General features: G+C 49.5%; 3 protein-coding genes and 1 non-coding gene across 4 annotated transcripts; 2 read left to right on the top strand and 2 right to left on the bottom strand.

The window, feature by feature from the left end:
• The first annotated feature begins 39,983 nt into the window (after positions 1-39,983).
• On the top strand, positions 39,984-112,613 carry LOC144174692 (ganglioside GM2 activator-like). Its single transcript, XM_077703513.1, has 4 exons — positions 39,984-40,348; positions 90,805-90,987; positions 107,147-107,338; positions 108,569-112,613. The coding sequence occupies exons 1-4, from the start codon at positions 40,106-40,108 to the stop codon at positions 108,725-108,727; spliced, it is 777 nt and encodes a 258-aa protein (XP_077559639.1). The 5' UTR covers positions 39,984-40,105; the 3' UTR covers positions 108,728-112,613.
• LOC144173303 (uncharacterized) lies at positions 83,976-85,691 on the bottom strand. Its single transcript, XM_077701785.1, has one exon. It carries the CDS (start codon positions 85,587-85,589, stop codon positions 84,024-84,026), a length of 1,566 nt encoding a protein of 521 aa, XP_077557911.1. The 5' UTR covers positions 85,590-85,691; the 3' UTR covers positions 83,976-84,023.
• A 16,486-nt stretch (positions 112,614-129,099) lies between the features above and the next one.
• Positions 129,100-129,181, bottom strand: Trnal-aag (transfer RNA leucine (anticodon AAG)). The gene has a single exon. It is a non-coding gene; the product is annotated as a tRNA-Leu (tRNA).
• A 9,322-nt stretch (positions 129,182-138,503) lies between these two features.
• On the top strand, positions 138,504-143,658 carry LOC144173304 (neprilysin-1-like). The gene is made up of 2 exons (XM_077701786.1): positions 138,504-138,709; positions 141,735-143,658. Exons 1-2 carry the CDS (start codon positions 138,504-138,506, stop codon positions 143,656-143,658), a joined length of 2,130 nt encoding a protein of 709 aa, XP_077557912.1.
• The last annotated feature ends 521 nt before the right edge of the window (positions 143,659-144,179 follow it).

Below are 144,179 nucleotides of genomic sequence, written 5' to 3' on the forward strand. Positions count from 1 at the left end.
AAAAAGCAACAAACGCGACAACAAAACAGGGAAACTGTCGTGGCAGCTCTGCCACGATACGCTTACAAACTGTCAAGATAGGTATTATTGGCCAAAGAAATTCAGACGAGAGGATTGCGACTGCGGAACGCGAAGAAGATTTTCTTCACAAAGAACGAAGCCTCAACTCTAGCACGAGTTTGTTTTGAGGGAAAGAAAGAACTACAGCACGAGTTTGTTTTGAGAGAAAGAAAGCACTACTGGTCTCTCCCGGAAGACCAGCACCCGTTCCTGCATCATGTAGATCCCGCTTTTACAAGGAAGCTGCCGGAGAGAATTCCGTGTCGGCTGGGGATTTTTTCCGTCCGTTGCGTCTCAACGTCTGGAACCCTTACTGTGACAACTGCGAATCACCGCAAACAGTTGAGCACATCTTAATAATAAAAATAATATAATATTCTTTATTATCCGGTTAAAAATACAGCAATATATGTCGCTCGTATAATCCCACAGGCTTATGTGCGTAGCTGGGTAGCCTCAGTACGGGGCATAGGCTATACAGATGCCCTAGCACCGATGTAACAAAAAAGAAAGAAACGACACACACAAACAACGCCTCAAAATAAATATAAAAAAATATCAGTGTGTTAAAATGGAAGATTAACAGAAACGTAATAAATTGTTTCATCTCAACACATAACAATAAAAAAAGAAAACTATGATTACAGAACAGCGAGAATCCCCCGGCAAAAAATATTCTGCTAAGATTAATCGCGAGCACCTCTCACATTCAGCTAATGCCGCCAGTGTCACAGGTGAAGCATATGTGCAACATAATTCAATTGGCAGAAGGCGACGCTACAGAGAATGGCGCATAATTACTCCATCTACATTTGTTATCCATGACTGAATAAATTTTGTAGCCTGTTTGTAGGATGTGATAGTAAGATTCAGCGACAGCTTATTAAAATAAGATGGTATATAATAACTTTGTGCCTTTTTGCCGTAACTTGTGTACACCCGAGGTACAATTCATTTTTGTATGGAATGGAGAGGCCTTGTATGGAATGGAGAGGTTAATAGGTTTGAATTCAGAGGAAAAGTAATTGTTACGGAGAATATCAAAAATTACACCATCTTCCCGAGGGGAACCATGGGGTGATGCGGAGCGAGTACTGCTGCTCGCTCAGGTACTGCTGCTCGACGTTGTCGTTTCGAAGCGGCTTCTCGTTGTCGTAGTTCAGGTTCCGCTGCTCGACGTTCACGAACCGCCGCTGCTTCACGTTTCCGTAGTTCAGCATCCGCCGCTCGACGTTCACGAACCAACGCTGCTTCACGTGCTCGAAGTTCTGGTACTGCTGCTCGACGTTGTCGTTTCAAATCGAAGCGGCTTCTCGTTGTCGTAGTTCAGGGTCTGCCGCTCTCTTCAAACGTTTACGTTCAGCTTCGCGTGCCCTTCGCTTCGAAGCTTTGTCTTGAATGGAAGTAACGTTGCTGTGTGCGTTTGAGCTGATGCTAGTATGAGGTTGCGTCAGCCCACTCGCAGACGGGGCTGTTGCTTCCATCACACTGCATCGGAAGTCAACGGAGTCAAGCGGAGTCAACTGACGTCAACCGAAGCAAGCGCTGAACTGACGCGCGCAGCGCGCTACCGCTGCTTATATTCACACTTGAAGGAGATGAGACTAGAGGAGGAAAGATGCGCAAGCGCCGAGCATGCGCGGTGTGAGTAGAAGCGAACGCACGCGAAGCGCACGCAGCTGGTAGAGAGAGAGAGCGGAGAGAGTAACGCACAGCTGTTGGAGAGAGGGAAGGAGGAGAGTTGCGCATGCGCAGTGTGAGAGCGGACACCGACGACGCCGACGCCAACGTTACTAGCCGACGCCGACGCGGGACAGGCCACCGCTATAAGATGCTCCGCATCTAAAATAAACTCTTTTTGCGCGGGCAGCATATCAACCAAGCCCAAGGGGTCTTCTTTTTGATAGCAACCGCCAGAGATTATGCTCTGGGCAATTCTTTTTAATATGCTATTTGAGACGTTGAGATTGTATGTGTGGTGCGGCAAGACCGCAAGCGGAGGCGGCGCGCTGTGAGATGACGGCAGAGTAGCGCGCGCCGCCGTGCGTTAGCTCATCACGCGATCATTTCCTGCGACGCAGCAGCTATGCGCCGCGACCGAGAAAACTGCAGTCCGCGCTGTGCACAAATTTCGCATTAAAGTATATAGTAATCGTAGCCATTTTTTGCTTACTTCTTCTTTTTTCCCCTCTTCCACCCTCTGTGCCACCCTACTTCCTCCAGGACTTTTATTCCCTCCTCCCCACCCCCGCAGAGTAGCGTGTAGCCGACAACATACCGGCAGACCTCTCTGCTTTCCTCTCATAAAGAGCGCTCTCTCTCTCTCCCTCTCCCTCTCCCTCTCCCTCTCTCTCCCTCTCTCTCTCTCTCTCTCTCTCTCTCTCTCTCTCTCTCTCTCTCTCGCTGCTCTCTTTTGTAGATAGCGTAACAGAAGGTAAGCTGACACGTTTTTCTTTTTTTTTTTTGCTATTTTATGAATCTCGATAACATCCCTGGTGCGTCTTTGCTTGTATTTATTGAGTACTGACGTGCAATTGGTGATAGGTTAGCATCCAGTCTCTGGAATGGCGATATTGTCAGTGATACACTTTTCCACGTTGTAACTATGTTCTTCCAATCCGTCGTTTACGCATCTTCCTATTTGTCCGATGTACTCTCTTCCACACCATGAATGGATGTTATAAACGTTTGCTATGCATGGGACAAACCGTCGCTGGTGTTTTCTTGTACAAACAGGAGCAACAGCGTTTTCGCTATTGAGTTCATGCATCGTTAAACTAACAAGGAAGACTTTTGGCGTATCTACAAGTTTCGAGGAATGTTTACGAATAAGTGATAATTTGCTCCTCATCTGCATTGCCCCGTGCATTTAGCGCATCATCAGGTTCGTCCGAAGTTCTGTCTTCGTCAAAAGTTTGCCCGCTCCTTCTAACAACCCCCGAAGCTGCAGTACGCGCAATAATAGGCTGACTGAAACACCTCAGTGGCTAAGGCGTCCTGGTGCCTAATGCGAATTCTTGGCTTTGATTTCGCCCCCCAAAGTCAACAAAAATAGAAACCTAATGTTAGGGCACGCTGAAGAACACTACGTTGTCTGAACTTTATGCACAGCCGTCCACTTCGGCGCTTCTCATAGACCCCGAATATGGTGAATTTGGTTTGTTTTAGTTGAACGGACCTTATGGACGTTTTTCTGTGGGAGCACAAACTGGCGAAGCATTAGCTAAGTCGCGCAAGGCTTGTATACCATAGTGAAGCTGCAGGATTTCTTTATACGTGAGCACTAAATGGCACATCGCCACGCATTTGTACAAGTTCGAAATTGTTTATTTACATGTTCCGTTAAACGTTTTGCCAGATTAAACGTTTTGCCACACACATACATGTTCCGTCGTCACTTTCCACTGTGCCGGTAGTAGTCGCCGTCATATGCATCGATATCGTCGTGTTGCTCATGCCAAGCCTCACATGCGTGGTAGCGCTTGACGACAGCTGTGGCACAGCGGCGAATTAAGCGTACGTGCACGACGCATGCGCTGCGCTCCTGGAGTCGCGTCGAGGTTCCGTGGAGCACGCAGGTGTTGCGCCAGCGGTGACCTTGTTGGTTGCTAGGTAACGCGAGGTGTTCCTCAGAGTTGTCGCCAGTGGCTTTTTTTTTTTTTTTTTTGCTAACGGTGCTGCGCGTGCCGGGACGCTGGGCGGTCGCCGTGAGGCACGTGCTCACGAGCGCTGGGCAATTGGTAGTTTTAACGCGATACGCGCCACCCGTTAAGCGTTTCGCGACACACATTACGGCCAGCTACGACATCTCCGCTGTTACAAAGTAGTGAAAGTAAGGTTGGGGTCACGTATGGTTCGTCTCGTGCGCGGAGATGCCATCAGCATCTTTTATTGTCTACATGGGAAGGGCGGACGGCGGAAGGGGATACGAGCAAGTTTGAATGCATAACACGGTACAGCAGTGCCTTCACACAGCGATTTATGGCACTTACTCTATCCGCGTTCAACACCACGGGCATGAACGCTTTCTGTCAGAGCTTACATTCGGCGACCAGAATCCCCAAGCAGCGCTCGGTTAGCGCACGGACATTGCTTTCACGCAATGACTGCCATCAGCAAAAGAACAAAGTGTCTGCCAAATCTCTGAAACAAGCGAACAGACAAAAAGAGGTCGCATGTTCTCAGTTTCACGGGAGCCGGTTGGGACATCATAATTGGCAGCGACATCCTGCTCTGTCACTTCGCCTGGTGACATCACTTGCGGAAATGACTGAAAAAAAGAGGAGAAAGCAGAGGGAGACGTGCAGCAATAGAGGAGGGAAAAACAAGGACAAGGAGGAAGGACAGGTAGATGATACGGGCCGCCAATAAAGAACGTCGCATCTGTAGGGTGAAACCTCGGGTCCTTTATTCGGGAGACATGCTTCGAAACAACGCTCCATTCTCCTCGGCCTTAATGAAAACTTCTCGAACGTTGCGGCGACCTTGTGCAGCAACATGTGATTGTGTGGCTGAGAGGACTTGATGTTGGCCACGCACGCGTGGGATCATCTTTTATATCGGCAGAAATTCTTGGCGTTGTTTTAGGTTAGCTTTCCCTGCAAACTTAGATTTTCCGCAAAGTGATCCATAATGCGGGCTTTGCTGCGAACGCATAGTTTTCGTAGAAGTCGGCCCTCCAAGACGGAAGTCAGGAAAGATGGCGTAAGATATCCTATAATAGAAACGCGTAATTATTTTCTCCACATTTCCGGATTGTATGCTGGACAAATTATTCGTTATCTTTCAATTCCTATAAACAATTACGGCACAGCATAGGAGCCAACCTACGCCGTAGCAATAAAATTTCGAAACACTACCCATAGTTCAAGTTTCTTCCCACACACTTTCTTCAAAAAGCAGGCTTTCCTGCCCAGACGCCGAGCCGTGCGGAGAATCGATTTACGTGCGTAATCATGTATGTAAAACCAGTGCGTGCACGCACGCTTTCGCTCTGCTAGCACCGCCGCGTACACACGAGCAACAAGCTGCGGCATCATGCCCAAAAAGGGGCCTTGCGGGGAAGCCTTGACGAAGGGCGCGCGAGCGAAAAGCTGCCGCCGTTGGAACCGGCTCCGCAGCCACCCTATTGATTCTTCATCGCGTGCGCTACTGTTTCGGGAACGCGATGGGGGCCGGCCGCTCTCCTTCGCTTCTTTCTTCCGTAATGACGCCTCGATGGCTGTAATTACCTGTCTTCAGCGGCTGCCACCCGGCGGGCCTCTCGTTCGTAAATATAGAAGCGCTCTCTATCTTCATACGCAACGGCACCGCCGGCAGACCCCCCGGCATTGGGAAGGGATTGACGCGTGTGAGGGTCCGCGGAGGAGCAGCCGTGTCTACCGTGCACGATGTGCGAACGGCAGAATTAGCGTGTAGGGCGCGAAGTTTTCGCTGTTTGTTTTAAACCTGGACAACGTTTATCCGGGTTTGTTTGGTCTTTCATATGTTAGGAGCTTCCTAAACACACGTTTGCTTCATATCTAAAAATTTGAAGATTTTTTAAAATTTTAAGCTGCGCTTGCCCTCGAGGTTTTAGTGTCATCGGGCTTACAAAACTTTTTGTTAGTTCCAAAATAAGACTGATAATGCTTCTTTTTATTGGCATCCGGAGCATTTTCTGTTTATAATTTTTTTTACATCCTTATTGTTGTGCGACTACGAAGCAACTGAAAACTCGATTACAGCTTGTAATACACACAAGCGCATTTAAAAACTGAGTCAGTCGCGGATTCGTGGTCATTAAACCTCATAACACTGACCATGAAAATCTTTTTTTTTTTTTTCAAGATGTCACTGGTATTAGGAAAATCGAGAAAGTCACGCAACATCGGGACATAATAATCCACGCTCCAACGTGCGCCATTTTTAACAGTGGGCGTTCGTTATTATTGATTGATTGACATATAAATTAATAAATACACCAGACAACGCTCACCCGGGAATCACAGGCAGAAGCATTGTTGGCAGAACAGTGCGAGCACCACATTGACATTAAGGAACACAGATATTTCCTAAATGCCCCTCACGTTCCCCCTCCCTCCTCACCCCCAAACTTTTAGCTTACGCTCGTTAAACTGCACAGATAATTTGCGTTTGCAGGATTTTTTATTCGCAGGAGCTATGACACTTACCGCCCCACGCAGCCTGTGGATCGTCGATGAAAGCCGCTGCTTAGGGCCTGTTTGATTCTTGTTCATTTGGTTTCCCTTTTTTTCAACACGTTACGGACATTTTTTTGTATTTTCATGAAGGCGCTGGTTTCTTCATTTAAAAAAACAGGGCTGGGTATGCGCTGTGCTTGTCTACTGTCACAACTAATTTGTCCTCTGACTTAACTTTGCACTGACAATGTTAGTTGTGAGACCCCAACTTGCCTCCTTGCCAAGCCTTAAGAGCTTTGAAGCTACTTCCCCATACCGTTCCCACCCGTCATTTTGGGCAGGCCTCCAGGTATTGCTCTTAAGAATATGTCAACCTTCGCTCCTCGGAAGGGTGCTTGCGAAGGAAAAGCGGACCAGCACATTACTGACGTAGGTTGCAGCAGCTTAATACATAAACCATATCAGCATGTTGGCCCGTGCTACACTTCCTCGAAGACAATAGCAGTGCAGTTATCTCTAGAGGCAGCATGTAACGCCGATTTGGGTCCTAGGTCGAGCTTTTGAAACAATATCAAGGAAAACATTGCCCTACTCTGAGACCTCGAACGTTTGAGGACCTAACCACTGCAACAGAAAAGAAAGGAGAAGTACCGGTGCGATACTGGTACGGTATTGATTCAACGGTGTATTACTATTCCCGACGCTCGCTAACAATATTAGCAATGTTGTATACGTTTGCAAGGGGCATTGGAACCGTAGTTATAAATCCTGGGGCTTAGTCTTGAATAGTAAGTTTCACCTCGGTCTCTCTCTCTCTCTCTCTCTCTCTCTCTCTCTCTCTCTCTCTCTCTCTCTCTCTCTCTTCTCTCTCTCTCTCTCTCTCTCTCTCTCTCTCTCTCTCTCTCTCTCTCTCTCTCTCTCTCTCTTCATCGCTGTTGCTTTGTGTTCCGTACTTTCCTTAATTTCCATCTTACTAAGGCAAAAAAGAAAACAAATTAAGTGCCCAATTGGGTGAAAAACATGTGTTGTTGTTGCTGTTGTTGTAGTAGAAGTAGTTGTCGTTGTTGTAGTGCTAGTAGTTGTAGTAGTAGTAGTAGTAGTAGTAGTAGTAGTAGTAGTGTTGGTGGTGGTGGCGGCCGTGGTGGCGGCGGTGGCGGTTGTTGTTGTTGTTGTTGTTGTTGTTGTTGATGTTGATATTGATGATGATGTTGATGTTGATGTTGATGTTGTTGTCATCGTCGTCGTCGTCGTCGTCGTCGTTTGGTACAGAAAATGGCCGTTGCTGTGAGGAGTCCAGAAGGCGTTTGCGTTAGTATGGGGATTGAGCCCGGGTCTCCAGAGTAGGAGACAAGTGCGTCGCTCCGACGCCAGATCAGTACGTTGCCAACGGCGCTCGCAAGTGAACGTGATGGTTTGTGCGTTGAACAGGTGCACTCCAGCGGCGGAGAAATCTGATTCCGAAAAGCTGTGGCGTGAAAGTGTCGCCAGCCTGGCTGTCGAAGTGATGCGCGCCAGATGAAGTAACCAAAGCGAAGATATGGTCGCAAACACGATGTACCAGCAAAGAAACATTCAAACAATGCCGCTGGGCTTCCGCCTTCAACAAGCCCGAAAGAGACTTGAGTGCCTGGAGGAATTTTGTATTTCAGTTTCCAGCTTTGCTCTATTTTCCTCTCCCATTTCTGTTTTATTTTATAGTTTTTAAATGTTTATTTTTCTTCGAGCGAAATGGAGTCCTTTCCTTTCCACCACCGCAATCCTCCTTCCTCTCCGTACAAACACATGGAACCCGCTTGCCCAGCGTACTGCCATTCCGCGCCCATGAGCGAAACTCGGCACGCGCTGAAAACATTTTTTTTACGCATTCTCAGCGTAGTGTAGACCGCGCTAGGCGTGACGTCAGAGCAAAGCTCCGCTTAATTTAGGGGCTACGCAGGGCCTCTGGCCCGAAAGAGTTTCCATCCCGGCGGGGGATTAAAGAGCGCGTCGCCGGTTTTTTTCTGGTGGGTCTTAGCGTCCCATAATGCGTTCCCGAATTGAGGGCGAGTTAGACTGGATTAAGCACTCCCGTCTTGCCGAGACAGCCTGGCAGAAAGTGCATGTTTACGCCGCAAGCATCGCATTAGGTAGGGCTGCGTGGGATATTTTTTAGAGTTATTCACGCCGTCTGTTTGGGCCTGAGTGTGCGTCCCCTTTTCTGGTTGTGGTACAAAAAAAAATGTGCCTATATGAATTATGTGACCGTTAGTTTAGGGCCTAGTGCGCTTTAGCGTAATGTGCAAGTTTTTGCTGTGAACCGGTTATTGTGGTCTTAGAAAGAAAAGGAAAGAAGGGAAACAACAGGAGAAAAGGAACGGCGGGAAGGAAAGGTAACAAACGAAGGGAAGGGAAAGAAATCGAAGAAATAAAAGCGAGTGGAAAGGGATAAAAAGGATTTGCACCGAAAGAAAGCTAAAAGATTAAAGGAAAAGAATGTTTTAAATGTTTTTTTTCTTTATTGCTGTGGCCAATGGTACCTATCCTCCACGTTTGTATTCCCTTCATCTCGTCTCTCCCTGCTTTCCTATTCTATTTCGTTCTTTTCCTTCAGTCTCTTTTTTTTTTTCTTGCAAAATTCTTATATATACCGCACGTGTAACAATTTTGCAAAAAAAAAGGCAAAATCGTATATGACATACGATTTTTGCCTTTATCGCTGTGAGAACAGTCTCGTCAGAGGATGGTGGTTATTCGCGGATGAATGGGGCAACAGCTAAGGATGAATCGATTGCTTTTCTTTCCTTTCCAATGCTTGAGGGGGCAGCCGGTGCTTTTACCAGTATTTTATTATTGTGCTTGTCTGGAGGGGGTGTTCAGGAAGCTTGACTGGGGAAACTCAGGATTACGGATAAACGAAGAATACGTGATCCATTCGAGGTTTGCAGATGACGTAGTATTGCTAAGCGAGTCTGCAGAACTCATGCGAGAAATGCTTGAGGAAGTAAAATCAGGAAGCGCGGCCTTGGGGATAAAAATAAATATTGTTTCGAGACATTCGACCCGCTCGCTGTGAGGGGTACGCTAGAGTCGCTGTGAGTGGGATCATCATCAAGGAGGGAAGATGAAGAAGACGCTGACGGAGACGCGCGTGTAGTTCGGTCCCTTGCTTTGGCGGCGCAACTTTCTAACGGGCAGAACGGCAACATTGGCGATAGGAGGAACCAAGTCGGACCCCATAAGACTGGGCGAGCGCGGTACACCCCAGGGATCGGTGATGTCACCTCTACTGTTCAATCTCGCTCTCCTGCCCTTGCCACGACTATTGGAACAGATTGAAGGAATCGACCATGCATTTTACGCTGACGATATCACGGTATGGACGAACAGAGCAGGGTCTGAGGGGTGGATAGAAGAAACATTGCAGCAAGCAGCGAAGACGGTGCATGAGTACGCTAAGTCGTGCGGCCTGAGCTGCGCCCCCCAAAAATCCGAGCTCTTAGTAGTTCAGCCGGGTGCTAACAAGAAGACCAGGAGTCAAATCACTGTTCAAATAGACGGAATCGAGATAAAGCCCACCCAACAATGCCGTATACTGGGGCTCATACTGAGGACCGATGGTAAAGCGGACGCAGCCCTTGCCAAGATCAGAACCACCACGGAACAGGTACTGGGTATGCTGAGACGGGTAGCCAACAGGAATCGCGGCATCAAAGAAGACGACGCAATCCGCCTTGTTCAGGCTTTCGTCATCTCGCGAATCACCTATTCAGCACCGTACCTGCAACTAACGAAGACACAGAGGGAAGGACTAGACATACTCATAAGAAAGGCAACGAAGCAAGCCCTGGGACTCCCCATCTACACGTCCACCAAACGGCTGCATGAAATGGGAGTCCACAACACCGTGGACGAGCTTGTGGAAGCCCACCTGTCCAATCAGAGGATGCGACTCAGCTGCACCGAACACGGCAGAAGGGTCCTCCAGAAGATCGGATGGAAGATCGAGCTGATGCCAACACCGGGCCTCATACCAGAACACTGGCGAGCAAAAATCACGTCGAAGCCCCTTCCACGTAATATGACGCCGGGAGAGGACGAGGGAAGAAGAAAGGCACGAACAGCAGCTCTGGAGAGGAGATTCGGCGACAACCCTCACGTCTTGTACACGGACGCATCCCTACTACAGGGAAGCGACAGAGCAGCAGTGGCCGTAACGTCTCGAAACAGACTAATTACCACGGCATCTACGAGGACACGAGACCCAACCACAGCGGAAGAAGTGGCCATGGCACTAGCGCTGCTTCAGCCCGGCGTCGAAGTCGTTGTCACTGACAGCAAGAAGGCCTACAGCAGCTACCGGAAGGGCACGATCTCCTCCTTGGCAGCACACATTATGAATAAGAGAGAACCACCAGAAAGGGTAGTCGAGATCGTATGGACACCCGCTCACTCCTCATTAATCGGCAACACAATTGCCGACTACTACGCCCGAGAGATGGCACGCCGGGCACAAGAGGAGGCGAGTGGAGGAGAAGACGACCCGACTCCCGTCACTAGCTTCAAAGCGATAACAGAGATGTACAGGGAGGACAGGCGCACACTGCCGGCACCCCATTGTACACTTACACGGAAAGAACAGACAATATTAAGAAGAATTCAAGCGGAGTCGCTGGCCCACCCAAAATTACTACACACCATGTTCCCACAACAATATGAAGATACATGCCCCTTCTGTTGCCAAGAAAAAGGCACCTTGCGACACGTCATCGCAGAGTGTACGTCACTCAAAGCCCCCATCCCACAAATCCCATTCCCAACCACCACCCTCCTACCCCCTTCCCCCAAAGAGCGATGGGAGATCCTACGGTCCAGCCCCACCGCAATGACCCACGCGGCCCTAGTGGCCCGGGGCCTGGAGGTGTTGGCCGTTTATGGGCCCTGTGAATAAGGGACCACCCCGTCGGAGGCCGCCTCAACGGTGACCTCAAGGGCTCGAATAAAGTTCTATCTATCTATCTATCTCTTATACCGTGCCTTTTGTAACCGGACACTTGTAAATACCGGTCTACCTCGTATCAATATGAATAAATCCAAAAAAATTATGAATGAGCATGCCCAAAGCGCCCTCTTGAGCATAAATAACGAAACGCTAGAACAAGCAGAATAATATTATTCCCTCAAACAGACAGTTAGCGCTGACAAGAACCCCGAGAGAGAAATCCGGTGCGGGATAGGTATGGGCTGTGCTGCACTCGGCAAGCACTCCCAAATAATGAAAAGTAAGCTACCTCTATCACTGAAAAAAATAGTATACAACCGGTTTTAGCTGCCAGTGATGACGTATGGGGCGGAAACTTGGCGCCTTACTAAGCAACTGGAAAGCGAACTTAGGTCGGCTCAACGGGACATGGAAAGACGAATGATAGGAGTAACGATTAGGGGCAGGATACGGGCTTCCTGTATCAGGGGACAAACTCGAATAGTCATAGTTCAAATAAAGCAAAATTCAGGGAAGCTTGCACTCACGCGCAAGACTTGAATGGCGGAACTGTTGCAGGTGATCATTGACGGACACAAAGATGAGTTTTAGTATCGTTGTGGTGTCATAGTTGACCTCGGTGGCATGGCATTTCAATGACTTTATGTTGAGCAAGGCCAGAGTCATCTCGTCGTTTTGGTCGACGTGTTCGTACGCCACCGTGCAAGCAAGCGCCTTAACGTCTCTAGCGGTTGAAGCGTGGCCTTGAAGCGGTTGAAGCGTGCGAACTATGCGCGGCCGGGCCATGTCGAGTCAATGGTCACGTACAGCAGCTTCGATATTCAAGTCGCGGCTCTTCTACGGTACATAGCGCATGCGCACGACGACACGAGAGCGAAAGAACGAGGGGCGTAAGCTATGATGTGTCTTTCTCGTTCCGAGCAAGTGTTGCCACAATACGGCGACCGCTGGATTTTTTCCTTTTTTTTTTTGTAGCGTGAGGTACACTGGCCGAAGTTGAGCAGTTTTTTTTTTTTGCGCCATTTTGACCCAGAGCATCAGAGGAATTGAAAAAAAAGAGAAAGTTGAGCAGTTGCGCGTGGCTCCTGGAGAGCCGGGCTGCGCATGCGCGAGGAGCAGTGACGTCACACCGCGCACAGAACGTTGCTCGCTGCCCGGCGTCTCTCACACACCCCTCGCGCCCAGCGTCTTCGCCAATTCCTCCTTTCCGCACGTGGCGGCCCGGTCCACTGGATGATCATGCGAGAGGTGGCCGGGTGTGCAACCGATGGCTCGTGCGTCGCAGCAACACCGGCGTGCGCCTGTGGAAGCAGCTTAGCTCTGGGGCGATTGGTGACGCTGCGCCGGAGCCGCTTGATAAATATACGTGTCACATAATGCGTATACCGTATGTGTGTGTATCATTGAAGCAGCAGTAAGCATGATAATCAAGCTAATCCTAAACAACCAGGAAAGCTAAGAATAACCAGCTGAACGGATCCACCGTACGTATATCCTGGCATAGTCGAGCTAAGCCACTGCTGATTCTTTTTTTTTTTTTTTGGCCAATGTTGGCCAATCTCCCTAAGTGGGTATGTTTGGCTTGACGAACGTGCGCTCCAGGCACGCGGGCACAAGCGTTCGTAACTTTTTTGGTATTTTTAACTGCGGGCACACAATACTTGGGCTGGCCATGGAGTAAGACGAAACGACAACCGGTGAACTGCCATGTAACAGAGTGGGTACCGAGAGACGAGTCTAGGAGGGGAAGGCCCATAACTCGTTGGAAGGACGAAATAAGAAAATTGGAGTAAAGAATGGACTAGAGCAGCGCACGACAGGAGCGGTTGGAGGTCAATGGGTGAGGCCTTTTTCCTGCAGTGGACCTGAGTAGGCTATTGATGATGATGCTTTGCATTGAATTTTTTGTTGTTTCCTTTCTTAATACAATACGACCATCTGCCCCGCGCAACTCTCATGTTACTAAAGCAGCTCGCATATATAATCTGGCCTGCAGCACCACACATCCATCTTTCGGCAAGACCAACTTTTTTTTTTCAGCTGTACAATGGGCAAGAGGCTTGTATATAACACAGATTTCGCACTTTCAGCCTTATCCTGCCTCGTCAGAGCGGGATATGAAGAAAACTACTGCGGTGTCCTCCGTTCTAAGCCAAGCCCTACCGTCTCCAACTTATCTGTAAAGAGTATGTTTCGGAGTATGTTTCGGTATGTTAGTTGAGGAGGAGGAGAAAAGCGAAAGGAAAGGCCGAGAGGTTATCCAGGCTGAGAGCCCGGATTGCTACTCGGCACTGGGGAAGGGGTGTTCAGGGGATAAAAGAGATGGCAGGCGAAAAAGGGGGGATAGGAGCGGGGTCGCGAACACACTTTAGTCCCTTCGTGGGCACTAGAGCCTCTCAGCTAAACCTGTGTCCTTCATAAAACGCAGAAGGGCTTTTGTTGCCTTCTGCGAAGCCGATTGTAGGGATCTTTGTCCTAGAATAGTCTCTAGCTTGGACTCTTGATTGTCCAATCTTCTGAGCTCGGCTGCCAAAACGCGTCTTTCCGATGAATACTCGGGGCAACAACAAAGCACATGGTCGATTGTCTCTTCAACCTCGCAGGCGTCGCAGTGAGCACTACTGGCCATCCCGATGAGGAAGGAGTAGGCTTTCGTGAAGGCCACTCCCAACCACAGCCTACAAAGTAAAGTAGATTGTGATCGAGTCAGCCCACACGGAAGACGACGCTGGAGTAGAGGGTCCTGGTTGTGGAGGCGCGAGTGCACAAAGCCCGGTGTATTCCATTGAATAATGGAGGTCCTCCGCGCTAACTGACGAAGCAGCCTAGCGGCATCAGTCCTTGCAAGCGGAAGCAAGATGGTCCTTTCACTGTCATGGCCTGTCCGGGCAGCTGCATCAGCCGAGACATTGCCGGTGATTCCACAGTGACTTGGCAGCCACTGAAATACAATGTTATGGCCCTTTATGACAGCCTGGTGAAATAATTCCCGAATTTCTGTCACTAGTTGGTGCAAAGGACCGTAGCGCAGGGCTGCTCGGAAGCTTTTCAGGGCGCCTTTGGAGTCGGTAAAAATGGACCATTTTTGGGGAGAAGCTTCCATGATGTATTGAAGAGCTTCACGAATGGCTGCAAGTTCAGTAGCCGTCGAGCTCGTTACATGGGCGACACGGAATCGAATCTTGGTTGATTCTGATGGTATAACCACCGCACCTGCCGAACTCGAGGACGTCACAGAACCGTCTGTGTATACATGCTTCCGGTCATTGTGTTGGTCGTACAGTAACTGTATAGAAAACTGTCTGAGAGCCAGTGGTGGTAAGTCGGCCTTTTTTCCAATGCCCGGAACATGCAGACAAATGTCCGGTGTTGCCAGGCACCACAACGGGGAGGACGGTGTGACCGCAGGCGTGTAGTCTGACGGTACCTCAGCCCTGTGCGCTGCGACAATGGCTGCAAAGGAAGAGCGTGGTCGCCTCTGAGGAAGCTGCACAAGGTGGTGACTTGGTAGCCTCGTGAGGAGCCTGACGTGTAGGCGTAGCGTCTCAGTGGTCACATAAGTTGCTGTAGGATAGTCTTGGGCAATGTATAATGTGCCCACTGTTGAAGCACATCGCGGCAAACCAAGACACGTGCGGAGAGCCTGCGCTTGGATGCTTTGGATCACCCGAAGGTTAGAGGAGCATGTACCGGATATCGCTGGCAAGCTGTAGCGCAAAACTACCAAGAAGAGTGCCTGGTACAGTTGCAGCATTCCTCTGACCGATGTGCCCCACGTCTTTCCAGCGAGAAATTTGAAAATGTGGGCGATGGCAGTGAGTTTCTTCTTTAAGAAAGACACATGTGCGCTCCATGACAGGTCCCTGTCGATGATCACGCCAAGAAATTTGTGATTTCTGGAGTAAGGTATCGACTTTCCATTGATGGTTATGGGATATCGGGACATGGGTTTGCGGGTAAACGCAACGACCGCGCACTTTTCACTAGAAATACTGAGTCCTTGCTTTCGGAGGTATGCCCTCGTCACATTGGCCGCTTTTTGAAGCCGTGCTCGCAGCTGAGGTCGATTAACAGCCGAAGCCCAGAGGCAGATGTCATCGGCGTAAATGGATATACGGACAGTCTTCGGTAGAGCGTGGACAAGCCCGATTATCGCTAGGTTGAAGAGGGTTGGGCTTAGCACCCCACCTTGAGGAACACCACGTTTGATGATGTGCTGCGATGTTGGGCCGTCTTCTGTCATTACAAAAAATGATCTTTCGGACAAGAAGCTGTGTATCCATTTGTAAATTCTGCCACGGAGTCCAAAGTGCTGAAGGGCGTCTAGTACTGACTCGTGAAGCACGTTATCATAGGCCCCCTTGACGTCGAGAAAGAGGGCTGCTGAGAGCCGTTTGCGGCTTTTTTCTTGCTGTACAAACGTGACTAGATCTACCACACAGTCAATAGAAGAACGCCCTCGTCGAAAACCGGCCAAAGCCTCCAGATATGCGTTGTGGTATTCGAGGAACCACTGTAGCCGCGTGAGGATCATTCTTTCCATAACTTTGCCAAGGCAGCTTGCCAGGGCAATGGGACGGTACGATGCCAGATCAAGGGGATTTTTGCCAGGCTTTAGCAATGGAACGAGACCGAGACGGCTTGTCTTCCACTGTAGGGGTACGACACCATCTGTCCATGTCTGGTTAACTAGGTCCAGAAGCGCTTGTCGAGCTCCAGGGCCTAGGTGGCATAAGGTGGAGTACGTTACTCCATCATGACCCGGTGAAGAACGACGCCTGCAGGATGCCAGGGCTGCCTCTAATTCTTCCATTGAAAAGAGAACATCCATACGTTCTTCACGGGAACAAGGAGCTTGGCTGTTCCTCGCAGATACAACGTTATCAGTTGTTGCAGCAACCCTCACGCAGAAATCCTCCGCAACTTCCAACTCCCTACGGTTTTCATGGAGTGCCAATGCCTTGAACGGGCATCGCTGCGGCACAGGCATCGCCAGTCCACGCACTGTTCTCCATATAGAGGACAGAGGCTTCCGAGGGTCGAGAGACTCACAAAATGATTTCCACCTGTGTGCCTGGACCTGCGCGATGCGTCGCTGTATTTGCTTCTGTGTGCGTCTGGCAGCCCTTAAGTCGTGCACGGATTTTGTACGCCTGTACCGTCGCTCGGCGCGCCGCCGAATTGCTCGCAGGCGTTCGAGTTCGATATCAAAATCCGTGACTCTTGCAGATAACGAGGTATATCTCCTGGATGATTGGGTTGCATTACTGATAGCAACCTCGAGGCTTGTTGAAAGCCCATCTCGGCAGGCGTCCTCCATCGTGGATTGGAATTTAGGCCAGTCAATAAAGCGGTTACAGTGGGCGAGAAAGACTGATGGAATCCCATAATCTTGATGTATGTGGGAATATGGTCGCTGCCGTGAGTTTCAATATCATTGAACCAGCGTAGACGGCCAGCCAAATGAGTTGAAGCCAAGGAAAGGTCTAGAGAGCTCCCGTATGATGTGCCACGCAGAAACGTAGGGCTGTCATCATTTAGCAAGCACAGTCCATATTGAGATGCCAACGATGCGAGTCTTCGGCCCCTGTGGTTCATCTTGGAGCTTCCCCAGAGTGGGTGGTGGGCATTGAAATCTCCGGAGATGATCCAAGGGCCGGGTGCTGTTCTGAAGACATACTTCAATCTCTGGACGTCAATATTAGCTGATGGAGAAATGTACACACCGAGAAGGGTGAAGGAGAGCTTGTGATTCTTTACAGTGAGGCACACATATTGGTTGGTGTCATGCGGCCGTAATGAATGCACTGTATAGATGAGTTCTCGGCGGATGAATACCACTACTTTGCTGCGGTTCCCACAGGTTGAAGATTCGATGCTTTGATAGCCGGATAATCTAATGGGAATGGGTAGGTTTGGTTCACATATCACAATAATCGGGAAGAGATTCGTACGCACAAATTGGCGAAAATCAGAGAGTCGAGGTTTTAAGCTTCTGGCATTCCACTGCAAAATGGAAGCTCCACGTATTTCCTGACGTACTGATGAAGACACCTTGGCCATGTTTTCACTCGAGGCTAGCAAGTAGTGGATCCAGGGCGTCCAGGACTTCCATAGCGCACGAGGCGGTTGGCGTCTTTAGTGTATAAAGAAGCTTGCGAGTGGCGTTGATGAGCGCCCTGAGCACTGCGATGACTTGCAGATCTTCTTTCTTTAAAGAGGCATTCGAAGACTGGTGAGACTTAGCATCCTCCCGTCGGGGCTCCGTAGGTGACAGAGACGGCAGCCTGGGCCAATCCTCCGCCGATGGGGACGACTTCCCAGTTTTGTTGGCTTTCTCAGTTGAAGCTGTAGCCAAGCAGATTGTTGGCTCCGCTGGTGGTGGCGTTGCAGGTGGAGGTAGCGACTGGGGCGGGGGCGGAGGCAGTGCCTGCGACGCTGGAGGATCCTCACGTAAGATGTCGTGGACGGCCTTTGTCACGAAAGCGCTCGATGACCTACGCCGTCGCGATCGTCGGCGCCTTCGCACTTTTGCAGATGCGTCTTTATGTGACGAGTGGTCTTTTACCATCTGCTTCAGAATCTTCTGTTCCTCTTTTAGGCGAGGGCAGGTCTTTGAAAAGGCATCGTGTGCGCCTTGGCAGTTGGCACATTTAAGGACACCTACGGTGCAAGCTTTGGCATCGTGAGATCCGGAACATTTCGAGCATACAGTGGTGCGTCCACAAACGCTGCTGACATGGCCGATCTTCAGGCATTTGTGGCACTGTAATGGTTTCGGCACGAAAGGCCGAACTGCGTGCCGAAAGTGGCCGACCTTCACATGTGCCGGGATGCAGTCACCTTGAAACACAAGCTTAACGCAGCGTGATTTTCCCAGACGAGTGACCTGCTTGATGGTAGCGCCTTCCGTCGCCGGTTTTATGAGAATCGGTAAGTCGGCATCTGGAATGGAGACGTCGACATCATAGACGACGCCCACGGACGCGCCCTGGCCTGGAGATATGTAGGCACGAACTTTCATTTCCCCCAACGTGGTTAGTTGGTGCAACGTTTCAACTGCAACTGAATGCTGAACGTCTATGGCCAAAATATTCTTTCGTGTGTTGATCCTGACCTCCTTAATTTTCCCCGGCAGAATGGCTTCCAAGGAGACAGAAATCGCTTGCCGGTTGAGCATCCTGAGGTTGTCGTTCGGGGACTCCGGCACGAACAAGACGGTGTGAACAGGGGGCCTTGCCGGGGTAGTAACAGTCGATGCGCTCGACGTCGAGGATGTTCCAGTCGACCGCGAAGCCGCTGCCCGCAGCCTTCTTTTAGCCTTCTTACCGAGGACCAACTCGAAGTCGTCGTCAGTGCTGTCATCGCTGGGCACAGAATACAGCTCGGTGTCAAGTTGAAATCGCTGTTATGGACAAGCGTTTTACCTACTGTACATGTTCATTCCTCTGCCCCCCACCACAACAAACGCGGTCGAACCGCTTGGACTCGCTTAATGTCTACTAAGCCCTTTTAAATCAACAAAAAAACAACAACAACGAATCACTGATGTTATTTTCATCGCCTTCACACACGCACCCAAACAATTTAAAAAACTGGAGATAAAGTAAACCAATAGATCAATGATATCGTAATCAACAACGAAGGAAATTGCGCACCAAAGGTCACTGCAAATTGAATACAAATTCTATCCTTAGGTTCCATCAGAGAGAGAGAGAGAGAGAGAGAGAGAGAGAGAGAGAGAGAGAGAGAGAGAGAGAGAGAGAGAGAGAGAGACGGTGATGATGATAATTATTGTGGGGTTTAACGCGCCGACGCTACACAGGTGATGAGGCGCGCCGTAGTGGAGGGCTTCGGATTCATTTTGACCACCTGGGGATCTTTAACGTGCGCCGAAATCTCGAACACCCGGGAGTTTTCGCTTTTGGCCTGCATATATATATATATATATATATATATATATATATATATATATATATATATATATATATAGAGAGAGAGAGAGAGAGAGAGAGTGTGTGTTAGTGAAACCAGGCAGGTCAGCTCTGCTCTGGCTCCTCCAGAAGGGCACATTATAGTTTAACCCAAACTTTAAAACAATGAACCAAAAGCCTGCAAAAGCGGGGAGCGACGAAGTGAGATTAGCAATTCCTGCCTTTCCCCGCAGTCTCACAGCAAAAGTGACGGTGACGCATCATGTGTCAAGCGTAACTTTACAACTGCACTTCATTTGCATGCATGATTTGAAGTAGGACATAGACGCAAAAACCAACTCAATTCGGACATTGTCAATAATCTTAGCCTATCGAGCTATAGACGCACGCTGCTATTAACGCTGGTATTTACCGGTGCATATAATAGCAATAAACTAGCGACAGAACTCGTTCGACCTCAGCATTTCTAGCAGCTAAACTGTCAATTTCTTAATTAACAATGAACCTAGAATGCATTCTTTATGGCAAGTCAACATTGCGTACTTCTAGTTCTCATTTGGTGTGCGTGCGTGCATGTGCACGCGCATGTATTTGTTTGTGTTTGTGAGTGTATATGGGTGTGTGTGTGCGTGTGTGCGCGTGCGCATGTGTGCGTGCTAGTGTGCATGTGCGTGAAGGCAGTCAGAGCTTTACCAGTAATCCATTCTTGTACTTTGTATATACTACTAGTTTAAATTGGTGTACTTGCGTGTGTGACGCGTCTTCTGCTGCCGCAACGATTTATCCTTGCCCATGTCCGACTTGCGGTACTGAAAAAGAAGCCGGCTTGGAGAATCATCACAAATTAACAGGTTATAGAGACGTACAGCATTTTGGAAAGTCGCACTTCAGGGCCTAAAGAACTTTTCTTGTTCAGAGCCCTGTACGGCACTCGGCTAAACTTGCCCCCCCCCCCTTCAATAGGTTCTGCGAAGGTCCCGGAATATGACGAACTCAAGTCCCAAGCCACACTGACGGGGAAGATTGCTGTTGTTGCGAGTTGAAAGCACACGAGCAACCGATCCTCTATTTTCCTAAGCGCGGGGCATATTAGTTCCATTTGTCCCTTTTATTATTGAACTAAAAGCTGAGGGTCGAAACCACGTCGAGACAGAGACGATGCAACGCACCCAAGCCTTTTCTCTCGTTCCGATCGGGAACAGGGATTTGCAACGCGAGTCAATCGCGCAAGGACCCGCACGTCCATGGGATGAGAGTCCGTCGACCCCGGCAGTCTTGCCATCCAGTCGCACACGAAATAGGGGATCGCTTTTATCTCAAGAAAATTGAATTTACATCGCTCATCGTATGAAATCGCATTCCTTGGAGGCTGGATCAGACGCATATGCATGTATATATATAATGTTTCTGTATCTACGGCATACTGACAGGTAGCAACTTTCGCAACTCCTTTGGGAGAACTGCATTATTTTGCGCACAAGCTGTATATGCAACAGTTCCACAGTTTTTTTTAAATAACGGCGGATGGAGGGTAGCTGGGCTCCTGTTCACTAAAATACTGATGATTTTCACAAGTATCCAGGGAGTTTGACCACAAGCTGATTCTTCTTAACATTTGTTAGTACCTAGCGCAATATTACGCAACTGGATATGTTGAATTCCGTCAAGGTTACACTGGGACAGAAATGGTAAAAACAAGACTCAGTAATATTTCATAGTTATAATTGGAATTTTAGAGTGGAGACGGTAGCTTGATATTGACCGAGAGGAAAGAAGAACAAATTCAAACGCAAAACATCCTGGGTAGCGCACTATTGACTTTTCAGGCTGTATACTTTTATAGTAAATCAGAAACACGTTACTGCAGCTATCTTCCATTAAGCCGCGTCGCGGTGAGTAAAAACAGCCGTTTTGCTGGTATAAATAAAGTTATACCTTACCTAACCTAACCTAAGCCGGTCACCATGTGTCGCCTCCTATTCTATTATTTTCCATTTCTATTATACTCTTTATTATTCTTTTTTTGTTGTTAGACCTTCTTCCTTTCTCTCGGTCTTCAAATACCAGGCCAGGGATCATGGAGGAGGAAGTTCGTGATTAGCTTTCGTGAGACGGGGAGTTGTGTTGAGCAGACGCTTAACAACAGCTACTCGCGCAGAACTTCACTTGAACGGTACTCGGTTACAACTCCTTCTCGCTCACTGACAGGCCCGTTGGCCGTGACACATATTGCGGTGACGCAATTACGAAGTTTGCCGTGACGCGCAAGCTCCGGTCCGGAAAGTGGCTCCAACCTAGCTTTAACTTCTCCCGGGCGAATTGTTTATAGCGGAGCGTACTTATCCGGGAGACGTACGTCGATAAGTCTGCAGCGAGCGCCGCGGCGTTTAGCCAGTTAAAGCTTTACAGCGGCGTTCGCCCGAATGTATCCTCCCAAACAAACAGCGTCTGACGTGCGCGGAAGCTTCGACTGGATGTGTCTGACAGATGGAAATACTTTCTGCGCATCAAGCCGAACGCTGGCTGTACATCTCAAATCGTGCCACACCGTTACGGGGAAAGCTTAGGCACGAAGTTTGCTATCATGCACGAAGAGGCAAAGTTATTGTTTAGGATAACGTTGCTCGCGGACTTCATTATCTAAAGCTTTTGTTTCCGCGGCAAGTTAAAAATTCCTCTTCAGGGCACATCCGTCACCGGAAAGCTGAATACCGAAGGTATTCAGGGTAAACCTTATTGCGACGTCATACAGCAACCAGGCATGCGCGACGTGTTTGTGAGCGGATACGACCCAACATCAGAAAGATATATAGAGAAGGCAAAAGGACAGACCTGGAGGAAAACCGAACAACTGCGTCGGTTTTTTTTTTTTACTCCACTGAAAAAGGGCAATAGAGACGGGAGAAAAGAAGCGAAGATGGGGGAGGAAACAAAACAAAGAAATACACGTAAAAGACTCGACTTACAAGTTTCTGCTCCATGCCAATCTCCTGAATGTGCTCACACGGGACAGCAGACAGCAGAACAGAAGGAAAATTCTGATCACTGCCTTGTCCGCTTTCAGAAGAGTTCAGCATCACTGAACGGAAGATTTCTAGACGGTCAACGACGCCGCCTAGGTGCTGCCGTTTGGACTCGGACGTAGGGCAGTGGAATAGAACACACTCCGCTGTCTGCTCAACCTTGCAGGCCTCCCCTTGCAGGCGGCATCTTCCATTCCAATGAGGAATAAACAGCCATTTGTAAGCGCCACTGCCAACTGCAGGCGACACAAGACGCTTTAGAAAAAAAAAAAAAAAAAAAAAAAACAAGGATACCGAGACGTACTCTTGAGTTGCCCTGGTGGTTCCACGAAACTAGAGTCAGACGGAAAATACGTGCCCCTTAACACGTCTGATATTTAGCAGGTCTTCCACACGCCGCAGGTAAAAACACGGAACAGATTAAGTTAAGTATGTCCCCCCGAAGGCCAGCCAGCTCCAAGGCATCTTGGAATAAGGATGCCTCTCACTGGGTGGAGGCCCAAAGAACATCCTCCTTCTCATTACTACAATCTCTCTCTCTCTCTCTCTCTCTCTCTCTCTCTCTCTCTCTCTCTCTCTCTCTCTCTCTCTCTCTCTCTCTCTCTCTCTCTCTCTCTCTCACCCCCGGCAGGGCGTTTTCGCCACCACCCTGTTTAATATGTCTTTTATGAGTCTTGTTGAAACCCCCTTGCCAAAAACAATCAGCGTTGTCATTTAAGGAGCGAATTTTTTGTTTGGTCATTAGTGGTCCCCGTCTGCAGGTTCGCGCACCGCTACAACGAGCAGGGAGTGCGGCGAACTATTTCCGGCGAAAGCAGGGTTTAGTGGTATCCGGAGGATAGTTTGTCATAATCACCTTCAATGGCTAGTGAATGGTTTCCCATTTGCCATGTGTTGAGGGTGATGATAATAAAGAGGCGGCTCGCGCGGGCACGGGAGCACGGGCCTAACTAACGTCTATCGCTAGAGTCGTGACAGTTGTTTGCGAGAAGCTCGGCGATTGGGCGATCGGCTGTGTGGCTCTTCCTGCCTACGTCACCCTCCGGGACACCAGAGAAAGTAATAACCATGAAGTTTTTTTACATGAGGAAACATGTTTCTAGCTATCGTAATGTACAGTTCTGTCTCCCGGCCCCGTGCATTCTTCCCGAGGAAGACGTTTGCTGCCGTGGCCCACTTTTTAGAGTTTCTGAGTAAAAGGTGATAGGGAGACCTGTCTCACCGGATTTCCCATTTCGACTGGCCATATAAAGCTTCGCTTAAAAGGGTTGCGCTCATAAGCGCGGATTGCCAGCCGCCGATGTTGGATTGGTTGCTATCGTACGCTGCCGTTTTGTGCATAGTCTGGCACCCGCTTCTTTGTTGAGGCTAACTTGTTCGACGACTCCACGTGCGCCCGTACGTCATGATCCATGGTAATAATGACTACGCCTTGTTATTACTCGATTACGTTTTTTTTCTTGTAATCCCACAATGTATAGTGTGCCTGGATCCCGGGACAAACATTCTTCTTACGGGCGCACCTGTGTCAAGAAGACGTGTACCGACGGAGGAAAGAAATTCCTCCATGCGTGTACCTCAACATTATACCGCTCGATGCATGCTCAGTCGTGACATAGCGGCAATACTCAAAGACGGAGCAAACCGTTGACAATTTATCTGCTGCACTTTTTTTTTTGAGTCGTGCTTACGTTGCGGCGTATAGGTTTTTTAGGAGCGGATCAGTTGTGTATATCTGTGTTCTGAGTCCTCACCAGTTTTTCCCGAAGAGCAAATTACCCGTACTCTTTTCTTTTGTTTGCCTCTGTTTATGTGCGTCCACCAGCCCCGTACTATGGAAGCAGTAGAAATTGGTAAACAAGATCCCGAAAATAAGATTCAGTTCCGTTCCACTCTGTGAAGGTGAATGACCTGCGGAAATTATTGGCTGGCCACAATCTCCCGCTCAAACCTCGCTGTCGCGCCGGAAGCGTTGCGTGAGGTTGTGAGTAGACTTCACTGTGCAGCCGATGATGTGGTAAAACCAGCTTACAAATACCAAGCTTACAACAACCTTTTTAAAGTCGGCTTCACCTCTGAACACAAATGCATGATTGGAAGACACTTTTAATGCGTAGCATTCTTTGCCGAGTAACACCACAGCCAGGACCGTGTAACGATCTGCATTTCCACAAAAATGCAGATATCGCGGAAGTAGTACCTGTAATCGCTATAGTAGTGTAACTGAAGATACCTGGTCGAGCAGAATTTCGAAAAACTAAAAAAAAAATAATAAGATAATTACGGAAAATGGCGAACCGTGTAACGTAGTGCATTTCCTCAATAATGCATATTTCGCGAGCTTCAAATGTAATCGTGATAATAACGTAAATGGAGATAATTGGTGAGACGAAATTGTGAAAAACAAAAAAAAATAAGAAAAATATTAAAATAATTACTGGAAATGACAAACCGGGTAACGCCCTGCATTTCCACAATAATGCAGATTTCGCGGAAGTTGCATTTCTTATTGTTATAATGGCGTAAATGGAGATAATTGGTCGGACAGGATTTAGAAAACCCAGAAAATTTCGCTGTAAAAAACTCACACTCAAGACAAGCGGCATAAGAATGGTACGCATTAGTCGATAATTCTCTTAATTTCTGCAGAATTTTTTTCGGGAGAACATAGGCCATCTTGCATTAAACGAAATATTAAATGCCCGGAGGAGAACAAGTGGCCAGAGGGAGAGGGCGTGGCGAAGTGAGGAGGAGGGAGTCGGTTTCACTGTGTAACTTACAATGTGGGAAAGTGCGCTTACAAAACCGAAGCTTACATCAATTTACTTGAAGTCGGCTTCATTTCTAAGGACAATTATATTGCGGGGAAGTTATTTTGCGGGGGCAAAATATGCCATTTTATGAAGCGCCGGAGGCGAACAGGTGGCCGAGAGGAGAGGGTGCGCCACAGTGACGCAGAGGGGAGTGAATTTTCTTGTCTGACGGGCGCAGAGAAACGGGGAGGCTAGCATATAACAGCGCCGCTACAAAAAGAAGAAAAAGCCGACGCGACGGCTGTGAAGCAAGTCGCCACGCATCACGCAAGGCGAGGAAGCTTCTAACATCTCAAAAAGGCGGAAGCTTGGACACGAGGGGCAGCAACAGATTGAGTTGGCAAATTAAAAGGAAGTGCGGGAGGAGGGAGGGAGCGGGTGTCAAGGGGAGTTCTCTGTTCTGTGGTGAAATTCTAAACGTTTGAGTGTGCGCATTTCCCGTCTCTTTCACAGCTTGACGGCGAGTTATTATTGCCTGATATATGCATACACGTGCCGTGATGCAAGCTGGCATCAAAATGCCCTCGCACAGGCTCCTTCAGCTTTGTATTTTCGATTCCCCGGGGTGGTTCTAGCTTTTCGTTTTTCTTCAGTTTTTGCTGTCGGACAGGCGCGAATTTCGACGGTATTAAATTGAGGATAGCGGAGCCTTTCAGTTCTTGCTTGGTGAAGCGATTGAACTTCTTTTTAGAAATTCATTCCGTTTTTTCAAGCTTGAAATTGTCGTGTCGGCACTTTTGCTTTTTGAGCAGCGACTATCGACAGGTGAAGGTTCCGGCGCTGACTTATGCGTTCCTGCAGCACCCCGCGAAATAATGATTTCTCTCCTGGCGACCGGCGCGAGGAACTCCAGAGGACTTTGGCCGTTTTCGACGACAATAAAACCTCTCCACACGCTGAACGAGGGCGAACAATTACTTGAAACTTTTCTCCTGAAACTTTTCTTACGATCGGTCCGCTCCAGCGGAAGCGCACCATGCGTGTTTAAACTCGTTCAGCGTACCGCTCATGTGATGGTGGGCTCAGACTTTCGTTTTTCAACTTCAGAACCCCCTTAGAAAGCGCACATTAAGTGTATGCACTGATCATTGAAAATTTTTGAACGCGTCTGACAAACTACGCTGACCCTCACACGTAAGACGCCACGGGACATCAACTGGGTACGTCGTAGGTATATCGTGCTGACCGTTCGACATGCGGGAGGGGATCTTGTATGAAAAAAAAAGCAATTGATACAAATGTAGCAAAAGCCGCTTTACCGAGTTTTGGTATAGATGGTTCGCTAACGTGTTAGCACGAGCTTTTAAAGTAACGTGTCGGAAAGCGGAAGGTAGCCCCAAGTTGAACATGCTGTCCCCTCACAAAATCCTCAAAGCCCGGCACTCCTCGAAATTTTCATAGACGGAAAATTAAGGCCCCACTGTCAGACTCAACCAAGTCGCATCAAGGAGCAAAGGCAGGGAAGAGAAAACGTCCGACAAGAATCACCGGGGATGCTTTGAACTTTTCAAGAATGTGAAGGCAAACGCCTGGTTTGACCTTTTGTTGATATGCTGTTGTGCTTTCTCTTGAACATTGCGGCCGCGCGCGTCACCACTTCACCATCCCCTTGGACATGACATGAGATGACAAAGACTTTATTAAATCACCTGCAGTAGGCACCCCATTGCCGGGTACCTAGACGTGGCCTAACGTCGGTTCTGTCTGGACCCTCTACTCGTCAGCGTCCTCGCTACTCGCCCCCAGCCCCTTGTCAACGAAGCTCGTTAAGCTCACTGGCCATCGCCAGGAGCCTTGAGTAAGCAATCATAGACGGAGAAGGAGCATCTATCTTGGACACGAGAGCTCTTTTAGGACTAGACATCACCAAAGCATTCGACAGGGTCAGCCACGATGCGATACTAAATTCCATCGACAAACTCGGGCTCGGAGAAAAGGCCTTCAACTACGTAGAAAATTTTCTCAAGAACAAAACTGCCACAATAAAGATTGGAGAAATCGAATCGAGGGAATTTGACATTATTAATAGAGGAACACCGCAAGGCTCGGTGTTATCACCTTTTCTTTTCAACATGGTGATGATAGGCCTCCCTTAGGAACTTAATAAAATTGAGAACCTCAACCACACCATTTATGCAGATGACCTCACATTATGGGTGGCAGGAGGCAGTGATGGCAACATACAGAGCACATTACAAGAAGCTATAAACAAGGTTGTGGAGTTCTTATCTTCGAGAGGCCTGGAATGCTCCCCCGAGAAATCGGAACTACTGGTTAAGAAGTACCGAAAATCGACCAAAGAAACGTCAAGGGAACATGAGATAATCAGGCTCACCCTACAAAACAGATCCATTCCGACGGTGAACGCTATCAAAATATTAGGCCTCAGAATACAAGAAAATGGTTCAAACACCGAAGCGGTCAACGCCCTGGAGAGAAACGTAAACCAGACCATCAGGCTCATATCCAGGGTAACCAATCGACACCACGGCCTCAAAGAAGGGAATAAAATAAGACTCATACAAGCATACATAATATCAAGAATTGCGTACACGACTCCCTTCCTGAAATTGAAAACAGAAGAAAAGACCAAGCTAAACAACCTGATTAAAAGAGCGTACAAAAGGGCCATAGGAATACCGATCAGCACCTCAAATGAGAAGCTGGAGGCCCTTGGACTACACAACACGCTGGATGAGATAATCGAAGCCCAAAAACTAGCACAGCTCGAGAGACTCTCAAAGAGCAAAACAGGCAGATACATCCTAGTCAAACTAAACATCAGAACCAGAACACAGCAGGAGGGACCCAAACAAGAAATGGACACAAGAATCAGAGAAACGTTCATCATAGCCAGCATCCCAAGGAGCATGCACCCAAATTACAACCAAGAAAGAAGACAGGAGAGAGCGAAGGACCTAAAAGAAAATCTATGCTATGTGTAGTCATGGACAATACGGGATCTATTGTGACAGCCTGCATGGTTATGACCAAATACCCGCAGATCGAAGAGGAGGCGGCAGTAGCCCTCGCCATGGCTACCGGAAAGTCAAAAAGAATAATTAGCGATTCGAAGACAGCAATCCTAAACTTCTCACGAGGCTACATCTCGACAACAGCATACAGTATTATTAAAGACATAAAACGAGACCCCGAGGCCAAAACCGCACTAATATGGACTCCAGCGCACTCCGGAATGCCTGGCAATGAAGTCGCACATGAGGCTGCTCGAGATCTAGTCTACCGAGCCCCCCAACCCCCTGCGGACACACTGCCAGATGAAACAGCGGATCACAGAGACCCACTCACAACATATACAGAAATCTTGTACCACTATAGATTCAGCAGGAAAAAGTACCCAGAGGCACACAGCAATCTGAATAGATCCCAGGCCATCGCTTGGCGACAAATACAGACAGGAACTTTCCATAACCCACTTCTGTATAGCTACTACTACCCCGGGACAGTCAGCGATCTTTGCAAAGCATGCGGCCAAAGGGCAGACCTCAAACACATAATATGGGCATGCAGAGAAAAGCAAAAAGACACACAAAGAATAAACATCTTTAATGAGGAGCAATGGGAGACGGCGCTGCTCAGCTCCGAAGAACTACTATAGCAACTACTGATCCAAGAAGATGAAGAAGCCGCCAAATGTCAAGGACTCATGGCCGACGACTGAAAATAAGGGCAGGGAAATCCCACTCCTTCCCCTTCTGGCTTTCAGGGAAAAAAATAAAGTTGTTTCTCTCTCTCTCGCCCCTGTCTGTACCTTCACCTGTCGAGGAGGCTTGTATTTCCCGTGCGGAAGTGGCGTACCCTCCTTTGGCGCAGCAGCTTCTCTTTCCCGGCGTGCACTGCGTCGCGCTTTCTTAGCACCCTCTTCCGACCCTCATCAGCACTGCTGTTTCCCTTTCCCAGCGCGTGACACCCGGTTCGCGCCTCATGCTTCGATTTTCAACGTTCCAACTGTCAATTGTTAAAACGTGATCATGTGACCGTGAAGCTGTTTCTTTTTTCCAGGCCTAAGCCGGTGGGCTAAATTAAAAAAAAAAAAACCATGTACCAGTAGCCAATGAGTTTAAAATAATAATACCTCAGGATGGGCTTAGAAGCACCGGTTGTCATGAACACGGACGAGACAAAAACGGCAAGTGTCGCGAGGTACGTGCACACGCTGTTTAGCAAAGCATTATACAAACGCGATGAAATAAGATAAAAAAATAAGTTAAAAAGTTCGGTTTTCAGACAGGGAAGGTGCCATGAAAGTTTCAACATGGTTAGGACAGCTCAGCATATTTTAATTTGCGGTTTATCAGGTATCTAACAAGTGTAACCTCGTTTCAGCTCAACTGCGCAAATACAACGGGATTTTTTCTTTCGTAGCATTCTCTGCCGAGTACCACCACAGTCAGGGCCGTGTAACGCCCTGCATTTTCACAAAATCGCAAATTTGGCGGAAGTGGCACAGTTAATCGTTGTAACAGCCGAAATGGAGATAATTGGTCGAACAGAAGTTTGAAGAACAAACAATTAAGAAAAATAGAAAAAAATATTCGCGAGATTAATCTGACGTAATCAAGAATATGCATCATACATCTCAACCCAAAACGGGAAGCTAAACAAGAAAAGTCCGTTAAAGAACGTCTGAAATACGAATAAAAAATAGCCGAAGCGAGCAACCGTGTAACGCCCTGCATTTCCACAAAATGAAAATATTTGGCGGAGATCACACCTTCAATCATCATAATAGCCTAAATGGAGATAATTGGTCGAAAAAAATTGAAAACCCGAAAAATAAGAAACGTACAAAATTTCCACGAAAACGACCTGGAAAAATCAAGAACCCAAGACTAAAGGAAATAAGTCCGCAAAGGAACGTTGGAAAAACGCATAAAAATAGCGAAAACGGACCAAGCGTGCATTACGCCTTCTTCGGGAAAAAACATAATTAGCGAAGTAAAGGCACTTTATCGCTATAATAATATAAATTTACATCATTGCCAGAAAAAAACAAAATAAAGCCTAAGAAGCGATAAAATAATCCAACGTCTTCCGCTACTCATAGCCATATCTGGCTATAAAAAAATTACATTCTAGACAGGCGGCATAAGAATGTTACGCATTAGTAGACAATTCTATGAATTTCCGCAGGTTTGTCGTTCGGGATTATAGGGAGCCCACAGCAATGCCGAATAAAACAGTGTTTTTCATAGACAACCTGTGTAAATTGAATTGGCATATCCTTGAAAATAAAGCAAAGTGCTGTTGAGAATAAAGTTATATTTAAAAATTCAAACACCTAACGAAGCTAATCCACGCATAGAGGAAAGTATGAATTAAATTATTGTACGCATGGAGCAATGTGCTCCGTTCACCCGCAGACACTTTTTTTTTTTTTTCAAGCCGTTATCTTGATTTTTTTGGCTTTTCGTTATAGTATTTCGGAAGTTTCTTACCGATGTAGAAGGTGCTTGCGTACGAATAAATCTGCACTGTGACTCTTCTGTTAAACAAGCCCTATTTCGTAATTAGCACTTCAACGAGAGGGCACTGAACAACCAAACAAAGGTCTGTGTGTGTATGATGTCTTAACCTTTTTATCTTGGTTTGATGTTCATTGCCAAGGCCAACGCAATAATAAAAGTGACCTATTCGTTCTGGATGTGGCTGAAAAAAAGAACAAAGAGCGACGGTCCTAATTAACCGGGACAATTGTGGTAATTAGATCGTCTCTAATTAAGCCAATTTGGGGCGATCCCGATTAGTGAACGAAATCTGTTAGCCAATCGTCTGTTCGTGCGCGCACTTTAAGTGCATGTCGTTTTTTCTTATAATTCCGGCTTTTCTGGACGAGTTTGAAAAACTCAGAAAAACACTCGACAGAAAACTCTTACGGGGATTTGAGTTTTCCGGAAAGACTCCAATTTACGAAGATTAATGGACAGCAACTACAAGTTGATGTCTTGCTTTCTCAAACTTTTCGGCGTAATAAATGTGTAATAAGCATTGCAATACCACGGCCGATCGTTGGAACAGTCTTCGGCAAATGGTCGTGACAGCTCCTGCACTGAGCGCTTGCAAAGCGACTCACCACTGGGACGTATTGATGCACCTTGCTCTCAGGTACACCACAAACAGAACAATGGCCAGCGCAGGCTCGCACATATAGTGCCAACTTGGCTTTCGAGATTAAAATTCAAAATGCTGACGTTTAATGCTTCCCTTGAATTTTGGAGGCGGGAAGACCGAAGTGGCACAGCGATTTTGAAAGCACTCCGAACAAATCCGCTGCATTACATATTCATGTGCGCTTTATCGTAGGGCGCGCGCGCTAAAGGTCAAGCGAGGCGCAGCGTCGTGAATAAACCTCTTGAAAGTCTTAAGGCGGAGGATAGCGTACTCGCCCGCGCGAATGAGCGCCTCGAATGGGCCCGAAAGAAAGCTCTCTCCGGACATAATATTTGGGCGGTCATGTGAGTTTTATTCAAATTTAAAAACTAATCTTTCTGTTCCAATATCCAGGCTTTCTCGAAAATTGTTGAGCCGTCACCCGTTTGTTGCACTCATGCCTTGGGCTGCTGTTTGGAGACTGCGCATTGAACCTGCCGAATTTTTCAGCATCGTAGTGAAACTCTAAAATGAGTTCGATGCTCGACATCACCTAACGGAAAGGTGCGTTCTGCTGTTAATTTGACGTGCATGTTGGAAAATGTGCCGGCATACATCTCAAGAATTTTTTATAAATGGTGAAACAAAGCAGCGTTCAGGACAGAACAAAGGAGGAGGCTGCGCACACACAGCGTGTCCTGAGTGCAATTTTGTTATTTTTATTTGAATCAAGCAGACAAAAGACTGCCCTGTAATTAGTGACCAATTTCTCAACCGCTTATCAAACATTCACTTAAAAATTTATTGTGGGTGTGCCGACACGCTGTACTCAGGTAGTAATGCCTATAACACTTTTGTGGGTTTTTTTTTCTCTCTATGATGCCTTCTACTTAAAAATGACAAAAAAATAAATCGCAAACAAATAAACAGTGTTTGGCTACAAATGATTCCGTGAGATTTTGCTAGTGCAAACAAATCGTCGAATAATTTTGCGAGCCACTTAACGAAAAATTATAGTCCAAGTACGAACAGGTGTTCCTTAATTAACCTCAAAGAAAACTCAACAAATAGCATGTGTTTTTTTAAAACCAAGCCAACAGCGCAGTCCCAGAATGAGCACAACGGTTACACCCCCTTTTTTTGTAGTATTACAAAGTCTGTACTCCCGGCAGTGGTCCAAGCAAGCTTTGCCTTGCCTCGAGTAATTACACAGTGACCTCGCCATTTTCGTTTTGACGTTGGGATTTAATTGACGGTCTTTTATCTTTTCCTACAGTCGGTCTTTGACAGACTTTTATCTTTTCATACGTACAGCGCATGGAGTGTTTAACCTTGCCTCTGCTGCTCTTTCTTTCGTTTTCTTTTTTTATTGCAGCGTTCACGTCGCGTTATCACGTCACAGAGAAGTCAACTAAAATGCCGGAAAAACAACAACGTCCCATACACAACACATGTCGCCCCGTGCCTCGGTGGTGACCATATGAATCAAGCAGCCAAAACACTGCCCTGTAATTAGTGACCCATTTCTCAACCGCTTATCAAAAATTCACTTAAAAATTATTGTTTGTTTCATAAATTATTCAGAAAAAAATATTGGAAGTGTATATTTATTTTCTCTGCACTTTTACGTACTACTACACAAGGTCCACAAACATCCTAATATTGCGCATCATAAAATAAAAGCTGTGTAAAATCGTAATTTCATACACACACATGCGTGCACACACGCGCATGCACACACACACACACACACACACAGACACACACACGCAGGCGCACGAATGCACACAACCCACACACACGCACACACAAACACGCACGCGCGCGCACACACACACACACACACGCACACGCACGCACGCACGCACACGCAGGCGCACGAATGCACACAACACACACGCACACACACACAGGCGCACGAATGCACATAACACACACACGCACGCACACACACACACACACACACACACACGCACGCACGCACGCACGCTCGGCCCGCGCACGCACGGGTACACAAAAGTCGAATAAACGCCTACAAATTTTAAAACAAAAATTAACTTTGGAAAAGCAGAACCCTGTATGTTTTCTAACAGTGAAACATGGGGCTGATGTATGCTGCCAAACAAAGGGAAAACGATCACTAAAAATGTGTGAGCGCTTTATATATGCGCCTGAGGATTTTTCCTGTCACGGGAAATTGATGTACACGCGAACTGTGCTGACATGCTATACTTAGGTAGTAATGTCTATAACACTTTTGTGGGTTTTTTTCTCTATGATGCCTTCTACTTAAAAATGACACAAAAATAAATCGCAAACAAATAAACAGTGTTTGGCTACAAATGATTCCGTGAGACTTTGCTAGTGTAAACAAATCGTCGAATAATTTTGCGAGCCACTTAACGAAAAATTATATAGTCCAAGTAAGAACAGGTGTTCCTTAATTAACCTCAAAGAAAACTCAACCAATAGCGTGTTTTTTCTTTTAAACCAAGCCAGCAGCGCAGTCCCAGAATGAGCACAACGGTTACACCCCCCCCCCTTTTTTTTTACTATTACAAAGTCTGTACTCCCGACAGTGGTACAAGCAAGCTTTGCCTTGCCTCTAGCAATTACACAGTGACCTCGCCATTTTCGTTTTGACGTTGGGATTTAATTGGCGGTCTTTTATCTTTTTTCCCAAACTAACGTACGTGCAGCGCATGGAGGGTTTAACCTTTCCTCTACTGCTCTTTCTTTCGTTTTCTTTTTTATTGCAGCGTTCACGTCGTGTTATCAGGTCACAGAGAAGTCAACTCAAATGCCGGAAAAACAAGAACGTCCCATACACAACACATGTCGCCCCGTGCCTCGGTGGTGACCATGGTGTTTTTCTTTCCTCCATATTGGCGACATAAGAACAGGGAGCAGCGCCAGCTAACAAACGCCACGAGAGACACGCTCGGGCGCATAAATTCAAACGATTGAAGTCCTCCGGGAACGGTGAAAACTCGGGAAACCGATTCTCACAGAGTGAAACGCATCTCGCTACGTAAATCTATGTGGTCTGCCTCGGTCATATCCAGAGGTAGACACCAAGCATTATCAAGTCATCTCACATTTGTCACCGGCGCTTAGAACAGCATCAGAGACTGTAGACATTTGTACCAAGACAGCCGTTAAGAAACCGAGCAAACATCTACGGTTACCCATGCCTTCTATCCAGGCGAATGCAAAGTTCCTTCACGGAGGGAACGTTTGGAGAATATTTTGGTATAAAGGAAGCGAAGAAGCAGATTCATCTGGGACTTTTTATACCTCTCCACATAAAATCAAAACGTAGGCTAGGATACACAAGCAGAGGACCGTTCATGTGCTTCGCTGTGGAATATAGATGGGCCTCTGCTTGCTGACGTTGAAGCAGGCGTGGTATCGGGTTGCCAGAAGTGGGCGCGAAGCCTCGTGCATTTTGTAGCGTTCAGTAAGAAGTGGCCAACGTCAGAAAGAACACGGCGCTGATCTGTTGTTATTCGCGTTAGTCGTTTGTTATTTAACGCTGCGAGAAGCGCGGAGATCCGAACGAAGTGGCCCATCCTTTTCCGTTTGACACGGAGAGTACGCCACGATGCGGATGACTGATCGAAGTGCGTGGGCCTCGCCGTTGGCGTGGCTTATGCTGGAACGTTGAGGCTGCGCAGCAACATTGGTCACGTCCGTAGGAGCGACGCGAGACGAATGTTCCAGCAGCGGGGCTTCAGTTCTCCGTTCGCTCGGGATCCTAGACTTCTCGCTCTGCGTACTGCCACTTTATCGGCAGGGTAAATGTTTCGAATGAAGATTTTTTTTATCAGTTCCCTGGAAAAGCAGTATCGACCAGCTTACGCACAGCATGACAGCTATTGAAGAAACTAGTTCTAGAAACCCAGGTGCAGAAATGGTTACAGAAATGGTTACATATCTGCAGGAATACTTGCAGAAACTACGAGCAACCAAGGATTTACATGCAGTTAGGTGTGTGGGCATGCGTGCGTATGTATGTATGTATGTATGTATGTATGTATGTATGTATGTATGTATGTATGTATGTATGTATGTACGTACGTACGTACGTACGTACGTACGTACGTACGTACGTATGTATGTATGTATGTATGTATGTATGTATGTATGTATGTATTATGTCTGTATATATGTATGTATGCGTGCATGCATGCATGCACGTCTGTGCACGTGCGCATGCATGTATGTATGCGTGCAGGTGTGTCGCAGTGTTCGCGTGTTTGTGCTTGTGCGCGCATGTGCCTGTGTTTGCCTGTGTGCGCTCCGTCTGTGTATGTATGACTAATTCTCATTAAGCAGGGCAAATGTAGCCTTATATCGACTGCAGCATTAGAGCAGGCCTGACCTCTTCTTCTATTCCCGTGTCAGCCTCCCCGGCGCAAGAAAACGTTGCACCGTATGCAGACCCTCGGGGTCCATGCACACTCCTTTATACGCACAATATCCCATCATCCGTTGACGTCCTTGTTTACATCTTCGGTTGCCACGCGTATGTGGCTCTGTGGCTTGCAGACGTCTTGTACACCCTCTGCTCTAACACAAGCGACAAAACCTACGCCTATGGAAAATGCTACAGATGACTTGGAACGGGGCCAACTGGTAAAACGCAGGTGCCAGGTTTGATGTGCGTCCATGAAGGGGCCAGAGACGGTAGTGTTTTACCACAAGAAAAATCTCTACCTGTGCCCCGAACAGTGCGCAGCCCAGCTCCGAGCTATTCGCTCCTATATTAACGAGATATTCTCCAAGTACTGCAAGGCATACAGACCTCCCCCTACCCATCGAAATTTTTGATACCGCGGAGGAGAGCGGGAAAGAAAGATGAGAATAACGCTCTTTGTAATTAAATAATGATTACTGATAATTGTTTTTAAAGGAAGAGCTTTTCAAAGCAAAAGCTTGCTTGTTGGGACCGATGGCGTCCTGTCCAAAAACATTCATTTCCCCATAGACCGGTTGGTCGACCGAAAAGCTCTGGTAACATCTCTCGACACACGGCGCGTGTGCGTGAAACCGGGCTTCCATTGTGGCAAGACGGTTACTTGAAAATGGCGAAGAAGGAGCGGTTCTAGCTAAGACAGTACACGCATCGATAACGAAGAAGACGTACAATAGTATAAATTTATCTCATAAACCACGTATCGGTATACATTTAGATCGTTCCTAGATGCATTTACTTAGTGCGCGAAAAAATCATCGCATGGGTTCGATCTTCGTTTTCGATTTTCTTTTCAATTGTACTTTTATGTCGGACTCTGCTGGCAGCATTCTCTTGTTTTTCTTGTCCTTTTTTTTCAACGTTTCTTGTTTGTCTTCTTCCTTCTGTACCCCTAATGTCTAATATTCATCACTCATCAACGTAGTCACCCCCCCCCCCCCCCCAATCTGGTGCAGCAAGCCTTGTCCCTACAGGAGGGCTGACCTGACTAGTTCACATTAAAGAGCATTCTCTCTCTCTCTCTCTCTCTCTCTCTCTCTCTCTCTCTCTCTCTCTCTCTCTCTCTCTCTCTCTCTCTCTCTCTCCCTCTCTCTCTCTCTCTCTCTCTCTCTGTATTTTTGTCTTTTTGAACGCTTGAAGATCGATTGAACGGACTTTTAGAGAAGGCTGGATGCACTTTTAGCTGAGTTTTTGACTAATTTTTGACTCAGTTTTCCCGTTAAAGAGCTTTCGGGCTTCTCTAAACTTTCTTTAGGAAAAGATGGTAGAGTTCTTTGTGTGGATAAGATACGTGTCAAGCAGGATAAGAGACGCTCGCCAAAAAGAGGGACAGATGCTCCACCTCATCTGACGTGCGTCCCAAAAGTCTGGCGGCTCCTGTTCCAAAATGGCCCGTCTTTCGGTGCGGCCGGTACTCCAGCCTCGGCTTGGTTACTAGGCCCAGTTCCAACACCTGAACCAGGTGGAGTGGGCTCGACTTGAGGCAATTAACCGAGCCGCAATTCGTGCAATTACCAGCCTCCCTAGGATAACACCGATCCCTGCTCTTCAGGCTGAAGCTCAAGTTAGCACTTTGGATGAGCTTGCGCATCAGCGTCGGTCCACCCGCATGCATAAACTCACCTTTGTTGCTGAGGCAGCGGCGTTAGTAAACTACATGGGGCGTTCACTACCCACATCTGTAGCCTGCGTCGTTACCAGGCTATTTTGGCTATACCACTCGGTGACCGACAACAGGCCTTTAACGCGACTGCACAATCGGTCCAACGGACACTCTGACACGCTTTTCACGGTCGCACAAGAACTGGCGGCTGAGTCTCAACCCCGGGTGGTGCAGGCATTTGTGGACGCTGGGGCCAAGGACGAAGTGCTGACCCCAGTACGTACTGCAATGTTGCCCTTACCTGAGGCTTGTCAAACTTGCTTCTACGAAACACGCCGCGCCCTGCCATCTATGCTGGCCGAGCTTACAGCCTTCCGGGGCGGCTTACAAGCACTAACTCCTGCTCACCTTCAAAGCCCTGGAGGTACTACTTTGCAAATTTATACAGACTCTGCGGCGGCCACACGTGATTTACGTCGAGTAAATCCCAACTCGGCTCTCGCGCACGGACATTCGCGACAGAGGAGTACGCGTCGACATTCATGAGATACTGGATACGTACCCCTGCCCTCTTTGGCTGTAGTGGGTCCGGCGAAATACGCTCCCGGCTCACATTTCGGCGGATGGTGCCTGCCACCCTGCATTCGTTCCACGACCACTGCCATTACTGGCAATATATGCCCCAAAACAATTTCTCCACCAGAAAGAATATCTCCGTCGCGCCACACGTGCTCTTATCTCACTGTGTGGAACAAACGTCCCCAGTAGACTAGCTCGCTCGGAAGGGGTCTTCTGCGAAGACTTCGTGCTGGTGGAGCCCTCCAGACCACTGTGACCCGGGCATGTCCACCACGCTACCATGCCCCGCTCACACAGAACTTCCCCTTCTGCACGGCTCCTGTCGAAGATGCTGATACAAAACACCTTCTGTTGACGTCCCTTTATTGGAAGAGACTAGAACGCGACACCTTCGCGGCACAGGCTCCCACCCTGGCAGACCACCTGACCTCCATCAGTGGATATGGGGACCCCACCACCGCTCCCACCTTGCGCTTCTCCGCAAAACGGGAGTTCGCGTATACATGTAATGTAGCCTTCATTCCATAAGGCATACTATCGCAATTTTAATAATAAAACAACGCCAAGCAGAAGGTATCGATTTCGTGCCGTACTCCCCCAACGAAAGCGTTAGGCCTACGGAGTGCACACCAGAGAGCTGCTGTGGGTATTCTAGAAAAGCGGTGTGTACCTCCAGAGTAGAACATACTCGCAGAGTGTGATTGACCAGCCAAAGAATCCATCATGAGAGAGCTTCGCGTTCAGCTATCGTCGTCGTTAGACGGAGGGGTGCATGGTTTTTTCATTCCTGCGACAAATTGCAAATACCAAGCGGCGTTCACAGGAAAAGTTCGACTGCTCCAACGTCTGTAAATTTGCCACAGCAACCAGAATAGGTAGTTTTGCCACGCGAGCGGCGCCGCAGCTGCGAATTCGTTGAGGAAACTCACACCATGTAGAACTGGCTTGAGACGTTTTTATTTCGGCACTGAACGAACATCGAGATTCATGTGTATCAACGACCTCTATTTGATCCGTGTCAGGTTAGGGCTGAAATGATAATAAAAAATATATATATGGCCAACTATACATCCTCCCTCTTTCTTGGCTTCGTAATGGCACAAAAGTTGGGTACAAAAGCCCCGAAATCCTATTTTCTTATCAGCGAAGGCGTTGCAGCCCAGTGGTTCTAACCACCGCTTTGGAACCCGCGGGGACCAGGTGTGGTCACAAGCTCAGACCAGTGTGTCTCATTTATTTGTTGTTCAAATAAGTGGTACGAATGCATACGCACAAAGATTTGAACACGGCGTGGGCGCTGCTAAGAAGATTCTGTGCCTGAAATAAACGTGGACACAAACGCAAAATCAATGCAAGCTTTCAGTTACCTAATCAAACAATACACTTAAGCAAAAAAAGTGTCTCCCTTTTTTAATGCAAATGCTACGTTGAACGGAATATAAGTTACTTGTTTTCTTTTGCCCCAGTGCAAGCCTCGGGAAAATTAACATCTATCTCCCCCCCACTTTTTCCCCTCTGTATAAAAACGTTCCTTAGAACGAGTTGTCACTCATTTGGGTTGAGTTGAACCGCACACGTGTTTGGAACAAACGTTGTCGCTACTGGAGCGCAAAGCTGCGCGTGTGCCGAAGGCTAAAAAGGGTGTCACGCGGCAGCGTTTAAAAAATAAAAGCCCCGGTTGGTTTCAGGAATTCAGCGCTCGCTTTTCCCATGACAACAAGTGTGTCAAACAAAATCCTACTCGGTGCTAGCGCCACTAAAGTAACGCGGGAAATACCCCCCGCCGTAATTGTTCGCCGCGGCGTCGGGTTGTAAACCTTGGACAGTAAACAGCGCTCACAGAAGCTCCTTCCGCTCGTCAGAAACTAGACAATAGGAAAACTGGGGTAGCGGATATTGATTAAACGAGTGATTGAAGTACTGCCGTTTCCCTTTTGCTTCAGTGCCTGAAAATATCGAGCGACGCACCGTTAAACTAAAGTACGCGCCAGTCCTTGTGTCGGTTTTCGCCGTGAGTTTCTGTGACGATTCACCTTGGGTCCTCTCGACGAGTGCGACAGCAACCTACGCAAAGGAGCCGTCGGAGATGGAAAAAAAAAAAGTTGTAATTCTAAAAAAAAAAGGTAGGTAGCCAAAATGTATACACCGCTAGCAGGAAACGAGTTTTCCTATGCGCGTCGTTCGCTCCGCAATTCTCGCCGTACGCGCGGGCCGCTCTTTCTCAGTTCTTCTCTCCCGTTACGCCTCCTTCCCGTTGCGTCGAGCGCACATATGCGACCTGCCCGCTGGGCCGTTTCGACACTCCTCCTCACCGGACTGGTCGAGTTCCCCAGAGTTGTTCTCGCGCGCGGGCATTCGCGACAGAGGAGTACGCGTCGACTGCCATGTTCCCGCTCATCGCGCTCCTTCTTGTCGTCTGCTCCCTTCGGCCGAGTCTAGCAGACGACGTCGGTGCGACGGCCACTGTGACGCCGATGCAAAGTGCCAACGGCGCGGAGCCCAAGTCAGCCTCGAACGAGTCTCTGGTGGAGGCGCCTCCACCTCCGGGGACGGACCAGTTACGGTCGGACTACGGTGACGGCGAAGACGACGCCGAGGATGAGGAGTCATCGGCCGGGGACACCCAGGTGGGCCCCACCGCTTAGTCGGTCGCTGGGGCGCGCCGCTCTTCCCCGCTCTTTCGTGGCACGCGCTGTCAGTTTGGATTAAAAAGCGCGGTTCGGATGGCAGGGGGGAAGTTTCAGCTGAGGAACCGTTCGATGCAAAGCAGCGCTTGCCGTCTTTGAGGGCTGTTAAGGGGTCGTGAATACATTTATTATAGAGGCCGTTATGGAAGCGATTCTGACGATGAATGAACTGAAACGTGAACGCCCCTTTGCAGGGGTTCGATTTTGGGGGGGTGTTGGTCGGATGTTTGGGGGGGGGTTGTATAAATCCCTAGGCAGGGTGCTTGTGGTTGTGGAATCTTTTTGGGGGGTGTCGAAGTCCTTCTGGGGGGGTGTTGGGGGGGTGTTAGAGGGGGGGGGGGTGTATAAATCCCTGCCCCTTTGCCATCCGCTCACGTGCATTAGCCTTCGTGATTTGTGTGTGCTGTGCTCCAGCATGGGACAAAGTTATATAAGTTAGCAAGTTAACGCAGCCATGTTGGTACTAAGATTATTGTAACGTTGTTCTTACTGATGTCCAGTAACAAGGATTGAAACGTTGCTTCGGTATCTGCGTACTGCTGCGGCTGCTTTCCCCTGTACACATTTGAATACGATATTAGAGTTACATCATTGAAGGAACACATTGCGCTTTTTGCCGCGACATTAAAGGAAGTAACAACAGCCAGATGCTAGAATTATTAATCGAATATCTGAACTGATTCTAAATTATTTCTTTCTTCGTCTGTTCGAACGCTTATAGTATTGGCTTTTCGTGCGATATCATGCACACTAAAGTGATTCTTTTATTAACGCCTCTATATGAATGGCAGAGCTTGAAAACTGCGCCCACATTGTGACTGTATGGGATAATCATGAAACTAAGCTGGCACGGTCAAAGGCGCGTGTAACGAAAATAACGATAAAGAAATGCGACTAAATTGTTGAAACGTGAAACGTGTCGAATTGGTCTTTCTCATCGCTTATTCAGATTTGTAAGAGCTTGGCCCCGCTTCGGGTAAACCCCCCATGACTGAGGTGATAGGCCTGTATTTAGACCGGTATTATATGTACTTCTGAAGTTCGAGACTTCCCTTACTGCGACATGATCAGTCTGATTTAGGCTTGGTCTTGGCCGTTTCTATGCCATCACTGGTGCGGATGTCGCATCCTTCCCGCGCTTTTTTCTTCCATCCTTGCGCTGTCACTTGATTTTTCATTTGCCAGCGTCATTTGTGTTCCATCTTCTTTTCTTCCTTCTTCACCTTTGACACATACCCACGTAGGACGGATAGAACATAATACATTTGGTGCAACGACGGGAGCTTGACATAACATTGCCCGCCATTCAGAGAATCTCTTCTTAAATATAATTCATCCGGAGACATTTAAAATTCATCCGGAGACATTTCAAGTGCGCCATGCCTTCCGCGGCGCCCACAGCAACTCACTCCGCCAAGCCATCTCCTCTAAACCTCACCATACGTAAAGGAACCTGTCCATCTCCTCGTAAACCTTACTACAGTGGCTAGGATAGGATTCTAGCCACTGTAACCTTACCATACGGAAAGAAACCTGCTTCTATGGCACAGCGGTTCGAAACCGGCCGGCGGATGCGAATTTTTTCAAAGCGAAGCTTTAGTGTTCTCACTGATGCCGTTGTACGCCAAGGCGCCCTGCGGGAAAGCCAACTTTCTCTGACGATGATGATGAATGCTCGTGTGTGAAGTGAACGAAAGAAAAAAAAAAACCTTTCCCGTGGCCGGAATCCAACCTGGGTCTCTCGCGTTATGAAGCCGGCGTCCACCCGACCGGTCCATTTCGACATGGTCGAAGCGGACGCCCAGCAGCAGATACCGATTCGCGCCGTACGCCCCAAACCCAAACGTTAGTCCTACGGAGTGCACACCCAAGTGTTGCTTTGGGTGTTCTAGAAAGGTGGTGCGTATTTCCAGAGTAGCGCATACTCGCAGTGTCGGATAGGCCAACCAAAGAATTCATCACGAGATAGCTTCGCATTCAACCATCGTCGTGGCTGCAGGGAAGGGTTCATGATTTTTTGTAGCGTAAGCTACACTGGCCGAGGTTGAGCGGTTTCGCGTGTGCCGTGAAGGGCCGCTCTGCGCAAGTGCGAAAAGCATCGGATTGGTTTGGATCGGATCGGATCGGATCGGATCGGATCGGACTGGCTTGGATTGGATTGGATTGGATTGGATTAAATTGGATGGTGTTGGATTGAAATCCAATCCAATTGGAGTACGGGTGCTGAACCTTAGCTCACGCTACGTATATCCTGGCATAGCCGAGCTAAGCCACTGCTAATTTTTTTTCTAAAGTTTCATCTAACCGAGGCCCGCGAGCGTGCGTGCAATGCTACATGAAAGAGCTGGGCGAGCTGCCTAAGAAGATTTGACCTTAAAACGGGAAATCCCATTAGGTCCTATTGTGGGATATAATTATTAAAGCGCACCTGTCACGTTCTTTGATCAAGGGAAGGCTACGACAGATAGTGTGCACTTTGACACATTGCATGCGCAGAAAAAAAAAACAATCAAGCTATACGGTCAGTGCGTGACTCTCCAGCTGTTCGATCTAAAAGCACGTCACCGTAGCAAGGTCGGCCCTAGGACAAAAAGTATCAAGAGTCGTCCTGTTTACGACTACCATGGATCGCAGACTAAGTTTGTTATCAAGTTAATAAGGTAAACCTATTAACCGTGAACAAGGCTAACAGGCTACAAAGATTGCATTTCAATTGCATAAGCCGACGAAATGGTATCGACATCAAGGCGTTATTAGGGAAATTTGCGTTCTTCACCCGGAAAACGATAACAATGGCAGAAACACTATGGACTCACGGATCACATACCTGTCTGACTGATAAGAATAATCGCCGACGTTTAAGCTTGGCTAAACACCCCCTTCCCCCTTTTCCCTTTTTTTTTCTTCACAAAAGAACAGCAGCTGTCAGCAACGTGGAAACAAAATAACACTGGGGATTTGAAATGAACGGAATAATCTGGTATATCAAATAACAGTTAACGGGCAAACAGTCGTGTAGCCTGAACACCAGTTAATTTAAAACAGTGGCTATGTAGATAAACAGGGCATGCACTGATCTTCATTTATTTTCTTGTATCTCTCTGTATCCCCAGCGAGTCTATCAAAAGCGAAACGCTGCTAACTGCGTTTCTTCTTTGTATAAATGTTCCCTGTAGTTAAACCACGCACAGCACTTTTATCACGAACTATTAAATATTACATTTTTCGCAACTCAAGTATACCTTGCACTAAAAAAATGAAGAAAATAACACGAGAAATGAAGAGAGAGAGAAAGAGATGGAGAGATAGAGAGCTTTAGGCACCCTGGACTAGGGACGCTTCACCACCACCTTTTTCCCTTTCCTTTTGCTCCAATAAACCTCTACTACTACTACTGCAAACATAAGGCATGCTGATTTTCCGGTGATTATCATAGGGCGTATCCTTATACTGAATAATGATGGGGTAAAAAGTTGACTAAAAATAATTAAAAAAGAAAAGAAAGAAAATTTCAAGAAATAAATGTGGGCTTGGTTGGAACCTTTTTACAAGGAGCAGTAACAACATCAGAAGTTTCTAAATTTTAACCAATTTTGTCCACGTATAAAAACACAAATTTCAGAGCTCGGCAGTGTTCCGATGGTTGGGTACACGCTCCTATAAACACAATCCTCAACTTCACTGGTCGGTGTCTTGCAACAGTTGACTCTGATTTTATGTACTGACCTTGTTTCCAACTTCAGACCGTTGCAGTTGCATACGTTTCAACAAAAGTACAGCTGTCGCAGGAAGGGCTCACAGTCAACTTAAAAGGAATTGTCTGTATTGCCTGTACAGTCTGCACTCTGCCGTGCATATAGTTGCAAACAGTCTCCAGGGGACGGCGGTCCTTTAAGAGCGTTGATTTAAACAACTTCGCTCCAATAACATTCCCAAAAGTGGAAGCTTCCCACAACTGCCCTTCAATTTTTTTTCCCCACTGGGCAGCAGCTGGGACGATCGTACTCAAATGACGGTATAGACCACAGCCTCGCGAGCTTGTCCGCCGTAACCCTCAGAGCAGAAAGCCAGCCTTGACCTGTCTTTGGAGTATGTTTCTTTTCCTGTTTGTCTATCATTATCGTTCGCGTCTCGTCTGGGCCAAGCCGCCGAGCGTCAGGGTTGCGTGGGAGCACGATAGGACAGGGCCTTTGCTTCGCCGTAAAGAATCGATGTGACAGGAGCGAAGCGTCTGCACGCTGGCGGCACGCAAACAAGCGACCGACCTTTGACGTGCACGAGGTCGACATAGAGGGAGCACGCAGGGGAGAAAAGGGCAGAGGTAGCAACGACGTTGGCGGACAATCAGGCACTGCATTGTTTCTGCAAGTTTGCTCTAGTTTTGTTAGTTCATCTTTTTACCGCTTCTAAGGGCAGTTCGTTTCGTGTGTGAATACGATTTGAAAGTCTCCTACGTAAATGCTTGTTACGGGTACAAAGGGGGCCTCTGTTTACTTTTAAACAAAGATCTGAATTGGTCACTCCGCAGCTAGACATCTAACAAAGCGTTCGTTTGTTAAATTTTAAATTGGGGAATGTATAATTCCGTCATTTAGACATGTTAATCGGTCCACGTGTCAAGCGACCTTAGACACAGCTTGGGGTCCGAAAACCCGATATTTACTACTCAGTTTTTTAGGGGCAACGCCCCTTGGAGGTTCGGGCTGTCGGCGTCTCCTGTCATCAGTCGTAGTCTCATGTAGTCACGGTACTAAAACACCGGGACACTCGTTTTCCAGCGCCTCGCGCTATACAATGTAATGCGTACTAAAAGAACACACCGGGACACTCGTACGTTTTCCAACGCCTCGCGCTAGAACGTACGTGCTACTAAGACACGAGTCTTTTACAGCAAAACTGTACACCTCTTCAGTTCTCATTAAAGCTCTCTCTCTCTCTCTCTCTCTCTCTCTCTCTCTCTCTCTCTCTCTCTCTCTCTCTCTCTCTCTCTCTCTCTCTCTCTCTCTCTGTATACCTCTACCCCCCACGGTTTTATGCACGTGGGCAAAAACGCCAAGGCGCCAAGAATACTCTCATACACTGCATGCTCCGCCTCTCTTCAGGTTTAACTTTAATTGAGATGGTCCGGGATTTTGTTTTTTTAAACTGCTAATGCGGAATATGACGCCATTTTGTTTCGGCTTTCACTCTAAAGCCGCTGAGTAATAGCTTAGATGGGCGAGCCTTGATTAATTAATTATGAGGTTTAACGCGCCGACGCTACACAGGCGATGATGCGCGCCGTAGTGGAGGGCTCCAGGTTAATTTTGACCACCTGGGGACCTTTAACGCGCGCCGAAATCTGCAACACACGGGCGTTTTCGCTTTTCGCCCCCATCAGGAAAGCGGCCGCCGCGGCCGGGAATCAAGCCCGCGTCCTTGGACTCAGCAGCACAACGCCATAGCCAATGAGCCACCGCGGCGGGTAGATGGGCGAGCCTAGACGCCATTTGTGGCCATGTCTACTGTATTCAACCTCGCAAACATTGTTATTAGCACACCTGGTTTTTACACGTCCGCCACGAGCCACTGCTGTGGCTACCGCTGTGCTGATATTCAGGTAGACAGTCCTGTCAAAAGAGAGTCGCATCAATGGAGAGGTTTCAGCGCCCGCTAAAGAACAGCAGGTGACCAATAGAAAAATAAATCACTAAGGCACTGCTTCGTCATATAAATTGCGTGGTCGTTCTTGAAGGCAAAGGTAGCCATGTAATCAAACGTAGCGGAATGAAGCCAAACGTTGTCAAACGCAGCCATACTTCTACTACGAGTTGCCTTTCGAAATAATAGCAATAGTTATGTTTGAAAAATGACCCGGGTGTGAGCAGAGCCCGACAGCCTCTTTATAGCGCGCCCGTTGAAGCAGTGTTTGACTGGTCACCGGTCAACGTTCGCACTAACCGCAATACTTATTGCGAATCACCTACATATTCGGCCGATTTTTTTTTTTAAATTCGTTGCTTGTTGCAAAAAGAAATTCGTCCGGTAAGGGATGACCGGGTTAAACGCTCATTTGTCTTTTTATGAACTCGACAAGTACTTGAGGCGCCTTTTTTTTTTTTTTTCGAAATGAGCCAGATCCTGAAACCGAAACTAAGTCGGATAAAACTGCAGTGACAAGGAAAAATTGGCAACCTTACCCTAGAAAAGGTGTGGTAAGAAAATAGTTGGGATAACGCCCTGAAAACGTGTATGCAGATTGTAGTTCGTATCGAAAATGAACCACATCCGGCTGTTTCACGGATCGAAATGAGCCAAGCCTATTTTCCCAATGGGAGTTTGCTTTTCAGTCTGTTTCGTGGGTGTTTTCGAACTTCTTTTTTTTTTTTGCTTTACGGAGCTGGTTTATTATGAATTCAGACGGCAATTGGGAGATAGGCGAAAGAGCTGTCCCCAGATGTCAACAACAAAGTGAACGGAAGTAGTGAACGAAATGAAACTGAGAGGTGTGAAACAATTATTTCATTTCCTTTCACCCGTTCCTACGAGATAACTCTGGTTATATTTAGTTTTTTCTACTCTCATGTTTACCATCCTAGTACTTAGCTAAGTAGCCCTCTCTTACCAGCCCTGGAAAATCTCCCCCAACCTCTGAGAGTACGAGACACTTCATTAAGGTGAAGAAGATATGAGCAGCCTTCTTGTGAAGCGTTTTGGAAAGTCATGGCAAAGCAGTGGAGAGCTTGCGTACTTCGTGAGTGCCTGCAAGCGTGTCCAAGAAAATTATCCTAGGGGAGAATTCGAAAAGAGGTGCTAACGGCGCCAAGGGGACTCACCTGCTCTCCAAGCATGGTTGTACTGTTCTTTAAGCCATGTTGCATATTTTAATGTCTTTCCCACCAAAACTCCGTTGCACCATGTCTAAAAGTGAATTTAAAAAACGTTCTTATAAGAATTCCCCATCAACTAGAGTGTTTCAATTCAATATGAGCCAAACCAAACCTTAGCAGCCTAATATTACTCAAATTCACGGCATAATTTTTAATTACTTGTGGCCATAAACTTCTCGTAGCTGACATATAGAATATATCATATAATAGCTTTGATGGCGTTGAATTTAGATCCGATAACAAACTTCCGCTTGTTGCTCAAATTCGCGTTAGGTGGATCTGGCTCATTTCAAAAAAAACAAAAAAAAAACGCCTCACTTGTAATACGCGACGTTTCCCCAAGAACTGAATGTCGATTTTGTAAAATCTAAATAATGAAAGGACTACAGCTTCTTTAATTTTCATTATTTTGTAGCGACGCTCCATAAAGCTTCGGGAAAAAGATTTCCTCACTTTCTGCGTCCAAACACCTATCTTTCTCATTACGTGCCCTCAATTTTGAGACATGACATTGCGGTGCTCTTGCGCAAGCAACTCAGTTAAGCAAATGACGGCTTAATAAAAGAAACGGCCGATGTCGGGTTTTGAGGTTCGCCCGCCACCTCGTCGTGCAGTTAAAAAAAAAAAAAGAAAGTTGAGGCGGAAGTTGTAACGCCCCTTCATTATGTGAAACGCGAGTGGAGTCATCCTATCTTTCAACGCTACTCTTTGCGGCTGGTGTTCTGGAGGCCGTTTTGTCGAAATTATCGTCGTAAAACGTGAAAAGAGCCCTGTTTTGCGATAACGTGCAAAGTAAGGCTGTCGCCTGCGGTTTCATTAAGATATCTTCGAGGTTGCGTGAAGTTTGCACGAGGAAAATACGCGACGGAATTCGAGGCTAAGCTTTCATTGTATTCGAGTTTCCAAGCGGAAAATCGCCGTGCTCTGTGTCCGTGAAAAGGCGCCCGCTCGTTGTGAGTGCTCACAACTGCGTAAGAGGAGGAAGGGAAGCTTTTAGGAAGGCGACGGTGTGCAGTCAAGACATATTAGCTTCTACGCTTAGCATGCCGCAGTAAGCCTAATGACAACATAATTACGGAACTGGACGACAGACAAAGCGCGCGTAAGACGACAATGCGTGCACAATATCCTTTGTCGAGCACAAAAAACTCCCGTGCTCTGTGTGCTCCGCGTGTCGCGCGACGATGCGTAAATTTCGCAAGAAACCTCACGGGCGCGGTAACACAAAAGCTCAAGGAAATATTTTGCCAAACTATGAAGACGGGCACAATATACGTTAGTGTGTATGCGGACGTGAGTCGTATGCGATAGTAGAGGTAAAAAAAGGAAAAAAGGGAGAGAGAGAGAGAGAGAGAGAGAGAGAGAGAGAGAGAGAGAGAGAGAGAGAGAGAGAGAGAGAGAGAGAGAGAGAGAGAGAGAGAGAGAGAGAGAGAGAGAGACGTCGCCAAACCAACCCGCCGCCATTAAAGATTCCAAAAGTGACGTGTCTCAGTCGAATGAGGAGACGATAAAAGTTTGCAAAAAGTTTGCAAAAATGGCAAATTTCTCTTGAACAACATAAATGAATTCTCTACGCTTGAGGCGTAAAGACCCGTTTTGAAAAGGAATAACAAAAATAAGGCGGACTTCTTCACTGGTGAAAAATTGCGTGAAAAGCGGCACAAATCAGCGTTGATAGCCTGACAAGCGAACATTTGGCGAGAACGCAGTTATAAACGTCTACAAACTAGAATTGTTGTGCAAATATGGAGGACTTTTGTTCAGCTCGCGCGTCAGCACAAACACAGAGATATTCTTCCCGGCACCGTTCTTTGTCCCCAGTAGTCGGATAAAATAATTAGTAATCCACTCGCTGTGTATCAGCGAATATTTTTCCGGGTGTTCTTGCTTTCTTCTCGCTATACCCTTATTTACGCTATAAGAGTACTTACGCTATAAGAGTAACAACTATTTTCGCTGCATCTTGTACTGCACTAATAACCTCTCCGAGTGCAGCAGTACCGGACCTTTCAGAAAAGAAAGACGACCCTGATTGCTCAGCGAGTCATCTGGTAATACTCGACAACGACAACATCGTTCATGGCTTCGCTTCGAAGCGATACGCGCTTAAGTCACTAAACGAGCACGCCTAGGTGTCAACACAAAATGACAATTTTCCCCATGTCACGCGGAAAAAAATCCACACTTTCAACTTTTGATCATAGCACTTTCTTCCGGACCCGATACGGTGATATGGGTAAACGCAAATGCATATTGAGGAAGGGACGAATTTATTCCAGTTTGCCTCGTCTGCGACTCGTCAACAAATGCGACTCGTCAACAAACTAGCGCGTATAAACTTGCCTACATATCTTTTTGCTTGGATTAGGGAGTTTTTGGCTGATCGGGAATTCTTTTGTACAAACGGAAGGCCATCTTCAGGAAGATTTCCACAAACTAGAGAAGTGCCTCAAGGATCGGTTTTATCGCCTTTACTTTTTAACATCCTTATGAGTGACATTCCTATATTCCCAGATGTAACAACCTACGTTTATGCGGATGATATAGCCTTTTTTGCGGCCGCAGTCGACATTCATTCGCTATATTACCGTTTGCAGGCCTATTTATCTGTCTTGGAGACATGGCTTGACAGCATTTATTTAACGTTAAATGTGTCGAAGAGTGCTTTACTTGTCTTCCCGGTTGCAGGAACAATTTCAATTTCTCTCGCTTACAAAAATCAAGTCATTCCGCAGGTGGATTCGCTGAAATATCTTGGTGTTACATACACGTCTACTCTTGATTGGAAGGCACATATTAACGCATCGGTCACAAAAGCGGAGAGAGCATTTGGTCGCATGAAAAGACTATGTGGGAAGCGAGCAGGAATGCGCCGGGACACACTTCTGCTGTTGTACCGAGCCTACGTCCGGCCAGTCATGGAGTTTGGGTGCGTCTTGTTTTGCAGTTGTCCTATCTACAAACTGCGTCCGTTATACCTGTTGGAGAGGCGCATTCTTCGATTTTGTCTTGGCCTTCCCCGGTTCGTTTTGAACCGAGTTCTGTACTTAGAGGCACGCGTTCCTGAACTTAGGATCCGCTTTCTCTTGCTGACGGTGCAAACTTACCTCCGCATGTACGAAGCCCCCTCTGGGGCTGCCAAGCCTGTATTTATTTGTGAGCCGAGTATATTTTTTACATCTCCGGGGCCTAAACGTATCTCCCCCCAAGTGCTATTCGTTCAATCATGCCTGGATTGTATTTCTGTTAAGTTATATGACGTCATTCCGGTATCCACAATCGAGCGAGTTTTACTTTCAAAACCCCTTCCCTTCCGCTGCAAAACTTCTACCACGCTCGCTATTAGCCGTGATTTATACTTCTGTGATTTATACTGATGCATCTCAAAATGGCGAGAAAGCTGGAATTGGCATTTCTTCACAATCTTTAGACTGGAGTTATTCGCTGCGAATCCCGAATTACACACCCATTTTTATGGCCGAATTTTTAGCAATAGCTCTCGCTCTATGCAAAGTACCGCAGCATGTATCAAAAATCATCATATTATCTGATTCGATGGCAGTTATATCGGCGTTAACTTCCTCTTCGGACTCTCCATTGTACCGCACACTATTATTTTTTGTTCCCAGGCACGTGAAGGAGGTACGCTTGTCTTGGGTCCCTGGCCATACGGACATAAGGGCAACGAGCAAGCGGACCATTTAGCTAATCTCGCCGTCACAGCTCCCATTCAATTCAGAATTCCTAATCTGGCTCTATTTGCATCAGCGAGACTAAGACGATATTGGCATTTAGACGCCACCCGTTCCGATTCACTCTTATCATTTGAAGAGTTCCAACATTTAAAGTACGGGTGGAATGTTCATTTTTGCGCCTCTCGGCAATGCGAGGTGACCTTCACCGAGCTGCGCTGCAGGGTTCCAAGGCTTAATTTCTATCTGTTCAGATCGGAACTTTCACCTACAGAACTATGTGTGCGGTGCCAGGTCCCCGAAACAATCGAACATTTTTTCCTCGACTGTCACCGTTTCTCAACAGCTAGACAACTGTTTTTGAAGGAGCCGATTGAGCGGTTGGGGTTGACTTTATCGATAACACTTATATTATCTATTGGCGCATCAAAGCTGGGGTTTGCAAGCAGGGATATATATAATTGCATTCAAAATTTTCTCTCTGCCTCAGGTCGTTTGAATTGCTAAGCGGTGCTGATTAATGGGTAATTCGGGTTTCATTCACAACTAAGTTTCCTTTTACAGCCTCTTTCCGGAAATTTTGAAGTCCCCACGTTTTTAACCGGTTTAGCCCTGGCCAATCCCCCCTTGTGGGTACGTGCCAAAAACTTTGAGGACATCATCATCATCATCATCACCATCTAGCCGATATGAAGCGAGGTCGTGGAACAGTAAAGGTTCCCATTTTCTGCATATTTTCGGGGCATAAAAACTGCGTGAAATCGGGGTTGCGTGGTCAATTTTTTTCGCAATATCGCGTTCCCAAATGCATTAAACTCTTCATGGATAACTAACAGGGGAACAAAACTTGTTATTAATATCCGAAAATCCGTGAAAGCAGATATTGTAAAATTTGCGGTCAACTGTAGCTCAAACGAAGAGTTTGTCACCAGGCTTAAACGCGACATGTCAGGAACTAAACGTTATCAACCCGTCGAATCCTGAAATGTTATCGTAAATATATTAGATGCAGGCGTACCGCACTGAGCCTATAGCAGCCTGCTCCCCAATCTTCAAACTGCATCGATGTCTTTAACACGAACAATATCAGATAGGGGTGAAGCCCCTTAGCCGGTCGGGCTGTCGGCGTCTTCTGTCGTCGTCGTTAGTCACGGCACTAGAATACCGGGACACTCGTTTTCCAGCTCCTCGCGCTAGAACGTAATGCGTACTAAATAAACACACCGGGACACTTGTTTTCCAACGCCTCACGCTAGAACGCTTCGGGCTTCAAAGACTGAAGACTTTTACAGCAAAGCTGTACACCTCTACCCCCAGCGGTTTCATGTCCGTGGGCAAAAACGTCAAGGCGCCAAGAATACACTTATACATTGCTCGCTTCGCCGCTCCCCAGGTTTCAAGTTAGTGTAGATCTTTTAGGTTAATATATTTTTTATTGCCGAATCTAGCCACAGCGGCGAAAAACAGCGAGCGAGGCAATGGACATCTTTTAGCGTTATAACAATGTCCAATTTAAAAAAAAAAAATTGACAATACAAATGTTTGGGAGAGTATTTCTTTTTATTATTCGGTAAATAAATATCTCGTGTCACCTTTTTTTTTCATCTTCAAGCTTGTTTTTAACGATTTTCCGGTTTTGCACAGGGCACATTTGCCCGTTGTGCAAGCATTGGTACGCAAGCGGAAAAAAACAGCTCGCTAACAGCTGACGCAACACACGTCATGCACACGCGTCCGTACAAACATACACATTCGTAATAGGCAGACGCACTCGCAAGAGTGAATTTCTAGGAGTGCGCTCTATTTTTACTCGCGTAAGGGAGCGCACCTCACTCAATATGCGCCCAGCTCGAGGCGTTAGCTCGGCGCTCGCGTCAGTGAAGCGCACTCGAACGGGGCGCTTGAATACAGCCGCGTAGAAGGGAGTGAAGCGTGTCAGCGGCAAATCCGTCATGCAAAATGCGCGTCCGCATAAACATGCAGATAGGCGCACTGATACATCCTTCCCTGTTTATTTTTTTTTTCTTTCGGTTTACGCCTGGAAGAGCCCGGATGCTGTGTGTACACCGCATTTCAAGCTCAGGAAACAAAAATTTGAATAAGCTGTATACCAAGTGCTCAAAATGAAGTGCCTGTGTGCCAGCAGGGGCTCGCAAACTCTCTTTCTCTCTCTTTTCATTTCAATCTATTCCTTTCCTCCCGACCACTCGAAGAGAAAGACAAGAAGAAGAGAGAAAAGTAAACAAACAAGACAAAAGGGTGGGCGTCAAAAAGCCAGTGTTGTCGTGACCGAATTCTCCAAGAGCCAAATTCACGCAGCCGTTCTCGGACGCGCGTCTGCTGCGTTTTTTTTTTTTTTTTACTTTTCCCGCTTACGGGAGCAGGTAGAGAGCGCGCCAGGAAAAAAAAAGGAGGGGGGGGGGGGGGGGGGGGGGGAAGGCGTAGAAGGTTAGCGTAACACTGACTGTTAGACTTTCTCGCCTGACTCGAAGTTGCGTGCTTCTGAGAAGAGCAGCCGAAAAAGGAAACTTGAAGCAGGCACGCGGGAAAAAGCTCGTTCACCATATTTCCTTCTCCTGATTGATGCTTCCCCGCCCACCGCAATTCATTTCGGCTCTCTTGATCTCCGCTCGCGCTAGGCATTGACGCTTTATAAAAACGACGTACGCCCAACAGTGAGCGTGGTGTAATTGAGACGGAATGGTTCGTGCAGGATGGTGTTGTGAAACCGTATTATCGCTTACATTGTAGGCTCTTCCAACCGTAAAAAAAAAAAAAAAGTGCAGTTCAACTTCTGAAAAAAATATATATATACAGAATGTGGTGAGGCGTGGTAATGATATGCCTTATGTACAAATTGGTTTCTGTCCCTGAATCTGAGCTGGCTATTGTAAGCACGCGCACTTACAAACAGCAACAAACATCCATTTTCCAACCGTCGAAGAAAGAGAATCCTTCCTCTGTTATGTTCCCGTGTTTGTTTTTCCATTACAATTTTTCTGTTTGTACGTACGGGCACGGGTTCTTTCACCTCCTTTCGCGCTCCGCAGACGGTATCGGGGGCATCTTGATAAAAGTTGGAAAAATATGGGGAGTAGGGTGCGAGATAATATAAGTACATAAAAAGTTGTTTGCAAAGGAGCACTGCGTTAGCATGTATGTATGTATGTATGTATGTATGTATGTATGTATGTATGTATGTATGTATGTATGTATGTATGTATGTATGTATGTATGGATGGATGGATGGATGGATGGATGGATGGATGGATGGATGGATGGATGGATGGATGGATGGATGGATGGATGTATCAGGCAAGTAAATACAGAGGCACACGAGAAAAATAAAAAATGAAGTTTCCTGACGTTTTGACAGGTGGACCAGTCAGACTGGTCCTCCAGTCGAAACGTCAGCAAACTTCAATTTTTATGTTTTTCTCGTGCGTTTCGGTATTTACTTGCCTTATTTTCTCGCGCTCTGTGACTTATTTTATTTACAGACTATTTGTATATATCAGTGTGTCGAACCGGAAAAAAATACCGTTTCGGTTACGGTTCGGATTCAGGCGAAATCATTTCGTTCCGGTTCAGTTCCGGTTCGACAATATCACGTACTGAACCGGCTCGCGGACCGGTTCAGGAGCTTGTTGAACCGGTTCGCGAACCGGTTCAATGAGTTAAATTATCATTGAAATTAGAAAAAAAAAACATTTGATAGTTTAAAACGACAGTCAAATCAAAATACAAACAAAAATTCAAAATGCTGCTGTACCCCAAGGGCAGTGGCGCAATGGCAAAGCAAACTTTAAACAATTACGAGATATTAGAAAAACAGATGAAGTGGCGACGATTTACCCCCTACTTTCTCGCCCAGACTTTATGTTGTCCTAGCGAATATTCATAAAGCCACCGCCAAGAGACATGACGGTGATATATTTTCTGCCCTTTCCTTAGTTGTTGAAATCGCAATCGTCGCTATGGAATCGCCCATCACGCTAACCTTGAAGCCTTAAATTTAGGCCTGCGTACTGGCGCGTTCAAATAGCAGCGCTTAATACCAATGGCGCACATTTTTTTTTATATTTGTAACAATACATAAGAATCCTACAACAGGCGCATAAACACTACCAATGAATTAGATTATTTGGTCACCCTGAATAATTTGTTAGCTGTCACCTTATCCAATGTGTTAGCCACAATTTTGTTAAAAGTAAGCTTTAGTTAACGCTGTCACTGCATTATTGATCTGTTCACTGCAATTCATTTTGCGATAGCTATACCGGATATGTGCATTACAATCAGTATGTCATGGTACCACCTGACTCCCGGCCATCGTTCCGTGTGTTACATTGCGGAATCTTATAACAATTTATGATGTTACAAAATGAAATGGAAATTTGACGCGCGGAGCATGAGATGGGACTTTTTTTTGGGTAGACGCTCTTTAATTCGTCCACAGCAGTACTCCCCTCCGGAACGAGTAGCAGTAAAAGTAATAAAGCGAGTTGGGCAGTCAGTACAAGTTCACTTTCGAAAAAAAGCAGATCTGAAAGCGACAAAACTGCAGAACAAGCAGAAAAGATGATCGCTGTGCGAATGGGACAGTGTGAGGTACCGGCCTGCCTTTCTGCACGTGTCATTTGCTTTATTACAGTTTCTCCTTGCAAAACAAGGTCGACGGCTGGAGTTCCTTGCCAAGGGATTAAGTGCGCACCTTTACAGTTTTCCCTGACATATCTGTTGTTGTTTGTATTTGTAAAAAACGGAACTTGTCCACTGTTCTGTCCACAAAAGCTGACCACGCAACTCACTTCCTTCGCATTGATGACACGTTTGGTTGTGAAAGGCAGGGCAATATCCACGTTTCGATGCTTTTTTTACTTATTCGGTTTTACTTACTAATTTAACATTTTAAAACAACGTGGTTCACCTTTTCTTTTTTGTTGTTTTCCGTGTAAACACATTAAAAAAAACTGGCGCATTTGATGCCCGTGCTTTATCTCTGCTCCGAGGCACAGCCCATGTTGCAGGCCGGCAGACTTATTATTTTAACCAGCCAAGTTTTATTTCTCCCTATATATATATATATATATATATATATATATATATATATATATATATGTACTGAAGCAGATGTCTTGCAGCAGATTTCTCGGCTCTATAGTTCACCCTGTTTAATTCGTCTAATGGTCGAGCTAACTTCGGATGCTTTCGACATTCATGAAAAATTTCACTTAATAAGTCGGCCAGCGTAGATGGCATACGGCCGGTTTTCAGCATCCCGTCTTTACTTTGACGTTGTTATTGCCCAAACGAACAAAAGGAATCAGCTCAAAATTCTTAAAGCAAGATAAGTGTTTCGCACCGTTTTTTTTTATTGAACGAGAATATTCGACCGTGGGCATCAGTGTAAATAGACTATGTGTAAGGCAGGTACTCCGCATTGCCCGTGAAACTCGAGGAAGGAACGGTCATCTTCCTCAAAAATTCCAGGCCCACGTTCTTGGGAAGGGGAATACGGCAAATGAAAGAAAAGTAGTTACAAAAAAAAAAAGAGATTTGGTATTCTGCGAAACGATGACATCCCTCCTGGACTGGACTGTAAAGGACTTTATTCACATCGATCCTTCAGTGGGCGGGGGTTTGTTATGACCCCCGTCCTGGCGCGGCCGGTCGTCGCATCTTCTTCGCTACCCTAATAGGCGCAGGTCCCTTTACGGAGTCAGTGCTTTTCGAGTGCAATGAAGACTTGCTGGATGGCCCACTCTTGCTTCGTTTTGTCTCTCGATTCGATGGCTTCCTGTAGTTGTGCCGGGTACTCTTCGAAGCTGGCGCCTTCTGGGTCGGTGGTGCAGTCCCACATGATGTGCCACCGGTTGGCCGGCCCCTTTTTGCATACCTCGCATAGGCTGCTTGTGTACTCCTCTGGGTACATGCGGTGTAGCGCCGCCGGTGACCTGACCGACGCCGTCTGTAGTTGTCCGAGAATCGTCACTTCTTCGCGGCTCAGCGCCTGATAGGGCGGGGGGCTATTCTCTTCTGGACAGTCACGCGTTCTTCAGTGCTTCACCGTAGCCTCGGGCCCTATCTTTGGTCTCTGTCCACCAGCCCCACTCGGGGCGGCTTTCCATGTGCACTCTGGGGGCGCGGTGTGTTAGTGCGCGCGCCTCCCTGTGGGCCGTCTCGTTGTGGTTCGGTGCGTGCGACGAGCATTCGCCTGCTTGCGCCGGAATCCACCTGACTTCCACTATCCGGTCTTTTTGGGTACCCGAATTCTTGATGATCTTGGTTGCTTTGCTGCTTACGCGTCCGTTCGCCAGGTTTCGGACGGTTTCTTGGGAGTCGCTCAATATTGTGTCGCAGTCCGAAATCGCAGTCCGCCATGGCGATTTCTTCCTCCCTCAAAACTTAAAATTCCTATGTGAAGGGACGTGGCCCCACGGATGCGCATAACATTGCATTCTAACGCAGTCTGTAGTACCACGGCCTTTTCTCTAAAGCGGCATTGGAAAAAGTGTGTCTTGAATGACAGTTCGAGCTCAAGTGTACAGGGATGTATAGTGCGCGCAGCACATGACATTATGTGCCCTCTTCGTCGTGGTTACTCACGCACGCTCGACCGCGCACATACACTCATATAGGGAGCGAGAGAGGTGAGTGAGGATGGCTGAGAGGTCGCGTCGGTGGTCATGTCGAGCACTATCAGCTTTTGATTACAAAGTTCTTGAATGGAAGACAATTCATGTCGCACCAAGCACCTCCAGAAAAGAGTGAGCAGGTTTATTTACATAGACTGGGGAGTTGGGAAGACTTCGCAGCTCTTGCCCCGTGCTGCGCGAGACACCGTGCACATGTGTTCCGGTCACCGCACACAGTGTCCTCGACAGTGTCAATTGCCTTGAGTGTCAAGGAAGGACGTCGTTAGCACCTAACCCACCCCTTAGCCACCCCCTCCTCTTGTAATGCACCAAAAAAATATCTAACACGTTCTTTCAAAACATCAGCGACTGAGCGTGACATTGTGAACAGTGAGCGTGTATGAGTGCTTTCCCGCGTTCAAGAATGCGTGTGTGCGCGGATGAAGATGCTTCGACTAGCATCACCCTCTGGCGTAGCAACCCGGTCGTGCCGCCGGGCTGATCTCTTAATTAATCGGTACGGTAAATCTCACACGGCTGGTGCCACAACAGAGCATTGTAACGAATAAAGCCCCCTCCCCTCCCTTCCACGGATATTTCACTCAGTTAGTATAACATTTCTTGTCAACGTTAAAACGGTTGAATATAGATGCATGGTGTAATGGAAAAAAAAAAAAAAAACGTGGAAATATCGGACACGCGCCTACAGAAAAGGGACTAGACATTTTAATAAAACAAAGAAGTACTCATTTGTCCGGTTCTTGCTTGCTGCTCGGCAACCTCATCATAAAAAAAAAAGCTTGAAGCAGGAAACAAAACATGTCTAAGTGCTGTGCTGCTTTCTCGTGAACGTCTATATAATGGCAGCTTTTCCATCGTGTAACGTGCAAAGAGTGTGCTCGGCGCAGAGTGGTTATCGATCAAGGTGAAACGGCGGCCTTACCGATTAAACTGTCACTGTCGACAGCTAGTACATGTATTATCGGCCGACGACGCCCATAGCTCAGCAGGATCGATCGCCACAAAGCGCGGCTTTTCCCTATCCGTCCATCACGACTCGTGTCCGAAAGCCGCCCCATAGCGTCGAAGTCATTATGAACCGGAAAATGCGATAAGCCAGGCAGGTCAGCCCGAAGAATTGGAGCAGGATGGCGGAGCGTCTTCTCGCCAATTAATATAGCTATCTAGCTCCTTGTACGCTCTGTAGACGGCACACATTTCCGTCAAGAATATATATATATATATATATATATATATATATATATATATATATATATATATATATATATATATATATATATATATATATATATATATATATATATATATAGCGTATGAATAAAGTACAATGGGGCCGGTAAAAATGTACAGTAAAAGAGAAGACTAAAGGGTAACGAACGAACATGTATTTACGTTTCAATTAAGTGTACAAGCTTACATCGCGGGCGTGGCTAAAACGTTTTATGCCAGAAAGGTAGAGAAAACATCTCTCTTTCTTACTCTCATAAATTATTTTGTCACATTTTAATGTAAAGCTTATTATTTTAATTCTTTGTGGCCGAGAAGGCTTGGGTGATTGGCCTAGAGAATTTTAATAAAGGTTGTCTGTGTGCCTGCGTGTGCGTGTGTGTGCCCGACAAAAGAGCTGAATATAGCGCTATGTTAAGTGACCACGGCACGCACTGCTCGCAGGTGTAAACAAATCCGCCGACAAAGGCAGAGCGGTGCGGTGAACGGCTAACACAGCGGTGGTGAGATCGTGTTGCGCACAAAGGGAGTCGCAGAGGAAGAGAAAGAGGAGGAATGGGCGTTTATTTAAAGAGAAAAAGGGGAGACGGTGGAGCCGCTGGCGAGGGAGATAAAAACATAAACAGCGTGCTTCCGTCATGGGCGTTTCAATAACGACGTCCCGGAATACCCCGGGGCCAGGCGGGGATAGCCTCGCGCACATCCGGAACGTTTGAATGAAACACCGCGCAGGGCTGGCCAGATTTCCATTTAAAAGAAGGAAGAAAGGGGGTACAGCGGCTTCTTGTGTGCGGTTCTAGAAGGGTTTATGCACATGTAAACAGAGACCCGCTCTAAGTCGGGTCGATTTTATCGCCCCTCAACCTCTTCACATTCGGTGCAAACAACCGTCGTCATGTAATAATGGTGGCGGCAGAGCGGTACCACGAGTGTAAAAAAAAAAAAAAAGAAAGAAAGAAGAAGCGGTGACTCACACTCAACTGAGCAACAATAGTCGCTTGCATTGCGCCTTAGGTGAGAAGAAGAAACGCAGCTTGCGAAGATACTCGCTGAAATTGTGTTCGCTAAGCTTTCGCGGAGCTCTGCTGCTTGCTCGTCGACCTGTTTTTTAACACACGCGTTATTCCGCGTTGGCGAGAAAAATTGATTTATCGAAAGTTACGGAAATTTTGGGATAATTTTTTTTTTGGAAGGGAGTATTTAGAGCGCGTAATTTAATGACAGGGGAGAATATAAGGACGTAGTGTGCACGAGTCAGGTACATCCGTAGTTCGGCTTCACGCATCTCATTTTCCTCGTGCGCCTGGTGTTCTGTCTTGTCTCACAATAAGCCATGTATCCCTTGCGCTTGATCTGTACCCCTGACAGAATGCACCGAATGGTACAAGTCCAAAGAGTTTTATTAGACCCTGAAAATTCGCGCCTGTGCGAGATTTTGGTGCAGGAATATGCTGAGGTGGCCGGAATCAATCCCAGGGGCAACTATAGTGCCTTACACTCCATAATTAACCCAACTGGGCGCGTAGGCGCGTTCATTTCTTGTACCGTTACATGTTATACGCGTCTCTGCTGCCGGGAACAGTTTTCACAGGAACTGAAGCCTGTTGACGTCACTCCCAAAAGAAGTAGCGACATAGCGACGACCTCGGCCTACACGCGGGGCGCTAGGATCGAGTCAGTACGGGGAAGTTCAATGAACCGCACGAGGAGAAATTAACGTGCTCCCTTGACGTAACTGCTTTGTTCTACCCCGCTGTTATCACTCTGATGACGTCGTAAAGAGCAGCAGGAGTAAACTCGGCCGCGGGATGGAGCGAAGCAGATAGGCAAAAAGGGCGCACAGACTGTATACTATAGCTTTGTCTTGCCTCAAGACTCGCGGACGAGGAGCCGAGCCTTTGCACACAGTCCTCGAACCTTGGTCGCCACGTATTCAACGAGGAAACGACCTTGAGCTGCGGTGACTCTGGACAGCACAAGAGATAAAGCACGCGCCCCAAAGAAAAAAAACAAAAAAAAAAGTTAAACAAAGGAGAAAAAAGCGCGCAACTGTACCAAGAATGGCTCCATTCTTGGCGGCCTTTTTTGCATCTTCGCCCCCCTTTGTGTGCGAGAGAGCAGACTCGGCGGCGCATTGTTAGTCTTTGTTTCCTAATGCTCCGTTAGCTCGCTCGACGTCCCTTGTCTCTCGGGTCTTGTTCTTGTTTTTCGTTAGGTATGGCCGGTGGTGTCCAGCGACGCACGGTAACGAGCGGGTGGTCTGGATGGAGAGGAATAAATGAAGAGAAACTCGAGAACTGGGGGCGAAAAGAATGGCGGCGGGGAGAAAAAAAAAAGAGATTAAGTGAGTGCGTGTACAGAAGGACCAGTTGCCGGCCGCTTGCTGGGCTGCCAGCCGCCGCGTGAAAGGTCTTCTTTCAAGGCTGCGGAAACACGTGATACACGTTAGTCGCCAGCGCATGCATGACGGCAATGTTTCTATGAGGAAAGAAAAGAGATAGCTGTTGCCAGGCTTGCAATAGAAATCCTGAAGTGTAACTGAAAGCCACGGAGTGGTTTGAGGAACGTTTCTTACGAGCCTGAACGTTACCCGCCAAATAAAGAGCTGGTATGGAGATGTCTCAACATTGTGTTTCAGTTTCGGGATCCCGTTAATGCACAGGTGCAATATATTTTCGGCTAATAGAGACCATTTCAGGGAGCTTACACCCTGAAACTCCTGAGAAAAGTCGGCGCCAGCCCGTGTGCGTGAAGTAGTTTTACACGCATACGTGCACACGTGTGCGTATACATATGTATACACATATTTATAAAAGTATATGCATAAGCCATACATTAAGATAATCACAGACTCCCGGGTCGACTGTACAAACTACACACTCGGACCCTCGGCCCCATCTCCACACCAGCGCTTGCTTTGCTGCGTAAAGGAAGAAAGCCTTCGTGACTTCCACGTCGTCTGCGTTCCCGTACACGTGTACCTCGAAGGAAGTTAAGCGAAACACGCCGCAGCCCGCGTTTCAGCCCTCCAGTCCATTTCCCAGCCCTCCAGGAAAACGAACCACGGCCGGACCTTCTATTGTAACACCCACATTCAGCTCCGCAATGCCGTTACGAGCGCTGCAAATTTTGCCCACCCCATCCCCCTCTTACAGGAGCTGAGGTAACCATTTTCTGCCAGCTAGTGACCAATTCCTGCCCTCATGGCAGTTTACCGCACGTCATGCACACTGCCTTCTAATAAATTCTGCGATAAACTCCCATTGGTTATGGAAGATGGCCCAGATCCCTCACCTCCTCGTCATTCTAACCCCAGTTATTAGTAGTGGGCGGCCCGGCAGACCAGTTCCGGCCCCCTCTCACCACCGACACCTGGTGACCAGGGTCCTAACGGACGCCGATGACCTGCGTTTTCCCGACTACGAGGGCACTCCACAGGGCAGGTGCCCTATGCCACCGGCACCTAGGCTCTTTTGAATAAACCTGTATTCAATCAATCAATCAATCAATCAATCAATCAATCAATCAATCAATCAATCAATCAATCAATCAATCAATCAATCAATCAATCAATCAATCAATCAATCAATCAATCAATCAATCAATCAATAAATAAATCAATCGATTCAATCAATCAATCAATCAATCAATCAATCAATCAATCAATCAACCGTGTATATGTGGCGGATGGAAGAAATGTTACCCTGAGTAATTCGCATGACGAGAGACACCGTGCAGACGCCTGCGGTTGATGTCGAAATCACCGCGTTTGGCGGGAACTGAACCATCGGAGAAAATCGGGGACCAAGAGAAACGTGGAAGGGACGGGGGTCATGACCGTAAGGAATCGATTTACTCCTCTTTTTTTTTCACACTTTATTCAACAGCCGGTCGGTGGAACGGCTAAAGGGCTGGGGCAGAGCTATGCCGCACGTATGATGACGCAAGAGTGAAAATAAGGTCCGTTAGGAACTGACATGGCAGGCATGGCGCGTCTCCTTTCGTTCCTCGCGGCGGAGCATGTAATTTTCGCGCCGCCAGGCACAGCTGTTGAGGACAGGACGTATTCACACACATAGTGATTGGTGACGTACGCCATCCGGTTCAGGTAAATGCATGCCAGTGTGCATTCGATTTTGGAAGGGAAAAAGGAAAACTGGAATCGTCGCCAAGGCCTGCATTTATAATGTTCGCAGCAACTTTGACGGGCATCGTCACTGCACATCACTATACTGCCACGGATCTTGCGGCATCCGCTTGCAATTGCAAGCGGATACCGCAAGACCAATGGCAGTCTAGTAACAGACGCGTTAGACAAAAACCAAAAAGAAAATAAACCTAGGGATAGATGCCACACCCAGACAGCTGCATATCACTTGCCCTATGTGCAAAACGTTTAGATCTGCACCTTAGTGCAATTTCGAACGACGCTATGGAGGCGAATTCTGCGACATATTGCAAGAATTCGTTTGATAGACGTTGCACGCAAGCTTCAGCAGGTTGTTTTGTCCGTGTCTCGTTTTATCCTGAAGGCACATGGACTGGATGCGTTGCGTTAGTCCACATATACCGTCGAAAATTACGACAAACTCGGAACAAATTACAAGGGGTTCGACATAACACTAAGCGTCGTAAAACAGGGTTTGACCACTGTTCTAAATAAAGAGCTAATTACGTAAAATCCCAATTGTAAAATACCTCATTACTCTAGATAAATTTGCCTGCCGCTTCTATAGGTTGTATTTAATGTCGAGGCACGCATGCATATGAGTGCGCCCGTGGCCTCCGCGATCAGCTGCCGGCGGCAGCCGATCGCGGAGGCCACGGTGCGTTCTCTCTGTATACGTCGGGCTAAGCGGGATGGCGGTACTTGTCCGTGCTAAGCACATCATGTGTGTTGAACGTTCCAAAGTCTGCCCCACAAAGTAATGCCTCGACTCCAATGTGAGTGCGATTAATAACATCTCTGTTGACACCACCGTTGAGAATCTGGTTGGAGCGAAGCAGATGACGCACGCCAGTGTGTTTTTTTTTTTGGCGGCGTGCGGGTGCTGTGGCACAAGCCATGCCATGTCTACGGTGCTTCGGCCATGTCCGTGGCAGTTTCCAGCGTTGCCAACCGAAGAAATTGACTGGTAAACTTTTCAGTGAATACCATCTATAGCCCCCTCATGTTTATATCTTCTGCTTGTCACATCTTCGATGACACATTTCTTCAGCATTAGCAGAATCCCGACCATCCTGTCCGCTCCTGCCCTTGCCGGGCAGACAGCGCGAAAATACAAGCGTACGTACAACGGCGAGCCATGTTTTTCGGAAGCGAGTACACGCACGCTGGACGCAAACCCGCCGAGCCATGATCGGGAGGGTGGGCCGACCCTGGCGTTGCGCCGCGTGCTCCGGAATAAACCAATCCCCTATTACGTGCTTGGCATTAGTATCGGTTGCTTTGAAATCAGATAAGCAGAAGACTGGACAAAGAAATTACGTAACCGTGTTTCGTCACAGGGAAACCTGAATGACCACTCGCTGCGTGTGAAGGTGCAAATCTGCCGAATAACAAAGGCCGACAAACGATTTGCCCCAGAAAGTTACCTGCAATCTAAAGTCTCGCGAATCGCGATGCGAAACGTCATCCTGCACTGCGTAACCAGACTGTACAAGCCACATTTGCGCCTGCAATCATACGCTGCATGGGCCTCGGCGTATTTTGTCCTCTTTGAACGCTGCAATTCAACACCAAGGTTCGTTTCGGTGAAGCTGACCCAAGATAATTTTTCGAAGATTGTACGCCGAAACAAATAAAAAAGTTTGAATGCAGTTCGGCCAGCTAGTAGCCAGGGGAACGTTGGATGGGTGGCGGCGTGTGCGGCGCCGAAAACGTCTACCAGCTCCTTCGCGTCATGCGGATGCTTTCCCGCGGTGACAACGTGCTTTCGGAGCTCCAGCCTTTGCGGGTGCTGCTAGATATGGTGGCTCTTATAGATGAGACCTTTCGAAGCACGGGGAATGCAGTTTCTAGATCATTTTCAACGCAGCGTAGTGGCATACTACAGAGAGCCCCAGAAGGAGTGACAATTAGAAGACGCAACAGAGGTGCATCAAAAACGTGTACACGCGAAGTGTAGGCTAATTTAGGAGGAGGAGGAGGAGGAGGACTAAACATTTAATTGAGCAGTCAATGTTGTTGGGTTGACCGCCAGGTGGGGGACCTCCTTAGTCCAGGAAGCCCTGGGTCTTGGCGGCCTGTCTCGCCCGGTCTACCAGATGTTGTTGGTGATCCGGGTTGGAGCTGGTCAACCGACCCTCCCACTGCTCAAGTGAGGGATTTGGGTTTGGGGCAAGGGATGGTGTGTGGCGGCACTCCCATACCATGTGGTAGAGAGTGCATGGCTCCACGCAGAATGTACAAGTGTATGTGTGCAGTGTCGGATGCATTGAATGTAGTAATGTACCATGTGGAAATGTGTTAGTATGTAGCTGTCTGTAGATGACCGTGTCTTCGCGAGACATGTTGAGATGTGGAGGCGGAAAGGTTCTTCGTCCCAAGCGGTAGTGGGCCAGGATGTCACTGTACCTTCTGGGGATTATTTATCTCGTTGGGCTAATGGAAGGACTGGCTGACATCCCAGAAGGAGGCGCCCGGTGAGTGTGGGCTCGGGCTGCGGCATGAGCCGCCTCATTCCCTTCCAGTGATGAATGAGCCGGTGTCCATATGATGAAAATTTCGGGTAAATCAGGGTGGGCCGATAAAATTTTTGCTGCTGTTGATGAAATGCGTCCAATTTGAAAGTTTCGACACGCCGTCTGGAAGTCTGATAGGATGATGATGCATGTTCTTTGCCAGTGGTAGCTGCAAAGGCAATGGCTGCTTCTTCGGCGGTGTCGATGTCCTTGGTAGGTATAGAAGCTGAAGCTAGCTCCAGTCCCTGGTTATTGACTATGCTGATGGCGTGGGCTGATCTACTGGGGTATAGTGATACGTCCGCGTACCTAACGTAAGGCCGTTTCCCGTATGCAGTTCGAAGAGCTTGAACTCTTGCCTTGCGTCGTGCTTTGTTGTGGATCGGATGCATATTTCTTGGTATTGGGGCGACAGTGATTTTCTCACTAACATGTAGAGGAATGCGTTGTTTAGCGTTATTGGCCGCGAGGCCCACCACTGGAGAGGCCGGCGCTGCGATCGTTTTGACGTCACTTGTAGGATCACCGTTCCTATCTTGCTGCGTAGTTGGCTTGCAGCGCGCGATACTTCGCTTAGGAAGCGCGTTCTAAAAGTATTTTCCTGTTAATTTCCTTCGTTTGAAGTTAATTCTCAGTGCGTCAAGCGCAGTTCGGCCTCATGGGGACTTTATAACCGTATCAACTGTGGTAGATTATCCGCAAACACCATGAGCGTGGTGGTGTATTACGTATGCGACCGAAGCGTAAGCAGCGGCTTGTTTCAATGTGGACTACGACGATCGCCGAGTGAAGTTTCTAGATTTCCCTTGTTTGCAAGAAATGTATAAAGCAGGAAATCGTGAAGCGTTAACTGCTCGCAGAAGCACACGCACCCGCCGTGCCTGCCCGCACGGCCGACTGTGCACTCGAACCGACGCAGGTCGCGGCAGCAACAACTTGTCACCGCTTTTTTAAAATCACACAAGTCGTGGAAAAGAAGTTCCAGATTGGTGAAAGTGGATGTTAGTGTGATGAAAAATTCTGATAGGTAGTGTCATCAGCTGTGGTTTTCAACGATGCTCAAATATCTGCCGCGATTTACGCCGACCAGCCGCGTACGTCGGTCCCGGCAGCGCCGGCCCGTTCACGCACGGTGTGGCGAGCGGTCGAAGGATGGCTATGCTTGCGGGCAAGAATCGGCCGAGGCCGTACAGGTATCTTCATCGTCGATCGCTTCAACGGAAATCACCGCACTCACAGAGTTCCCAGCGCGGTGAAACGTTCTGTTAGGGACTGTCACTCGCAACTCTAACGGCGATGAAATATCTGCTGCGACGCCAAGCCTAACATTCCCCACAGCCGATTACGTGCATCCCAAGCCGGCTGCGAGCTGTTGGGGAACGCCCTCCCGTCGCGCACGTGCGTGTTGCATTTGGGTTCCTCTAGCTCCTTGGGGGCCCCCAACGCTCGGTTCTCCTATTCTAAATCTCCCATTACCCAAAATCATTAACGACGTGTTTCGCCTCGTACGCAGCCTCGCCTTCTGTGAGCAGTCGTGAGTTTCGAAATTGATGCTTGAGAAAGGCCGGCTTACTGTAAACATACAAAACACGCTGCAATTATAAATGACCACGCCGAGCCCCTAATGAAAACTAAATGTAGCCTTGTACAAACCCGCTCGAAGGCGTTAAAAACTCGCGTTCATACCGTTCATACATTGCGGACAAGTTGTCGCCAAAAGTAATTCATCCGTACAGAGTACAGGCTACGGCAGTGATCGTTAATCAAATCCGGGCATGACTACAAATACATCTTAGGGGAAATAGGCACTGATTAAACTAAACTGTAGATCATAACAATACTTTTAAGCATGTGCGGGGAAGCAATCTGATCACCGTTCTCACGTAGTCATTCATTTACCAGGCAATACGAGCAGTTCGCACGGTGGGATCCTAAGTGAGCGACGCGTTTCCGTCGCTGTTACAAGGTGTTTCCTTGCACACACATGTACCGTCACAAGTATTTCATAATGAATTGACAGCGTACTTTTCTCGGCATAGCTGCATCGTCCTTGGCGTTAGCTGGCTGCGTATGTAAGAACTGTGGGTCGCGGTGGTAGCAACTACCTAAACGCGGCGGTATCGCCGGGAACAAGCGAGTCGCTGATTGCTGGCCTGGTTTATTTGGTTTACAGACAATTTTTTTTGTAATTTGCATCAAATCCACTAGCAGGGGGCGAGACGGTGGCCACAACAAGAAAACACGCTTCCGCATACGCACGGGAAATGTGTTGTAGCAGACGACAACACGATTCGGCATCCTACAAGTGACGTCACTCGTAGGTGGCGCCACGGTATGTCCTCGAGGCCAATTTTCTTTCGGGACTTCGTAACCCAGTTTTCGTAGGGTGTGTCTTCCCGTCTTGGTGAGTTTTAGGCGTTCCAATTGGCTAGTTTTGTGGGCTTCAGCCAATTCCTCAAATTTATTCAACTGTGTGAGTTTTGTTGTGGGAGGCCTCCTTAGTCCAGGAAGCCTTGGTCCTTTGCTGCCAGGCGGGCCCTGTGCACCAGTCATTGCTGGTCTTGAGGGAGTAAGGTGGTCAGCTGGTCCTCCCACTGCTCCAGTGTTGGGTTTGGTAATGGGTTATGGTGGTGATTGTCGGCACTCCCAGAACATATGGGAAAAAGCGTCGGGTGTGAGGCAGTGTTGACAAGTCAACGTGTATGTTGTTGGGTAGATGTCATGGAGTAGTGTTCCTTGGGGGTAAGTGTTAGTTTGCAGCTGTCTGATGGTAATGGCGTCCTCTCTGGTCATCTTGAGGTGTGGTGGGGGGTAAATGCGGCGCTGAAATTGGTAATGGGTGAGGGCTTCGGCGTATCTCCTTGGAATGTCGTCGTTGGAGGTCATCGATTGGTCTGCAAACGAGGGGAAGGCCCGAAAGGTATGCTCGTGGGCAGCGGCGTGGGCCGCTTCATTATTCCCCGCGAGGGATGCGTGGCCTGGGGTCCAGACTACGTGGAGTTCCAGGGGGGAGAGCTTTGTAGAGTGTTCAGGATGCGAATGACTTGACCAGAAACACGACCTAGTTGGGTAATTACGACAAGCGGTTTTTGGTGTCTGAGATTACAGGTAGTCTGAGCCCGTGGTGGCAGCGGGGGTGATGGCGATTCCCTCTGCAGGCTCTGTGTCTGGGATTGGGATTGTGGCTGATGGGAGTTCTGCGCCACGGTTGTTGACAACGCTGATGGCATGCGCAGACTTTCGAGGGTACCGGGAAGCACCTGTGTAGCGTACCGCTGGTTTGCTGTCTCCGTAGGATTCTCTGAGGGTGATGACCCTGGCTGTTCTTCGGTATTCATTCAATACGGGATGCATATTTCTGGGGATGGGAGCAACCGGGATAAGCTAGCGTAGAGTCAGGGGGATGCGCTGTTTACTATATGAGGTCTCCTGTGCATCGTAGCCAAGGCGACGTAGCGACGGCCCGTCTTGGTGAGTTTTAGTCTTTCGAGTTGGCTGGTCTTGTGAGCGTCAGAGAGTTCCTTCCAGGTGTTGTGCAGACCAAGTTTCGTTAGCCTGTCGGTAGAAGTTGTCGGAGGTAGACCAAGTGCAAGCTTGTAGGCCTTCCGGATAAGGATATTCAGTTTGTTGCGCTCGCTATTCTTGAGACTGAGGTATGGTGTGCCGTACGTAATCCTATTGATGATTAGGGCTTGGGTCAAGCGTATAGTGTCGTGCTCTTTGAGACCATGGCGTCTGTTGCTTGCGCGGCGAATGAGATGAGTGACTTGAAGTACTGTTTCTTGAACTTTTTGATTGGTTTCGAGGCCTTCTCCGTCTCTCTGTAAGGTAGCCGGGAATCCGTAGAGTATTACGAATTTATGAATTTATATCCCATTTCAATCGTAGTTTTTGCCACTTATTACAACATGTGCTTCTATGCACTACCACTGTGACTGCGAAATGCCTATGATGTAACTTGGTAAGGTAAATACCAACAGTAGTTATGAAAAGCGCAACCATCGCCGAGACAAAATGTCGAACGGCTGAGCAAGGGCTCCGCATTTCAAAACGGACGATACAGAGGTTCGAAAATTACAGCGCAATAGGTTTTAGTCTAAGCAACCAATCAACGATCTGATACCATGCATTAAGCAGATTGAACTGATCATTCGTAAACACTGTATCGTCACAAAATTATTTCAAATGCTGGACGTATTTCAAAACTACGGTAGATAACAACAGGTTTATAAATTGACATTTATGTTTTTTTTTTCTTTTTTGTGCAACTCCCATTCGTAGCTAATTGCTCCGGTAACTCGAATAAATAAAAAAAATATAATGCCCAATGTTTACTGGTGAACAGCAAATGCTTGTTTATGTTGTTGGATGTAAGTAACCAATTGTTAACGCTTAACTAATTATTGATATTGGATTCCCACGGAGTACTTTGTATGTGCGAGTTTTTACTATAATAAGTATACTAAATATGCAGTAATGGCGAATAAACATACCAAATAACTATGTATCTTTTGTTCGTCAAAAATACAAAAAAATTCTTATTTTTCAAACATCTAATCAATCTCCGCTGCGAAAGACGTTTCACGCCACGTGACGTCACCCGCTTTTGTTCACGGCGCGCTTCTGCCACGAGGCCTCTGCGCCCTTTGAACAAGGTGCGCGCCGCTGGCGTGACGGTGCGCAGGCGCGCTCCGCCGGCTTCGCCCATCACGACAACGAATCCAACGGGTTTAAGACTCCCGTGCTTGCGCACTAAACGAGAGAAAGCATTTAGTAGACATCTCTCAGCAGCATAAGGAATGACAGACGGACTGACGAGGGCACGTGACCGCATCAGAACACTGCAAGGAGTGAATGATACGCTGTTTAACCGGGCCGGTTTAATTCACCTAGGGGGTCTTCTTGGGCCACCACTGCCACGGAAGCAAGCCACGGTCCAGTAATAAGAAAATAGGTCAGTCCTATCCTGCGGCATGCAGCAACATCCTCGGCAGTACCAATGACGATGCCAGCGGGTGTACGAGGCAACGTTACTAGATTCTAGTAACGTTGGTACGAGGAGCCACGTACCCGCCCGTGTTCACTCCCGTCGTAGGCGGCGGTGGGAACATGCAACTTTGTCAGTTCCTCCTGTGCACCCGGCGATTCTCAGCCCTCGCACCCGCACCCGCCCAGTCGCAACGGGAGGAGCGTCCACTTCGCCACCTCACTCGGACGACTGCCGTCCCCCGGCCCACCTGCTCAGTCTATCGCGCGGCTCCTTATCATGCACCGCTTTCCAGAGCATCAGCTCCATGCAGGCCTTAGCATCCTCGACGCTGTCGTGGCCCAGAGGTCCATTCGGCACCCCGAGATTCAGGTAGTCGCCGACCGGCGACCGCATCGAGCGTCGGTAGGGCAGGCTCCGGTGGTGAGGGAACACCCCGGCCGTGTCCACCACCCTGTCGTGGACCATCCTCAGCACGCGCAGGTCATTCGCCAGCCCGTGTCCAACTAACACCGTGGAGGCGTTAAAGTGCCGCAGGAACACCGCCGGGACGTCTTGCAGCGTGGTGTGCACGTTGCGTAGGTGCGCTGTGGTAATGCCGCTGAAAGCCGTGTTGTAGTCGAGCACTGGAACTTCGGGGCTCACGTACGAGTCGTACACGGTTGTGCCATTGCAGTCCACCATGCTCACCCTCGCCATCTCGAAGCCGCGGATGGTGAAGCACACTTGGCAGGCGCCGCCGTGCCGCCGACGTGAGCAAACGAAGGCCAACGCCGCTGTCTCCCGCTTGCTTCGTGCCCTTAGCATCCATACGTGGTAGTAGGAACTGTTGCATCCGGGGTGGTCGGCCGACCCCTCGCAGCAGCTGAACCCGATTGCGCTGCACCGTCCGGCGGGGAAGAAGCACGCGCTATCGGCATAGTACTCGCCGCTGGGCGTGATCGCGAAGGACGCATAACAGCGGCTGCACGTATTGCGGCTTGAGTACGCCTTTGCGCCCCCCTGCATGAATAAGACGCGGCCCGGATTTTCAGGGCATAGCCGGGGGTAGCCACAGCGATCCAGTTCCTGAGGGCTGAGCACGTAGCGGAGTAGCTGGTCGTAGACGTCATGGGTGCGAAGCGGGAGGGGCAAGGTGTCTGCGAGTTGGCCCGCACTGCGCCGTGTAGCCGAGCAGATGGCGTCTATCGAAGGCTTCTGCAAGACATCCTCCGCGCTGGAACCATACTGCAGAAACAGACCATCACCCGCAGCCATAGGGTACTTTCTGTTGCGATGAACGCCCACGTCACGAGCAGGGGCCCTCTCTCCTTGCCGGGTGGCGGCCTCGCGTGAGGACGGGTGTTGGCCCTTCGGCTCCGTTTCTTCTTCCTTGCCTGTCGTTGTTGTTGTTGTTATTGCTCCTTTAGATATGACACATACCCAATCAGGGTATCGGCCAATCAACAGAGGACAGTTACAGAAATAGAAGTCTTATCTTATTACGATGCGCTTAGAAAAGATAATTTAGACCGGCTGGAATGAGTTTTGGTTCCATAAACTACAGAAAAAAAAACTGAAAAATCAAGGCGATAGTGACCTCCGATGGTTCTTCTTCTTCCTCTTCTTCTTCTTCTTCTTCTTCTTCTTCTTCATTTGGTAATGGCACGTACCCACTGAGAGGGATTGGCCATGGCTGGAGGTTTGGCTATTAAAATTATTCTTTAGAATTGGAAATTAATGATCAGTAATGGAAGAAAAACACATATGCTCCTTGGGGGCGGGGCCAGATAAATGATTGTACGAATGAGCTAGCATTATAGTCTTCCGGTAACCATGATGTATTCGTGAAGAAAAAAGTAAATTCCTTTGCTTGCTTTGCCAGCTGCTAGCACCGAATGAAAGAAGAACTGAAGTTTTTAGCTCAAGTCTAAGGTGTGCGAATGGGACAGTAAGGTCCCATTCTTTGCTCTGTGAAACGGCGACATTCAAACAAATAGTGTTCTAATGATTCAGGTTGATTACAAAACAAGCATTCGTCTGTTAATTCCAATCCTGAACTGCTCAAATGCAGATTTAATTTTTGAAGACGGCACCTCATGGCTGTGATGGCCACCTCACACTGGTGGGAAACATGAAACGATGAATTCCATGTGAATTTTAGGTGAGCATACTCTGGTTTATCGAGGATACCATTGGAGTTCCCCCCCGAGGAAGAAATATCTACGAAGACGTGCCATAGTTATAGCTGTCAGATTTTAAAGTACATTTAGCACAGGGCCACTTAAGGCGAAACCCGCTAATGAGTCCACTCTCTCATTGAGCAGGATACCTGCATGTCCAGGCACCGACACAACACGTACAGATACGATGCTATTTGGGAAAAAAAAGTGGCGAAATGTTTTAGATGAATAGAATTTTTCAGATTTGACAAACGAAATGCAAATGGATAGGGAGATGGTTATAAAAATTGCATGCGACACAGAGCTTAGAATCCTTTTTTATGGCCCGAGCAATGGCCAGTAGTTCTGCCTCAATTATGGGAGTGTAATCAATCAATCTACAGGAAAAACTCCAACCTAAATCAGAAGAAGAAATTCCATCAGACAAACTTTCCGCATCATCAACTCATACCCCTTATCTATGCCCTGTGGCAAAATAAACGCTCCAAAAAAAATTAAACCGCTGATTTAGATTGATATTTCGAGCCATCAGTGGCAATAACAACATGATATGGATAATGGGCAACGTATTCTTCTAAGCTGTGCTGTAGGATACGCCCAGGAAGCAGCTTGTCATTCTTTGGGAATATTTTGTCGACATGAACAGGCACCAGCTTATCCACAGAAGATAATGATTCAATAGAAAAGAAGTCAACGCCAATAAAGGCAAGAAGTTAATTGAAAAACGGGATCTGAGGGCGGCGAAACCTAGGCCATGGCGTCGTCAAGAATGTAAGGGGTTGTCGTAAAAATATGGCCTGCTCTCCACCAATTGGGAAGCCTATCATCTGCAGGTATGCTTTTACTGACAACAGTTGGAATAGCGTCTCTAGCGGTGGAAGTTGCGCTTCTAGGTATAGCACAGTGTCAGCAACAAATCTAGGCAATCGAAGAAGTAAGCGCAGGGAACGTTTTTTCAAGCAAAAAAGGGGGCCGTAATTTGTATGCAGCAGTACCAGACTAGAGTTCACAGCCAAATTCTTGGATTGGATGAACGTACAAGTTGTACGAAATTAGCAACGTTTCTCGACGCATTCCCGATTTGCTGTGAGCAAGCCATCTGGGTCCGCCGCGACTTTTAAAAGTACAGATTCGATGTGGGAGCACCAACTCAAAGAGGGGTCATACATAACGCCAAAGTATTTCAGCGTATTCACTTGTACAATGATCTGATTTTGGTATGTAAGAGAAATTGACACGTCGTACTGTAAAGGAAAAAACAATCAGGCAACATTTTTTTACGTGTACAGCTAAGTGAAGCGTTTGGAACAATCTAGTCAAAGTATCGAGATAGTTTTGGAGCTGTTGGTAAAGGGATTCAAGGTCGTCACCACATGCATAGAACGAAATGTCATCTGCACGAACATAAACGGTTCCGGGTTACGCGGGATTGAACTAGGTGAAATGTTGAAGAGAACTGGGGAGAGAACGGATCCTTGAGGGACACCTATAAAAAAATCCGCGCACTTGCAAGAACTCCTGTATACTCATGCGATAATGTATGGGGGCACATTACAGACCAATATTAACACGAAAGTGTTTCATGCCGGGATCCACTAAGATCTGACTGACGTCATATCCGTCACGAAAATGACATCGCCAGAAAAACGCGGCTGCGCCACGATTCGAGCCGGGTGCTCCGTCGTCTTAACGGGAGGTGCCAGGCGCTTTACCAACTCCGCTACAAGCTGAAGCGCTGTCAGCCGTATGAACGCGCCATATATCTTTCCAATAAGCTCCTCTATTTCGACGGTGCTGCCGTCTAAGAGAGGTGAAGCGAAGTAATGCATCACGATGCTAATGAGCGCCGATAGTTGGCGCCAGCTGAGCTCGTCGCAACGCAACCGTCAGCCGTACACTCCACAGAGAAGGGACGCAGTGCAGTGGTCGCAAATTTGCGAAAGCGACGCGCCAGCAAGTTGTCGCTTCCCAAGCACACCCACATGACAGCCCCGCTAATTATGCCCTTTCGCTGCAGCGGACCGTGAGCTCACCAAACGATTCGCTGGCAACCCGTTCGGTTTCGTTCGCATGGTTTGCGAGCGCGTGTGGTTTCATTCGGGTTTACGCAGTTCTCCGGCTCGTGCAATCCAGTGTTGATAGGTCTGACGGTGCCATACCGACGAAATATATATATATATATATATATATATATATATATATATATATATATATATATATATATATATATATATATATATATATATATATATATATATATATATATATATATATATATATATATATATATATATATATATATATATATATATATATCGACGTGCAAGTTCATGTCGATGCAGAATAAACATTCAACTGATCCTGTTAAGGCACATCTCACTTTCGTGTTTTACCGATTCCTATGAAAGAGGCATCAACCACATTTTTTTCTTATTTCATATTCTTCGCTGTCATAGGCCTTTGCCATATGCAATGTGATCAGACGGCCATCGAGTGTCCGGAACCGTGATAATCACCGACTCAGTGGCGATCAGAGGGTCACCCTGGGGCGGCTGCAGCAGTACACAGACACTACCCGAGCTGTGGAAAATTCCTCTAGGACCTCTGCTACGGAAAGTGGAGCATCAACATCTCTCAATAGTCCTTTCACGCAGGCTGGCTGAGCAGGGATGAGCGCAGTAACCTGTACTGAACCGAAAGACGTACATTTGAGTAGGTTTGCAACGCATAAAGGGTCTGCCGAGCGGCACACGGTCCCATTTTTCTCCGTAAGGCCACACATCTGTGATCTCTTGATAACTTTCAGAAGCCGCCACCAAGTTTTCTTGCAATACGTTGACTTTGTTCATCCGGATCACACTGCCGTCTTTAGGCACTAGGGCTACCGGGATGGTATACCGGCCATTTTTTCAAATACGCATCAAGGGGCAAGTTTGCGGACGATAGACTCGCCTCCCAGACTTGCACTCCCCGCCACGGGGATGAGGTCGGCATTGCCCTCAGGACGCACAGATAAAAAAATGACACCACCTTCCCGCGAGGGAACCCTGAGTTGATGCAAAAGCATCTCGGAGGTTCCGAAACGTTCACGAGATTGGGTATCCAAATAACGGAAAATGACGGAACTCCGGACGGCGCAGCGTGACTCAACCGAAGCAGCAACTGAGGGAGCAGCGCGCGTACCGGGTTTATTATATAGAGCAGATTGAGTGGAGAGGAGGAGATGAGAGAGGAAACGCGCATGCGCGCTTATCGCGCAGCTGCGGTGAGGAGTAGCGCGCGCGCTATCGCACAGCTGGTGGGGAGAGGGTGAGAGGTGCGGACGGGCGACGGACGGACGACGGACGACAGAGCCGAGAGCAAGAGATGCTTTGCATCTAAAACTCTCCGACCACTATAAAATTTTGCAGTATCAAGAACAACGAGAATAAATTTCGACGTAAGGAAAGCTCAAGCCATGACCAAAACCCAACTCTCGACCGTGAAGAAGATGCAGAGGCTGGTTCCACGCTACATGGCTGGCAATTCACTGCTGAACAGAAGCAGAAAGAAAAATGATTGTCTTCCTGCTTCTCTTAGTCCTAAGGATTACGGGGGCAGTATACTTGTAGGTCCGCAACTACCATCGTCCTCCACAAGGAGAGCAGTAAAATACCTATAGAAGGGCGTAAGGCAAGGAGACACAATCTCTCCAGTGTTATTCACAGCATGCTTACAAGAGGTATTCAGAACATTGCATTTGGAACAGGTGGGCGTAAAGGTTAATAAAGAATACCTCAGTAACCTCAGATTTGCTGATGACGTTGCCTTGCTAAGTAACTCGGGGGACAAATTGCAAAGCATGATTACCGCACTGGACAAGCAGAGTAGCCTGCTACAGCCCGCAAGGGCTAGCAGTATTGTAAATGAAGAGTAGAAGCATGGGCCTGAAAATAATATGCAGAAAACTAAAGTAATGCTCAATAACCTCGGGACAGAACAGCGGTTTGAGAAAGTGGCGAGGCAGTGGAAGTGGTAAGCCATCTGCTTAGGCCAAGTAGTGACCCCGAATCACAGCCATGAGGCAGAGATAATTAGAAGGATAAGAATGGGGTGGAGTGCATTCGGCAGGCATTCTCAGTTAATGAATGGCAGCCCACCATTGTCCCTGAAGAAGTAAGTGTATGACAGCCGCATCTTACCGGTACCCACTACGTGGCGGAAACTTGGAGGTTCATTAAGAGGGTTCAACTTAAATTAAGGATGACTCAGCGAGCAATGGAACAGAAGATGATAGGTGTAACATTAAGGGACAAGAACAGAGCGGAGTGAGTCAAGGAACAAACGCGCGTTAAGGACATATTAGTAGAAATTGAGAAGAAGAAATGGACGTAGGCAGGACATGTAATGTAAAGGCAAGATAACCGTTGGTCATTAAGTACCGGTAACAGAGTGGATCCCTAGAGAAGGCAAGCGTGGCAGGGGGCGGCAGAAAGTTATATGGGCAAATGAGATCGAGAATTCTGCTGTGATAGATTGGTCGCAGTTAGCACAGGACCGGCATATTTGGAGATCTACGGGAGAGGCCTTTGCCCTGAAGTGGGCGTAGACAGGCTGATGATGATAGGGGTGGTGTGATGATGATTATGATCGGGATGATACTTGTGAAGATCCGCAGGTTCTACCCGCAATTGCTGACGAAACCGCGGGAGCCCATGCTTATAGGGTGACTGCTCCGCTCAGCCCCGTGGTGGGAGTCAAGCTCGTTGAACTTTAGAAGTGTCGTAGAAATGACAGAGGCGCACGCACACGCACGCACGCGCACGTACGCACACACACACACGCACACACGCACACACGCACACACACAGACACACACACACACACGCACGCAAACACAAACACAAACAAAGCTGTTGGTATTATTTAAGCGAACTCGTAGTAATTTTGTGCGCAATAACTTTCAGCCGAACAATGTATTTCGATCGCATCGGTACGCTTAAAGAGACACTAAAGTGTAAAGGCAAGGTGTCCTATATCCGTAGATTAGTGGGTCGTGTATACAAATATACCAATATGCCTGTTAATGCACAAAATTAAAAATAAATAGAACCATGCGTAAACTTTCGCTCGTCATGTGCTTTTCGGAACACACAGACCTCAGTTAGCAAACATAAAATAGGATGGCTCAGCCCAAAAGATAACCTTTGTTTTACAGTCGAACACGGATATATCGAACACGGGTATATCGAATTATTGTCTATATCGAACTCATAAATTATCCCCTTGAAAATTCTGTGTAAAAGTATAGGAATTCGTACGTTTATATCGAACCGTATTTTTTCTAACATTGGGTATATCGAACGCCGCGCGAGCTGGAAGGTGCTCTTTGGCGGTCGCTGCACCCCCGGTTGAGGTTGAGGAGGATGTGGAGGAATGCGTGGGCATGGAGAAGACTGGCTCGCGGAACTAATCCCCCCTATCGGAACGAACTTGAGTTTGCCCAGTCGGGCCCCGCTCTCTCTGTAGGCACACAAGCCCGAACGCTCGGAAAATGTGACAGTGCGAGGTAGGGATGCCCCGACTGCGCACGTCTTTTTTTTTTTTTTTTTTTGCAGCTGCGTACGTTCCCCGGCTTGCCGAAAAAGAGTTTTTTTTTCTCTCTCTCTCGGTCTGTCTTCCCCCGATGTCGTCTCGGGAAAGGGAAGAGGGAACGAAGGCGCTGCTCCTTCTTTTGCATTTTGCTGCTGTTGCTGCTGTTTGGCGAGTTGTCCCGCACCTTTCGGAGATCACTGTTTCTCTCGGAGATGACCATCGCGAGCGCTTTGTTGGAGTCCGTTCAGAGAGCCTTGGAATTGTTACCTTCAAAGTTATTGTGGTACGTGCGCGCTGTTCTTCTTTTGCGTGCGTGTTGTGCATGGTGTGCGAAGGCGCAGCGTGCTGCTGGAATTTTCTAGTTGTGCAGCCTCGAGAAGATCGAGACCAGCGTCTTTAATTTCATTTCCTGGAGGAAGAAGCAGGCTAAAATGAGCGATTTTTTTCACGGAAATAAAGCGTCCTGTTGCGCCATTCTTGAATGCGACGATCGGAAAGTGATCGTCCTCCATAGGTGAGGTCTCAGAGCCCATATTTTTTATATCGAATTTTTCATATATCGAACTAATTCGCGATCCCCTTGGAGTTCGATATATCCGTGTTCGACTGTAGTTCCGATGTCGTCGAAATCATAACTGGATCTACCCCTGAAATGTGGTAGGTTAGATGGGATTTATGGCATCTAATATGTTGATGAAGTGTTTCGCCTCGCCTACAACAGCGATGAAACGATGCATGCAAGCGGGCAAACGGGAGAGCCTGCCGTAACTACTTACTACTGGCTCACATTTACGCAACAGCCACTGGCAAAAATCAGAGATTATTTTAGCGCTATCATTTTAAAGCGAGACGGCCGAAATCTGCAATCAGCAGCTGCGCGTGTACTCTTCACATCTTCTCCCAGGTGGCAGGATCATCTTCCAGGAAAGTCTCCCCATGTGTGGCTATAGGGGCGGGGCTTGATGACCAATTCTGCCTGGGCGTCACCATACCAAGATGACGTCACAAAAAAGACATTTGTGAATGACGTCCATTGTTTGCTACAAAACTGAATGGCAGTGAGAACGGGCACTCAGGAGTATTGTCGACGATCGGGTAAAATTGAAAACAGTGCCCCGGCTTGCCCTGGGCCCTGTGGAACGTGCTCTAAAACGTCATGAAAAAATGGAAGTAAAACGGGAGAGGGAAATGTAAGATTTCGTTCTTTTTCTTGAAATACAAGGCATCGTTGGTCGTTGTACAAAATACGAGCGAGTTACGAAACGTATGATCTTTCAGCCATAAAAAAAATATTCAGGCTTTAGGGTTCCTTTTATACACCTTGGCATTGAGTTAGTTTTAACTCAAGCTATGCCAGGGGAGGCACAAATTCATTTTGCTTGCTCTCTCGTTGGACATAGCGTCACGATGAATGTGGTTTCGGTATCTGCCAGTTTTCGATGCACTGACTGTAAATTCGGGTATTGCATGGTTGCAAACAGTTCTTAAGCTTACATTTTTTTTGTCCTTCTGCGCAGTCAAGGGTTCTGTATTGCGTAATAAAATTATTTGTAGAAATGGTTTCTTTCCATAGACTCCGTTTTGAAATGCACGTATACCATAGCACGCACGTTTCGTTTGATATTTTTTTTTTTTTTTGCCAGCCTCCAATTGATCGCGTTGCTCTGGCAGCGTCAGGTCTGCCGCCGAAGGCAAGAATATATGGTCCCGGAGTTATGCTCCCAACCCTCCATCGCGTCTTTATGGAAAGGCAAAAAAAAAAAAAAAACAAGGCGGGCACAAAACATGGTTTGATGTATGAGCTTAGAACCGCTCAGGGGTAGTCGGGTCGGCGTAGATAAACTACACTTTTAGAAGCGGTCGCGCCTTTGAGCACTTTCTTTTTGTTTGCCGTCTGTCATATTTGCTGTTTGCTGACAGTTATAGGCGGCAGGGAAGAAAGACAAGGAAGCAGGGAAAAAGAAAATTGTGGCAGAAAGTGACAGTAATCCCCGGAACAAGCCGTTTTTCGTGGAAGCAGGGGAGCGTTCGCATCGACCGACGAAAAGTAGCGCAGCGTTCCGGCAGTACTTTAAAACAATCCTGTGGGAGCGGCCACAAAAAAAAAAAAAAAAAAGAAATAAAAGAAAAGAAAAGAAAAGGCAGAGCTAGGAGCCGTAAAAGAGCGTAGAATTCGAGACGAGGCATCGCTTGTCGAACCACTGTGGTTGCATGGCTGAACCGCACCTGCCCACGTTTAAAGACTGCTTGCCTCAAGACGCTGGCCAAGCTCTTTGCGCATATCGGCGGAGGCGGCGAGCATTCCAGCCCGTTATGTGTTCTATCCTCTTCGTCTTCGTGCTCTGAGAATTCACGAGGTACGGACAAGAACAGTCGGCGTATATACTCTACGACTTGTTCAGCTGAGTTCAGGATAACGGAAACGACTCGTTTGGTTTGCAGATCATTTCCTTTCGTCTTTTAATAATCACCACATGCATGAATTTATTCCTAAGAATATTCTGCATGGAACGAAGGATATGCGATGTGCGCTATCGACTGCGTTAGTACTACAAACACGACCTTTATATGCCAGCCGAAGGTACATTTTTAAAGCGACCGGCAAGCTGGTGAAGTTATACGTTACTCCTGTTACGGTTCCTACCTAGTTTAGGGCTGCATATCACGCCCAAAGCCGACAACGACCCCCATCTCCTGGCTGTCTTACCTTGTGACTTTCGCTCTGGAACTTGAGCGAAATCACTCAACGCTAGAACGAGGACGACAGCTCACAAGAAACCCGCCTTCGGGTTGCGTCAGCTTAAGAGAACTTGTCATGTATCGCCTCAAGAAGCTCGTTACACATGTGCTGCAGGTCCTCTTAAACGTTTCCAGACCAGATCACACCAATGAACGCCGAACTTAACTGTGGAGTAAGCGAAGAGTAATAATTTCGGAGATAACACCGCGGGGTACAGTCATGCTTGCCGACTGGGTATACACGATCGTGAGGCGAAGTTCTAGAACGGCGCAAGCGTGAACTTGCCAGTGGGAATCCCTCTCCCAGCGAGGCTGTCCGGCAACGGATATTTGTGCACTTCGGATAGGTCAGCAGCTCGTTAATCGGTCGCACACGCGCCTGAATGCTTGTGTTACCATGCACGAGAAAAGGGGACACCCGAAATTGGAGCGCTCACACTCTGGAAACACTGCGTCGATAACTTTACATAATACCTGTGTGACTTGGGCATGCCAAGAGCCAAGCCAAGGGTACGTTGCGCTTGCTGGCCATATCGCAGCCGGAAGAAAAAAAAAGTAACTTAATGAGTATAGAGCCAATAAAAATTAGGGCCAAAAGATAGCTAGAGAGAGAAAAAGAGGAGTGGGGGGGGGGGCAGTAATTCGTCTCCGAGCTGCAACAATAATCCTGGAATTTTTGTTGTTGTTTTGTTTTCGGCAACTTTGAGATACGCACATGATATAAACAATGAATGAACCCAAGCTTTCCGGGGAATTTCGGTGTGTAAAACGTCGCAACTTCTCAGAGCGGACATGATTGCGTCTATGAGGGTCAACGAGTGCTGTTATAGCTGCTGTAAAGATAGACAAGTTGGTGAAAACATTGTGCTGGCATCCTCACTCTTTTCACGGTAACTTCTGTCTCTATTTCCTTGCACTGTTTTTTGAAATGCTATGATCAACTGTAGCAAGACATTTTGTCCCGAGTGGATGAGTATTTTTGCAACGTTGCAAAGCACCGTACCTGCCGCGGTGGTTCGGTGGATCGCCTACAGTTATTTTTCTGACTAAATCGAAGAGCCAAGAAGCCCGTGTATGCCATATTTCCCTACTCGCGAACGGTGCCCTGGTTGTCAAAATTAATTCGTAGACCCCAACACGGCGGGCTCCATATACCAAGTTCAATGCATAAAACTAAACTTTGCTGTCAACAAAAAAACAGTAAGTCAGCAAAAAAAAAAAAAAGCAGGAAACGGCGCATTTGAGGTTTGATACAGGTACCTCACTTATGCGAGAAAGGTAGGCAAGCTATTATGTTCACAATAGGCTTTTTTGTTCCTTGAAATACTAAATGCCTTGTGATAAGACACCGGATTAAGTGTCACCTAAATTAATGGCAGTCATGCTCATGGCTGCTTTTCTAGGCGTGATTTTAGCGCGAGCTTGCGTCGCACCTTGTTGGGGGATAGAGCCCCCGCAACTTTCAACATTTTGGTGTGTGAAAGAAAACGTCAAAACGTTTTTTTTTCGACGGGTTGCCTTTTAATGTCACATTGTAAAAAACAGGGAACACGTGGACAAGAAGTTAAAAAAGAAAATTACAAGCTGACTCACGAGCCATAAAACGCGTAATATAGTTCAAAAACAAAACAACTTTTTTTTCTTACCTCTATTAACGCTGCGTATTTATCATAGTTTGAGGAATGAAAAGTTTCTTGCCACTAATAACCTGTCATTGCAGGCGCACGCGTAACAACTCTTCTCTCGCATAATTCTTTCCCTTGAAGCCTTCTTCCAGCCGTAATTTCTTCACTTTTTTTCGAGTTGTTTGAGTTGAGCCTCGTGTCACGTCCAGGCTTTGTGCGCATCGTTCAAGCATTCTCGCCGCAACGGCGCGACCCAGTCTCGCGTGCAAGCATTGCAATGCATCGATTCCCCCCCGCGCCCGTCCGTGGATGTCTGGCGGCGTACGAGCGGAGACCGATTGACCTTTATCTGGGCAAATATCTCCGTCTTTTCCGCTTCTTCCGTTTCACGCGCGCTGCACTCGAGCAGGCAATGGCCCGCTCCGAGGAGGGCATGCGGCCGTTGCGTAACCATTAAGAACCCATCAGGCCGCGCGCACCGTTCGAGACTGAACCGTGACATTTCTTATTGTGCGCTCACGACCTTGGTCACGCGTGGGCCGCTTCATTAGCAAACACCGCGGAAGGGTCCGAAACGACGCGGGCGAAAATACGAGGAAAGAAGCAGTGAGGCGTCGCTAGATCTGCCAAACGTTAGAGAACTATCCCACTGGTCGTGTTTGCAGTTCGTTCGTATACCTTCTTGCTTCGTTTTTCTTGGGTTCGCTGTAGCAGTGTGTTGCGTGGTTATACTTTGGAAACTGTTCCTGGGAAAGTTGGGCAATTCATATTGAGCTTTAATGTTTATGCATGACTCAAAAACGTGGGTGTTTGACTTTTCGCGCGTATATATGCATAGCGATCTTGGCGGCGCACTTGTTACCGTTCAGCGTTGTAGTTATTTTTTATCTATTTGTGTTCACCCCTGCAGCTGTGTTTATTAAGAAGAAAGAAAGAGTGCTTTACAGGATTTCAGCATGAACCCTCATCGCGAGTGAAGCTGATGTTTTTGGTATGGGTATGTCCGTGCATTGTTTCATCCCGTCGTACAAGCTAATGAGGCCCGCGGTGTATACATATACCTGACAATGTGAAGTTCCTGTGGTGATCAATGCTTATACGTCTCTTTTCAAAAGTAGCCCCCCGATGTCCTTAGCTAGGCTGTGTGCTGTCATAATGAGATCGCTTTAAGCCTTGCACGGCGTCTCTCCCAAATTGAACGGGCTGTATTCGACTGTTTGGGTGTGTGTACAAGGATTTTGCGTCTGCTGTCCAACCCGAAGATGTAAAAAGAACTAAGCATACGACGGACAAAAATAACGGTTGTCAGGTCTGAGTAGCACGTGACGGAAGTGAGTGAGTGAGTGAAAGAACTTTATTGAGGGTCCGGCGATGACGCGAGCTCGTCGCGCACCCGGCTAGTCCCACGTCGGGATCGGCAGGTCTAGCCCACCGGTCCGGTCGCGGGCACGCTGGACTGCCAGGATTTGCTTGTCTAGAGCGGGGCTACGCAGAAGAGAGTCCCACTCCTCCTTGCTGAACTTGGGGTGTGCGGACCCGCACTCCCAGAGCATGTGAGCTAGAGTAGAGGTCTGTCCGCAGGACGGGCAGGCGTCGTCGCGATATACGTCGGGGTAAACTTCGTGTAGAACTGCCAAACACGGATATGTGCAGGTCTGTAATAGTCTAAGGGAAACGGCTTGCGCCCTATTCAACTTGGGGTGAGGGGGTGGAAAGACCCTTCTAGACATGTAGAAAAATTTCGTGACCTCGTTATAAGTAGCGGGAGCATCCCTGTGGCCGTAAGGGGGAGGCGAGTCAGCTCTCCTTACAGAGGAAGCGCGGTCAGTGAGGTCGCGCGCAGCCTCGTTAGCAGACTCATTGAGGTTCGGGGGAGCACCCGCGAGAGATCCTACATGAGCGGGGAACCAGTGAATTGAATGATGCGTGAGAGCATCTGTACGCCAAACGCTAAGAAGGCGAGCAGCTTGCTCAGCTATGCGGCCATTCTGAAAAGCCCTCACTGCCGTTTTGGAGTCACTGTAGATCTCTGACCCACGACCGTCTAGCAGGGCGAGGGCGATGGCGACTTGCTCAGCGACTTGGGGGTCTGATGTGCGAATGGAAGCGCAGTTAGAAATATTTCCGCTGGAGTCGACCACAGCGACGGCAAAGGTCTTCCCATTGCTGTACTCCGCAGCGTCAACGAAGCTTGCTATAATGTTTTTTTGCTTGATCTGTTTGAGGATCGCTGCTGCTCTTGCCTTGCGTCTGCCCTCGTTGTTGACAGGATGCACGTTTCGGGGCACGGGGGCCACTATGAACTTCTCTCGAATGCACCTAGGGATCGGGGTACTGCTCCTCGAGGATCCTGCTGAAGGGTAGCCTAGCTCTTCGAGGATGCGTTTGCCTGCTGCTGTGGTGTTCAGGCGAGCGAGTTGTGCGCGTTCTTGGGCTTCGGCAATCTCCTCGGCGGTGTTGTGTAACCCGAGCTTGAGGAGATCCTCTGTATGAGTCCTGATGGGCAATCCGAGAGCCCTTTTGACTACTTTACGGATGAGAGCGTTGAGCTTGTCTCGTTCCGCTCTGAGCCAGTTGTGCATGGAAATCGTGTACGTGAAGTGGCACAGTACGAAGGCATTGATCAGCCTGAGGAGATTGTCCTCCTTCATGCCCCGGTGTCGGTTTGCAATTCTTCGAACGAGCTGGAAAGCGTTTTCCGTCTTTGCAATGATTTTGCGGAGAGCCGTTCCGTTCCCGCCATTGAATTCGACAAACATGCCCAGGACCCGAATGACGTCGACCCTGGGTATCAGCCCCCCGTCACTGGTGCGAAGAGTGATGTTGCTTTCGGAGACTGGCTTCCAGTCTTTGGGTCTGCCTCCCTTCTCCTTTCTGTAAAGCAGAAGCTCCGACTTCGCGGGGGAGCAACGAAGTCCGGTGGGGCGGAGGTACTGCTCGGTCACATCGATCGCCTCCTGCATAGCTTCTTCAACTCTTCCCTCGCAGCCGCCGGAGCACCAGATGGTGATGTCGTCGGCGTAGATGGTATGCTTGACGCCCTCGACTCGTGCCAACCTCTCCGAAAGGCCAATCATACAGATGTTAAATAGCATGGGGGAGATTACGGCGCCCTGAGTTCCCCGTCCTCCGAGGGGCACTTCGTCGGAGCGGAAGTCTCCAATGCGAAGCGTGGCCTTCCGGTCAGTTAGAAAAGAGATAACGTACCTGTGGAATCTGGAACCGAGACCCAGGTCCGAAATTGTTTTGGCGATGAAGGTGTGGAGCACGTTATCAAAAGCCTTCTCGAGGTCCAGGCCGAGCAGGGCCTTTACGTCCCTGGAACGGCCATCCACGATCTGATGCTTGATTAGTTTCATGGCATCTTGCGTCGAGAGTCCGACTCGGAAGCCAATCATGTTGAACGGGTAAATCCCGTTGTCTTCGAGGTACCTGTTAATCCTATTAAGGACGACGTGCTCCATTACCTTGCCGGCGCAAGACGTTAGAGAAATCGGCCTGAGGTTCTCGATGTTCGGGGCCTTGCCGGGTTTTGGGATGAGCACCGTGCAGGCCATTTTCCATTCTGCAGGAACAACGCCATTCTTCCAGATCTCGTTGATCTTGTCGGTCAGAAAGGCAATCGATGGGGCGTCAAGGTTTCGCAGCATTCTGTTAGTGACCCCATCGGGACCCGGCGCAGACTTGCGATTGAGCGCGAAGATGGCCTGTCTGACCTCGGCAACGGAGAAGTCTTCATCCAGTACGGGGCGAGGAGGGCCTCGGTAGTCCGGGAGTTGCGTCACCACATCCCCGTTGTGCCGGATGGGCAGGTACTTCTGAAGGAGTTTGGAGACTAGTTCGTCGCCCGTGTGAGTCCATGTGGCCTCGTGAAGGGCCCGGGCCAATGTGTGCTTCTGGTTTGACTTGGGGCCGCTTACGTCGAGAAGGTGCTTCAGCATGCCCCAGGACTTGCCGTAACGTATCTGTCCGTCGATGGATTCGCAGAGCTCGTCCCACTGCTGCTTGCACAGCACTTTGCAGTAGTCATCGATAACCTTGTTGAGCTCCGAAATCTTCTTTCGAAGTCTGCGATTGAGTCTTTGACCTTTCCATCGGCGGAGCAGGGCATTTTTGGCCGCGATCAGGTGGGCAAGCCTACTATCCATTTGCTCGACGTCGAGATCGGTTACCACTTTCTTGGTGGCCGCGGAAGCGTCGTTGCGGATGCCTTCACACCATTCCTCGAGGCTGGCAGGTGCACTCGCTCTCCCGGGTTCTTCCCGAATCTTGCGAAAATGGTCCCAATCGACGAACGTGAATTCCCTGACCCTACTCCGAGCGACCTTGAAATGCGTCTCGAGAATGTAGTGGTCGCTGCCGAACTCCATGGCGGTGTTCTCCCATCCCACGTCCTCCACGTTCTTGACGAAGGCGAGGTCGGGTGTAGTGTCTCGGGTTGCGGAGTTGCCGATGCGTGTGGGAAAAGCCTTGTCTGTTACCAGAGTAAGGTCCACCTCTTTGGCGTCTTGCCACAAGTTGCGCCCCTTGGTAGTGTCATAGACATAACCCCAGAGGCCGTACGGGGCGTTGAAATCACCTACGACGACCAAGGGTCGAGGGCCGGCCAGGTCGGTCGCTTTTTTGAGGATGGTCTTGAACTGTTGGCGCGAGTCTCTAGGGTTGCTATAGATATTGAGGACGAAGACGCTATTTTTTCGCTGATTCCGCTGTGGCGCGTCGAGCAGTACCTCCACCATGACGTATTCGAGTCTACCGCTCGCCAGCTTGAGGTCGTGGGTGAGATGAGTTAGCCTTTTATCGATCAAAGTACAAATACCACGGCCACCAGGCTGGCCCGATACGGCTCTGTAGCCTTGAAGCGATGCGGCGGAGACTAATGTTTCTTGGAGTGCGACGACCTGAGGTTTAACCGCCAAAGACCTGAAAAACTGCTGCAGAGGGGCTTTCTTGGTAGAATACCCCCTGCAGTTCCATTGCCAAATGCGAAAACTTTCTTTGGACCTATCCATTATGGGGCTGATCGAACTGACTACCGCCTAGAGGGGCAGTTAAGGTTGCGCTAAAAATGGGACATTCTGTCACCGCGTTGGTGGGATACTTAAGCGTAGCTTCCCTCAGTACGGTGGGAACGGTTAGAGGATGTACGACAGTGGCAGGTGAAGCCATTCGCGCCTCATTGGCGTCGATGCGATCTGCGAAAGCTCCGAGGCCCCTGTTGGGATCCCCGAGCGCAACCTGAATTTGCCGAACGCTGTCGCTAAGAAAGCTGACGTTAGCGGTGACCTGTTTGAGGCCATCTGCGAGCGCAGTGAGCGTTTGCTTAATCTCGCCAACTTCTGCGGTCAACACTCCCGACTCGCATGTGTGATCGACCACTGCCCTGCGTTTGGAGGATGTTGCAGTACCGTCTACCGGAGCCGCGACTGGAGTCTCGGTGGCCCTGACTGCCTCACCGTTACCCGACGTATTCGAAACGAGTTTTCTGATTTCTGCCATTTCATTAACTAGCCTGTTGATCATTTTCTTAAGGTCGTCGTTCTCTTTGCGTAAACGAATGATTTCCGCGTCCCTAGCTTGCTCTGGGAGCGGGTTGTTACGAGCGCCCGGAGCGGCCCCAGTATTGGCGCTGGGGTTGGGACGCACCAAATCGGCCCAAGCGAGGAACGGTTGCCTCCCGCCACGTGTAGAGACGGGCTGATGTCCGGATGCTGGCTGGGTTCTGGAAACCGAACGGCCCCTGGATCCGGATGGGGACCTGGGACTGGATCGGATTCGGGATCTCGACCTGGACCGGATCCTGGAGATGGAACGGCTCCTGCTACGGCCCCGGGAGCGGCTACGAGATCTGGATCTCCCCTTGGACCGGGAGCGGCTGCTGGCGGATGGGCGTTGAGACGGTGATTGCTGAGCTTGATTCGAGGTCTCCATGGACGGAAAATCGTCGTCGTTGAAGGTGACGGTCTGTCTCGAACTCTCCGCGGCTCGGGAGCGTTCCCCCCGTCTGCGCCTGACCAGGTACGGTGTCTGGAATCTTCGCTTGCACTCCTTGGCGGCCGTAAGGTGACCGCCACCGCACAGCTTGCATTTGGGGTAGCATCTGTGCTGAGCGTCGGGGTTTGCTTCTCCACATCCCCTGCAGACGGCATCGTTAGGCGAAGGGCAGACATCGGAGCGGTGCCAGAGGCGGCCGCAGCTGTAGCACACGTCCATTTGCTTGCGAAATAAAGTGCACCTGATCATTGTGCCGCCGTAGGAGACGAAATTAGGCACCCTGTACCCGTCGAACAGGACCACTACGGTGGTAGTTTTCTTGATTCGTTTGGCGCCGAGCGCCGCGGGGTTTCTTGAATTGACCAGCTTTTTTTCGATCTCCGCGGGTCCGTCGCTAAGAGGAACGCCTCGAATGACGCCCTTGCACGTGGAGTGGGGTGCTGCCTCGTAAGCGCTCACCTCGAAGCGTTGACCGGTGACGGTGATGCCCTCGATGCCGACGTAGCATGCAGCGTTGTCCCTGCTGGGTGTGCTTATCACCATGATATTTTGTTGAAAGTTGGGACACATCGTGTCGGTGTCCCGCGTCGCTAGACCGAGCCCGGCAGCTTGCCATATGGCGTCGGCGACGACAGTAGGTCCAACCTTGCTGATAGACAGGCCTCCCCGGGGCCGCACGACGATCTTCGCTTCTTCTTTGGGCAGCGGAGGCATCCTGCCCCCTCGAATGATCTTGCTTTTAAGGTCGGCGCGGTCGGCGCGGCCCATAGCGTTCGAATCGGCGTTAGGCTTAAGCCCGCTCGCATTGCCGCTAATCTGGTTGATGGCCTAGTTTCGCACTGAAGAACGTCGGGAGACAACGTGCTGCCACCCGAAGTCTTTAGTAAAGTTCTCGGGGGCTAAGGGCTCCCCTTCCACCTCGCACTCCATCACAAAGTCCGTGAAAAAAGCTCCCGGCGAGAAAGGGCAGGCGAGCGATGCCTCGCCGCACGAGCGCGGTTAGCGTTTCCACAGTCACGGCGTGGTCGCTAGAAAAGCGGCCATAAAAGTCACAAACGTCCACCCACCCATAAAAGTCGGGTATCAGCGTGTTCCTCTTGACTTCACGAATCCAAAAATGCAGAAAGTTCAGGGGAACACTATCGAAAAATCTCCGGAAACTTTGCAAAAAAGCAGGAGCCGAACGAGCCACGTCCGAACCCGTCACGTCCCCACGTGACGGAAAATTTTCACGCGTCTTATTATTTTTAGGGGCGAAGCTCCTTAAGTCATGGGTCTGTCCATCCCTTGTGTCTCGTGGAACGTGACCGCCGCATGCTTTCGGAGATGTCGCAAAGTGGGCCGCGTTGCACGCGCAAGAACCGGCTGCAACCGGCAGCGCAAACTCGGCACCGGGAGCGCGAGCTTGTCTGTGTTCGCCAACGGAGGCGCGAGCGCACGTGCACTGCGAGGGGGAGATCACGCAAGAGATCACGCCACGAACGCAGGCAGTCGTTCTCGGAGATCGAACGAGACGCGTCGACGCAAGGACCTTTGCTCGTTTCCTCTCGTCTCGTTCGGGCACAAGTTCGCCCTAAATAAAAGTTCTTTCTTTACCGTTGTGTCCCATCCTACGTGACAAATTGTGGTGGAGGTGCGGGGTAGTCCTCGATGGCGCGGGGTCTTTCACCAGGTCTGGGCCTGGGAGCATTGACTCCGAAAATAAAAGTTGATTTGTACAATGTACGCACACAGTCTGACGTCTTTCTTAATGATGCGAACTTTCACGGGAGAGTTACGGTTACCGACGATCTCCCCCTCTCGAGCTTCGCCCCACTTATCATCCTTCATTCCGTGGATATGGCGTGATTTTTTTTTACGTTCTTTGTTTATTTTAGCCTTCCCATAAAATTACTTTTCGAGCTTGTGTACCCATAACTTTACTTCGAGGCCACACACCCGAACTTGAGCTGGTTTCACACCTGTATGTTCAGGTTGACCCGTGATGCGCGCCCAGTGGCATACGGTCCGAGTTCTTTGTTTTGTTGAACCAAGTTTCAGCCAAACTAAACTGTGCAACGTGGGGAGTTTTTCGGGCCCATGCCCGCGGCGCCCCGTAGACCAAGTCGTGCACGAGCAGCTGCCTCGTTGGAAGGAGCTCTTGAGTGGTGGTTGAACTCTTTCCTGCTCCCCGCCGCGGTGCAGGGGGGTTCGAGTCCCACGGTGCGCCGCGGCTACGCGCGGCTGGCGTTCAACAATTGCGGCGAGGAGACGGACCCGCTGTTCGTGACCGGCTTCGACCTGGACCCGAACCCCGTCCAGATCCCGGGCCCGCTCTCGGTCGGCATCCGCTTCAAAATCAACGAGAACCTCACTTCGCCAATCGCGGTGAGTGCGCGCACGACGACTACCTCCCTTACCGCCGTGTGCAGAGATGGGGGTCCCCGTAGTCACGAGTAAACCAGTTAGGGAAATGGAGAAGTGGCAAAAAAAAGCCAGTTCTCTGGGACTTTGTTAGTGAAATTGGATGCGGAGAAGCATAGGCATAACGAGTATGGGGGAAGCGGAGTATATAGCTCTTTCCCAGTGCGGTTCCCAGGGGTGATATCCCGTAATGTCTAAAAAAGAAACCTGATGGAATCTTCGATCTTCTGTTGCTGCTGTTCATAGCGTCTATGTATAGGAATTCGGATCCATGCTTTTCATCATTCGGCAAAATACTATAAATTATTTGCCTGGATGGAGGCGATATCTCGCTGCTGCTCGCCTTTTAATATTGCGTTTATATTAGTGTCTTCATTATTTTTTGTACTTTTATCATTTTTTCCTTCCTACTTTTTGTGTTGAAGGACATCTTGGTTTAAAATTTAGACCCGCCTTTTTCGCAACGCCACGGATGGGATGTACCTCTGTCTTTTCCAACGCTTACCCCCGTCTGCGTTGCCTCTTACCGACTCTTTTAGACATGCAGTCAAGTTCCGCGTCGATTTTGCAAGCAGAGAGGGGGTAGGAGGGGAGGTTGTCGAGCTGGTAATGTGTTTTCGTTGTGAACTTCTTGACAAAACTATAGCTCCATTTCGGTGCCTTCAATTATTTATTTATTTATTTATTTATTTATTTACACATACTGCCAATCCCAATTAGGGATTATTGCAGGAAGGGCACATACATTGTGAAAGTGCAAGATTTATATAAAAGGTGCTCACTGAAATATTGCAATACGAGTGAGACAAAACCTACAGCAATACATTTTATGACTACATCAGTACCATTATAACTACATCAATACTATAGGACATCAATACCAACTAGTACTGAAAAAAGAATAGTGAGCACTTCAAACAGTGCACAAAAAAAACTCAGCTCGCCATTCCAAAGAATGACGAGCAAAACGGCTTCACCAAAGGAGATTACAGCAAAGGAGGCAATCAACCAACATTGAGTACGCATGGCGGTGCCGACTATATAGTGCAGTGAATATATCGCTAATGCAATTTTATTTTGCGGGCGACTATATAGGTTGCATATATTTGGAGCCTGTTGCATAAACGCACCAACGTTTTTTCTTCGTTCTTGCTACCTTTTTTTTTTTTAATTTGATTCGAAGTGGCGAGTGCCGCGGTATGGTGGCTTCTAGCCACCATAGCCGCGGGGTTCGCTGCCTCCTATAGACCGCGCGCCACACCCCTGCCGCGCTGTCGACACTTCCGCCTGGGGAAAATAGCGTGCGCGCGCTTCGATTGAACACCGATCCGTGTGGCCCGCATTCTTTAAGTGAATCACACGGAGCGTGACGATCCACACAGGCGAGGAGGGCATTGCTCGAGGGGGAAGGAGCGACGCCCCACACGAGCGAGTGCAATGCCGGAGAGGGTGATCAGGCAGGCGCGCCAATGTAGGACAACATTCCGCCGTTGCCGAAGTGGCCTCCGAAGAAGGCACCGGCGCGCCGTACGCGTTTGGTTTGCCCTCCTCACCTCCCAGTGTGTTGCGAAAACACTGCCGCGTGCCTGGACGCCCGCCGCTGTGGTCGCTGGACTCAACGTAACGTTGTCATCTGAAACAGGATCATAGCCTTCAGTGTTTTGTGAAGGTCAAATTGAGTTGACATTAACTGGCCTCATGAATCGAAGAGGATGCCGTCATAGGCCAGGAAGAGCTTTGAGGGCATTGGGAACGAGCTGGAAGCGGGTTGCAGTTATATAATTGAAAAATGAGGAAGAGGAAGAACAGTTGGGAGCATTCGATGTTCCCATTTTGCTGTGGCTCTACGGAACGTCGTAGCAACTGGACATCGGGCTAGAATCAACATGCTCTGACTTTATTGTACCGCCTGCACTGGGGGTATATTTACAGCCACGATTTACGTTTAAAAGCGACGCTTTCTTTGACTTTCTAAGTGTGTGGCACAATACGGAGCGCCCGGTCAGCGTAGTGGAGAGAGGGCGTAGCGTTAATACACCGGTCTACATGGAATGACCACGGAAGGCGGAAACGCGACGTGTGTCAGCAGACGTTCGTAAGACGTCATGCTGCCGAGAAACCAGAGACATTGTAAACCCTGAGCAGACGCTAACTTAAATGCAAGCAGCAAAGGTGTGGAGGAGGCGGGGGCTAGGAAGGTGCGTGGAACACGTCTTCGATACGGCGGCGAAGCAAGATTGGGAACGCGAACGCATGCTGACTCGTAGTGGAGAGAGGGCGTAGCGTTTATACACCGGTCTACATGGAAGGACCACGGAAGGCGGAAACGCGACGTGTGTCAGCAGACGTTCGTAAGACGTCATGCTGCCGAGAAACCAGAGACATTGTAAACCCTGAGCAGACGCTAACTTAAATGCAAGCAGCAAAGGTGTGGAGGAGGCGGGGGCTAGGAAGGTGCGTGGAACACGTCTTCGATACGGCGGCGAAGCAAGATTGGGAACGCGAACGCATGCTGACTCGTAGTGGAGAGAGGGCGTAGCGTTAATACACCGGTCTACATGGAATGACCACGGAAGGCGGAAACGCGACGTGTATCAGCAGACGTTCGTAAGACGTCATGCTGCCGAGAAACCAGAGACATTGTAAACCCTGAGCAGACGCTAACTTAAATGCAAGCAGCAAAGGTGTGGAGGAGGCGGGGGCTAGGAAGGTGCGTGGAACACGTCTTCGATACGGCGGCGAAGCAAGATTGGGAACGCGAACGCATGCTGACTCGTAGTGGAGAGAGGGCGTAGCGTTAATACACCGGTCTACATGGAATGACCACGGAAGGCGGAAACGCGACGTGTGTCAGCAGACGTTCGTAAGACGTCATGCTGCCGAGAAACCAGAGACATTGTAAACCCTGAGCAGACGCTAACTTAAATGCAAGCAGCAAAGGTGTGGAGGAGGCGGGGGCTAGGAAGGTGCGTGGAACACGTCTTCGATACGGCGGCGAAGCAAGATTGGGAACGCGAACGCATGCTGACTCGTAGTGGAGAGAGGGCGTAGCGTTTATACACCGGTCTACATGGAAGGACCACGGAAGGCGGAAACGCGACGTGTGTCAGCAGACGTTCGTAAGACGTCATGCTGCCGAGAAACCAGAGACATTGTAAACCCTGAGCAGACGCTAACTTAAATGCAAGCAGCAAAGGTGTGGAGGAGGCGGGGGCTAGGAAGGTGCGTGGAACACGTCTTCGATACGGCGGCGAAGCAAGATTGGGAACGCGAACGCATGCTGACTCGTAGTGGAGAGAGGGCGTAGCGTTTATACACCGGTCTACATGGAAGGACCACGGAAGGCGGAAACGCGACGTGTGTCAGCAGACGTTCGTAAGACGTTGTCGCGAATGCGACAGAGAGATGAGAAGACACACGTCTGCACGCTACAGCGCCGTGGGCCCAAACTGGAGGCCCCGCTTTATTCCACCTCGTGCCCAGCGCGCACCGCAAGCGCGTGGTCAGCACTCGCCACTCGTGGCTCAGCCCCAGCGTCATCGTTCCTGGAGCGTGCCCGTTTGCGGCAGCAGACGACGCAAGCTGCTGGGGCGCCGCCACATAGCCCCCCCCTCTTCAGACGGAGTGTCGGCAAAACGGACAGTCTTTGCGCTGGGATGTTCGCGGGTGGGGCTGCGAACGGAGGGGAGAGTGGTGGTGTTCAGGGTGGAGTGGTGGATGGTGGTGTCGAAGGCAGGCGGTTCAGCCTCGGTGAAAGCGGGCTTGAGGCGATCGATGGAAACGACAGTGTCGCGGCCGTTAACGCGAACTGTAAACGTCTTTTCGCCGCGTGAAATGACGAGATGAGGGCCGGTGTAGGGCGGTTGAAGTGGTCGGCGGGCACTGTCGACACGGATGAAAACGTATTGGCTGACAGAAAGACTTGGGTGAATAAAAGTGGGTTTTGTGGAACACGGCCGTGGCGGTTGGGGACGGATATAGCTGAAAAACCGGGTTAAATCCTTTACGTAGGATGGGCCAGGAGAGGAAGGGTTATCTTGAGACTGTGGAGGGACCAGGAAGTCTGCCGGTAATCGCAAAGACGTGCCGTAGACCATTTGCGATGCGGCACAACCAAGATCATCTTTGATGACAGTGCGCAATCCTAGCAGCACAAGAGGAAGGTGAACTGCCCACTGCTCAGGTGATTCGTGAGCCATCAGCGAGGCCTTGAGCTGACGATGAAACCTCTCGACCATGCCGTTGGCTTGAGGATGATAGGCCGTTGTTTTTAGGTGAGTAACACCGAGTAGGCATGTCAAGTGGCGAAAGAGTGTGGACTCAAATTGGCGGCCACGGTCTGTGATAATCTCCGACGGCACGCCAAAACGGGCGATCCACGTCGACATAAGCGTGGAAGCAACAGTCTCAGCCGTAATATCGTCGATTGGAGAAGCCTCCGGCCAGCGGGTAAAACGGTCGATCACTGTCAAGATGTAGCGGCAGCCCTTAGATGGTGGTAGTGGGCCAACAAGGTCCACGTGAATTGTGGAGAACCTTGAGTCCGGTAGTGGGAAAGTAGCCAGAGGCGATGTGGTATGCCGAGAGACCTTGCATTGTTGGCAGGCGAGGCAGGAACGGGCCCAGGCGCGTACGTCAGTATTCATGCCCGGCCAGACGTATCTCTCGGCAATCAAACGCCGTGAGGCACGAACTCCAGGATGAGAGAGACGGTGAATAGAGTTGAAGGCAATGCGCCTGAGAGACGCAGGAAGGTACGGCCGTCTGCGGCCTGAGACCGGGTCAATGTCGCAAACGATGCTGATTCCCGAATCAGGACATAGAATGTCCTCGAGTTGCAGAGAGGAGCTGTTTGAAGAACGTAGAGTTCGGAGCTCCTCGTCATCGCTTTGGGCTTGGGCCAACTCCTGAGAACTGAAACCGGGGCGCTGTATGGCGGAAATACGGCTAAGGGCGTCGGCTGGAATGTTGTTAACTCCCTTGACATGCCGAATGTCCGTCGTAAACTCTGCAAGATAAGCCAAATGTCGCGTCTCTCGGGGAGAATATGTAGTCTTCGATGACTTGAAGGCGTTCGTAAGAGGCTTGTGATCGGTGAAGATCACGAAGCTGCGGCCTTCGAGGAAAAAGCGGAAATGCTTCACAGCGAGGTATGCCGCCAGGAGTTCCCGTCCGAAAGTGCTGTACCGTTGTTCAGTGGGAGAAAGCTTCTTCGAAAAGAAACCGAGCGGGTGCCAGCTGCCGCGGATGTGCTGCTGAAGTACACCTCCAATCGCACAGTGGGAAGCATCTACCATCAGGCTTGTGGGAGCGTTGTGGCGCGGGTGCACGAGGAGGGTAGAAGAGGCCAGGCGCTCCTTGATGGTAGTGAATGCGCGATCAGCGGCTTCAGACCATTCAAGACTGCACTCGGGAGACTTGGGAGTTTGAAGGAAAGTTTCGAGAGGTTGAACAATGGCCGCACATTCCGGGATGAACCGTCGGTAATAATTCACCAGCCCTAGGAAACGGCGCAGTTGGCGCAAGGACTCAGGTCGGGGAAAGTCGATTATGGCCTTCACTTTGTCTGGCAGAGGGCGAATTCCATTGCAGTCAACGAAATGACCGAGAAACTCCAACGACGGCAACCCGAACGCACACTTGTCGCTATTAAGGATGAGGCCATGCTCTGCTAGGCGTTCGAAAACTATCCGCAGATGGTGCAGGTGCTCAGATAGCGATGAACTGGCGACAAGAACGTCATCTATGTAGGCGAAAACAAAAGGTAGACCACGGAGGACGACGTCTATGAAGCGCTGAAAAGTCTGAGCTGCGTTGCGTAACCCGAAAGGCATTCGAGTGAATTCGAAGAGGCCAAACGGTGTAATGATGGCAGTTTTCTTGACGTCATCCGGGGCTACGGGGATTTGGTGGTAGGCTTTTTGGAGGTCAAGCTTTGAAAAGATGGTACATCCACTGAGGTTATTGGTGAAGTCCTGTATATTAGGTAGGGGGTACCTGTCGGGTACAGTGGCCACGTTCAGGGAGCGGTAATCACCACAGGGTCGCCAGTCTCCTGATTTCTTCGGGACCATGTGTAACGACGAGGACCAGTTGCTCGATGACGGGCGAGCAATGCCGATTTCAACCATGTGGTGAAATTCCTGTTCCGCGATTTTATGTTTCTCTGGAGCCAGTCGACGCGCCACGGCGTGCGTAGGTGGACCGGTGGTGATGATCTGATGAACGACGTCATGCTTCACTGGCTTTGTCCAGTCTGGAGGGGCAGTCAGGGAAGGAAACTCGTTCAGCAATTCCCGGTACGGAGAAGGTAGGTCGCAAAGAAGCGTGAATGCGAACGGATGGACTGGAGACGATTTGCCGATGACAGAAAGGCCGGTTGTGGCGTCCAGGATTCTTTTTCGGGCCATGTCAACCAGGAGGCCGAAGTGCGAAAGGAAATCGGCTCCTAGAATGGCGTGACTCACGTTGGCCACGAGGAAAATCCAGCGGAACGCACGGCGTAGGCCGATGTTTACCATCAGGGATTTTTTTCGGTACACGGGAATGCTGGACTTGTTAATAGCTTGGAGATGGCACAGTGGTGCTTGAGTGCGGTCACAGGAATTAGCGGGGAGCACACTCACTTCAGCACCAGTGTCAACTAGGAAACGTTGACCACTGGTGGCATCTGTGATGTAGAAAAGGCGACTGTCGCTGGCTTGGGAATCGGTCGCCGCCGCTAACGATCCCTCGCCTCGTTTCCCGGCCAGCCGCAAGGACGGGTGCAACGTTGCGCCGCTGCACCGAAGCGGCGATGGTACCAGCACAATGAATCAGGGTGTTGAGGTGGCTGGCGCGTTGTGCCTTCCTGGCGAAATACTTGCGGAGACGGGGTACGGCGAGAAGGGCCAAACCGGCGAGCTCGAGGGTTGCGAGGCGGCGGCGAGCTGTAACCAGCCGAGGCGACAAGCTCCTCCAAGTTTTGCATGCGCTCTCGGAGAGCGGCGAGGTCGTCGGATAGCGGTGAGGGCAAAGGAGTAGCAGGCGCCGCCACGGTGGTATGGTCGGAAGATTGAGCGGATGCCACCGTGGACAAAGGCGGATGCAACGTGGCGACTTCCATTATCTTGTCAGCATGCGCGGCCAACGCGGATAAGGGAAGGTCAGAAGCAGTCGCGAGGATCATCTGCACGGAAGAGGGGAGCCGTCGCAGGAAAAGTTCCTTCAACAAACGGGAGTCCGTGGCAGAAGGTGCGTCGCCGAGCAGGGTTTGCAGTTCGTGAAGGAGCTGCGAAGGTCGACGGTCACCCAACTCCTCTGCAGAAAGCAGCCCCTGGAAACGCTGCCGTTCCGAAGGGCTCGTGCGGCTCAAGATGGCAGCCTTCAACGTGTCGTAAGGGTTCGTGGTAGGCGGGTTGGCAAGGATGTCACGAACCTCAACCGCGATCTCAATAGGCAGTGACTGTTGTAGATGGTTGAAGCGGGTCTCTTGCGACGTGATGTGACTCACTCGGAAGCTTGCCTCGGCTTGAAGGAACCACACGTCGGGGTGCTTAGCGCTGAAGGGGGGCAAACGGCAAGCGACGGCGGAGATGCCAGGTGAAGAGGCAGCGGAGGACACAGAAGGACCGCTGGCGTCTCGGGGAGGGTCCATTCTGAGTACGTGGCTCCGCTGCAACGTCCGGGTCACCAAATGTCGCGAATGCGACAGAGAGATGAGAAGACACACGTCTGCACGCTACAGCGCCGTGGGCCCAAACTGGAGGCCCCGCTTTATTCCACCTCGTGCCCAGCGCGCACCGCAAGCGCGTGGTCAGCACTCGCCACTCGTGGCTCAGCCCCAGCGTCATCGTTCCTGGAGCGTGCCCGTTTGCGGCAGCAGACGACGCAAGCTGCTGGGGCGCCGCCACAACGTCATGCTGCCGAGAAACCAGAGACATTGTAAACCCTGAGCAGACGCTAACTTAAATGCAAGCAGCAAAGGTGTGGAGGAGGCGGGGGCTAGGAAGGTGCGTGGAACACGTCTTCGATACGGCGGCGAAGCAAGATTGGGAACGCGAACGCATGCTGACTCGTAGTGGAGAGAGGGCGTAGCGTTTATACACCGGTCTACATGGAAGGACCACGGAAGGCGGAAACGCGACGTGTGTCAGCAGACGTTCGTAAGACGTCATGCTGCCGAGAAACCAGAGACATTGTAAACCCTGAGCAGACGCTAACTTAAATGCAAGCAGCAAAGGTGTGGAGGAGGCGGGGGCTAGGAAGGTGCGTGGAACACGTCTTCGATACGGCGGCGAAGCAAGATTGGGAACGCGAACGCATGCTGACTCGTAGTGGAGAGAGGGCGTAGCGTTTATACACCGGTCTACATGGAAGGACCACGGAAGGCGGAAACGCGACGTGTATCAGCAGACGTTCGTAAGACGTCATGCTGCCGAGAAACCAGAGACATTGTAAACCCTGAGCAGACGCTAACTTAAATGCAAGCAGCAAAGGTGTGGAGGAGGCGGGGGCTAGGAAGGTGCGTGGAACACGTCTTCGATACGGCGGCGAAGCAAGATTGGGAACGCGAACGCATGCTGACTCGTAGTGGAGAGAGGGCGTAGCGTTTATACACCGGTCTACATGGAAGGACCACGGAAGGCGGAAACGCGACGTGTGTCAGCAGACGTTCGTAAGACGTCATGCTGCCGAGAAACCAGAGACATTGTAAACCCTGAGCAGACGCTAACTTAAATGCAAGCAGCAAAGGTGTGGAGGAGGCGGGGGCTAGGAAGGTGCGTGGAACACGTCTTCGATACGGCGGCGAAGCAAGATTGGGAACGCGAACGCATGCTGACTCGTAGTGGAGAGAGGGCGTAGCGTTTATACACCGGTCTACATGGAAGGACCACGGAAGGCGGAAACGCGACGTGTGTCAGCAGACGTTCGTAAGACGTCATGCTGCCGAGAAACCAGAGACATTGTAAACCCTGAGCAGACGCTAACTTAAATGCAAGCAGCAAAGGTGTGGAGGAGGCGGGGGCTAGGAAGGTGCGTGGAACACGTCTTCGATACGGCGGCGAAGCAAGATTGGGAACGCGAACGCATGCTGACTCGTAGTGGAGAGAGGGCGTAGCGTTTATACACCGGTCTACATGGAAGGACCACGGAAGGCGGAAACGCGACGTGTGTCAGCAGACGTTCGTAAGACGTCATGCTGCCGAGAAACCAGAGACATTGTAAACCCTGAGCAGACGCTAACTTAAATGCAAGCAGCAAAGGTGTGGAGGAGGCGGGGGCTAGGAAGGTGCGTGGAACACGTCTTCGATACGGCGGCGAAGCAAGATTGGGAACGCGAACGCATGCTGACTCGTAGTGGAGATAGGGCGTAGCGTTAATACACCGGTCTACATGGAATGACCACGGAAGGCGGAAACGCGACGTGTATCAGCAGACGTTCGTAAGACGTCATGCTGCCGAGAAACCAGAGACATTGTAAACCCTGAGCAGACGCTAACTTAAATGCAAGCAGCAAAGGTGTGGAGGAGGCGGGGGCTAGGAAGGTGCGTGGAACACGTCTTCGATACGGCGGCGAAGCAAGATTGGGAACGCGAGCGCATGCTGACTCGTAAGTCCGAAACGACACAACGTCCGCACGTAACGGAAGATTATTTTAGTGCGGAAGCATTACATGACCCAAAAAGGCGGTGTTGGCGTCGGGGTCTGATGGTTTACAGCACGCTCTTAAACTCAACAGTACCAAAAGGCGGCCGTCCACCCCAGCACAGTGCCGATAAACTGAAGGGGCGGAACGGCGCAGCAAGGCGAGCGAACAGACTGCCATCTAAATCAACCGTTTACACCGATTACCACGTGGTGCGTAAGCCGCACGATTTTCAAATGCAAGGCATCTCTTACACTCGGCCTGTCCCGCGTTGATCGGCGTAGTCCGCACTCCTCATTACGCATGCGCAAACTCTCCTCCGTTCTTCTCACCGACAGCTGTGCGTTATGCGCTCTCTCCGGCTCATTATCATAACAACAGCTGGCGCGCTTCGCCTACGTTCACATGTGCTCCGGCGCGCTTGTGCGCGCATGTGTGCGCATGCGCAACTTTCCTCCGCTGTCTCCTCGCCTTCAAGCGCGCATATAAAGCGGTGAGCGCTCGGCTCCCGTTCAGTTAAGCGCGCGCTTTCGCTTGACACAGTTGCTCGACTCCGCTTGACTTTGCTCGTGCTTCGCTTGACGACGACGACTCCGTTGATGACGGTCTTTACGTACTTGTAACTCTACGTATGATTGAGCATCATTACACTTTACATCATTACATCATTACATCATTACAGGTTTACACTTCAACCACATTTGGGTAACCAACATAACGGAAACGCGAATTGAACCCCGTGAGATGCCTTGCATCACCCCAGGGTTCCCCTCGTGGGAAGGTGGCGGAATTTTTCTCATGCATGCCCCGCTAAAATCGCAGCATGTGTCCAGTCCGGCCAGCGCGATAAAAAAAATCAGCTGGTTGCGCATGGTAATAGGAACTGAAAGCACAGTTCTGGAAGCCATGGCGTGGTAAAAGTATACGGGTGCGTGCACTGAGTCACAGTTCTGGCGGGAGACCAAGTGCGGCCCCAAGCCGGCTGAACTCTATAGGAACGTACTCATGACAGCCGTCGAAAGATTCCTCCCCCTCCTCCACCTACTACAGCGGCACTGACCCATACCGGATGGTATTGCGCGGACCACCAAACCCTTCATGGAGTCAAGTGAAACTGTTTCATGCACGAGAATAAGGGACTGTGCCAAGCACGAAAAAAAGAAAAGCTCTCCATGAGATCGAGACACGACAGCCCTTCTATCACTCCATAGAACGTGGAATGGTGGCTTTCCGCGACGAATCCATGCTAGAGGCACGAGTGGAAGCAGCTGCTTGTCCACTGCCACAGCTCCGAGGAGACGGGAGACGCAGAGTTACCTCCCTACCACACCGACAACTGAAACCATGGCATGGAAGGTCGCCAGAGGGCCAGGCTTTGTCGCCCTTTGCGGCTCAGGGCCAACACTCGTCCGCATCCTCGCGGCTGAGCGGCCCCGACGCGGCGCTCCTATCCGTAGCTCTGCGACTTGTGCCTGCGGTGGCTACCTGGCCAAGTAGGCACCGCATGCGGGGAAAGAAACTTCGGACACCCTGGCTGATACATAGGCCGGGGCGGCGCCGATATAGGCGCTTGGTATGCAAACTGACAGTGAGGACCATCTTATCCTTCCAGGTGGCCCCCAGGGTACCTCGGCGCTAGAGCCTTCGCGCGTCACTATACTCGGGTGACTTAACGGAAGTTGCCGCTGTGCCTGATCACCGCAGCCGGATGTTACTTCACGCGGCGCAAGTAGTGCATTACTGGGAATATTTTGAACATGGCATGAGCCGTTTCCGTGATTTTTCAGACTTAATATGCTTATAAATTACTGCAGCGATGACAAACAAACTACGCGATAAAAGGAAGGCGATATCGCACATTCATAGCAATGTCCTTTCAAAGCGCGCGCGCCCGTTGACAGCGGGGTCCGTCGCTTAGGCGGACTGATACCGTACATGAGATATTGTCGTTCTCAACTTGTTACCGAGTATGCCTCAATTAAACGGTATTTAGTCGCAGACTCTATCTTGCTGGGACCGTATCATTCAGGCTGAGCCTAGCAAACCCACTTTTTTTGTTTCCTTTCTTGTGCTGCCACATCTATTTCCTGGCGTACATCTATCATTTAGCTCCACCTCCTATCACTCCACTGGAATCTAATCTGTATGAGAGGTGAATAACCGAGGTGCCACTCAGACGGCAAACAGTTACCCCTCGGCTCACCTTCCTGTCCCACCCTTTATCTTAACAATGGCCACCACACACACTCAAATTCTGAGGCGTTTGCGCACCGACGAAACACCCAGACCATGAGCTGTCCCATGCACAGTGGAGGGATACGGGTTAACGTTGACCACCCGGGAATCTCTAACGCCGAAATCTCGACACATGGGCTTCTTCGTGACTACTACCCACCACGCCGCACAATACCCGTATAAAGGGAACGGCCACCACGATATTTTACGCGGACTGGCCGCTTATCAATGTTGAAGTGTTCTCAGGCCACTGGAGGCCATGTAGTAAAGGTTACAAGGTGGGGGTATTTTGCGGGCCAGCTGTAGAAGCACCCCGGGATATATATCCCACGTGCCTGTCACGCCGAGGGAGTCCCATTTCGGCCGACGGCGAGGGTCAGCGCGGCGGTGGAGGACCCGCCCCTCTCCAGGGAAAGCAGGGTCGCTGGAGCAGCCCCACTTCCGCGTGCGGGCGCAGCCGGAAGCAAATAAAAGAACCACGCGCCACGCACAACGTCATGGGCGACGCGGTAATGCGGTGCGTTCGGGGGCTCCGTGTGTAAGTGGAGCCGTAACAACGAGAGAAACGCGTGACTGGACGTAATTCGCCGCACTGCAGGACAAACAGCTACCCGCCGGGCGACGGAACGGTGAAACGAAAATACCCTGCCCCGAACGAAAACGCCACGCTGCCTGGCCGTGGAAATGAGCTCCTGACACAAGAAAATGGCTGTACGAAAATCGAGACAGATAGACAGGTCTGCAGCAACGAGTTGAGTCACAACGTAAGACAGTAACAAGGCCTATTTTCAAGAGTGACTGGCTGGTGGCAGCTAATTGGTATGATTGACGTGGCAAAGTTAACAGGTGCCGCGCCCGACCGCTCTGTCAGCGGTATGATTTGAGTTGACCTTTCCGGTGCTAGCAAGCCCCGCCACATGAATACACTATTTTCCGGGATGGCTGTCGTGCTAGTTTGCAACTCTTCCCCACCACATCCGCACAGTACTCGAGTGTATATATTTTTATTTTTGCTATTTTTCTTCGGGGAGAGTGGGGTTAAGCATAGAGGAGTTATTAGCTGCTCCTTTCACGAGTACAGCGCCGTACACACATAAGAAGAAAAAAACTGTGGTTGATTCCTCAGTCATAGGAAACGGTAAAACACGAAAGTCAAATGTGCAGCGAAGTCTGCAGCTGAGCATGATTTGTGGGTCGGCGGCTGTCTTGTAGGTGTGCTTGGTGAGCGACGTCCTGCTGGCGGGTAGCTTCGTTAAAGGAGTACTGCCGCCATTTCCGTTACGGATATGACGTCAGTGAAGTCTTGGTGTATCCCGGTATAAAACTCTTTCGTGTTAAAATATAAAACCCGAAAAGGAACAACCCTAACTATAACGTACTCTTTAGTACTAAAGGTTGCTTGCCCGCAAGAAGACAGTGTGTGCAGGGGTGCACACTTTACAGGCCGCTTGTTTCGTTGTACTGTAGTCATTTCCGTGACGGCTATGACGTCACTCAAATCTTGGTGTATCCGGGAATAAAACACTTTCGCGTTTAAAAAAACATGTGGGCAGAAGGGTAGACCGAGACAAATTTGCGTGTCATAGCAAAATAAATGCGGGCCCTGAAAACTGTATCACACCTCTTCACCTAATTCCGCTGTGTCGTTTTCTTGTTTTCGGCGATTCTTACTATTATCGTCCGTAAAGATCACTGCTGGCTGCCACTGCTTTGCGCCATCACAGTATTGCTTGACTGTTTCTTGACTACTCCTTAATACTAGTTACTCATGCCTGTGGAGCTCAATTTTGTCGCCACAAAAACCAAATTAGCCCTTCACGAGTTAAGGCAGGGGTTCACGATGGATATGACTCAAATGCAGATTCATAGAGTGCAGAATTCAGTACCCATGCATTGACAGGGTACTGGATGCATTGACAGTGCATCGCGGGTCTACAAGCGTCTGATGTTGCTTGTCATGTCGTTCAGGTTTTTGTGATTATTTACAGACGAAATGGCACGACAACTAAATAACTAAGTAACGGTTTCGCGTTGTTGCGATGACGCGAAGAAGAAATAATTCGCATAAGAAGAATGACATTCAAGGAAACGTAGCTTATTTAGTGGTGCTTTGACTAAGAACATTAGCCAATTGGCCTTCGTTTTCGTTTAGCGTTCGGTAGCCCTAACGTTGGGCTTAAAGACGTGCCTAGCTACGTTAAACGTACTCTACTGCAAGCGGCGGAAGCCCCATGACGACGTAAGACGTCAACGCGAAACTTTAGACCTAACTTTTGGCGCATACCCTACAGATGCTACCGAATGTCCGTTCCCGCTTGGTGTAATGGCGCCAGTTCTGGGACCCCACTAATACATCCCCCGGACTTACGACGACCCGCTTCTTACGACGGGTCACCATGGTCTCGGCAAACTCCCCATAGATGCACTAAAAACCCCGACGATATGACGCTCGAGAGCGCGCGTTCCGCTTCATACGACGGACCCTGGCGCGGACAAACCGGCGCTTTTTCCATATTTTACACCGCTTCGCCGCCTTGTCCTGGCCTTCTTTATTCTTATCCCCTGTTTGACGCTGCTTGATGTGCAAAGGTCCGTAGGCGCGTCCGACCACTTACTGAACAGACGCAAGCAAGCAGGCGGGTACTCGTGAGCAGGAGTTAACCTGCGACGGCCGCACGCGGCAGCAGTACGCCAACGCGCCGACCGAGAGAAGTCGAAGGTGGCAGGTGGGCCGTGAATTACAAGCTCCCGTTGAGCCGCCGACGAACGCAAAAAATTACCCCGCATTTCCCCGAGGGGGAGAATGTGAAAGTGCGAATGCACGGTTGTCGGCCCGCTTGCGGCGCTTGCGCTCGGCCCCCGCAGCCACCGCCTCGCCGCCTTCTCTTCCATCTCTTCCATCGGGTTTGTAGTATCACGTGTACACCACGCAGTTATCAAGCCGCTATAACGCCGCTGAATCGCCAACGGCATATAAGGCGCGTCTAACACTGATATCACCGTCGCGTCCGTAGCTTGGTCGGTAGAGCGTCGCGCTGCGGCCGCAAAGTCCTCGGATCGAAACCTGGCGCCGGATGCTGTTTCTTTTTCAAATATAGAGGAGCACTGCGGACGCCAACGCCGCCGCCGGCGGTGGATGGTTTGGGGTCGCTTATAAAGTGTATTCACACTTAAAACCAAACGTCGCAACCCCACGGCAATGACCGAACAGCCGCTTTCCCCGCCCGCTCGATCAAAGTTTCTTCCTTTCACGACGCTCGAAACCCCTATATCTATGCTGTCTGATTATCAGTGTCTTTCAAAGCCGCGTTTCCCCCCGCTTTTTTCTTTGCTAGAGTGCCTCAATTCACGCGCCTCCACGTCAAGGGTTTAGCAAAATACAGGAGGCGATGGGTGGAGACGCGTACCCGTTGGCACCGCCATTTTGGGTCTCTCGCTGGCCACCGCAGCAAGTTACTGTAGCAAGACCGTGCTATAATTTTCGCCGCAACACGGTTTACTCGCGAACGTTGAATTATCTTATCTATTTCGCGTTGCTGGGTCTTGTGGGGAACGAAAACAGCTGTGTTGAGCACTATGACCCAATAACGACGGCACGGGACTGTTCAAAGGGCGTTTCCACATTGTACGGCAATGCCGTTTTTTGTTCACCTCCTCCTTGTAGTATCGTTCGTTTCGCTTGGCATCGGCAGTTTCACACGCTTTTTACCCTCTCAATTTACTTTACCACGCCGGCCTTATATCGCTTGCTTAGCGCTTGGCTGGTGGGCTAGCTGTGCGCCGTAAAGGGGAGCGGACCACAACATAGGCGTTGCTTTTCTTTAACTTGGGATTTCAGCTAAATGTATGCAAATCACGTGAGAAAGCGCTAAATATAGTAGTTTAAATACGTTCTTAGCCCACCTGTAGCGTGAGGCCGTCTACTAGGCCATCATTTACCCGCACCCCGGTCGTACGACCCCCCGGTCATACGACGCTTTGTCGCGGTCCCTTGAAAGTCGTATTATCGGGGTTCCACTGTATATATGTCTTGCGGTCACGGCTGGCGGGTGTGCCTAAATAATGGGATGCTAGCCTGTAATAACGCTTAAAAACACTAATGGGCAGCCGTGGTGATCAGTCATTCTTTTGCTGGGCTAGTACGAGAGGTGGACCGGATAGCGCATGCGCAAAAAAGTCCCGATCGCATGCGTATCTTATCTAGCATACTGAAGGGAGTGTAACGGGCGAGGCTGACCCGATGTAAATAAACCGACGCAGGTGCACCTGGAGATGCAGAAGAAGCTGACTCTGCTGTTCGGTCTGTCCACCTGGCTGACGATACCGTGCCTGCCCAACGGCGTGGGGTCGTGCACGTACGACAACATCTGCGACATCAACATCTTCTCCAAGAAAGAGTGCCTGCATCCCAAGACGGGGGAGGAGATCCCCTGCCAGTGCCCTTACCACGAGGTGCGTGCTCGTCCCTATGGGCTCGTGCGCGTGAGACCTGCACATGCAGGGGCCAAAACACAACACACCCAAGGAAGATTGCTAATTTCACAGACATATAGCGCACGTAGACTTGTTAGTCGTGTGTTTCTCATCAGGAAAAAAGAATACAAGAAACAACGGGAAGGACAGGAAACCAGACAGCAACGGCACATACATTGTCTTGCCATCACTCCCTTGTCTTGCTATCAGGTGCGATTTTGTTCGCCTTGTGACGAACCAACTTGGCCTGCGTATTTATGAGGCCTGCGAAATCGCGTGGATAATTTAAACATTGGGGACGCTTAGGAACGGGACGATACTGTTAACTTAATAGCTTCTTCAGCTGATGTACCCCTACAAAATCGTCGCCGACACTGCCGGTATCCCCTTCACAATATGACCGTGAACAATTCTTGGCTACGTCCCGTTTTGAAAATAAAGTTCTGGGTGTGTTTGCACGTGATAGAAAGTGAGGGCAATAGATGCAAAGAGCAAAAAAAAAATACAGAGGAGAGCACAGGACTCAACATGGAGGTTTACCGTCAGGAGGGATATATGCGACCGCCTGCGCTGAAGAGAGAGGGCAATGCGTCGGGTCTTCGCAAATTCGAGCATAGCTATTCGGTAAGCCCAAACATGTTCCAACGCCCGTGTGTTAGAGATTTTGGCGCACGTTAAAGAACCCCAGGTGGTCGAAATTAATACGGAGCCCTCCACTACGGCGCGCTTCATCGCCTATGTTGCGTCGGCGCGTTAAACCCGCAGAGTCAATCAATCAACCAAATATGTTCCCGGTTAGTATACCTGCGTATTCTATAACAGAAACATGAATGTATTAAGCGCAACATTGCTCATTTTCACTGCCCGCTACCAATGTAGTACTATATCGTTTTTATTCGGTAATTTTTGTCTGCTCTTGAAGGGGTATTGTAATCCAGCTAGCTCACGTTCTGTTTGCTGTAAAAGCAAAAAGCAAAAGCAAAAGAAGCGAGCCTTATAAGCCTCGCGTCTTATTTTCTGATGGTTTTGAATATTTCGCAGTAGAGGTTCTGGAGGCGTTTCCGCGAGCAATCTGCTCCTCATAGATTTAGCTGTTGCGTATGCAAGAGTGAGATTTTTTAGGCGCAAATTACTGCCACAAGATTTTTTTTTTTTAGAATTAGAAATGGGGATGGTTGCGACACTGTGCCCCGTCAACCCCTGACGCAGGGCGAGTGGCGACTGAAGCCGACCACGTTCAAGGTTCCCGAGCTGCCGCCGGACCTCCCTTCGTACCTGCTCGACGGCGAGTTCCTCATCAAGGCCACGGTGCTGCGTGGCGAGGAGCAGCTGGGCTGCTATTCCACAGAAGTCGAACTCAACCTGTGACCTCCGCACGCGGGCCGCCTTTTTCTTCGACGTCCTTCGTTCCCAGCCCCGTCGTCGTCGTCACCGTGTGTGCGTGTGTGCGTGTGCGTAACGCGTGTCCCACTTCTGAACGCGCCGAAAACCAAAAAGCGGAACTTAACGGGCCAAGGAGGAGGCTGGCCGCGGGGTGACGCTTTTCGGCAGTCGTCGAGTCAGCATCGCCGCGTGATCGCTCGACGCCGACCTGAGCGCCTTCGGTTTCTATTCTTGAAACTGCAGGCACGCAAGGGGGACACGAAGACTCCGGCATTACCGCACGTGTATGCGCTGTCCACGCCCACCGCCAAACTTTGTGCGACCTTGTGGACGACGATGCTTGCCGCGTTGATGATGCCTCATGGGGTAGTGCCGTACTTGTCCGAGGTCTGCCTGTCTAACGGCTGGCTAAAGAGTCTTAAAGTACACCGTATCTGAGGAAATGTGGTGAGCACTCATGACGTGGCTGCCCTCGCTCCGTTTTGATATGTGCCTTACTGGGGTAGGGGGTCGGCGGTTGACCGTGCATACTGCATGCTGCTGTCAGGAACGGCGCCTCATACTGCTGTCTTAATAGGCCTAGTCCAACGCTTTGGCAAAGGATAAAGATGCGACAACGGTGATTTTTTTGTATAGAAGTCAAAAAACAGGTTACGATTCGACGGGCGTCTACAGTCAATATATTACTGAGCTCCTGAGAATGGCCGTAGGGTTCATGACGGTTTTTCTTTTTTTATTATTCGAGTTATCTTATGTTAAGGTGTGTGTTATCCGCCACGGTGGCTTAGTGGCTAGGGCCTATTAGAGGTGCGCACTAAGCCTTAGGCCCATTTTCAAATGCGATGACTATATAATTTCATCCACATGCAAGATAATAAAAAAAATGCCATGGGGTTCAGGGTACGTCCAAAGCCTTCTGGAACACATCCTTGGTTAAACACCGCGTTTTATTACGCGGTAAAATGCGTTGTAAAATCAGCTTAGTTCGAATTCTGTAAGGGAGGATCAGGTGAGGTTGATTCGGTAGACGAGTTAGAAAAAATGTTCCGTGGAAGGTTTTCTGTGTTGGAAGTACCGCACGCCTACCAGCTCACAAACGTAGATACACATTTTCAACACAGCGTTGCGCTGCTGAGCACGAGGTCGCGGGTTCGATTCCCGGCCGCGGCGGCCGCTTTTCTGATGGAGGCGAAAAGCAAAAACGCCCGTGTGTACGAGATTTCGGCGCACGTTAAAGATCCCCAGGTGGTCAAAATTAATCCGGAGCCCTCCACTACGGCGAGCCTCATCGCCTGCGTTGCGTCGGCGCGTTAAACCCTACAATCAATCAAATCAACATTTTCAACACTGTCATATGACAATTCCCAGCAGAAAAGTAGGGAATGGCAGTTACATTCTCATGTGGTTAAATTTTCGCCTGTGGCTAAAGCAAAGATTAACCGTTCTTGCACCACTAAGGACGGGTTGCATATTTTAGTCCGACCATACGCAGATCACCACACGTCTTTCTTTCCAAGAGCATGTAATAGCCCAGGAGGCTGCCTAATGTCCTTATCCTTAACAGGGAAATGTAATGACAATGTGCAAAAGAACAAGTTCTCATTTTAGACCTTCGAAACAACACATGGGATGGCAGCCACATGAGATAGATGCCATTCAGTTCAACCGGACAGCAAATTGCACATGCTTGAGTCGCTCCGTGCGCAATTACGCCTTTCTGTACTCAAGCGTGACTTCACAACGGTCCAAGCACGCTAAAAATTACTTTATAATGGCACAGCAGTATACAAGTGCGCCATAAAATGATTGTTTTGTAGTGCATTTGTCATACAGCCATTATCCTATGCAAACGGCGAAATTACGGGAGGATGAACCGGTGCCATTTTTAGCGTGATTTTTTTTTTTAATTTTAGGTTGACGTGTACAGCTGTATCTCTGCATGTCACGATTCGCGTTAGGTAATGTTTACAAGCTGTGCAGGCGCTTATTGCAGTTGTGCTTCTCATGATACATTCGAAAGAAGAAAGGGCGAAAGTTAGAAAATTTATTTCCAAAAAGCCACTCCGAAGCAATCTTGTCCAGTTTTGATTACCATGATTGTCGTTTTTGTGGAGAAAAAAAGCGTGGAAACGCGAATAAACTACGGGCCAATTGGAGGCTATTGCTATAGGTGTTAACGATATCGTGCAAATTATGAGGGCGAAAAAACGGACCTCTTGTCGGCCGGACGTTTGCCATGTAGTTGTCGGGTCGGGTTTTGTCGGTTTGGATGACCACACGAGTGATCTCAAGGGTTCGCGCTTGCGTTGCATGAAGTCACGGGTAAGAAACCTAAGTAAATAAATAACTCCCCATCAAACAGAACAAATATACTCAGAGTATGCCTCTTGGGCATCTGGTTAGACTCCGGGCTACTGCCCACGCATCCACTCTGACGTTGATATATGCATATCATGAACCGGCCTATAGAAGCGTGCCGCCAGCCAAGGAACATGAGCTAAAGAGAACCCACTTGGGTGCGATGCATCAAGCTTATGCAGATGAATTCAGTGATACGTCATCCTGCTTTGCGCGCATGCTGTTTTCGAATCAGGAGATATGCACAACCTGCATATATGTTGCGGTACCAATTCCGAAAATTTATCTCCAAAGCTGTTGAAACTTGTAGGCGCCTTTTGCGTAAAGCCAGGTAGAGATGAGCGAAAACTGTTGTCCGCCTTATAAATATGACATTTTCGCTTTATTCAATGAAGGCAGGCGATGAAGCTTTCTGACTTCACTGGAAAAGGAACGAAGAGAGGCGGCTTGAGGTTATTCGATTTACGAATTCAACCACCGGGTCCCTAAACCGACGAAAAATGTGCAGCGTCCGCTTCCGAAATATTCAAGTTCATAAATATTAAACTTCTAAACATAGCAGGATAATGTAGTTGCCCCACATGACGTAAATTCCAAGTGCAAAAGTTTAGAAGTTCGTGGCGGTAGCTCGGCGTGATATCGCTTGCACGTTATTGCAGTGGACAGAGATGCGTTTGCTTCGGGCGGTTTACGTGCAAAGCTATTGCCGCGGATGGGACTTGCAGCGGGGAAAGTAAGAGATAAACATTGACACACGCGAAGCATACGGGAAATGCGCCGATCCATCCAATTTCCGCCAGCTTGTTGCTTCTTCCTGTATATGTACATATATCTTTATATGTATGAATTAAAGTATATAGAGCCATGGACGTTATTTGCTACCTCTCTCCGTGTTGTAGCGCACCATGCCAAAAAAAGCCATAAAATGATGTTTCGAGATTAGTAGTGATGGCTCAACGATACGCAGTGGAAAAATAGATATACGGGAGAGAGACAGAAATAGAACGCCCGCTACGGCGAACTCAGGTAGACAAAGTCTCGCACTTAAACTGTGAAATCGTAGAAAAGGGCATTTGCGAGTGACAGCTGGTATACCTGTTGCCTCGCACCCCTAGATGTGTTATGGCTTCTTGTTGCAGAAGATTTCAGATGTATACAATGTCTAAGTGAGCACTTGTTAAAATACCACTGTTAATTTTACCTATTTTTACACAAGAAATTGTTGTTGATTTCTTACTCCGCGCGCTCATAAATCTATTTTGTGACGCACGTGGAAGGAAACCAAACGTAAGCACGAAAGAAAAATTTCAGCCATATTGGCAGTGTTACCTCAGATATTGAACTTCGGCACCTAGTGAAATACATATCCGAGTGATATCCGCTGTGTTGACTTTTATGTTGAAGTTCAGCGCATTGTGAACGACCAGAAAACAACAGGTCAGCAGCAGTTTTTTGTCTGCATGCATCATATGTAAAGAGTGTAAACAATAAAGGATCCTATTGTTTGCCTTCACCGCTATGGGGTCTTGCCAAAGTTGCAACCGACGGATGATCGGCGGATCACGCCGGTAACAGAACAAGACAGCTCGAGCCTGCAGTGTTCGTGTATACATCCCTGCTGCGCCTGCCACCACATCAGGAAGCAAAGAACGCTTTTTCGCGAGTACGTCAAAATTGCACCTGGCTAAACTGCGGAACAAAAGGAGAAAGAAAAAAAATGGCCAGCTTCGCACTATAGTGGTGCGAAGACTGGGCAAACAGCAAAGCTGGCGGCCCCACCCAGCTTGTTCTTGGTTCGGCTGAGTTTATGCGTGGCTATGCTTGGAAACTCGGCCAAGTTTTCTGTGTGGTGTCGTCGTTATCCCCCCAAAGATCAATGCACAGTCGGTCATTTAGGTATGTACAATGTACACGAGCTCGTAACTCCGGATCGTCTGCAACTCGCTGAGGAGGAGGAATGAAAGTTTATTTTTGATCAGAATAAGAGAGAGTTAGGGCTTGTGGCCCTCCGCACAGGTGCAGTCCCCATTCCGGGACCACATTGGTCAAGGCCGCCGCTCTCGCCCATCGAGATAGAGCCCTTTGAGACTCCAGCCCCGAGCAATTAAGGTCCCTGAAATGGGACCTTACGAGCAATTGAGCAGGGCTGCCTCCCATGCCTCTCTGGTAGGGGAAGGGTTGGGGGATAACGCAGGGTTGCGCTGGCATGCCCACACCGTGTGGAAGGTGTCGGACACGTACCTCCCCACAGTGCAGACACCGCCCATCTGTTTTAGGGTTGAAATGCTTTGCTACTGCAGGGCACATAAATGTGTTCGTCTGCAGGCGCCGCAGTGTTCGCTCGTCGACCTTGCTCAGACCCTTTGCAGGGGCTGGGTAAAGCCGCCGGTTATCGCAGTAATGTTTTACGATTTCTCTAAACCGCAGAAGTGCTTTGCTAATCTCCCAGCCGGGAGAGCACGGGTGAGGCGCCCGGTGGGTAAGCGCTCGGGCAGCCGCGTGCGCGGCCTCGCTACCTCTCAGACCCTGATGCCTCGGAGACCACACAATTTCTTTAGGTGCGGGGTCTACGAACCTCACCACTCGTTTTAAAATACTGTAGGCCAAGGGCGGTACCGTGCCCGCTAAATAGCTTTCACAGGCTTGGCGAGAGTCCGTGATTATTGTCCTTGACTTCGGGTCCGAGGCGGCGAGCGCTATGGCGATCGCCTCGGCTTGCGTGGATTTAGGAGCCCGATAGGAGAGCCCATCGACTTGCTGGTCCCTGTGAATTACAGCGGCAGTGAAGAACCCTAGAGGCGACGGTCCTGCCACATCAACGTAGAACACACCTCGCCTATTTCCGTATTTCCTTTCCAGGGTCCTAGAGCGTGCTTCCCTCCTGCCTCCGTGCACCTCGCTGACGTTTTGCCGCCGCTTCACCAGAGCGATATGCGGGATGGACCGAAACCGTCGCATCAGTTGCGGCGGCTTTCGGTGCGGCGGCTTACGCACCCCGTTTCCTCGTCTTCGGGAGTGGCGCTCTCCTTTTGTCGCCCCATCCCTCTCTTCGTCGGAGACCTGGCCGGCTATTGCACCTCACATGGATTTCCGAACTTGCCGCTCAAAGTTCTCCACCACTGCAGGCTCGGATCGTTTTGTGCCCAAGTTTTCCCATCTCTCCCAAAGTGGACCGCGCTAGCACGCGCTAGAACCGACGGCAACCGGCTTTGTGAACTCGGCGTCTGTAGCGCGAGCTTTTCCGTGCTGCCCACTTGAAGCGCGAACGCACGTGAACTGGCGAGGAGAAGAGCACGCAAGCGATCACGCCACAAACGCTGAGCAGATGGAGTGTTCCCGAAGGTCGAGCGGTGCAGGTGCGCGCGATGTCGTTGTATATCTAGGCGAGGTTTTCCTGCACACTTTCGCCAGCCCAAAATCAGCTTAAGAAGCATCGCTGTTAACATGCACAAGGCGCGGACAGCATAAACGCAACAGCATGCACGACAAACAAAAGAGAAAATGCACAACACTAAGCAGGTAAAGCGAAACAAATTGGCGAACGGAGGACGCTGCACTCAGTAACGCCCATGGACCGTTCAGATATGCGTGCTGTTACGAATCGGCCAGCGCCGCCGCACTGTCCCGCATCACTCCTCGGCTGTGCGGCGAAGCCCCTGCGTGCTCCTTCGAAAACAGGCGCAACCATGTCGGTGGCAAGTTGCGACAAGCCGCGTCAGACGCTTCGCTCTCAGCCCATCAAAACTTCGGCGGCTGGCGGCGTGGCTCGTCTCCACGCTCTTCAAGGACACAGAGGCCCCGTCGATCGCAACGGAGTCCTCCTCTCTCCCCTCTCTCGAACTCAACGTGCCCGAGGCTATGAACGGCTTACGAACTCTGGAAAGAGTGTTGTGCGTGTTCCCACTTGTTGCGTTTGACCGTTATCGCTTTTGGGTATAAATAGAGCTGCCCAAGCGTTGTAAACCATTCCTGTTAGAGCAGCGAATCGATGTTGTCGCTCTGCTCGAGTCCTGTATTGTAACCTCGCCCGTCGGGGCATTGTTCTTTGGCTTTGGCTCACCTCTCGCTATGAAGTAAACAGTTACGTTAGCCTACGGCTTCTGGTCTTCTTCACGGCTGCAACAGCGGCTGGCCGCTCGCATCATACACGCTACCACTCGTATGTCGGAGGCCACGGAGCTCGGATCGGGTGCCCCCACTCGGTCGCAACAGTGCGTCCTTGAAAAAGCGAAGTAAAGCTTTCGTATCCTTTTCGACCACTGACGCGCTACGCCTATGACTCAAAATAGTTCGGCCCATGTTAGACTCACACATATGCTGTTAGGTCAAAGTCACTTGTTACTGTTGTAATCATCCCGTTCAAATTACTCCCGTAAGCCTCAAATTACTCTTGCGATTGTGTCATCTGGACCCCATCGTTCATGGTCATCTTCCCTTTCCGTGTTTTTTTCGTCAGCCCTAGCGTAATAGTGGCTTGGTATTGAGCCAGTGAAGATGCCCAATTTACTCATGTAGGCCTGAGGATCCTCCTCCAACACGTGTTTCAAAGTTGCAGGTCCCAACAGATTCCCTAGGTCTACTTTTGGCTACCCAGAGCCAGGCATCGCTTGTGGTGTGAAGGATCTTGGGCTCGTATTCTGTGAGCCCCTGCAGCTTCGAATCACAAACCGCAGCGCACCGAGTTTTAAAGACGATAGTATTTCTTGGGCTACTTAAACCCAGAAATTTTGGTCTGTCTGTATGTCTGTGACTCGATTCAGCCACCCGGCCAAAGTGAAACAAAGTCTGCGCAATAGTCTTATATGCCCACAGCCAAATCTAACGAATTGCGGTGTTAATATTCATACTTTCAACATTGTTGAACAAGAAGAAGACGTTACGTAAATATAAGACAACGAATTAATACACAAGGGATATTTACAGTGTCCCTTTATAAAAAAAAATCATAGATGCTTGATTTTTGCGAAATGAAATACTCCATCTACTGCAGAAAAAAATTCACACTGTCGCCTGCTGTCGCCCGCGAAACTATAGCTTCTGGCGGCAACTTAAGAATTCAAGCGGCAACAGTTATGGAAGGTTCCACTAGATAGGTTCCACGTTCTGCTTAGAATGCACGTAGGCTAGGGCAACGCGGTTCTATAGATGTTGAAGTAGGGCGCCTCGATTCACCCACGTCTCCGCCGTACGGCAGCGCTGGCATCGAGGCACCCTAAGGCCCCTAAAATTTTAGGGACCTTAAGGCACCATCCTGGAGCAGTGGAATGCGGCAAATTTAAATTGGCTTAAGCAAACCTTTAGCGTGTTTATCTGGGAGGGGCGCGACGCAAGAGGGACAACATGAGAGGTGAGCGGGAAAGCGAAGGGAGGCATTTACTCGGGAAATGTCGACAAAGATATCGTCTTTTGTCGACATTTGCAAAGAAAGGAGCTGATAGGCATAGAGTTAATACTACTGACTCTGATAGGCCTCCTGCGCTGCCCAGGGGGCGCTGCGCAAGCGGCTTCCGGGCAGTACTTCCGGGTAGTACAAAGCTGCGCGGGTCCCATAAGATTCCGTGTTGACAGAAACAAAATGAGCTCGACGCTCCCGATTATATTGCGACGTGGTCACCAGCTCATCCCCGACGCGTCCGATCTATTCCAGCGATCAACTTGGCATTAGGGGAAAAAGCTTTGCAGCGCTAAACACGTTTACAGCGCCGACGAAAGTGCCGGGACCGTGACGGCGTCTGCTACTCGCAGGTTCACCGATCGATGGTCGTACGAAGTGAAATTTTAGGTAACATTTCTAGTTTAAACTAATACTCTAGGTGACAAAAACTTCTCAAAAACAGCCGATCAAAAAAGAAGAGTGACGCAATCGGCGATGATCGCACTTTAAAAAGCCAGCGAGTTCGGCGGACCGCAGGCTCGCCTGCTGCGGTGCGCCGCTCTTTTGCGTGCCTGCACACTATGCGTGCACTTTCATTACACTCGTTTGCGTCGCCATTACGAATACATAGTGCAGTGTTAGCTAGCCGTTTTGTTGCGTGTCTCAGTGACAAAATGCCGCGGCCGTCAGAAGCGTGAAATCTGTTTTGCGGTTCCGAAAACTAGTGGTCGTAAACCAAAGTGGTCGGGCGAACTAAGAGGCCGCTCGCTTTCCTTGTTTGCTCTCACTTTACTTAATTACACTCTTGCAGCATACATTCCCACTTCACACCTATAGCCTAGAATGAGGGTCAGCCACGGCCGAGTTCCATGCAGCTGACACGGCGGAGGGCTGGACGGCAAATCGGGGGGGGGGGGGGGGGAGGAGGAATGCAAAGAGAAAAAATTTAGCGAATTTCTAATAATATTTGACAATAATCTGGCGAAGTGTGAAGATGGGGGGGCGGGGGCAACTCAACTGGAGGACGCCAATTCTCTGTTCTTGTCTCGCTGTCTAACTCCATTCGAAGTCAAAACTGGCGTGTCGGCGTTCAGATTCGACTACCCCTGCACTAGAAAACCAACACAGTCAGTGATGATCGTATGAAAATATTCGGGGCCCCGCGCCGTGTATGCGGCTGTGTTATGTTATGCTGTGCTATGTGATGTTATAGAAGTACACATCTCTGCAGGCAGCGGGCGTGTGATTTGGTGCGTGTTTTGCGTCCTTTAATAGCGCTTAATTTGTTTATTTGGCGCTATTGCCCCACCTACTCGCTAGTATACCTGTACCCTGCCGTTCGTAAATCGTGCGGCGTAAAACGTTGCGCAAGAATCATTTAGTTTGCGAGTACAAAACAAAATTTCCACTCGTTTCAAAGGCGGTGCCGGGCCAGCAGTGTCAGCTGAGTCGGCTGCGCAATTCTTGCGTTCGCTTGCATGCTCCCGATGAAGCAACCTTTTGCAGTTACCTCAGGATATAAGATGAGCAGCGTTCCGTGTTTATGCTACTCGTGAGAGAGAGATACAACTTCTTTATTGAGCCTGCGTGGAACCGTTAGGTCACCTACTGACGCCGCCCTCCAGCCCCCTGTGGGGGGGTGGGTAGCAGCGATTTCGGCCGCTGGCGCTCGATGGCCGCAAGCGCGAGCTCGGCAGCCATCTTCTGGTATTCGTAAGTTCCGCTGGTCGCCGCGCGCTTCACACGCGGTGGTAGCGGGTCGTCCTCGTCTGCTAGTGGTGATTGGTGGCAACCCCACAGCATGTGCTGCATGGTCGCCCGAGCGCTACCGCACAGCGCACACGTGTCCGTTGGAAATAGTTCGGGGCACACGTGCTTGGCGAACACGGGCGTCCATATCGCTCGCGTTTGAAGCTGTCGCACGAGCACCCCTTCCCTTCTGGTAAGGTTCCGGTGTGGCGGCGGGTAGGCTCGTCTGCCCTCCCTGTACCATGCCAGCACGTCTCTGTAGGAGCTAAGTGGGGTTGTCTCCTCTTCGTCATCCCCGTCTTCATCCGTTTCTTGGTTGCCTTCCGCGTTCGATGGAGGGGGCGGACTCGCTGCGGCCGCAGCCGCCACCGGCGCCGCCGCCCCCATTGCGGGTGCGGCAGCGGTAGCAGCGGCCGCGCCGGCGGCACTGCCGTGACTTGTGAGCACGCGCGCCGCGCGGTCCGCCTCCTCGCTGCGGTTGGTCCCGGTCCCCACTGGTCCCACGTGTGCCGGGAACCATTTGAGGACCACCGGTAGCGTCCGTCGGGGCAGGGCCCCGCACACCCTGATCGCGCACTGTGACACCGAGTTTCTGGCGTAGTTCAGCACTGCACTTCGCGAGTCGCACAGCACTGTCGCGCACCGTGGGTCCACTAGGGCCAGCGCGATCGCCAGCTCCTCCGCTTTCGTTGAGTCCCGGGCTCTGACGCTGCCCGCCGAGCACAGCTTCCCGGAGGTCGCTGCAATCACGGCCACAGCGTACGTGCCCCGGCGGTTCGGATATTCCGCCGCGTCCACGTAGTATGCATTAGTGTCCGTCGCGTGCACGGCCGTTAGGGCTCTCGCTCTGGCCGCGCGGCGCTCCCGGTTCTCTTCCGGGTCCATGTGCTTCGGTAGCGGCGGTATCTGCATGAGGCCGAGCAGCCCGCGCGGCAGCGACCGCGCCGGCACCGGCAGCGGCCGTCGCGGCTCCTCTCCGCCGCCGCAATCGCCGCCGCCGCCGCCCCCGCCGCCCTCGCCGCTCCCGCCTTCATTTTCCCGCAGCGTTCCCGATCGGTAGCCTATTCTGCGGAGAATTGACCTACCGGTTCTAGTGAGTGTAAGCCGCGTGAGCTGTGCGGTGTTTTGCGCTTCCGCGATCTCGCTAAGGGTGTTATGTACCCCCAGTTCTAGGAGTCTCTCTGTGCTAGTGTGTGTATACAGGCCTAACGCCGTCTTGTATGCTTTGCGCAGCAGAGCGTCCAATTTCCCGCGCTCCGCCACCGTCCAGTTGTGAAAGGCAGCAACGTACGCCACGTGGCTCACGGCGAATGACTGGACCAGCTTAAGGAGGTTGGCCTCTCTCATGCCTCCGTGTCTGGACGCCACTTTCTTGATTAATCGCATCGCCGTCATGACCTTCAATTCGAGCTTGGCAACGGTGAAGCCATTGTGCCCGTGAGCGTCGACGTGCAGTCCGAGGACTCGAAGCGTCTTCACCCGCGGAATGGCCGTCCCGTCCCGTGTCTTTAGGTTGATGCCCGGCTTCTCTTCTTCTTCTTCTCCTCTCTTGTGGCTTCTTCTTCTTCCCTTTGGTGTTAATATCAGCAGCTCCGACTTGGTCGGGGAGCACGTCAGGCCCGTGTCTTGTAGTTGGTCTTCGACTGCGTCTATGGCTTCCTGCAGGGACGCCTCAATCTCGCCGTCACTGCCGCCGGACACCCACAGCGTGATGTCATCTGCGTATATGGTGTGTCCGACCTTCGGGATGCCCTCGAGGCGCTGGGCAACCCCGATCATTACGATGTTGAACAGCGTCGGCGAAATCACGGCGCCCTGCGGCGTTCCCGTGCTTCCCAGACTCTTCTTCGGCAGCTCCATGTCTCCGGCCACGATCTTTGCGGTGCGGCCCGAGAGGAAGTCGCGAATGTAGGCGAACGACCTCTCCCCCATGTTGAGGCGCGAGACCTGGTCGAGGATGGCTGAGTGGCGGACGTTGTCAAACGCGCCTTTCAGGTCTAGGCCGAGCACCGCCCGGTTGTCCATGGAGCCGGCCGGTCGGTCGAGGACCTCGTGTTTGAGCAGCAACATCGCATCTTGAGTGCTGAGCTTGGCCCGGAAGCCCAGCATGGTGTCCGGGTACAAGCCTTCCTCTTCGAGGTATGCTTGCCACCTGTTTAGCAGGACGTGCTCCAGCACCTTCCCCACACAGGACGTCAGGGATATGGGCCGCAAGTTGTCTATGCTCGGTGCCTTACCCGGCTTCGGGATCAGGACCGTTTTGGCCTCCTTCCAGCTGGCTGGGAGCTTGCCGGTCCGCCAGCACTTGTTGTAGTACCCCGTCAGCGTCCTTATTGCCGCATCGCTCAGGTTACGCAGCGCTTTGTTGGAAACCCCGTCCGGCCCCGGGGCGGACTTGCTGTTTATCGTTTGGATGACTGCCCGAACCTCCCACTCCTCGATGTCGGCGTCGAGCTTGGCGTTAGCCTCGCCCGCGTAACTCGGGAGGGGGGTCGGCGGGGTGGACGGGAGGTACTTGCCGTCTATGCGCCGGCGGACCTCGGCTTCGCCGAGCTCCTGCTTCACCTTGTGCATCGTCCGTGCGAGGATGTGGTGTTGGGTCCCTTTCGTTTTACTCTCGTCCAGAAGGTGCCGGAGCAAGTGCCAGGTCCTGCTCTTGTGGATTTGGCCGTCCGCTTCTTGACAGACTCGTGAACTTTCCTTTGTCGACCGCACGCAAGAAGAAAAAACTGTAACTGTCGTCAAACAGTTAAACCACCCGACCTGGCGATACTGTCCCACGCCGCGACCACCGCGACAGCTCGCTCAAAACAAAGCCGACAAATCGGCTTCTTTTAGCGGATATTATTTTGTTTAGCCTCTGCAACTACTTTAAGGGCTATTTCATACAGTATGCAGTCATTTAAACACGCCACAAAGCGCCACAACCAACTTTCACTCTGGCTTGTAATTCAAAACATATGGAGGGCCGCGAGGGTCGTCTGCTTTTGTACTACCCAGAGGCGTCGGCCGCTAGGGGCGCTGCATGTCGCCAAAACTCCAGCGCAGGAGGCCTATACGCGGCCAATTTTTGCTTAGCTTGTTTCTTCTGCGCCGCCAGCCATTTTAAGTGCGAATGCACTACTTAAGCGACCCTGAACCTGCGTCCACCGGCGATGTCCGCGCTCGTGCGAATGCACAAGGCACATACCCACGTGGGGGATTGGCCAGGAATCTCCTCGTCTTCCTTGGCAAAGTGCGAATGCACTTCTTAAGCGACCCGGAACCTGCGTCCACCGGCGATGTCCGCGCTCGTGCGAATGCACATGGCACATACCCACGTGGGGGATTGGCCAGGAATCTCCTCGTCTTCCTTGGCAACGGGGGGAGATGGGCGCGCGCTGCCTGGCCGCTGACATGGCACATACCCACGTGGGGGATGGGCCAAGAATCGGGCGTGAGAAGGGCTAATGCACCTGCTTAAAGGAGTACTGACACGAAATTTCAAAGCTGAGATCCGCTCTAGCAATCAAGTACAACGGCAACACAAATAGGTGTCTGTGAATAAATGCATCTTTCTTTCTTTGTAGTTGTGTGTGTGTGTGTGATCTCTCTTTCGCGGAACATTACCGAACCGCGCAAATTCAACTCGTGCATTCGCACTTTCACATTCTTTCCCTCGGGGAAATGCGGGGAATTTTTTGGAACCATCGCTTTGGTTATGCCTACGTGGGTTTTTGTGTTGCGTGGCAGCTAACGCTGTCGAATTAAAAGCAATCTCAAATTAACCAGATGATGGCAAATTGTAGGTAAATACCTATAGACGACGAAAGGGAGCTTTGTGCCTCGAGAAGAACGATCGACAAGATAGCAGCAAGTGATCCATGGTGTCCATGAGCCTCGTGAGGAAAGCCGCACAGGGCAGAGGGCGCTACGCGAGCATAGTGTAGGCACTCAGTAGCGGAAGCCGGTCGGTGTGACCGCGCATAGTAGAGAAAGAGCATAGTCACGTTTCGAAGAGTGCCGGAGGTGCTCCATATGGGGGCACCTAGGGGTACTATCTGCGGGAAAGGTATGGAGCAAGCTGGTATTGAGGAAAATTACACCATCTTCCTGTAGGGGAACCCTGAGTATGCGAAGCAGGCATGGGGTCGATTAAAGTGTCCAAAGGATGATGCGCGTCCTTCTTTGTAGTCAGAGTTGTTATTCCAACGTTGTCGTACACCAGCGTCTGACTCACGGCGTTCAGCGCGATCGCGGCCTGTATGATCCCGGGCAGAGGCTCGATTTCATCGTCGTCGCACTCCGCTTCATCGCCGTCAAACTGGGCCAGCCAGCTCGAGTCGATCTTCACGTTGTTGATGATGATGATGATGATGATTTGGCACGCACCCGCAAATTTGTGGGTACGTACTTTGTGAGTACGTACCCACGTACCCACAAAGATTTGGCACGTACCCACAAGGGGGGATTGGCCAGGGCTAAATCGGTTGTTAAATGCGTGGGGACTTCAAAATAGAAAATTATTTCCGGAAAGAGGATGTAAAAGTAAACTTAGTTATGAATAAAACCCGAATTATCCATTAATTAGCCCCTTTCAGCACTTCAAACGACCTGAAGCAGAAAGAAAATTTTGAATGCGCCCTCCTCTTCGCAGTCTTCTTCTTCTTCAGCGGTGCTTTCGGTGGTGCTAACGTTGCCGTTAAAGTTTGGGTTGATGCTGTTGCTTGTATACTTGCGCCCGCCCAAACGCTGAACATTCGTCAACATTCCGTTGACGTTCAGCTTCCCGTACCTTCGTTGTATCAGTAGCTTCTTGAGCCGCGTTCGTAGTACATGCTTTTCGTTGGCCAATGTTTTTGGTTGGTCCCGCCTTAGGTTGGCCAATCCCTAGGGGCATCCTGACACAATCATCATCAGCGGTGCCTTGCCAGGCATGCGCGGTGGGGGTGCGGACGGAAGACAACGACGACAACGACAAGGGAGGGAGGGACACAGCCCCGAGCATGAGATGCTTCGCACCTAAAAGGATGATGCAACGCTTACTGGCCTATCCCTTTCTCGACCAGTCAGCATGTCACAGGGACAATTGCTTGCCCGTGTGATTGGCGACCACCGGCCAAAGCTGCCACCAGAGTCCTTCGCTGCCCCGAAGAAACATGACTGTCGTACCCCTAATTGTATCTGATCGTACCATGCATTTGAACGCTAACCGATATCTGTTTTTAGCAATACATCACCTTGTGACGCGAGAAACTCTGAAAATTTTCAAGATTGCTTACCGTTTATTTATTTTTTTTGTATGCCTTTTGGGTCAGAAATGGAGTTGAGTTAGCAAAAAACGGTAGATTGATTGCATAAACTACAAACAAGGTCTTGTTTTGTCTTCATGGTCCCACACTGCTCTTCTTGTTGTAAGGCGTCATCAGAGAGGTTCGAACACTCAGTTTTAGGCACTCGCTCGTGCAGATTAGTGGCCACCTTGCCTGTGAGGAAGCAAATTTCCATACCCGCTTTAAGTGTTTCTCGTCCCTCGCCAGGCCACTCACAGGACCAGTCAAAGTTCATTACGTTCAACCAGGAATGTGCAGCACGAGGTCGCACTCTGCTACGTATGCGCAGCGATCCCAGCAGCGTTTGTTCATTCGGATGTGGACAAAAAGTTGCAAGTCTGGCTTTTTCTCGAGATTATCAACAATTTTTTCCCCAGTAAGGAAACAGTGCGGTTTTCGCCCAGGTGGTGCTGGAATGGTGAGAGTGTGTGGTTGTGTGTGTGTTGTCGCGCGTAGCCGAAGCCCAGCGTGCCTGTGTCATCGTCGTCGTAGGAACTGTTTGGTACGTTTCCCTGGCGCGACCGGAACCGTGTAAAGACAACGCAGTGCCTGGAAGCGACGTAAAAAAAGTGAATAAAAGTGAACTCTATACAACTAGTACGAGAAACACAGGGGACACTCTTCTATAGTGAAAGAGCAAAAAAATCATGACTTCATTTCTCGAAGAAGTGAGCGCACGTAACAAAAAAGCAATCGCAGCGTTTGCGACTCGGCTACGAGCCACGGCGGGCGCAGACCACGCGCAGGCAGGAGACAAATCGCCGGTAGATCCTCCTGACGTTCCAGCGGGCACTGGCCGAGTAGAACTCGTCCGAGCTCGTGATGTCGTCTTCGTCCTCCCTGTCACCATGGGTGGTCGCGTGCCGACCCGAGCGCAGGAGGGACCCGACCCGTCCGCGCTGTTTCCGCTGACGACGCGGGAAAGCCCACTGCTGGAAGCGCCGGCGCAGGCCGGTCCAAAGGCTCGCCCAGAACTGCTTCCCGCGGCGACGGGACGTCCCCTGCTTGACGTGCGTCGCGAGCGGGTCTTCCTCAAGTCCGCGCACGAGCTCTACTTTGGACTGCACCGACGACGGCTCGCCGCGGGGTGGCGCAGCAGGCGAAGAAGGGCAGTCCTCGCTCGACGGCGAAGTGCAGCGGAATAAGGGCGAGCAGGGGCTGTAGTAAGACGCACCCCGGGGCTGCCCGCTGCAGCTCGAGCGGAGGTCGGAAGAGCTCGCGTCGCAGCTGCTGCCGTCGTCGGTCAGATATCGGTAGCCCTGGTTAAACAAGTGTCCGCAGCTGCTGAGCAGTGACGATGTGCTGGGCGTGTTCCGGAAGTCCACCCGCTGGTGGGGCACGTCCACGATGGGAGCCACGGGCAGCTCCTTCCGGAAGTCCACCCGCTGGTGGGGCACGTCCACGATGCGAGCCACGGGCAGCTCCTCCTCATCCGGAGAGCAAGCGGGGGAGGCAATGTCGCGTATCAACACCTCAACCGGAGTCAGGGATGGGGCCGCAGTGTCGGGAAGCTCCTCCGGAGCCGGGGACGGGCTGGGGGATGGAGAGCGGGGGCACTCCTTCCGCTGCTCGTCGCTGCTGCTCGGTCGTGAAGGCTCCTCCTCTTCCACCGCCGGTTGCTGCTCGCTCGAGAAGACCTCGAGGGTCGAGCAGTAGAACTCGAGCGAGAAGAGCGAGCAGGCGGGTGTCAGGTACTCGGGGGTGGACTCGCCGGCTGAGTCGTCGCCGACCGCGGTGGCCCAGTCGCCGCGCTCGCCCGGGGCATGAGAACCGCACAGGGCTCCGCGAGCGACGTTGGACTCCTCGCACGAATGTTCCCCGGCGCCCATTTCCCCGCACGGCTTGGGGCTGCGAGGAACAGTGGATGGGTAAGGAAAGGTGATGCGGCGTACGGCGTTGATTGGCTGTACGAGGTTAATACGCAACACTTACGGTGACTGGTGCTCCAGGTCTAGCTGCTGTGGCCGGTTTTCGGCGGGTGATTCCACCTCCATGTCTGGAAACACTTCTTGCGATTCTGACGTGTGAGAGGACAGCACGACGCGCGGATTCCTCCTTCTTCTCCTCTTGGATAACGGCACATACCCTCTGAGGAGGATTGGCCATTGCTTGAGTTTGGTCTGATTAGTTAAAATTTGTTCTTTAGAATTGGAAAACTATGACAAGTAAAAAAAATGCGCAGCTCGCACTAGTGGTGCAAGGCTGGGGGTCGACCTAGCTTCTCCCCAAACTGACAGCGAACCCAGGAAAAAAGGAGCAGTCGGACCCCAGGAGTCCAAAGCCGTTTTGCACGTCACTGTAATGCAAATACCATTAAAGTATGTCCAGAGTTTTATTCAGCAGCAACCGTCGTAGTCGTCGTCTTCCGACGGCACAGCCGCGTAAGGCAAATCCTCTTCTAGTGCGTCATCGCCTCGGTAGACCACCACTTCTGCGCCTGATGATGATGATGATGATGATGATGATGATGATGATGTCCTCAAAAATTTGGCACGTACCCACAAGGGGGGATCGGCCAGGGCTAAATCGGTTGTTAAATACGTGGGGGCTCCAAAATTCTAAATTATTTCCGGAAAGAGGCTGTAAAAGGAAACTTAGTTATGAATAAAACACGAATTACCCATTAATTAGCATCCTTCAGCAATTAAAACGACCTGAAGCAGAAAGAAAATTTTGAATTCAATTATATATATCCCTTTTTGCAAAGCCCAAATTTGATGCGCCAATAGATAATGTAAGTGGAATCGAAAAAGTCAACCACAAAAGCTCATTTGGGCCTTTCAAAAGCAGTTGTCTAGCTGTTGAGAAACGGCGGCAGTCGAGAAAAAAATGTTCGATTGTTTCAGGGACCTGACACCATACACATAGTTCCGTAGGTGAAAGTTCTGATCTGAACAGATAGAAATTAAGCCTTGGAATCCTGCAGCGCAGCTCGGTGAAGGTCACCTCGCATTGCAGAGAACCACAAAAATGAACATTCCACCCGAACTTTGACGGTCTAGTGGCCGTCTCCACGTGTGGATCATGAATGGTTGGCTTGACAGATTCGTCGTCATCGTCTTCGGCGCGGCGGACCCGTGGGGCCCCGGTCGCTACACGACGACGACGACGACGAGACGACGATGACGACGAAAGCGGGAGCTCCTGATGTGGCGTAAGCCCACGCGCAAGCCTGGAGTTTTGGATTTAACGTTTGCAAAGGGCGGTTTAATTTCATCGTGGAACGCTTTAGACTGCCCCATGAGCAGCGACCATCTACCCATTGATTTTATATAGCTGTCTCCCAAGCGCACCGAATCATATAGTGCGCACTTTAATAAACTATCGGGTTATGAAAGAAAAACTACGTTCGTCCCTCTCCTCTCTATACCAAAGGATCCTGAGGAAACGAGGACTGGAGGTAACAACCTTACTAAATAGCTCACTAAAAAACTCACAATTTAGTTGTTTCTTAACCAAGAATGACGGAATTATATAGTTCTTGGTTTGATCTGGAGTGCGCTTGGGATTATCGTCGAAGGAAGGCGGTATGGAAGAAATTTATTCACAAACAAAGCCCTGATAACTGGATGAATTTCAAATATTACTTCACCATTTTCAGCTGAACCCTATCTGTGGCGAAGGAGGAATACCATAATTATATAGAAATTCGATTTTTCTCGCTTCCAGAAAAGAAAAACCGGAGTGCGTTGTTTGCAGTCCTGCGCAAGCGTAAAAGTACTGATAATCAAAGTACCGTTGTTTAAGCCGTAGAGAAGCCGGAGTAAATTTTATATTACCTCGAACAGATCTCTTGGGAATTACAAAAAAAATGGCTAAGAGTTAGCTCAGCTAACCTTGGATATGCAAAGCAAAAGCTTGGCTTAGTCTGGTAGAGTCTTGCTTTCGCTTGGTTAACCTTTGATTTGCCTGTATTGCCGACCACGTCTCAAAGCCGTTCGGTTCCGTGCAACGCTCACAGGAGGAGACCGGGCGAACGCGGCGTTCATTCGTGGCGAACGCACCGTTCCTTTTCGCCGGGCGCGAGACGAGTCAGGTTGCCCGAAACGACCCAGCGCCACATGCATGGGAGGCTGCGGGGGTGGTCGGCTGTCTCGGCCGCAGCAGCGGTGGTGACCGAAGTAAAGCTTTGTTTTAAAAAGGTTTACTGCAACCCTTCCATCCAGTACTCTTGAAATAGACCCAGGTTCAGACTTTTCCGCGGTCACTATGGAAGTGATGGTTGATATGATCATGCGCCTCCCGGCAGCTTCTCCAGGGCCCGATGGTATCTCTAGGTCCTGCATAAAGCTTCTTTTTTTTTTTTCAGTAATCCACCCAGGATCTGTTAAATAATTGTCAACACGTCCTTAGCGAAATCATGGCTTCTCGTAGATTGTGCAATTGTGAAAATTTTTACCCTGTTAAAAAGCACCAGTCTTGGAAGTATCCCGGACAACATTCGTCCAATTTCTCTGATGAAAATTTAGTCAAATTGGTGGAGAGAATTTTTCATGGCCGTTTACTCCGATTCCTCTCTGAACAAAATATTCTTAGACCCCATCAAATTGGCTTTACTCCAGGCTGCTCTATTTGGTCGGCTCACGTTGACTTGGAGAATATAATTCAATATCGTCGCAGAAATAAACAGGTTTGCGCGCTGGTCCCCCTGGACACTGCGAAAGCATATGACAGCGTGAAGTATGATTGAGGTCTGCCAAACTCAATTATTGTTCTCTGCCTAAATACACCATTTCCTGGATACAGCAATTTTTAATCGGTCGTCAATTCTTTAGTTCCCAAAACGGTTTTCATTCATCGACTCGACAGCAGACGAGAAGCGTTCCGCAAGGATCGGTTCTATCTCCCATCATTTTCAATATATTGTTGAGTTCCATTCCAATCAATGAGAAAGTTTGCTCTCATGTATATGCAGATGACACAGCCATCTTTTCTGCTGCTTGAAATATTTCCTCCTCTTTGAGCCCGCATAGTGACGCTAAAGTAGTTAATAAATATTTTAGGTGCGGAGTGCCTTAGGAAAACACAATGTCCGTCCGCGTCCGTGCGCATAGCATTTACAATCGCAAAAAATCACACACGCACCAGCAGGATTGTGTCTGGTAGACCAGATAGAGTTAGTGTCAGTCGTCTTACCCATTGGGCTACGACCGTGAGTTAGTACCCGAGAGTCAAACGACTTACTCCCTCGCCTGTAACGGTGCCGAGTAGCTTATAAACTCCCAATATCCGTCCGCGTCCATCCGTGCGCACACCACCATCAAGCGAAAATCAAGCGAAATTCTATTTGAGCCGTGAGTTACATTTTCATTTAGGGAATAATCAAGGTGCAACTCACGGCTCAAATCGAATGACGGCGCAAATCGGATGTCACTCGGGGCGCAACTTGTATGTCATTTCGAGTCCCCGTACTCCGCACCCTCGCCATCATCAACGGTGTGGAGATGCTGCCATTTTTTGTTCACACCGCGGCTACCATTACCACCGCCCACTTCAGGGCTATAATGAGACAGGCAAATCACGATATACGTAATAAAAAAGATTTGAAAAAGAAAAAAAACATCTGGCAGCGGTGGGATTCGAACCCGCGCCCCCGAAGAGACTGGTGCCTTAAACCAGCGCCTTAGACCGCTCGGCCACGCTACCTTTTTTTTTTTTTTTTCCAAACACAATTTTTTTTTTACAAGGATATACATATATACAGAATGCACTTGCACGCTCGATGCGGTGACCAACGCTGGTACGCGTACATACTGTCGCCACAGGGACTCCAATCACCTGTAGGCGTGCCTTCACTTGAGCCGCAGAGTAAGCAACGTAGTGGGACTGCGGTGGCAACAACGAACAAACAAGCAGGAAAATATGACCTCCTGAGACAGTGTAATGTCAGAGTACATGAACTGGGAATCGTGTGAAGGTAACATGTTCACATGTGTGAAGGAAACATGTGAAGGTAACATGTGTAAACTCTGGGCAAGGATGTGCAAACGGTTCCGTCGGGAACGAGAGCAACTTCAAAAAGAAGTGGAACTCAAGGGCAGCATCTTTAATATTGCTTTGTTGTAAAATAGCGGAACTCTAACGCCTAAATTTCAATCCATAAATAAAGCCGGCCACATGCTTCCATGAGCTGGCATGCCGCTGCAGGTGCAGCGGCTCTTTGTTCGCTGTGGCCGTGCAAGCGAATTACAAGAACAAAAATAAAAACTAAACAACTTCGCCGCACCTGTTGAATCCGGCTCGTAAAGAGCTGCTCATTTCGCAGCAAATTCGCCTGGCTCAGCTTCTAAGCAACAGAAGCGTTCACTGGCCATTGTTATGCGACAAAATGACCTGATGCTGTGGTGGCCACCAGAGCATCACAAGTGTGGAGAAAGTCACGTGGCTTTTTTCACGCTCATCGGAAGCCACTGGCAACCGCGTCCTAGCAACGGCGGTGAAGGCCGGCCCACCTAAGGCCCCCTGAGGCCCCCTGAGGCCCACCGAGGCTGCGCGGCCAAGCCGGTAGCCGACGTTGGGCAGCGTCGGCATGCGGAGCAGTGTTATTTCATATTGGGGAGAAAAGTTCACATTTATAGGCTCGAAGATTCCCTATTTTTAGCACTTTTTTCCCGCAGGTTTATCAAGAATTTCCTTCATATTCCCATGCACACTTTTTCTGCAGCTGATAGATCATTTCGTGGATTCCTGCTCGTTGTTTCAGCGTGCACTAAATTCTACTACACCTGCCGCTCATATCTACTTCGCAATTCTTGTTTTCGGTCAAACAGCATGCTTACTGTGCATGCTAAAGCTCTGAGGTAAAACTGCCCATATGAAAAGAACGAGACATTGTTGGGCAATTGAGGTGATTTTAGCTCAGCGGCGGTACTGCCGGCGATGTCTTGTCGACAGGATAAGGCGCACCCGAAATACTTGCATATTGCGCAGGAATACATGCGAACAGGCTTCAGCCCTTGAGGCACCGCCGCTTCATGCTTTACTAGCTGTTTCCCATGGCGTGCGTATTCTTTCCTGTATTCTCTCCCCTACCAGGGGGGCTAGAATGGCCATTCTAGCCACCTTACTCCTGTTCATGGAAACAAGAATAGGTTTCCTCCATGCTCCTCCTTCATGAATCAGATTGGAAGCTGTTGGATGCTTTTGGCTTCCGGGTACACGACCTGGGATCGTCATCATCAGCCTGGTTGTGTCCACTGCAGGACGAAAGCCTCTCTCAAAGATCTGCAACCACGCCAATCGAGTGAGTCCATGCTTTGCCCCCGAATTGCTGTAGCTCATATCTCCATCGTGTCCTCGGTCGGCCCCTATTGCGTTTACGGTCTATTGGAAGCCACTGTGTTAAACGGATGGTCCACCTGTTGTGCCCCATGCACATGACGTGACCCGCCCATGCCCCTTCCCTTCGTTTAATTTGAACTCGAATGTCTTCCACACTAGTTTGGGATATTTTAACTAAATGCGACATGTTTCAAGGGGCATTTTTGAAAGGAAACAAAGTAATGACTGCTGCAAGGTCCGGTTTACTGACATTACTTTTCGTTTCTACTCTACGACTACCGAAATTCCCTGAATCTTATAAAGATTCCCTATTTCCCTGTGGGCCGAGATTACACACGGAAATTACCAGAAAAAGGGAAAATTCCACGCACGGAACATCACTGACCTGGCGAAGACGAAGCCGATGACAGAGCGACGCGCGACGGCGGAGGGAGTGGCGCGCGCGCAAAATACAAGCAAAAAAGGGGGGCAACCTCCGAAAATGGCGGAATGGCTTCCCCAAACATGACTTCAGGGCCTCAACAGACCCCTAAGCTTTTTTCCCTCCATGCCTCCACTACACTGTCTACATTCTAGGCACTAAACCTCCATAAATCATTGAGTTTCATACTAATATATGTGAAGCTCTATGCCATAAATGAAAAGTTGTGCTGTCATCTTGGTTGCTTGCCCATTGTTGTCAGACTACTCCTCGAACTTGAAGTTTCGAATATGTCATCATTTTTGGTAGTCATGAAACCAACTGCACATCCAGACGCGCTTGTTCAAGTACTGCACAAGAAAATTTCTTTATGAGTTGGGGTAAGTAAATAAATGACCAAACAAAATAAACTACCTTTCTGACGACACTACAACGATGGGGGAACGTGACGCTTCGCAGAATCAAGTCCAACAACAATCGCACAAACCCAGAAGCGAGCGGACCCACACGTAACTTTCTGGTAAAGTTGAATAACACCGCCTTACCATACACATAAGACATTTCTTATCGGGACGCTTTACTGCACTTAGATTGCGCTCTTTAGTGCTGTACTGATGCCGGCATTCCATGACTTTCCGTAGCGTTCAACTATCGTCGTCGTTAGACGGAGGGGTTGTATTGTCTAATTTTGCGCGTCCATGCCCCCCTCTCCAAATCCAAATGCATGATAGAGGGATTTGTGCGCCATGGGGAACTCAGTGTTCCATTTGCAAGCAGCCAGAAACGACGGATCAGGTTTTCCTGCACCATTGAGCTGGTGTATTCCAGTAGGATGACGTCCAGAGGACACCTGACAGAGCCTTCCTGGTGAGCTCCCATGGCATGCGCTTTCTTCCTGTAGACAACGAGGAGGGAGCACATTGTGACCTCGTTATATGTTGTTAGCCCTATATAGCAATGGTTCCCAAATGGGGGTCGGCGGACCACAGGGGGACCGCGAAGCTCCTTCAAAACTCCCCACCCCCGCTGCTTCCGCCATTCTTTCCTCGATTTGGCCAGCACTTGCTTGCGATGCAAAAAGGTGGCTTCGCCGCATTACATGTACGTTTAGTTTCTCCGCGTACCACATATTTTAACATCTGCTTTTTGAACAGCACGTCAGGTATGAGAAGAAAACAATTAGACAGAAAAGGCAGCGTATCGGCGTTTAGAAATTTTTATATTCAAGAGAAAATTGTTTAACATTATGTCGCGCATCGTTATTAACGTCAAGCAGAAAAGGCGGGAATTTGATAAGTGTGTGGGCGGCGTAAGCTGCAGGTGCAAATTGCTTGACATTATGGCACCGATCAACATGTGCTCCATCGTGGGGTCCCCCATCGTTTTCGCAAGCTCAAAAGGTGTCCCTGGGACAGCCATGGCTGAGAACCACTGCTGTATAGTATACGGCGTTCACGCATGAACTGACTCCATGGTGATGTGGACGCGCGTCCTACGCTGCAATGGTTTCGCGAATCCATTTCGCAGTATGTTAAAGTGCAGAAGACCAAGGCCTGAGTTCCTGCGTGGATGTCAAGGATAATATCATTGACAACACTTCGGAAATTTTAATGAGACAACGCCAGCTCACATTGGGCTGTTGGCTTATCCCTCGGCTTGTTCATGTACATAACTTGGTGTTATGTGTTGCTGGTTTGTATAGAAGACCGGCGATAAAGAGAAAAAAAAATGCAGAAATAGCGCAATCGGATAGACATTGGCTTCATAATTCGAGGGACCCAGTTGCGATGCCGACCACGGGAAGCGTTTTAATTGTTCACTTCACCCACGATCGTCATCATCGCCAGAGAAAGTTGTCTTTGCTGCAGTGAGTATTGGGTGGACTACAGGCGAAATCAGTGAGAGGCCGAAAGCTTCGCTTTAAGACATCCCTCACGGTGGAGATGTTGAAAAATGAGATAAGTGGTGTTCGCGATGTCGTTTTTCTTTTTTTGCTTTATTTTTTCCCATTTTCCTTGTTTCCGCAACTTGCTTTTTCTTGAATCTCTGACATTTTTTTTTTATAAACGACCTTCACAAATGTTATTGACAAGCTTACTTTTGTGATTAGCGTACTTTGAGAACTCGGTGAAAGGTCTTCAAACAACAATACTGCAGGCCGCAAGACATAAAGGATGCCGGTACCTGGGAACGTATACATTACACGTCACGGGCAGCACGAAATGTCGAAAGTTTCGGTGAAAGCTTAGTGTAATTTGCCTTTAGCAGCGCCCAACCAGTACTAAAAATTTTCAGGCGCGCAAAATGCCTTTGCAAATCCATTTGCAAGCTCTCGGGATAAAGCCCACGCCTTTTTTTGCTTTTAGAGAGAAAATCCCAACGATCCCGTCGTGGCTCTTTTCTTTTCCATTCATCTGCGATAAGTGGGAGCAAACGCCCATTTCAACCAACCAAACAATTTCCAAGATGCTGCGTGCAAGCAAACATGCACGCGGGCATCGCGAAACCAGAAGAGAGTAAACACTCCGGTCCATCTCGCGGCACCTGTCAAGCGGTACTTCCGGCGCGACAATATCATCGGAGCGAGCTCGTGGAAACAAAATGGTCGGGTACGTGCTCACTTTGCTGCAAATGTCGCCAAAAGACGACAGTCTCCTGTCGTCACTGCCACGTTAATTCATTTTTTCTCTCCCTCGCACTCCTCCGAGCGCTTTCCCTCCGTTTCGACCATCCCACGATAAACACAGATGGGGTTTCTGAAAATCAATTCAATTTTTCATTTCATTCTTACCAAAAATTTGTAGAATTTGCGTGCCCTTTGATGTGTAACCCCCGCCCCCTCTTCCTCCATGTAATACCCTCCTGCGAGAGGGCCTTTAGGGGTATTCTGAACACATAAGTAAATAAAATGAAATACAGACTTGCTTGCTCGCTCGCTATCTAGATGGTCCATTTTCGCGTTGTTGGAACCTTTTTTCCCTCTGTGAAGGTCTTTGCAGCGGAGATTAACCATTCTTTTTCTTAAATGCGAGAACATGCCCTCTGGCCCCTGTGACGTAAATGAAGGTACACTTAAAGGTACAGGTTTATCCCCGTCTCCGGAGGAACGAATGAAGGTAGCGGTGGTGAGGTCCCCAGGGCCACCGCTGGAGGAGTCGGGAGGGCTCCCAGGATGGAGGCCTGTGCCTCGAAAGTGTAGAGTTTTCGCTGGTTTCAGGAACGTGCACGTAACGCTTTACAGAGAGCAAGTGTTGCTTGCTCTTCTCCTGTGACACTTGTCAGTTGTTTGTTTCGTTTTCTTTCTGGAAGTACTGCGCCGGCGCAGTAAAGCTTTTGCTAGTCAGCACTTGTGTGTGCCGTTTCTTCGCATCGTCCCGTGTCTCGCGCTACCTACCTCTATCGAAGTACACCAACTCCTCCAACTGAATACTTTCGCGCATTTCATACAATCTACGATTGGCACATTTTAAAGAAAATCCTCTGTGTTTTGGTTCGACCATAAAGCACGACGCCAAATCAATTTGCAGGAGTCGATTGGATTCGTGACCTTTGGTGGTAGGCATGCTCCTTTTGCAGCTTTGCCACTATACATAAAACGTGGTCTCCAAGGAAGGGCGTGATCGAAAGCAGGTGAACCGCAGGGGAGAGTTCGCGGGTCGTTATCTTACTTATCTTACTTACCTAAAAAGGCTGTTTCGACGTAGCGTAACATAATCTAAGCAAACCTAACCTAAATCTGGTATAACCTAAACCTAATGTAAGGCTAATTTAAACATTACCTAACCCAATGTGAATATTACATATCCGCATTGGATAGTTAACCGATGACGATGATGGTGATCTCCTCACAATCGCAAAGCTTCAGAATCTGCATTTTATCAAATGGCAGCTAGTATTCCTTCCGACCCCGTCGCCACCCAATCGGTCACTCCGTCCTTTTTTTTTAGCAAAGAAAAAACGGAGGGAGAGGGAGAGTAGCCTCTTTAAATTTACGTTCTCCTGCCAGCGTAGAGGAAAAGGACGACCGACAGCCCGATCCGCGAGCGTGCCGCTGGAAGAGTATTTTTCACCGGTAGGCATCAGTGAATTGTGTTCTAGTGTTTCTCTAGAGCATCTCATCCTCCGCCTGGGATACAAGCAGCAGCACCCGAGGAAAACCATCCAGCGAGTGCCCCCACGACTGGCTATGGACCATACTCGGTTCACCGGACGTGTCACATAATCCTCCTGGCTCTCAGCTCCGAGAAAAGCACTTTGTAACCTCGTTGTAACCTCGTAAGTGTATACCTTAGCAGCTTAGTACACATCCAGCTTCCTCCTTTCAACACTCGATACGAAAAATGAGTGCAACGTGGGCAGGGCAGGTCGATGACCATCCATCATAATGCTTCAACGGTAGGTGTTTTCCAAGGGAAATGCTGGCTAGTAAAAATAAGTGATGTCATCAGCACGATATGCAGCCGCTCTTATGGGCTACATTATTTGGAGGCAGCAAGAATGAGCCTTGTAAAGACGCGGATCTTTGCGAAATGCGAGAACCTTTATAACGACGTTAATAACTTCGAACGGTCCAGGCAACCACAACCCCTCGTTATTTACGTGAGAAAAATAAGGAATGCCCGGCTTTAAGTTATTTTCGCTGCGCGCACGCTGATTGACCGGCAGGGCTGTGAGGGTCCATTAATTATTAGATGAACAATTGGACACGACACATTTTAGGCCAATATTGTTTTGTTGTTTTATCGTAGAACATTGACAATGACTTTGAAGTCATTTGTTGCTTGTGGTCGTTGCTTCGAGGTCAGTTTGAGGGGACAGTCCGTGGTCACTTGCAGGAACGTGCGCAACTATAGTCTTTATTTTCTAAATGTACGTCGATGTCAAATTGTCAGCCTACAGTTATTAGGTAGTGTCTATTCTTACGGCAGCCGTGACAATTACCGACGGAGATTTCGCACGGCAGTTTCCACAAAGGCCTGGCAGTCCTAACCATAGCTAAATAATATTATCTGAAGTAAACTAAACAGATCTCAATTTACCTCTATTTTGCACGGGTAACCAAAGATAGCCTCGTAATGCGACCAACTTATAATTTAAAAGACAAACTTGAGGGTCAGATTTACCCTAACGTAACCTAACCCAGCCCAACTGCACCGAACCTAACCTTTTAAAGGAAACGGTTTGGCAACCTTACCGCCTCCCGTATATTCTACCCAATGTTAAAGTTTGTATTTTAAAAAAATTGAATTTGAATTTGAATTCGAAAATGAAAAACCCAGCGCAGCTACACCAAACACACGTTATCTACACGCATCCTAAACCCAACCCAACACAAGTCCTATGCATCAAATGCTTTATAATTGTATACGAATAACCAGCGAGAAAAAAAGTTGGCAAACAGAATCCTGATGAACGAAATCTGGTCATATTTTGGAAAATGCAAAAGAAAGAAACAGTTTACCTGTGCCGGATTCGAACCGCAGCCTCCCAGTTTGAAAGAAAGGGCCACACCACAGCCCCACGGGAATCAACCATTCCGGTGTGTTTGCGTGGACAATTTGGCCCAAGGAAACTGCGGGAGGTGTGCTAAGCCAATCAGAGGCGACTGCCGGGAGATATTTCCACCGGCAAATCTCACGGCTGCCGGGAGAATAGGCACTGCACAGTTATTATTGGTTTGGGCTGCCGGAAGACGACACCAAAGTATTCATGAATTACTCGATGTTCTGTTTCAAAGTGTTTCAAGAGATGTTTATGGTCACAAGGTATTGTATTGCGGCAGGGAGGACTACACATAGATCCCCTCAATTCGCAGGAACGCAGAGAACATAAATTCACAGGCGACGGCTTTGGCGATGGTGTCATAGCGTTCTTTGTGGCCTAGGCGCTTGGAACTGCAGAGGTACAGCGGTAGAGAGAAACCTGAAATAGTGTGTCGGCCCAAGTTTTGGCAAGACAGTGTACGAACACTTTTTCGGCAGTCATCTTGCGCAATGTCAGGGGCATAAGACGCCGAGGGATGTGCATTGAATGCCACCATCGCCATTAAGTGAGCTTCGCCGAGGTGTCGTCATGCACGTAGCGGTGCTTTTAGTCTGTGGGTTTTCCGAGCCGAGTAAATTCGGGCTTCAATGCTCGGTGAACGTTGTCCTTTGCATGTGCACATTTAAAGTCGCCTCACGGTGCGGTGGGTGACCTCCAACCCACCTAGACATATGTCCATCTGACCGTGGGACAAGCTTTCGAGGGTGCTGCTTTATCATAACGGCAGATTACTTGATGGCAAATTTTATGCCGCCCTGATAATATTTGTCGGGGAGGCACCGAACGAGATTCAGCTGTCTCAAAATCAAGCGCGAAAAGTATGCGAGGATGAAGGTGGTTGGAAAATGTCCGTACTGTACACTTACGGCCCTCAAACATATTTTATGACATGACGAATGAACAAACAGGAGCAGACCTGCGTTCTTCACGCGTGCGTTACAAACTGAACTGCAACCACCGAGGCCGCATGGCCCATTCCCCTCTGCCGGCATTTAACAGCTCTGGACGCTGTGGGCGATCTTTATTTCAGTTAAGTTAGTGAACCCGAATATTGTTCGGCGTAGGCTATTATGACGGTCCTTTCGCTCTCGTAAACAGCGGCACAGACGACAGGGAGCCCGCTCTTTGCAGGAGGCAGCGCTGCCCTCCTTGAGGAGCGCGATTCCTTTCCTCAAGAAGGACAGTGATATACGTCTGATCTAGTGAAATTATGATCACCAAAAAGAACCATTACGTGTCTTCAGCTTTCCACGCTGCAGGAATCTGAGTGTTCATGAATTCAACCGTCACCTGTCATCCAAATACAATTCCTTCAGGAGATGAGTATAAATTACGCATTTTTCCTCGTATTTTTAAGAAAAACTAGTGAAAAAACACGCTACACAAAAGGAGAGGCTGTCCTTGTACCTAGTTTCTCATTTTGTGTAGCGTGTTTTTTCGCTGGTTTTCCTTAACATCGTGAACGGACAGGCCCAGACTTCCACTTCACTCGTACGCTATTTTGCAGTATGCTCGGTTCATCAGCGGAAATATCCGAAACGTAAGCCACAAGCGGAATCTCGCATTGTGAATGGGGAGTGAGCGAATACAGGTGTCCAGTGTCGCCCGTTAGTTCACGGGGTGTTCAAAACCCGAGACGAACTGCACAGCGTCGATGCCACGCCAGGCGTTACAAGAGAAGAAAGCAGCCTTGTGCGCTCGCATGCAGGCCCAGTCGCCAAGATGAACTCGGACGAGCTGAACGTGATTAACGACGAGGAAAAGAATGGCCTGGGCATCACCAAGAACAAGATGTACGTGACGGGGGGCGCCGTGGGGGCCTGCATCGTGGTACTGATGCTCGTCTCCTTGGCCTCCATCGGGGCGAAGAGGAGTAGCGACCAGCTGGGCTTCGGAAACAGCCAGCTCAATGTGGCGGGTACCTGCAGGTGTGTGGGCTCGCCCTTCTCACGCAGGCTTAGCTGCTTCTACTTTAAGAACTTAGCGAGCCCCGCTTGTTTGTACAGTAGCGGCTAATGGCGCGACGGCACGCACCGTGGATGCGCAAGGCTCGCCCTCACGCGACATGTTCATAACGGCTGGCGGCGTTTAGCAGACTTCCGTGGGGCCGTAAGCAGAATCGGTAACAAAACCATAGTATAGAGGCACGGTAATTGAAAGAGCCCCATAACTATACGTGCGCCCGGGACGTGTGCGTTCATGTCCTCATGTACGCAGGCGCTGTTTGTGCTTTGTCGTACGCCACGCAGAATTCTTATGTCATACTTTCCACCGACCACAACATGCAACAGCAATTCTCCCGCAATTCTCCCGCTCTGCCTTATCAAATGCATGCATTCCTGTAGCACACGAGCATGTGAGTGTGAATTGGGGCGTCTGAATTCAGCGTCTACAGTATTAGCTTGATTGGCGCAAGATATTTTGGTGCAAGCAGGCAAATCAGTCATGTGAATGTAAACTATAGTCATGTGAGCGTGAACGTCATGTGAACGTAGGCTATCATTTGCATTTATGTTACGCTCTAGGACGCGCCAGCGCTTAACGAGGCAAGTACGGCACGCGGAAACCGCATACATACCATGGAAATCGTTTTCGTGTGCATTCACTGTCTGAGGCCCGTTTCAGTGCTAAGTTGAGCGGCATTCGTACGACTAGTTTTGTTTTATCGTTCACGCATTCCTTATACACGGGTCGCCTCGCCATCAAAGCTGGAATAGGCTTTAAGTTCCGCTTCCTAACCAAATCAATATGCCGCAAAGGAATGCACTAATAATACTTGTAGTCAAAAGAAATTTTGGCAAGCCTCGTAAGCAGACCCGCCAAAAACGACAAACTGAATATGGCGAACATGTTCAGGGATTAGTACCTGAAAACAGTGTAATTGAAAGGAGTACTGACACGAAATTTTGAAGCTCGGATAACAATGCAAAAAGCTTCCTTTGTATATAAAGATACCCCCTCGGAAGTTTAAACCCTAACCGTTCAGTAGAACATATTTTAAATCATTTTTTTTTTATCCTTGCGAGCACGGGAAAGCTCATCCGCGCCATCGAGCGAGCTCATGACGCCATCTGCGCTTCGACCCAAACGGCCGACGTCAGGGCTACCGTGACGTATCGAGGCAGCCGCGGTGCTGTTGGCGCACGCTTTTCCGCCTTGTGGACGCGTCAAAGTTTTTGGGACTGACGTCACGTGCGACTACGGCCGGTTGGGCGGCCTTAGATTGGGCCGGTCTGGCGGGCGCGCGCGCGCCCAGACCGGCATCGGTTGGGGTGCGACGAGAACAGTGACGTCAAATGCGCCTTCCCGTCACGGCGGCTGCCTCGGCGTTCGCTCCACCGAAACCGAAACTGACACGAATAAACGGAGCTGTAAGTAATTATTTATGCTGCGTTCGACAATCTTTTGTGTCATTCCATGATTACTGGGCTCGTAAGCACCTATAGTCGGGAAAAAAACGTAACACAAAAATTTCGTGTCCGTACGATTTCTGGACGTCACTTTTCGGGAATACAACAGCTCACGACCAAGTGTCTGTTACCCCGGTGCACATTCCAACGCCAGAATATCGCCCCCATCATTAGAATAAGTCATGCCTCGTTAATATGAACGCCTCCGTTCCCCAGAAAAATTGTCCATAATGTGAGTCGTCCAGTAAAAACGAATCAATGTCAAGGAGCACTGACACGAAAATTTTATGTTACACTTTTACTGCTTTTATCGATGCTTACTGGCCTGGCGAACCTGAAATAGCACTTCAAATACTTCAGCGCGCGATAGTTATTTATATTGAACGGCCTGAAAATCGTTAGTTTCAAATTCCCGCGCTTTCATCCCGAACGGCGCATATGACAGAATCCCTGACTGACCTCACCGCTTTGTGCGGACGTCACCGGCACCCGCTTGAGAGGGTGTTGCGCCCGCTCGCCACTCTTGGGTCCGCGCGCATGAAGTGACGTCACGAGTTTTTGACGAGCGCTGCCGCGTCACTTCTTTTGGCTTTCACTGGATGATGTCACGTTGATGTCCATTTGCTGAGTGCCGCTCCGCCCACTGCTCCATCGGCGCGATAAATGAGATCCAATTAAACTATGTTCTTCGCGTCGCAGGCAGCTCATATTTCAGCCAGGGTATTCTGTTGAGTGAAGGAAGCGAACTATGCAATATTATTAACGCCGAAAATTGGTGTCAGTGCTCCTTTAAGGAATATTCGTTTAAGGAAACCTCGTTTCAGGAATAATAGTTCAAGTTAACATAAGGGAAAGCTCGGTCCGTTTACGCTTAATACCAGCCGTTGCCTCCACCGAACTGACCAGAGAAGCCTTGCATTTCACAGCGAATATTGGCATGAACTATCATCGTCCTGTTATCTTGTCCTAAGCCTAAGGACGTGCTCTTTCCGAAGTATGCCACACTGGACAACCTTGTTTGATGGGAAAAGGGTGTCACGCTATCGCCACTACCCTAGAGTGTTGTTCGCTGATCACGAATGTTCTCGATCTAATTCGACGGTACTGGAAGGAACAATGTTCCGAGATGAATGCATGCTTCGGCTTTGTATGCTTCCGCAAAAAGTAAATTCCTGGTACGCCCTGTGGCATCGGGGGTCACCAGTCGTATTTTTCTATTTTTTGCTTTGCGGACCCGTGTCCATAATAACAAGATAAAAGTGCCCGTATTTACCTGTTTCGTCTCCAAAATAGCCGTTCATAGTCCAGACTGCGGGTTTCCATATTAACGGGGCGAAATTGCATGGCGAGAGACCGGTCGCCGAAAATTTCGTCCATATTGCGGGGTTTCTATATTAACGGGGTCCATATTAACGAGACATACCGCCTGCTCTCAAGACTACACGCTAGCATCGCGCACGCCCTAACTCAGGTATGTCAGGGCACATCTGCTTGTGGAGGTTAAGTGCCCTAAACAAACGCCTGTCATGCGTGTTTGCTCCAGGTCCAGTTCCTGCAACCAGCTGAGCTCCAAGCTCAACGAGACTCTAAGCGCCAATGAAACTCCGTGTCAAAACTTCTACCGATACGTGTGTTCGGGAAAACAAAGGGAGCACGTGATAGCGCAGAGGCAGACAGCCCTGGACGGCACCTTCGGCGAGCCGTGGGTCGCGGAGAAGCTGAGGGAGACGTTTCGCAAGATGGAAGCCAATCCCGAGATCCCCGTCCGGTCCCAGAGCGACGCTCAGAAGTTCTTGACTTTCTACCTGTCTTGCTACCACAGCCTAGCGCCGGGAACGAGGAGCGTCAAAAGTATCAAGAACTACTTGAACACCTTTAATTTTACCTGGCCGAAGGTAAAAGTCAGCGAAATCAGCTCATTCGATCTTTTGGTTCGCATGGAGCTTGACTTCAACATTGGAGCGTTCTTCAGGTTTGGAATCTCCTTAAAAAGGCAGAATGCGTGGGATTTCACACTGAAGCCGCCCAAGATATCCAAGTTTATCTTTTCGCCGACAAGGAAGGATAACTACAAAAAGTATTTGGAGAAGGTCATCAGGACCATGGGAGGCGGCTTGAAACACAGCAGCATAGTGGACGCGATCTCCAAGATTGAAGAGGAGCTTTTCGAATTGGCCGTCATGGAAAAGAAACAGCGAGTGCATTTGAAGAACCTGTCCCTCCTAACCCCCACTATCAGCCCCAAAACGTGGATGGACACATTTAGCAAGTATTTCGTGCTGTCCAAGTTCCTGGACAACCACACAATGGTTATCACCAGTCCGGAATACTTCAGAAAGCTCTTCAACTCTCTGTCGACCAAGGAAGGGGCGCTGTACCTGGGATGGAGAATCTTTAGATTCGGTAGCTGCTTCACAAACGAATTCAGAACTCTCGAGGAATCTGTGGACTTGAACGTCGACTCCTGCAGCCGTCCCGTCAGTGACGCCCGAGAGTTTTGCAGAGAGTACGCTTCGAAGACGATGTTGCCCCAAATGATCGCGTTCGCGACAGAATCGCTGACGAGCAGGGAAGAAGTGCGCGCAGTAGTGGACATCGTGGACAACGTGAAGCGCGAGATCATGAAGGGCCTCCACTTGAACCCCTGGCTGGACAACAGCACCAAGACGATAGCGACACAGAAGATCCAGAGAGCTCGCCTCGTCCTGCCGGAGGTCGGTTTCCGCCTCGAGAACGCCACCGCAGCCACCTTCCCCGACTTGGGAGCGGACTTCCTCGACAACTGGGTAAAGGTCGTCCCTCGGGCCGGCTTCCCTGCTAGGGACTACGAGATCGAAGAAGCTGTGCGCAAGTTCTACGACGACCACGTCAAGTACGACGTGTACAGCAACGAGCTGCACTTGCCGATCGGGAGCACCAAGGGGCCGCTGTACTCGCCGGAACTGCCGGTCTCTGCGATCTACGCCGTGCTGGGCAGGATCATCGCGCACGAGCTGATGCACGGACTCGACGCGCAGGGCCGGGACGTCGACAGTAACGGCCAGGCCACGGGATGGTGGAGCCAGGAGTTAGTCGACAAGTACAACGCCAAGGCGGCCTGCTACATCAGTCAGTACGAAAACGCCGGCAACTACACCAACAACACGATCCAGGAGGACGTCATCGACAGCGCCGCGGTGAGATACGCGTACGCTGCCTTCAAGACGGCCCTCCCCACGGACAAGGTTGGGAACGTGCTCGGCGGGCTGAGCAACCTCACTGCGGACCAGACGTTCTTCGTGACGTACTGCCACAACTTCTGCGAGAAGACCACCGACCACCCGGAGGCGCACGCCGGCTGGGCGAAGTACTCGGAGGCTCAGAGCCGGTGCAACGGGCCGTTGATGAACATGGAGGAGTTCGCGCAAGCCTTCTCGTGCAGCCCGTCCGATCCCATGAACCCCGGCAAAAAGTGCTACCTCTGGTGAGGGAACGCTGGCGGGCTAGGCGAAACCGGGGGTGCGTATTCAATAAAGTTGTTTGCCGCCGGTGCAGCTTTAAATGTGTGCCGCGCATTGATATAATGCTGGATAGGGACTGCTGCGCTTATACTACATCAGAGTATACACGGGCCGCGCGTATGCCGGCAAGTACGTCTATGCGAATGCAACGTGCATTTCTGCAGCTATCCATGATGCGGTTTCAGATACGAGGCAAGGGCCCCGACGGCAGCAGCCGCACAAACAAGGACGTGAGGTGGCCAGAAAAGCGAGAGGTGGCATGTCAGTTACGCTCGCACGGTCATGCAGGTTATTAATACACGAACAGTGGCACGTCAGTTACGAACGTGCTACACGGGCGAGGATATGTGGGGGATAAAGTTGTGCAGCGTAATCTTCCCCGCTAACGCCAGGCATAATTCTGGGAGTGCTACTAAGTCTCCCGGCTGCAAAAATTCAACGCAAAATCACTGGGCCACCCATTTCGGCCTGCAGGCCAACAGTTCGAT

This window comes from Haemaphysalis longicornis, unplaced genomic scaffold (genome assembly GCF_048455015.1).
Source record: "Haemaphysalis longicornis isolate Haplotype H1 unplaced genomic scaffold, Haemaphysalis longicornis Haplotype H1 scaffold_3, whole genome shotgun sequence".
In the NCBI taxonomy this organism is placed as follows: Eukaryota; Metazoa; Arthropoda; class Arachnida; order Ixodida; family Ixodidae; genus Haemaphysalis; species Haemaphysalis longicornis.

Bases quoted from the DNA above. Each gene is read 5' to 3' on its own strand.
- LOC144174692 (XM_077703513.1), top strand. From the start codon at position 40,106: ATGTTCCCGCTCATCGCGCTCCTTCTTGTCGTCTGCTCCCTTCGGCCG. The intron at 90,988-107,146 runs GTGAGTGCGCGC...AAACCGACGCAG, and splicing joins ACCTCACTTCGCCAATCGCG to GTGCACCTGGAGATGCAGAA. The intron at 107,339-108,568 runs GTGCGTGCTCGT...CCCCTGACGCAG, and splicing joins GCCAGTGCCCTTACCACGAG to GGCGAGTGGCGACTGAAGCC.
- LOC144173303 (XM_077701785.1), bottom strand. From the start codon at position 85,589: ATGCAGGAGGCGATCGATGTGACCGAGCAGTACCTCCGCCCCACCGGA.
- LOC144173304 (XM_077701786.1), top strand. From the start codon at position 138,504: ATGAACTCGGACGAGCTGAACGTGATTAACGACGAGGAAAAGAATGGC. The intron at 138,710-141,734 runs GTGTGTGGGCTC...TGTTTGCTCCAG, and splicing joins AATGTGGCGGGTACCTGCAG to GTCCAGTTCCTGCAACCAGC.